At 30.2% G+C, this 116,872-nt stretch overlaps 2 protein-coding genes across 2 annotated transcripts; one reads left to right on the top strand and one right to left on the bottom strand.

Moving 5' to 3' along the window:
• Positions 1–15,427: 15,427 nt before the first annotated feature.
• LOC129975323 (cubilin homolog) lies at positions 15,428–49,986 on the top strand. Its single transcript, XM_056088386.1, has 4 exons — positions 15,428–15,507; positions 23,079–23,539; positions 43,519–43,866; positions 47,132–49,986. Exons 1-4 carry the CDS (start codon positions 15,428–15,430, stop codon positions 47,338–47,340), a joined length of 1,098 nt encoding a protein of 365 aa, XP_055944361.1. The 3' UTR covers positions 47,341–49,986.
• A 7,519-nt stretch (positions 49,987–57,505) lies between these two features.
• LOC129975870 (flavin-containing monooxygenase 5-like) lies at positions 57,506–76,824 on the bottom strand. The gene is made up of 4 exons (XM_056089125.1): positions 76,760–76,824; positions 72,282–72,603; positions 66,938–67,250; positions 57,506–64,951 (listed from the first exon to the last, which is right to left on the bottom strand). The coding sequence occupies exons 2-4, from the start codon at positions 72,599–72,601 to the stop codon at positions 63,923–63,925; spliced, it is 1,662 nt and encodes a 553-aa protein (XP_055945100.1). The 5' UTR covers positions 72,602–72,603; positions 76,760–76,824; the 3' UTR covers positions 57,506–63,922.
• Positions 76,825–116,872: the final 40,048 nt, after the last annotated feature.

Below are 116,872 nucleotides of genomic sequence, written 5' to 3'. Positions count from 1 at the left end.
TTTAGACACTTGGATTTTGTAGACATTCTATGTTTCGATTTTATAAGGAATTGATAGAAATATTACAATACCACGAGTGTGGCACAGTTTAGCCAAAAATGGCTTTTGTGCCATAAAACACAAAGAAACTCAAACGCGTCTCTTTTTTTTATCAGGTGTCCCCAGTTACAGCTCAGAAAATCAATAATTTTGAAAAACTATATTCTGTTGTTCTTGATGGTCCTCTTCAGTATAAATAAAAAATATGCCATGGGATATTTATGAGTAAGTTCACTATTGGCAGGCCTTTGAAATGTTGATGAAACATTTTATAAAATAGGCAAAGTTCATTAGAATATTTTTTTAACGGAATAATGCTCTTTAACACTAGAAAGCAGAATTGAACACAAATGCTGTTTCTGGAAAAACAGATATATTTTAAGGTTAAAACTTAAAACAGTCGAGTTTAAATTATTATTTTCTCAGCCAGCTGAATAATAACTAAAAATAGTTTAGAAGAAAGAATTAACTGCACAGGAAAAGATAAACACGTAGAGCTTATTTCTTTTAGAAAGACAATGCAAATAATCATGCTCTTTTCAATACTTGAATCAAGGCTAAATTTTTTTTAAAAATTTTATTTATCTTATGTTGTAAGCTTATTATTATTGCCTTCACAAGGCCATGAAGTTGGACTTGATGTCGCCTGTAGATATAAATTCATTACAAAAGAAAAATATAATAATTTTAATGCTGTCAACATATTATGTTTGGATGGCAGATGATTAACGGATTAATTTATTATTACGTGTACGACTCATGCATTTCTATAAATATAGATGTTTAACAACTTCAAAAAGCATTTCGTTTATATTAAAGAATGACTAGAAAGCAGTTTTTTCCGGCATTTTTAGAAGCAAGATTTGAATGTTTTGGAAACGTGTTTTATAAAATAAAACTAATCTTTCCTAGTTGTTTCTTATTAGATAGTTTTTAATCTGTAAATTCTTTGAAAGGAAAGAAAATTAATCCAGATTGATATTTTTGATTCAACTTATATTCAGGATCAATATATTCTCTGCAAAACTATTCTAAAATTGTAAAACCTAGGAATTTTTTTCTTAATTTTTTTAGATCACTTTGGGGAGCAGTTTTAAAATTGTTAAAAAGGATTATACTTGCAAGAACAAGCGAAAATGAAAAGCTTATGAAAGAATAAGCAAAAACATGCCTAACTGCACATCATAAACACAATGTTTTAAAACATAAAATAACCTTTATACATTATCTAAATAACTAAAATTTTATTAATCGATGATAAACTCATATTTAAAATTCCCGAATGCTTTTACTGTTGTTGCCATTGCACTATTACTGAAATTTTAAGAACAATTTTCGTTTAAAACTTCCAAAAAGCATTCTAATCCTTATCGTTTCAACACAAACCAATAATCCTTAGGTTTCACAAAATACACGAAATACATTTTTTCAGTAGAATTTTTCCAAGTCTGAGACAACATTAATATCCAAGATTTTAGGTGAATCTGCGAAAAAAAGAACAACAACTTTTGGAATTTGCAAAAGAATTCAATTCCCAATGCTTTCCAGGCAACTTGGGAAAAACTTCAAATCATTTAAAAATCTTTTGAAACGACAAACAGCTTTTTTCAGTTTTTAAACTATGAAACAATTACTTTTAAAACACATGTTACGTTTTAAAAACTAAAGAAAAAAATACTTAAAGGAAATATGTATTTTTCTTATCGCTTTGTGTAATAAAAGAGTGTTCTTTTTGACACAACGTTTAACACCTGGTAATTCACTTGAAAAATTTTTTTTGACCTTCCAGAATTTTGGCAACAGTTTTTTTAAACAATTTAAATAAATCTTTTAAAACAAATGTGTTCTCGTAATGCTGTATAATATTTTTCTTTTTAGTGTAAATAATGTTAAACGAACAAAAATCAGGTTCAACATCTTCTAAGCAAGATAGTTACTCAGGGCGTGTTCCTGTTGACATTAAATCTACTCAACGTCACTTTTCCAGAACGATCTCGAAGTTTACTTTGATTTCCCGCCAAAATGAATCAACATAAACCTCATTTCCTAAGCAATAACCATAACCGCCATCGGTAAGTGGGCATCTAATGACTGTTTGAGAATGAAATTCCCTACGCGGTCTGGAGGTGCTACGAGATGATTCTAGAAAAACTTTCACTCTCTGTTTTTTTTACTCAAGTTTTTTTTATTCCTCCCATTTTTTTTTTTTTTTTTTTGTTCTCAGTCACTCTCTTGGTAGGAAACCCTTTCGCCATTTGTTGTGGCAAGCATCACGGCAGATATATTTAGTTCTGCAGACCTTGACTGAAATTTCAAAGACGACGGCGGATTCAGTAGATGATTATTTTTCAAAATTCAAATGCGAACGTTTGACATCTTTGGCCACTGAAATCTTTGTCTTTTTTTTATTTTATGATTATTGCATTTTCTTTGAATTTTCATTATTAAATTATTGCCAAACGTAAATGAATGCAATTTTGCATTTGGGATTCAACTACCATTTTATAAAATTCAGGTTCATTATTTTTAAACCAAAGAGTGTGTAATTTATGTTACAAAATTATATGGCCCCAATCCATGATACTATTCGCTACTTAATGTACAAATTAATTTCGGAAAACTGTAATCTTGTGAAACGTAAAATAATGCAGTTTTGCAGTTGGGGTCCGACTACCACTTTATAGAATTTAGGCTTATTAGATTAGGCTTACTAATTATAGAATTAGGCTTAAATCGATAGAGTTAAGGTTAGTTAGAGTTAGAGTTAGAGTTAGAGATAGAGTTAGGCTAATTATAGAATTAGCCTACTTCTATAGTTAGCCTAATTATAAAATTAGGCTAACTATAGAATTATGCTTATTAGAATTTAGGCTTACCAAAGATAGTATTACAAAGTTATACGACCTCATATCCATGATACAATATGGTACTTAATGTACAAATTAATTTTGGTAAATGGCTATTGTCAATTTTTTTTTTTTTGAGGATATCATATATTTTGGTTCCAAAATTTGTTCCAAAATCAAATCAGTTTATCCCGTTCAACTTAATACTTTTTTTTTGTTCCAAAAGAAATGACGATAAAAAGACAAATTATACTGATAAAATATATTCATTTGCGCTTTTTCAAATACGAAGTATAGAGAAAGTATTCTGAAAGTCAAAACACTCGAAATCGAGATTTTGATATTTCATCTCGGAAAACATATTTTTGGCAATATGTCTATCTGTTAGCATGACAATTCAAAACTTCTTTGAGTTATATAGATGAAATGTAGTATGTGGATTTAAGACCAAATTTTGAACGAAATTCATTGAAAGGAAATCTGACTGTTTGAGTGCAAGTGATCTTGACGAACGTAAAGAGCTAGATAAATGAAATTTGGTACACAAGTTTAAATCTTAAAATGTAGATTCTTAAAAAATTTTGAACTAGATTTTTCAAAGGATCAACTGTTAAATTCAATAAAAATTCTAGAATCAAATTCCAAATCAATCAATCTAGAATCAATCAACCAAAGATCTATATTTTGTAACTATTCACAGCCAATGACATGAAAGACATTCGCTGTCTGACTCAAGGTCCATAATTTTATGCTGGGGAGGAAGGTAACACCTTTACTAAAGTATATGCGAGAAAGTTTTGGAGAGACCACTCCTAGGGTTTAGAAGAAATCTGTTGTTCCATTAAAGAGCATTTGTAGCTTTTTGTATGATCTTTGACTAGTAGGCTTTATGTATGCTCTTTGATTAGTATGCTTTGTATGCTCTTTGACTAGTATGCTTGAGCATTTGTATGCTCTTTGACTAGTATGCTTGACTTCATAAATTGCCAGCAAAATGAATATGAAAATGTTTTCGGTTTTAAAGTGTGAAATGTTTCGGTTTTAAAGAAATTGAAATTGCTATTAACCATAAATGAAAAAATTCATGCATGATGAATATGATTAATGTCAATTCTCAACAACTATTAATCACTTTTTTCACTATTCGGAAAATGTATGGAAAGTTAAATATTGGCACTAAACTTGTAATTAAGGAATTTTAATTCACTTTATAACTAAAGAGTTAGAAAGATATTAAATTTTTCAATAGAGAACAGGAATATTAATATTTTCTCAAAACATTGCCGTTGCAGAACAATTTTGTAAATGTTTGTCCATAATTTGAATTGTTTTTATTTTTAAACAAGCAGTTCATTAAAAATTAAAAAAAAACAAATGATATTTAGTGATTCAAAATAAGTTTCTAAAAGTTCGATTTGCTGTTGCTCACGAATATAGTCATTCTAAAATAACTATTTTGGAAAATTATCATGAAAAAAAAAGACAAAATAAATAGCACATTGCTGAGAATTCTTCAAGTAATTTAGAATAAGCTTTAACATTTCTATGTCCAAACTCCTTCATATGCTAACACTAAAATCTTGGTATTATGTATCTTGGAGGGAAAAAATATTATGTATTAAAAAGCCAAGTAGAATAGTGTTATAATAAGTGAGAATTGTAATCATATTGTTTTTTTTAAAACTCGAATTCTTTAGACATTATATTTGCAAAGAAAATGTTATGAAAACACTATTCTGTGAAAGAAAATAATTATCGTCTGCCAATGAATAATTCAGAATAGCAACAGTATTTTAAAGAATCAAACTATTTTTAATAAAAAATAATTGTTTAAAAAATAAAATTTTGGAAAAAAAAATTAATATGAAACTAGAATGTGCTACCATGTAAGGTTTACGAAAACAGAATATATAAGCGTCATGAATTAATTATTCAAGATTCTCAGTAACCTATATTGAGTGGGAAAAAATGGCTTCTCTCTAGTTTCATTTGTCTGCCTCCTCCATTCAGACGTCATTTGTTGTTTGAAAAAAAAATAATAACAAAAAGAAATAAGGTAGATTGAGAAATAACTTTGTGAGTCATTTTCCGCATTTCCGCTTCAGGCGTTCTCAGGGATGTGTGTGTGTGTGGGGGGGGAGTTCTCGATTCCGAGGAACCTTAATAGTCACTCGAGGTTTATCAATTACAGGTTAGAAGAAAAATCCTTGCGGAAATGTTATATTAAGCCGTTACATTAATGATATTTTACGAGTGGACACTGTTATTTATTCTTTTGTTTGCTGAAGTTATGCATTTGGAAATGATTTTCTTTATTATTATTATTTTTATGCAGACAGTTATATAAATATTCTTTGTACCTGTTCGGTAAGGTTGCTGACGTCACTCTTGACAATGAAGACAGATTTTTTATTATTATTTTTTTTATCAAATAAGGATATCGCCGCATCGTATGGAATAAATTATCAAAAGTTATTCTAGCGATACTGTGAAGATGATTTAGAGTCACGAATTATGGGTTGCAATTTTGTTAGTTTCTTCCCTATTTGGAAGGAATTTTTGAAAATCGGAAGACTTTCTGTTTAGGAGAATCAAATTTTCTGAAAGAAATCAGATTATTAAAGTAGGAATCTTTTCTGAGTAAACTTTTGACTGATTATTCATTCTCCAAAAATTGTGGTTGTCTTTTTTATAATAAGGCCACGGTGGTACGGTGGCAAGTTCTCGGCTTCGGAACTGAGGATTCCAGACTCGAACCCCGATTTTATTGAACCACCACGTAAGGAAGCAAAGTGCGTGTCAAATCCTTTGGGATTAAATGTTCTTCCGCTTGTGAGGTGTAGGGGGCTTGGAGAAATCGTTCTTGGTTGTTCAGGGGGAGGGATCCAAGTGTGTCCCCAAATAGTCCTAGGTTCGTTTAAAACAGGGTAAATGTGATTAAACGAAATTTTAATTTAATAAGTACATTGCAACAGAATTTTTGTTACATTCATTCACAATTTTTGAAGAAACACGGCAGATATTTTGCAGATCGAAAGCCACGGGTGAAATGAGGTGGTGGTCATATCAGTGGTGTTCATGGGAGGAGCTCGACACTTGACGTCGGATTCAAGCTCTATCTCCCATGACTTAGTTTGTCCGAGATTATATTTAAGAAGCTGTACCTGTCGGAATCCAGTTGGTGTCGCTATTTTCATAAATATTATATTTTGTGTCTATACTAACACAAACCCCTTCAGCGGGCCGCGGTAGCCTGGTGGTAAGGTCTCGGCTTTGGAACTGGAGGGTTTCAGGTTCGAGGCCCAATTCCACCGAAGAATCGTCGTGTAAGGGGGTCTGGTGCACGTCAAATCCGTCTGAGCCAAATGTCCTCCCGCTGGTGTGGTGTGGTGTGGTGTGGAGAGAGATGCCAGCTGAGGTGTCGTCGTCGTCATTTGAGCGTGGTTCAAAATTACGAGGTCTGTCCCAAAATAGCCCTAGTGTTGCTTTAAAAACAGGACATTAATATAACTAAAAGTAAACTGATGAGGGAGAGTTTACTAACGTTTAGACGGAAATGCCGGACCATCCCAGGTTCTGGAAAGTGACAACGGATACTTACGTCGCCAAGACGGGAAGGAGGCAGGACGTATTTAGAGTGGGGTTTGCCGCACAACAGGTACCGGAACAGGTTTTTAGTGTGCATTAGGTGGAATTACATGATGATCCGACGTTCTAATCTGGTTTTCAACCTGGAACCTTCTGGCCCGAAAGTTGAGAATTCATCATTGGACCAGTATGAAAAATTATTGCTTTTCTTGATTACACAATAATTTATTGATAGTGAAGATTGTTGCCTGGGTGAAGTGACTTGAAGAACACAGTTTGTCTTTTATATGGCTTATTGGTTAACATCAACAACAAAAGGCACACGATTACGCCATAGTGTAGCAGGCCTAGAGAACTACACATAAAATATCTCGGAAGAGGGAGAGCCGGGATCACACTTCCCATAGTACAGGAGTCAAGTTAGTTTTTGCTGGAAAAGAAAGTAAACTAACATCAACAGTGAGATCACGTGGTATTTACATGATTGGCAGTTGGCTCTGCCCAAGAAGACCACATGGTTAGTTGAATTTTTAACACAGTATGTTTTCCCGCAATGAATAATGAGAAAATCATATCTATGCCAGAAATACAGTGTTATAATTTTACAAACAAGGAATGCTTTAAATCAAAATAATGGGATATAAAATAATAATAAATGTAAGCTTATGATATTTATTTTTGTTGAATTACCCAAAAAGCTATTCAAAAATCTTTCTGGAAACGAAAAATTTCGGTGTTCTAAAGTTTGGGTTTGCAGACAATGAAAGAAACTGTATAAAATCGGGATGATTCCTTCCATCCTAGTGTATAAGAGTTGTTGTTACTTTTTGTGATGTAACGTAATGAAAAATAAAGAATACTTATTGAATAATTATATATTTTAATTACAATAAATGAATCCTTGTAGTTTTTATATATTTTTGGGTTAATTTCTTTCAGAAAACTGGAAATTTCGATGATCCAAAGTTGCGCTTGTGGACTTCGAAATAGGCTACATTAAAATTAGTTGTTCCACGCATTCCCAGTATTCTATTCTATCACTTTTTGCAACGTAATTTGATTGAAAATAAATACATATATTTATATTAGTTTACATAAGTATTTGAATATCTATCAAATGCTTATGTATCTTGATTACAATTAATACATTTCTGTAGTTCTTAGATATTCTTTTTCATTGTTGCTGTCGATTTTTCTATTTTTTTTAGAGAAGAGAAATTGTGCGAGTAAGCAAAATAAATAAATAAATAAAAATAAGTTGCATAAAAAAGGGATGGTTCCATTCAGAACGGGGATTATACTCACATGCGTAACGCATTTTCTGTTGAAACTTATTAGAATAATGTCTTGAGTCGTCTACATTTAGAAAGTCTTTTACTTTACTTTTGCTGAGTAAACGTCTTTCACGTGTGACGTGTAATGCTTTTAAAATCTGATGATTTCACGTTCTTGCAGAGCTACGGAGAGAATAAATTCCAGTAAGTTCACACTCAGAAATTCGCTTGTACAACGATTGCTCAGAAACTGAATGACGGCGGTTACAGTGCCAAATGATCGCTTTATTGAATTGCGAAGTGGTCCTTAGAAGGATAAACAAGAGGTTTTCTTTATGTATAAATCTGCGTTTCTTAAACGTTTATAAATGGTACTTTTGACAGAGATTTGGATCTTTGGAACACGGCCAAACACAGTGACTGCAAGCTTCTGTGTTTCACAATTAATCTTTTTACACTTCTGATTCTATCTATGGGCTAGTTATTTACATTAACATGTTTGCTAAACAAGCCAGATTTTCTGTATTTCAATATTGAATGCTATCTAGCTGAGGAGGAGATATAGAGCGCTTTTGTTAATGCACTTATCAGTAAAATATTTTAAAAAAATCAAAATTCGGGAAGTCAAAGCATAAGTCATAAAAGTGTGTCGTTCTGTTATAAATTGAAATGTAATTCATTCATAATATATTTTTAATAGATTAGCTTAATTTCTTTTGAATATTGATACTTCACACTTTTTGCAATTTTTGTTTTTACTATCAGAATTTTCATATAATTTTTTTGGATGAGTGGGTAAGAGTTTGTTACTATACTAACCAATAAATGTTTACTATAGTTAACTAATTGGTTTTTAACCAATCAAAAAGCTCGTTACAAATTTAAAAAATTAATTAACATTTAATTAATTAATTTTTATTCATTAAAGTATTTCACAAATCATTATTCAAATTATTTTGTAATTTTTAATAATTTTCTCCTGAAATTCTCCACAAAATGGAACTTTGCATGGAATTAAAATTTAATTAAACTTAATCTATTAATTGATAATTTAATCTCAAAAATGCATAATCTTGATAGAAACACTGCTGTATAAAATTTCAGAATCTTTACCAGGATTCTAAATTTTGTACAGCAAATAAATATTGAAAGTAGACGAAGGAAAATTGATTTTTTTTCTGACTCTAAAACAATGATAATACTGACTAATGGTTCCCATTACCGATGAAAGGTTGTATCTCTTTTTGTGTGTTCTGTATATCTGATACTCGAAACGAGGTCTATCACGTGTGGTACAAAATGTATTTATTATTATTAAAAATGATTAAAACATTCAGTTTTTACGCATGCCCTCATTTTAAGTCAGGTTATTCCTTTCAAATCCAAATACGAATAATAATAATTAAATAATATCTTTAATAACTAGTAAATAATATAACAAGAAAAAAAAAGATCCAAACATTTTCGAAATGTCATAGAGTTATGATATTTTTTTAGCCTTGTTTCATCTATACTGATATCATTTAAAAAATTATTTTTACTTAAATTACAAAATAATGTGAACACAAAAATGAATTTAATATTGACACAACAAATGTGCATATATATAAATGTAGTTACTAAAACAATGAAAAGTATTACTATAAAACATACATATGAAATAAATGAATATTTTATTATGCATGCCATATGATTAATTTACTAATTGAATACAGTCTATAAACAATATCATGTTAATAACGCCTACATTCGATTTATTTCACTTTAATTTACCAATTAAATATTTATACGAATTCTATTCATCATCTAATATTAATTTATGAATTTTATTTCACCATTGAATGCACGCAATGATATCATGTAACATTTTTGCATGGAATTTTGGCCTCGAAAATTTATCTGGATCAAAAAGTCTCAGTGAGTAATGTTTATGTTTTTTTCATATAGAAATAACTTTTTGATATTTCCTAAAAGCCAGAAAACTAAAAGTAAATAAATTAAAAAATCAATGATAATCAAGAGAATTCATATAACGATAACTGTTTTTTTTCCATTTCTTATGGTTAGAATCAAATTCAAATATATATGCTATTTTTGGTTAAATATGTCGTCATAGATTATCGCTCCTTCCATTTGTCTGCTTTTACCAAATTGTAAAACATCTGCCTTAATACAAAAATAAAAAAACATCACTGCATAGATTAAAATATCATGTCTGCAAACACACTAGAAGAAATCGTTTGCTCTGAAATTTTCAGATAATATTTATTCTCTATTTTACCGTTTATAATTCTTGAATCGTCTGAAAGACATACAAGTCGTTTTTATATCTGACTGTTTGCTTTTATTGTCATGGCAACGTAAAAGTAATATTTCAACCTTTTGCCTGCAGCGAAGATTTTATGTTTTGACTCTGAAGCGAAGACAGACAACAATAGGTTTTCTTCGAAGAATGGTTATTAAATCGATACAGACGACATAATGCGACTTTTTCTGGAGAAATTGATCGATATAGATTTTCACCAGAATCGCTCCGGATTTTGTTTTATTTTTGTAACAACAGACTTCTAAGGAGTTAATGCGTTTTGTTTTAATAAGTAAAAAAGATTAGAAAAGTTGGAAGGAAAAGGAAGTATTTTCATCTGTGTTTCAAGAAAATGACATTTTATGGTCCCCTTTAAAAAGAACATGCGACTATTATCCGAATAGATTTATTTTTCTTTCTTCAACAAGTGCTTATTTTGGAAATAAAAAGAATAATTTTCATCGTTGCCATCAACATATGATAAATTTTTCCTATTTTAACATTTGTGTTTCTGTTGTTTATTTTCGAAATAAAAAAAAAAAGAATTTTCATCGTTGCCATCAACACATGATAAATTTTTCCTATTTTAGCATTTGTGTTTCTATTGCGTAAAAAAATATGATTCCTTCAGTTTCTATAAATGTTATTAAGAGCACCAGCACGCAACTGAATCAGGAAACTCTTGTATTTAAAATACAGGGTGTTTATAAAGTCCCGGACCCATTTTGATGTTTAATAACTCATAACATAATAAAGATATAAACACACTTATGACATTTATTGATGGAATAACTCATATATTCTCCTTTTCAGGTTTGAATATTTTTACTTTTGTTAATATCGTCTGCGCGTGTGGTTAATTTCAGATAATTTCATTTTCCAGTCTAAATATCTGTACTTTTCTAAATATTGTCTGCTTATTAATTGCATTTTTCTCTCTTTTGTTTTTGTCAACTATTGCAATGTTATGTTTACTTTTGATGTGTTTGTTCTATGTAGTACTTTTGTATGTGATGTTTTATTCGAGCGGATATTAAGGAGAATGCATACACCACAAGAGAAAGCACAGATTTTATGGTGGTTCATAGAAATGAAATCGATAGTGCAAGCACAGAGAAATTTCAGAAGAATTTACCAAAAAGATCCTCCATCCAAAAACAGCACCTTGCGGTGGAAAAAGAATTTTCTAGAAATTGGAAGTATAGAAGATAAGAAACGTTCCAGACGTCCTTGCACAAGTGGTTTTGATGTTGAGCGTGTCAGAGAGACATTTTTACACAATCCTAGAATATCTGTGAGATCAGCGGCAACAGAATTGGATATGCCAATTTCGAATGTGTACAAGGTTATTAAGAAAAAATTAAGACTGCATGCATACAAAGTTCAAATTGTTCAAGTTTTGGAACCGAACGATAGACCTAGGAGGATGGCCTTTGCAACAGATATGCTAAGGAGGATAGAAGATGCTGCTGATTTTCTGAAGAGCATAATGTTCTCCGATGAAGCATCCTTTCATGTTTTTGGCATTGTTAATCGCCATAAAGTGCGCACATTTCTCTGTGGATGCCGACATGCTTGTCGCTACCTGGCGTGAAATTGACTATCGACTTGATATTCTCCGTGCGACGAAGGGGGCACACGTGGAAGTTCATTGACAAGGGTTATGAAACTTTTTGAGTCTATTTAACCATTTATGTTATTAATTTAAATCTATATTTATTATTTTATGAGTTATTAAACATCAAAATGGGTCCGGGACTTTATAAACACCCTGTATTTGAATACAACCTTTGATAGTCAGTATTCGGCATTTGTTTAAAGAAATAGCAGTATCATTACATAGAATGAATGGAAGCAATTTTTAACTTCATTTGCAAAAATAGAAAAGTACCTGGAAACAAATTACATGAAAATGTAAAATAATGAGTTTTTTTTTAAAAATTAATATTAAGTTCCACAAAATATTCTTCAAATACTCGCTCGCAAAAGCGTGAGCAGAATTTTAGAATGAAATCGAACTTTAAGTTTATAATAATACAGATATTATGAATTCCATTAAGAAATAATTTCAATGCTTATCCTTAGATTTTTAGTTGAATATAATATTTCATTTTAAGATCACATGAGACTATTTGGGGAAGAACCTAAATATCTTGAATCGTGGTCTGAAGACAAGTACGACACCTGAGTCAGACGATGCTCTGATTCTTGAGAAAAGGAAAAAGATATAACACTTTATAAGTTTCTCTTCTTTTCCTGAAAGAAAGAAAGGCGAGTGATCTAAATACTAGACTTATCTATATATTATTGTCAATTCACAGATACGGAAACCGTGCTTTTGCGCATGCGTCAGGAGGCATCTATTTCTCCAAAATAAGGGTAAGATGAAAGAAATTGTGTGTAACAGAACGAGAAGCAAGATTAGGTTCCTAGTCTTGAAACGAATAGCAATTCCACACGGAGTATTCTCTTTAACCATGACACGATGCATAAATTCTAAATTTATTGAGTTAGTCATATATTCCCAGTTTGAAAGATACTTGTAGTAATGAATTATATTTTATATTGTATGAGCCATTAAATGTACAATATCTGATTACTTTGAAGATAACGACGTATACAGGATGACCATTCTAGTCCTGACACAACAGCTAATATTTAAAACGACATTTTAACGAAAATAAATTCTTCTGTGACCCAAACTGGCCGATTTACGAAATTTTGATTTTCATGGAATTGAGTAGACTCTATGTATATTAATGTTCCATTTTGAAACAATGCATTGGCTGTTTTGATGCAGACCTCATAGTTTTGAACCGTGGTCTTTTCTTTGATTCTTAAATCGAGATTCTATAATCACTCCAAAGCAGTAGTATCGTTAGATGGAAAGCAGATTCTAAGAATTATTTAAATCAGGAGGATAGTTCCTCTTTCGACTTTCTTATACAGTTTTATTAGAAGGCGCTTTCTATTAATGCTTTAGCTTTAATGAAGAAAATAAAGTTCGGCATATATATATATATATATATATATATATATATATATATATATATATATATATATATATATATATATATATATATATATGCCGAACTTTATTTTATTTTTTATTTATAAAAAAATAAATTAACTTTATTTTTTTATTAACTTAACTTAATTAACTTAACTTTAATTTGTTATTAACTTAACTTTATCATTATATATATATATATATATATAGTATATTTTTACCAATTTGGTCAAAATGTTGAGAGATATACACAATTTTATTGAAAACGCTTTTGAGTTATCGTGTTCAGATATATGAGAATACGATAAACTTAGAGACCAATTTAGTTTAAAATTAGAAATATATTTACTATTTTGATTTGAATATTACACTCTAAAATCATTCTACACGATCTTTTGGGTTTTTTGCGTTACAACGCTTACTTACACAAAAATTAGTAGATCAATAGGCATCTAACAATTTTATCTGAAAATTAACACGTATTAACACGTTGGAAAAAATTTCATCAAAATAGGAATGAGTTGAAAGATTGTGGAAGAAATGTTTGTTTTGTTAATAAATTATATATTTAAGCATTATCCAAATATGTGTTGTCTGTGGAGGGTTCTTTATTGTTTGCAAGGGTCCAATGTCATTAAATGTGGTTTGTTCCTTCGTGTTAGGTGGGGTTGCTCTTCGGCGGCCCTATCAAGTTTCCCACATGGACTCTGGCTATGTCGGGGTATCGCACAGTATATTAAAACATTGTATAAATTTCGAACTAAAACGCATTATCATGACTAGAAAAGAATCCGAAATCAATAACGGAAAAAAGTAATTAAAAGGAAAAAGTGGAAAGCAAAGAGTTCAGTGAAAGTGTCTTCTTATTCACCGCTTATCAACCTTTTGTTTGGAGTAAAATCACCCCAAAAAAAGCCTGGCTTGGATTTCTAAAACGAGCAATATACATATTTATGAAAATGAAATTGTAAATCAAAATTATTTTATATGGCTAGTTGCGTATTGAATTAGAATATTTACATTCACAAGGATAAACAGATAGAAATAATTACCATTGGTAGTTTTCTTTCAAAGTTATAGTTATTCAAGATCTTTGATTTTATGTTAAGGTCTACTTTCGTTTCTTCTAACTCTTTCCACTTTCGAGTTAATATTTTCAACGATAATCAGATATAATTCTGAGATTGTTTTTTTCTCCTTTTTAGAATTCAGAATGTCTGAAATTTGAAGATTTATCGAAATATCTAGACCAAAATTACAAAGCTCTCTATTCTTGCCATTGCATTTTTATAATTCTAATTAAAACCAGCGGGAGTGGTCTCCATTAAACTTTCTCGTATATTCTTTAATAAACTTTTCATGTCAAGAAACGCCTCACACGGCATTGCCGTACAATAGTTATGAAATGTTAATTTTTGGCGTGAATTCAGCATTTTTATTGAGTCCATCTTGTGATGCTTGGCGATTAATCCCTTCTAATGTCTTGGTCCTGACAATAGTAGCGTAACTAACAGTTCTTTTATTTACAGCCTTATATATGTACACCAAAACACCTCGTTCTCCTCTAGGTTAATATTATTTACAAAATTCAAACAGTTGAAAGTTAATCATGAAATAGTTTCTCGATCAATTCGGGGAATAATGCTTACACGCACACCCACACACCTAATACACACACACACTCACACACACACACACACACACACACACATACACACACACACACACACACACACAAAACCGTTTAGTTCAAACGGCTACTCCAGGAGTAACTGCAGAAATTCACCGATCTTTATTGGGTGGACCGAAGCCCAAATCACACGGAACTTCTCACAAAATCAAGAACACCTTCGAACACTGACGTCTCTCCGACTTCTCCTTCTCTCCTTGCTCTTCCCTTCCTCTTCAAAAATACTGCATTTTATTTCAGTCAAATCTCAGCCTCTCATTTTCTCATTGGTGAACTTGAGCTCCTTATCACCCAATAGGCGTTCAGCAATACTTCCTCAATGGTCTCGAGTCGATCGTGGGAATGTCTATTAATGATTCATCTTTGCAGCTGACCCTTCCCAAACACATGTTAATTATATTCAATTCACCGCTAACAGCGGCTAAAGTGCAGCTGACTTCGACACTTAATGATAACGGTTGATGGAGATTGATGTAAGGAGTCCATTAATAATAGAAAAAAATTTAACATCTGGGATTTTTGACGTTTTTCTCCCTTGAAGATATGATGGATCTCCCTGAAACAACGAAACACACACATGTGGTTTTTTTTTTTATCTGGATCCAACAAATGACGAGACACAATAACTCTACTTACGAATAGGATCCCCCACCTGGCAGCCGGAGGCACTTAACCATGTGTATGGTAACAGATGATGTTACATATGACCGGAATGCCAATTATCAGGTGAGGGAAATGGTGAACGTTACACCCTGGTATGCATTAAGAGTATCCAAAGATTAGATTTATGTTCTGGCATTTTGTCTCACCCGGTTGATACAAAAATTTTGCAAAAAAACTGCACTTGAAGTCACAAAATCTCATATCAAATTTGATATATTTAAGCCATTGAGTTTTTGAATTATAGAGTTAACATGTTTCTGAAAGTACAGGCCAACAGATAGTGAACCCATTGTTGAATTTGGCTCAAAATTTGATAGGTTACTGCCGAACAGACGGACATCCTCTGAATATATTTTACTCAAAATTTGACAGAAATTTGTAAAGTTGGTGTAAAGACCATATACTAAATTTCAACCGTCTAGATCAAACCTTTTTTGAATTATCTTTGTGACAGAAAGACAGGCGGCTAAAAATGGATTTTTCGAACTCAGAGAAGTTTAAAACATGGAGATTCGTCAAAATCTCTTCGAATTTTTGGATGATTATTATAATTTCTTTATGCTACATATATGAGAAAGTAAAAATCAACAGGAGCGATTTTTCCAAAACTTTCGAACTCGCTGTCTATTATTATGCCTCCTTCACCCCGTATAAAAGTGTGGAACTTGGTAAGCCCGAGAAAGTGTGGAAGACTTAAATTTTTATTTTCAGACTTCTGCGCATGCGTGTTTTGTACATCGCAGAAAAAAAGCATTTTTTTTCTTCTTCTGACTGATAGAAACCAACGTAATACACAGAGCTACAATTTTAGTAACAAGATCACATGCAAAATTTCATTTATTTAAACCATTATGTTTTCCAGTTCTCTTATTTATATGCACGTGAAAGAATAGACCGACAGACGGTTAATCTTTCGATTCAAATTTTAAAAAGTAATCAACATTTTAGATGTCAAAAATTTAAATAATACCGTTTTCTAAGTCAATTCTGAATTATTGCTATTACCTGCATTCGATGGTACAAACAGATAGACGGTCAACCTTTTTTTCGGATGATACAAAATGTGAAAGAAGTGCAAAAAACTGTACCAAATTTTATTTGTGTTGCTATTTAAATTTTATAGCTAACGTATTCGATTGTATTTGAAAAGCCAAACAAACAAATTTCCAGTGAATGGATCTCGCTCAAAATTTGATAGAAATCTACAAATTTAGATTAAAGACTACATACCAAATTTCACCTGTCTTTCTCAAAGTGCATTTGAGTTATCACGTTCACAAACAGACAGACATAAAATTAGGGAGTCCCAAAAGTTTCTTTCTCATTGCGCTGTGAATGGTCTTATCTGGCTCTGCTTGTGCAAACATGCAGGCTTATGCTTAGCCGTCCTTGTCATCGGTTTCAGTCGTACCAGAGCTCTTTTACAGTACGTTTCGTTTGTGCTACAATCTCTTATAAGACTTTCATCTGCAGCGTTAAACATGGGTAGCGAAAGGCGATGCTTACTGCATGTTATGCTTTATTGTTTCAAAAAAGGTTACAGTGCAAAGGTGAAAAATGTGCATAGAAAATGCACTTGGTGTAAGGACTTCAATTGTCGCAAAGCCGGGACTACACCCCAAAAAAAGTTCTTTTGTCAGGATTGGAAAGGCGTCATTTTCCACGAGCTCCTTCCTCAAAGTGAAACAATAAATTCTACGAATTACTGTAATCAACTGAAAACTGCCATAGCAAAAAAAAAAAAAAAAAAAAAAAAAACACGTCTAGAATTAATGAACCGATGAAGCGTTGTTTTTCATCATAACAACGTGAGCCGCATATTGCATTAGTCTTAAGAGAAGAACTCTCACAGATATTTTACTGCATCCTGCATACTCTCCAGATCTCGCTCCATCTGATTATTACTTCTATCCGTCCTTAAAAAAATTCCCTTTGAGATAAGCTTTTTAAATCAGCAGCGAAATAAAAGCGCACCACGAAGATTATTTCTTGTCCAAAACACAACAATTTTGGAAAGAAGCCATAATGAGGCTTCCTGTAGTAATACAGCAAAAGGATTCTTATATAACAAAATTAATAATATCTTAAACAGTAAATATTGTGTATCCATTTCATATTAGAAATAGGAAAGAAACTTATGGGACACACTAATACTAGAAAGTGTTTGTTGGACTAATGCAGATCTGAAGAGTTCGAATATCTCCAATTCTCTATTTTGAAATTTTTCGACGACTGCATTACCTTCTGTTCGAATGTGCGAAATTAATAATTAGAGACACATTAATTAAGCCAACAAGTTTAATTTCCGATACATTTCCATAATTTGGAACCAAACTAAATGATCCCATTAGCTTCCAAAATTAAATGAATTCTTCATCTAATTCTAATCTCTATCATTTTAAAGACATCATTACCAAATTGTGCCTCCTGAGTATGCACTGCGCAATCATCTACAAAATGGGATATGACAATTTTCCTGGCTGAAATTTTCATTTAACGAAATCTTCAAATACCGAATGGCATCTGATTTTGGGCTCTGCAGGGTAATGGATAATTACTGCCTTCCAATTACGAGGAACGAATTTTTCAAAGATCGTTTCCCCCGAGTTACAATTTTATTATCTGTCTCAGGAATCTTAGGTGAAGGGGACGCCTAAATATTAAAGCAGGTACTGTTTCTAGCCTTTTTGACTTTAACTTAACTCCTTTGTAAATTTCATACTTGAAAGTTTGTAGAATTTTGTATTATATGCGTAGTATATGGTTTTTAATCATGGCCTGTAGCTAATTTCTAAGTAGTTAAAGATAGACATTATTTTACAATTTTTATAGTATGTACTTGTACTCTTTAATCGAGATCCAGCAGCTAATTTCTAAGCCGTTAAAGATATATATTATTATGAAAATTTTAAAGTATATGGGTGCACTCTTTAATCCTGGTCCAGTGGCTAAGTCGTTACAGACAGATATGCAGTTCCAATTGGAAAAGGCCATGATTAAAAACCATATACTACGCATATAATACAAAATTCTACAAACTTTCAAGTATGAAGTGATGTAAAGATTCATTTATTGCTCGCTGTTTGTGAATCAGTGCATGCACAATATCTGATTCAACAGAAGATACTTTCGTGGCCACTCTATTTGTGATCAAATAGCTAATTTCTAAAGTGTTGGAAATAGACATAGAATTCGAGTTAAAAAAAGGCTTTAAATAATGTAAAGATTTATATTTTGCATTGCTAGAGTCAATACATGTATAACATCTGATCTCACTGAAGATGAAACATATACAGGCTGTACCTTCTAATTGTGACTAAATATATGATTTCTAAATCATTGGAGACAGACATACATTTAGAGTTAATGCTTTAAACAATGTAAAAGATTTATATTCTTTACTGTTTTTGTCAATATATGTACAACAATTCCACTGAATATAATCTCATACACGGTTTGTTCGCTTTAGTCACGACCCGTTAGTTAATTCTTACACTGTTAGAGATAGGCATATACTTTTAGTTTGGAAAATGCTTGAAATGAAGTAAACAATTGCAATTCATGTTATTTGAGTCTATAAATATATTTCTGTAAAAATTATATTTGAATAAAAGCTTTTTATCAAAAGAGAATGTTTTTATTTTACAAAATGTTTTAGGTGGTACACATACACATACACAGTGTGAGAGAGAGAGGCAAAGGATGTTCTTTGTCAGGAAATACGAGGCGGTTCTTTGTCTGGACACACACACACACACACACACACACACACACACACACACACACACACACACACACACACAGAGAGAGAGAGAGAGAGAGAGAGAGAGACAGAGTGAGAAAGAGAGAGGAAATACACACACACGAAGCGGTTCTTTGTCTGGAAATACACACACACACACACACACAGAGCCAGAGAGAGAAAGAGAGAGAGAGAGAGAGAGAGAGAGAAGAAATACACATGCACGAGGCGGTTCTTTGTCTGAACACGCATACACACACACACATACACATGGAGGTTCTTTGTCAGGAAATACATATACACACATATAAATTTTGCTAAGCCCCTATATAATTTTTTCTTCATTCTGTTTTTCTTTAATTGAAATTCCGTTTACAGGTTATACTCTATGATACTAGAAAATATTTTGTTGGCAGTAATAGCAAAATGATTACTGGATTTATTAGTTTTGATATAAAGCATCGGGCATATCAAGTTTAAAAAAAACCCACAAAATTTTTAAAAAATTATTTTTGAAATTCCATTGTAAAGGAAAATTAACAAGTAATTTTTTGAACGTTATAAGTTAAATCACAATCTTCATCTAGACAAAATGCTTTCTTGAAAATCCTCTTTGAAAATGCGCCTTCTAAAGAACAATTCATTATATCCTGGAATCATTTCAGTTCTAAAAGTGTTGCCCTGCTTTCATCCGAGATGGATAGTAATCAAGCACCTTTTCATAGATCCTTTCTTTCGTTATCCTGTTCCCTAGAGAAAATGCAGTGTGAAGAGTTAGATTCTCTTTTTCATGTTCGTTCTTTTATTAAACTTCTGAATCTTGACCAGAAGAGAATTTGTGGAATAGATAATCTGGTTTCGGTACTGATTTCATCATTTTTACTCCAGTACTTCTTCGTAAAAATTCCCACTTTCGAATGCATATCGGGAAATTTGTTGTATACATCTGAAAATTTTTTTTTATATCGTTCACTCGCCAGTCTTTTCTCTCAGCCGACAAATAATTCCAAAGTTTTCACAACCCTGCTGTAATTCTCCTTATTGTTTGTAATGGTATAATTTAATTTTTGTATTTTCACTTTTCCAGTTCTCAACAATCTTATTTTTTATATGCAACTAGCAAACGGCGAAGCATTCTTGCAAACTGGGGTTGACATATAATTTAATTTCACTAAATACTCCAAGCAAATCAATTTTTGACAGCAGTGGTGAATTGAGATATTTTGTAACAATGCACATCAAGAGTTTCTTCTTTTAATGAATTGTTTAATTTAGTTTCGTATTTCAATACATTTTTGAATCGTTAATTATTTATTTGAATTTAATAATTTTTTATCTTATTAACTGTACGAACATGTATTTTTGTTCATCTATTATTATCCTGACTGCCGGCATCCGTGTTTCTTCCACATTAATTTTGAAGTAGACTTTCGATGTTTATGAATACACATAAGTGAATCGAACCAGACCAGGTATGCATACTGGATTATGGATACGATGGGTATTAGATATTAGATATTATGGTATTAAGGATAAGGTGGATATTATAGGTAAGATATTATGGTATAAGCATAAGATGGGTATTATAGATTAGATATTATGGTATTAAGGATAAGGTGGATATTATAGGTAAGATATTATGGTATAAGAAGGTATTATAGATAAGATATTATGGTATAAGCATAAGATGGATATTATAGATAAGATATTATGGTATAAGCATAAGATGGGTATTATAGATAAGATATTATGGTATAAGCATAAGATGGGTATTATAGATAAGATATTATGGTATAAGTATAAGATGGATATTATAGATAAGATTTTATGGTATAAGATGGGTATTATAAATAAGATATTATGATATAAGCGCAAGATGAGTATTATAAATAAGATATTATGGTTATAAGCATAAGTTGGGTATTCTAGATAAGATATTATGATATAACATGGATATTATAGATAAGATATTATGGTATAAGATGGGTATTATAGATAAGATATTATGGTATAAGATGTGTATTATAGATAAGATATTATGACATTATTGATAAGATATATTTAAACCAGATCAGATATACTTGATAAAATGTTAATATTAACTTATATTCTTCTAATTTTTTTCAAGACATTTATTTGAAAAGTAGGAAAATAAAACATCTTAATTGATTTGCTTTTAGCCCTCTCTCACCCTAGAGGCCCTATGCAATTACTTAAGCGGAAATGCGTTATTCTTTGGTAGCCTGCATTATGCTGCGCTTTTTCGACTAGCGTGTCAGAGTAAATAATTTCTTGATTTATTTTCTTTTTTGTTGAATAAAAAAAGTCTACCGGCAAATTTAATATCATTATAAGAAACTATGATGCATCTTTAATTTCTGGAATTATGACTGCATGTTCAATGCTTATCTCATAAAAGAATTCTCTGTTTTCTTTTTCCTTTTTTTACTTACCGTACTTCGAGATTTTTTTATTTATTCCTTTCGATTAAGATGCGTTTCTACCTTCTTGAGCCACGATTCGTGTCTTCGACGTAGTGTTACATTTTAAAAAGTCTGTAAAGAATAACAAAATTTTTTTTGAAGAAATAACACAATTTGTTCTATTGGTTATTTCTTCATCGCTTAAGCATAAATAGGCCGGACAGTAATCAGTTTTGTGTGATTTGGTTTAAAATCTAATACATAGAGTCAAACCTGTTTTTTGTGTGATCTTTTTTAATGATATTTTTATTTTTGTGAGACTTATTATGTGAGATATTTTTATGCGGTATATGAATTCTAACGGTATTGACCTTATTACATCGTTGTATTGTTTTCGTTCAGTGTACATACATACACGTCAAATAATTCCAATATTCCACCAATAAAATAAATAATGTATTCCAAAAAATAAATCGACTCTATATCTCCAAGCGATGAAAGTGTTTCTGAACCAGTTCATAACAAGAAGATGGGCGTTTCGGATTATGACGAGTAGTATTGAATTATATGCACTTTGAAACTTTCTCCATGCTTAAAATAAGAAATTAAATTAAAAAAATTCTTTCATGTGTAATTTAGTTATTTATTTTATTTGGAAAGTATTTTCTCGTTATTTCGTAAAAATTCGACAGATTTTCTAAGATAGACTTTTTTTTATGTGATCTTCCTTCACCGCATAATTCTTTTTCTTTAAAATGTCGTAAAAAATTATTTTTTGTAGCTATTTATGATGTTTTTTCGAAATATTTTTTGTGCGGTTTCTTTCTGCGGTCCCTATCTATTACACAAAAATAGGTTTTACTGTGTATATTTTTAATCTTAATAATAAATTGTTACTATGATTAAATCCTAATTATTCTACCGTTAATACTAAATTATGTTACTGATATGAGAGGATTATTTTGTTCATGAGTACATCGATTGACGTATAACCAAATTTCTTGAAAAGTTTATATGAAATTTTATTTAAAAGCTCTATATAAAATTTAATACTTCAATTTCACGCGTTTTTGTGTCTTTGATTTTACAGACAGACTTACAGACAAACGCAATTTCTTTTCGTACTTAGAGGGTATCTAAAACGCGGAGAATCGTGAAAACGTCAAAGATGAAGCAAAATAAATAAATAAATAAAAAATAAGCAAAATAAATAAACAAATAAAAAATAAAAGATGGTTTAACGATATTTTATTATTTTACTAAAAGCTCAATCCATTTTTTCTACGAGAGTCTTTCGGATATAACGAACCAAGGTTACAGTCCCTTAAAAATTCTCAAAGTGGGACTAGTCAATATCTTCAATCACTGGCATCGGATTTTTTCAAAAGCTCAACCCCTTTTTATCCGCCACTAAATCTCCCCGTCCAAATTAAACGTCTCCTTCCCTCCCACCACTCCGTCAACGACTTCCCCTCGATACAAAACCCAACTTCTCCAGTTCAGATTCACCCACTCAACGTCAACCGAGACCCCTAGATTCTATCGATTCCGGCATCCGGGCAACTCCACTCAATCGATACGGAGAGTCCGGATCACCATCCCGAGCACATCTTAGGCATCCAGAAACGAAGATGGCACTCCTCTGGACGACGACCCTGCTCTTGGTGTTCTTGGCGGGATGGTGCTGTTGGGCCTCTTCGACCGACGGCGATCCCGAGGTGACGGAGTGCGAATTAACCACAGGCCGGACTCTCACGGTCATCAAATCGGCCGGATTTCCGGCCAGGTATGGGTCGAATGTGGATTGTAAGTACACGGTGCGCCGGAGGTCTAGATCGGTGTGTTCTGTGACGTTTCTCTTCAATGTGATGGATCTGGAGCAGAGTCCGAACTGCACCAAGGATTATTTGCTGTTGAGCGGGGAGAAAATGTGCGGGTCAAAGCCGATCGGATTTTCAAGTGAGTATTGAGATTTAGACGTGATTTTGTGCATTTTTTCCATTGAATTGTAAGATTCTTTAACTTTTTTCCTGTTATTTTCTAGTGTACAAAGTATAAAAGGAGAAAATATTTTAAATGTCAAAAAATTCGAACTTGAGAATTTGAGAATTTCTATATCTTATACCTCTTTGAATCTAAAAAATGCTTTTTAGAAATACGTTTATCCCTCTGTCATTTTGTCTGTTTTTCTATGAACAAAAACGTTTGCTTGTCCTAAAACGCTTTGAGCTGGACGGATGAAATTTGCTACGTAGTCTCTACACCAAATTTTTATATTTCTTACCAATTTTGAACGAAATCCCTTCAGATGGAATAATCTGATTGTCCGGATACCCAAATTTAAATGAACTCTATAATGGTAAAACGAAGGAAGTAAAATATATAATATTCGGTACACATATTTAATATCTGAAATGTAAATATGTCTCGAATTTAGAACCAAATCCGTTAAGAAGTTGATATTTTATTGGTACGTACTTTCACAAAGATGTAAACGGAGTAACTCAAAAGAACCATGATTTAAATATATGAAATTTGGTGTGGGATTTTATCACTGCAATTGTAATTCTATATCAAATTTTGTTTCTAATCGGTTAAAATGCACAATCAAATTACAAAGGAATGCAAAATACATATATGTCAGCGATTAATTCCTCCCCCCCCCAAAAAAATGAATCAATTTTTGCGAGCTCTAACTAATTTTAACGAGCTCTAACTAATGCTCACAAGTATTATATGGTTAATAATGTGGAAGAACATTTTTAGAGAATATGCGAGAAAGTTTCGAGGACACACCATTCCCACTGGATTCCCACTCATGACTCCCCCGCCCCCCTTTATTTGACGACATCACGCTTCTTCTACAAAAGTTTTTCCGTGATCTTAAAGTTCAGAAAAAAGTAATAAAAAACGAATAGCTGCGCGATTCAAAACTTGTCGAGAAGAGTCGAGTGAATATTAAGATCTAGATTTGATTTTGGATAGTATTTTCTTTAAATCAAAGATTCTTAAACTTTGTATATCAAGTTTAGAAAGTAAGAATATTTTGGTCGTCGAAAGATTTGATTTCGATATTTTGACGAATATCCACTTTCAGATATCTCCAAATCCGGAAAGGTTTTCAAATTACGTCTTCTTTGTGTGTGAACCTCAAAAAAAGTTTCGAGAGAAAGCAATTAAGTATGAGTCTTTAAACGAATGTCATAGATTTTTATCAAATTTTCAGCGAGTTTTGAGTTAACTTCCTATTTTAACTCTTAACGTCCTGTTTTAAAGCCACACTAGCTCTATTTTAGGACGGACACCGTAATTTTGAACAGCGGTCAGATGACGAGGACGACGCCTGATCTGGTACCCGCACCAAGCATTCCATACCACACCAGCGGGAGGGCGTTTGCCCCCGATGGATTTAACGTGCACAAACCGCTCACACGACAGTTCTTCGGTGGAATCGGGCCTCGAACCAAAAACCCTTCGGTTCTGAAGCCGGGACTTTACCACCAGGCCACCGCGACCAAATTTTCCTCGAAATATGTTCACAGGAAGTTTATTTGTCTTTGCAAGTAATAACTACAATAGGAAAAGAGCTAGACAGATTAAATTTGATATATAATTTTGGCATTTAAAATTTTGATTCCTATCGAATTTCGAGGATGAACCGTCTGTCGGCTTGTTTATACATTCACAAATGCATACAAACGTGATAATTCAGATAAGATAATAAAATTATAGACTCATTATAGGGAATTATGCTAAAATACATTCTAAGTTTAAATATATTTAAAATATAATTAGCTTTGATAAAAGATATTTGATATCTGGTTCTTTTTATTAAGATTATAGTTATGAAGGACATTTTGGGTTCAATTTGTTGCAAAATAGTCTTTCCAGTGCATGCTCGATTTTCTTCTCTAAAATACAAAGCACAAACAGCTCATGCGCGGGGCTCTGAAAATCGAATCTGAGTATATCAAGGCTTACACGACCTTACAAAAGGTCCAAAATTTTTACGTGATCTGGGGAATGGGAAGACTGATACTTTTAAAAAGATGTGTGTTTGAAAGTTTCAGAGGTCATTCCTGCTTGTTTTCATTCATTAACTCTCTTTCCATCTCTCTCTCTGTTTGGGCTTCCACTACAAAATTTTTTCCGCTATTCTAAAATTTATAAACGAGTAAGAAAAGAAGTGAACATGCATGAATCGAAATATGATCAGAATTTTCTTGTGAATACTGGGATTCGGACTGTCTAGCACTCAATTTATTCATTTTCATATAGGAGTAAAATCATTAAAATTTTTTTCACTCAATTCCATTGTCCAAAAACGAGTAAGAAAACTAAGGAGAAGATGTCCGGCTCAAAATCGACGGCTATATTTAGTTAGCATTGAAATTTAGAAGTTAATATTCTATTCGATTAATATTATTTCCTTTAAATTATTGTTTTATTATTTTTTGAAATTCACAACTTATTTTTGTTTCGAAAACCCTATGTCCCCTAATTTTTTGAATTTCGATTCTGAAATATTTTCCTGCGACACCCATATCAAGATTCAAAATTAACTTAGGAAATCAAGCATTAAATATTGATTGTTGTAATTAAATTCAATTTAAAATGATTATTTTCTTTATCAAGATAATTTTTTAAAAAATTCCATTTGGCTGCAGATTTTATTTTACAGTAATTTTCTCCCGTTTTCGAAGTTAATTAAAAGAATGGATTAAGAAAAAATCAAGAATTTTTTTGTAAGTAAATTCAATCAAAAATAGTTATCGCATTTTGAAGAAATTTTGTAAGCGAAAATAACTCTACTTATAATAAATAATTCTTGCTGTACGAAAAGTAAGAAAGAACAATTTTGATTTGTTGATACGGAATTTATTATTATAAGTGCTTAATATTAGTCTTTTATCAAAATTCAGTTAAATATAACTGTTATCTATCACTTAGAGTCAATTATTTGGAAATTTTTAATAAAAGATAAATAAATATATAAATAATAATAAGCGAAATAGAAATAAATAATGAGGATATCGTCAACTTATTTATCACATAGAAATTATTGTGTCCTTATCCGTGTATTGGAGTTTAATTGTATTAGCTAAATTCTAGTTATTTAATTTTCTTTATACAACTTATTCTTTTATTGAATTTGTTGGATAATAATTTTAAATATATAATTTAATAAATATAAATGATATATAATTTATTTGGAATTATAGAATTATATAATTATTACGGATAATAATTTTATAATGATTTTAAATTATTATGATGGATAATAATTTTAAATGTATAATTTAATAAATATAAAGGATATATAATTTATTTGGAATTATGAGATTATATAATTATTATTACAATTATACAATTTATTTGAATTCCACATTCATATAAATTGTATAATATATAATTTGTTTGATTTTGTGAAAAAATTTATTTCATTGATAATGATTCATTATAATGATACATTTTCACATTTCCTAAACATTTTTAATGGACTATATGAATCATCATTTAAAATTTTACAAGCAGCTTTACACAGTTTTTTTTTACAGTAATTATTTCGTCATATTTTAAATTATCGTCTGATGTTATTAGGTTCTTTTTTTTTATTTAAAAACGGTATTTGTAAATTAAAGCTGAATAAAAAGCTACGTTTTCAGTCTTTTCGAATAGAAATATTCAATTGTCTTTTAGTCAGGAATATTATAAAAGCCACGGAATCAATATCAATTAACAGTATGAGTATGATTGACAGCAATAAAGAAAACAGCGTATAAAATTTATATTCGATTGAAAAACGGATGCAACATATGTAATCTTCTGCTAATATTTCTCATGAAATTTTTTTAATTTTAACTAAAAGCTCTTTAATTTATCTAACAGCTAAGTAATTATTAAAATGTACAGTTTTATCTGTAAATAAAATAATAAATAATAATTTGACTATTAAAAAATTCCTACAAATTACAGCTTTCATTCAATTTTTCCTATACATAATGTCAAACTGAGAAATCGGTTCAGAATACTTTATGATAGAACAAAATACATAAATATCGTACCTTAGTTTGAAAAAATAAATAAAACGATATTAGATTGTTAATGAAACTTATTCCATTATGGTCTTCATTAACTATTCAGTTAATAACAATCAATCCTTTTTAGAATAAACTGATTAATTTATTTTAAGATTAAACTATCAGAATTAATATAACGTCTATTGTATTAGGAAGTTTGGTATTTAATAGACTTTACAGTGATAGTGAAATCGATGGTTTGATACTGTCTGGATTTTATACGATAAATATTAATTATAGTGATAATTATACTGAATTCCGTGCATAGGAGTAGCTGAAAAATTCGTCATTAATTTTAGTTATGTATGTTAACTAATATATTTCCTCCTGTTTTAATTTCGAGTCTATTTTTCTCTTGAATTTTCGTTCGGCTTTCGGCTTTGTGGCGAAACGCCAACAAATTGATTATACAAGTCAAGACTGAAGTTTGGAACTAGATCTAGTTAAAAGGATCAATGAACTTCTGAATAATAATTTGTATAAAAGGTCTGGTTTTAGAATTTATAGCATAAGACTCGTTGAATTGAGTTTACTGGACTAAAAAAAAATGATAAAGATGTAGCAACTAAAAAGTATGATAGTGAAGTTGTGGCAACAGATTGAAGATGTATTTAATAAAATTAGAATGATTGTAAAACGCAAGATGCTTATTAGAGACGGCATCTGAAAATGTTATGATTCAAAAATTGTTTTCACAACACTTTCAGATTTAAAAGAACATATCTTGTTAATGATATTTAATTTGAAATGTTTCTTTTTATTTATAGTTGTATTTTCTGTATTTTTCTTTTATGAGCTTAATATTTCAATATTATTTAAGATTTGGCTGATACATTTTTAACCTTTCGCTCACGAATTATACAAGGAAAAAGTATTGTAATCATCAAAATATTCGAACACAAGATTCCGTCCGAAAAACACATTGTTGGAATTATGTCTGTCCATCTGTGAACACGTTAACTTAAAAAGCACTTTGAGCTGGGCAGATGAAATTTAGTATGTGGTCTGCACACCAATGTAGATTTTCATCAAATTTTCAGCGAAATCCTTTCAGATGATGTTTGCCTGTCAGGCTGTACAAATGCAACGAATACAATAGCCAGAAAGCTTAAAACGCTATATAGATAAAATTTGGTACTCAGATTTAGCATCTAAAATATAGATTTTAATCAAGTTTTGAATCAAATTCAAAAAAAATTCAGAGCCTCTATTGGTATGGATATTTGCATGGATATAAGCTCCATAACTCAAAAATGCAATGATTTTAGTAAACGGTATTTGGTATGTGACCTTATGACTGCATTTGCAGTTTGTGTCAAATTCTGGTTTCAATCGTTTCAAAAGAAAGGGATCTAAAATACACATTGTATTGTACGATTAATCGCCAAAAAATTGCGAAAGATCTATATTTCACAATTTCTATATATTGTTCATCAGTGCCATGTAATTATACAGAAGTACGACCCTTCTTTATTACAGTATCAAATATACAATACTTATATACGGGACTCTGAAAATAAAAATCTGAGTACTTGTGGCATTTGTGGGTTTTCTTAAGATCCAAAATTTCATGGAAAAAATGATATCTTTAGTGGAGAGAATGTTTCAAGGAGTCCACTCCTATTGATGTAGAATTAAGATTTTGCTGAATAAACATAGGCATTTCTCTTCTTAATTAAATAAAGTACAATGTTATAAAACATAGTTCGTTATAAATTTTCTGATTGGATATTGTTACGAATCTGTGATGCTGCTTCCCAGCATAGTTGGTTCCATCATCAGAAAGACTGTTTTACAGTCATCTGTATTGGACGGAGTCCAGGTATCGCGTCGGAGGTCCCAGAGCTTGCCGATAAACTTGGCGACCATTTGGCGACTTTGGCTCCAAAATAGATTATACCCGAAACATCGAGAATTTTCCCGACCCGTCCATTAGGAACCGAGATACGCCTCGAAAATTCCTGATTGGTTGAGAGGCTTCTAGCCCCGCCTCCTGAGACCTATAAAAGGAGGCAGTCTGCAGCTGCCAGTAGTAGTCGGAATCGACGGTAAAGAGCGAGTCTTCCAGAGATTAGCAGAGCAGCGACGGAGTCAAGCTAGTGCTGAACTAAGCTGTGCGCTACTGTCTGCAGTAGAGTCTTGTTGTGTGCACGTCTCGGCTGAAGATAATTGTCTTCTCTATGCTGTATATAGTTGTCGTCCTTGTGCTGTCCTGTGTGCCTTCGTGTAAATAAACGTCGTTGTTTTATTTTCTACTGCCGCCTGCTGAGTGAGCGTTCGCCACACCATATAACTTCCACTATCCAAACGAACCTGGAAATTTCGTAACAATATCTTAATTGTATTTAAAATTTATTTTTACGTCTTTAACTTTTCATCCATTGATGCATAGCAACGGAGAAATGCAACCGTATTCTTCTACATTTGAAAAGGATTCAGATGTTTCTACAAATTGTTAATCATTTACAAAAATAATCGAATCGTGATTTCAAACTGGGGAAGAAAATCCCTATGGAGTCGAGACATTGATAACAAAATCCATTTTCTCTGTCCATTATCTGTAAGTGTTTCCCATTCGAAAAGCTCATCTTTAACTCAATTCGACTTCTTCTCTTATTCTGAAAATTCTGTGAGCTTTTAGCAAACTCTTACAAATTTTATTTTTTCATTCTTTCTGTAAGGAGTTTCATTCTTTCTGTAAGTATCTCAAACAACTTCATCATCATTATCATCGCTTTCATCATTTTTACGATTTTATTTTTTGACATAATGAAGCTTGTACTAACAAAATAATGAATAATATAATTTAGAAACGTTGTCAAATGATTATAAATTAAGTTATTCATAATTCGATTAAAATATTTTTCATTTTAAAACGAAATTTATTGAAATTTGTTTTTTCTCTCTGTTAATTTAGGAACTTTAAATATAAAACTCTTAAATAATATATCTCTTTTGAATAATACAGCTTTCAATATATCTCTTGTATTGTTTATGCTATCCGTTATGTTTCTAAAACGGTTAATTTATACATTTAATTAATTGGCTAATTAATTCTGCTGATTTGTTTCTCTGCAAGATCTATAAAATAAGATTTTTCCCGGTAATTTATCTAGGTATCGTATATATTAACGCATTCCGTATCATTAAAGAACAAGTATTTTTTAATTTTTTTTTTATTTTCTGCTTCTTCTCTTTTTAAAATGATTGTAGAAAATATGTACTTTTATTTTCAAAGTTCTGCACATTAATGGCAGATAATCTATTGATTATCATATGAATTTTTTTAGAATAAAAATATAGAGATCTTCTCATTGAGTACCATCTACTATTACTAAAATATTTGTTATTGTATAACTTTAAATGCTCTGAAGGTCTGTTCGTGCAGCGATTTTCTATCAAGGCATGAAAACCGTTCCAAAATGTCCATTTAAAGCGTGCAGACATTGGGAGATGAATCAGTTTTCTTTTTCTTGCGTCCTAGATCCTCGGAACAATCAAAATTGCTCCTTTTCCACTACTATGAATTAAAAGTTTTGGAGGTTTTCGGATTCATGGAGATAATCTAGCAAATCCCGATGATCTGGGATTAGTAACAACAGCCGTTTCGACCTCCAAGTAAACATAGCCGAATATAAATTTGATTAGAATATTTAAATGCAATGGTTTGTATTTGTATTGTAATAAATTATGTACTTTACCAATGATAAAACTTCAGAAAGGGTCGTCAGATCGCTAGATTATGCCAGAGGCGTCGGCAGAGTTTTGCCGACGGGGGAGCAAGTCAAATCAGCAAGGGGGGGGGGGCAAGTGCAATTTCTCTCATTTGGCTTCAAAATAACTTATAATAATTAATTTTACATCTAATTAAATAAAATTAGTATTTAGCTTTTTTATTCAGTTGCTGGCCCTTTCTTTCATTGTTCAAAATTTACAAAGATATTTATAAAAAAAATGTTCTCAATTTCTCTTTTACTGACCGTTAAAAGCTTGTCAATATTCGAGTCAATTTTTCATTGAGACTCTTGAGATTTAATTTCTCTGAGATCTATTTTTAGAAAAACATGGTTATATTTTTTTCTAGATTGTAGTATATAAATAGAAACACTGATTGCGCCAGAATGACGTATCATGCTAAATGAAAATATGCATGCTCTTATCATTTTTTAAAATCAGAAACTATGTAAAATGAATGTTGAAACTAAGAAAATTTTTATTAAAATAACTTTTCAAAAATACAGAATAATAATAATAAAAAAATCATTCCATATTTTCGCCAAAAGTCGATTTTTTAGCGCAGTCCTCTACCTAAAATAATTTTTAAATAAGGATTGAAACGAGTAGGAATTCAGATGTATTTCGAATCCATACGATGTATTTCGTATGAGTACGCGTGGTAAACAAAAATTTACTATAATTCAACGAACAATAGAGAACGCGGAAAAGATACAATGATGTTGTTTCTTCAAAAGAGTGGAGAAAATATCTTGTAAATATATGTACAAACTTAATACTTTTTTTTGTAAGATATGAAAAATGTTGTCGTGAAAAATGGACTACTTAAACATTAGATTCCCTATGTATTTATCTTTGAGTGTATATTTAGGTTTTTAAAAAAAACCATTGCATTTTATTAAGAAAAATTTGATCTTGAATATGAATTCTTTTATCTTCATTTATAAGCACGCGTTCTTATGGTTACGTACTTTTTTTCCCTCGAAGCTATTGCAAGCTAATATTCCTCCCCAAAAGTGAATTTTATCCCCTCAATTAAATACATTGGTTTTTCTTAATACCTTTTCAAGCAATGCCGATAGGGGGGCAATCAACCCTTGTCTCCCTGCTACCGCCGCCTATGGATTATGTTCAACTTGGGCAACAATTTAATGGTTTCTGCAGACGTCTCTGATTGTAGTCACCTGCTTGGACATCATCAAAGGAAACACTATTTTGCAGAGAAACTTTTCATAATTGTTATATCATTGTCCAATTTCATCCATTTAAACTTTTGAATGTTTATGTAATCTGTTTACGGACAGTCTGACCGATAGACTAATAGAAATAAGATGCTTTTCTTAGGACTCAGTGAGATTCAGAACGAGGAAAAAAAATTTCGAGGTTGAATTTTTTGAGATTTTAATTTTTTTTCTCAGTATTACTTTGGTTATGAGAAAATAAATATAAATATCCATTCAAAAACTCACAGTTAATTATTAACGTTGTGATTGGTTGTGTTTTTTTGTATGTTTTGTAAAAATGAATTTAAAAAAAGAAGAATTTTACAATTAACATTGTTCAAATAAGGTTCAATATTTTTATGCGGGTTATTAAACGAACATAATGTATCAAATTCAAAGGTTCTCAAACGTTTCAGCTTTCATAAATTTTTGCTCTGTAAAAATGGTTGCAATTTATATAAAATTTGTATTAATTTAATTTTATTTAATCTTTAAAATTTCAGTTAAACTCTAAAAGTTAAATGGTGAAGTTATTTAGAGCTCAGACTTTATTGATATAAACGACAGGCATTGAGAAGACGATGAAAATGAATTTTGATTATTCCGTTTTCTTCTTGCCAAAAATTTCAAACTATAAAAACTAATATCTTTTTTTAAAGTGAAATAAAATGTTCCCTTACAAAAGACTGAAAAATTTATTATTAAGGAGCTCGTATTCTGGATTACATTAGCTCAAGTGACGATTTCACCCAACTGTCCAACTGAAACTAGGTGTTGCCTGTAAATACTAGCGCAGAACATGGATGTTCTTTCAACAGGTCATTGGCATATTGGAATATTGACTTCACATCCCTTGGCAACGGTTTTCAAATATTTTCCGTAACTATAACAGTTTGGAATACATCTCCGTAATATTGATAGTAAAAATATATTAATTCTAGGAAAAATTATCATAAATAAAAATTACTCTTTTCATTGTTTTTACATTAAAATGTTTCTAAGTCCTTTATTCATATTTCTTGGGATATTAAAGTTTCAAAAGGGAACATAGAAACAAACATAAAAAAAAAAACTGTCACCATTCAAAATATAATTTATCAAGAATATAACTATAAAATAACAAATCTTAATATTTGTTGAAGGAATTCAGAATATACTTGATAAAAAAATTCCCTTCAACTTTTATAAAAATATGCGTGTTATAAAATATAATCAATATTATTTTGCTATTAAAAAAAAATAGTACAAAAATGTCATTCTGCCTCAGTTCCGGGACAAAATGACAATACTGATAAAAGCAGAATATATTTTTATTCTAACAAAGTCTGAAACATACACTAATTCATTAAGTATTGTTAAATATGCATTCTGGGATAGTATGAAATGAGTCATTTTTAACCTTTTAATTGAGAAATTTATACTTTAAATTCCCTGAAATCGCCTTTTAAAGTCAAACGACGACACATATACACGTTGAACGTAACACAACTGCTTGTATAGTAAAATTTGAAAAAAAAAATCGTAATAAAGCGATTTCATTTTTATTAGATAAAAAATTACATATCGACCGCGCCAAAATTAAAATTTGGATTGATGTGTGTACCTGTTCGAGTGCACTAGACTGATTAAAACTCTAGCTCACAGTAAATTTATATAACTCAAAATTGCTGTTTAGTTATTATTAAAAATTGAACACAAATTTTCCACTTAAGTTTGAGCATCCTTTCTGCCACCGTATATTGCAACATAGTTTCCATATTAGAGTCCAAATAGTTCTCATAACATGCAAAAACTGCACTGTATTTTCTTTGGTAATTTCAGTCAACGTCAAAATTTTTAGTAACAACTTTTTTGCATCCTGATTCTTTTGATGTTATTGTTATAAAACATCTTGTTATGCCTGATGTATTTCCGTTGAAATTAGTATATTTTGCAAAGTTGAGAATGCTAAAATATTGCTTGAAAGTTTACGTGACTTACAGTAGAGTTTGAAACAGGTTATAGACCATGTTGATCAAGAAAATCATTCAAAATAAGTAATGAATGCATATAGACGCCAAATAGAAGGCGACAAGAAGCACTTGAGGCAATCTGACGAGGTTATCCGCGGTCATCTTGCCACAATTAGGGGCATTAAAAGACTTTGATTATTTTTTTTTATTGGATTATAAGATATAAATAAATAGTGATTATAAATTTAAAAAAAAGTCATGTAAAAAGGAATAACCTAATATATTTCTTACCAGGGAGTGAGATATTACATAATAGACAACAACATGTAGAAATTACAACGTATTATGGGACCACCACCGAACAAGCAACGAAATGATACAGTGCTATACAGCGGGATTTTAAGTGTCCATCCGTATGGATTGCTAGCAGTGTCTGTAAAGTGAGGAAGTTAAAGATATAGGAACACAAAATAAGTCATTCTTTATCCTGTCCTATTTATCATATATATATATATATATATATATATATATATATATATATATATATATATATAAAACGATACTTTAAAATCTATTTTAAACTTAATTAATTTAATAATTTTTAGCTCAATTTAGCACATATTAACTTCATTCTAAAATATTCTCTTATTTCCTGATCCCATTCCATCTTTTCTCTTTAATTAATGCAACAGAAAGCTCTGCATTATGTGTGTGTGACAGAAAGCTCTGTCAGCGATTCTCACGCTCCGAGTGAAGAGCTAAAAATTCCTGACCTAAAGAAATTGTTTTGAAATATCCCTTGATTCCCTTGCATGTGGCCGACACGTGTAGGAAATCCCTATTAAAATATCACAGTATATATTCACATGGATGAAATTATTTTCCAGGTTTTCCTCATTACGTTTTGTGTCTTTCTGTGTTGTGCTTGTCGCTTCTGATTGTACATAAATCATGCTCCCAGGAATGGAATAAAACGAAGTAAAAATTTGAAAGTCTCTCCTATGTCTTCGAAACTGCTTTAAAAGATTATGTTTACACACACACACACACATGCATGAAGAATGTGCAATAAAGAGTCACCTTTTTGAAATTTCAATAGAATTTTAATTAAGAATCAAACAAAATTTTGACATTTTCCCACGATAAATTCCAAAAATATTAAAATGCAAAAATGATTTTTACATCGTCTTAAAATTCAAAAAAAAAAAAAAAAAAAAAAAAAAAAATATTTTCTATGATATCTGTAAATTATTTTTTATCATTTCATTAATTTTTCAAAAATAATTTAAGCATAATTACTAGTGCTTGGGTTTAGACTCGACCAGTTATAAGACGGCCAGTAAGCAGCGCATGAGCAGAAAGACAGAAAAATGCTGTTCGGGCCATGGCATAATTGTCCCTACGGGACAACACAAAGCCGCTATATTGTATTTTTTTCTTACTGCGCATGCGTTTATAGAATTTGGTAGAGTTTTTTTTTTGGCATGAGAAATTGATCACTTATTATAGATTAATTCCGACATTTTTGCTCTTTGTTCTTTCTGATGTAAGGTTGTGTTTTTTTTTTCATTTTATTTGAAAATTTTTTTTATAGTTTTTCAAATTTAGGTATGTTGACTTTTTTTTTTATTTTACCATGTTTTTTGAGTGAATATTTATCATTTTAATATGATACGCAGTGAAAAATTCAGGGAAGCCAAAACGGTAATTTATGGCCAAGCATTGAACGGCTGAATCTATCTAAAGAAATTGTGGCAAACATAAATCAGTCCCTTTCATCTCATGCGCTGCCTACTAGCCGTCCTATAACTGACAAAGTGTAAACCCGCCATAACAATATATTTCAAACAAAATAAAACTAAAATTTAAAATGCACGAGCATGTTATGCTTGTATGAAGAAATTAGATTTTATGAACTTGTTGCCAACATGACTACAAATGCTCAAATAAAAAAAAAATAAGAATGAATTTTTCCTGAAAATTAAACCTAGAAAGGTTCAATTTTTAGCACGTGTCTATATGAAATAAAATAAATATGAAACGATGTTTTTTAGAAAAATAGATGCAATAATAAGATTTCCGTGGTTTTTAAAATCTGTATTATAATTCAATAATTGAGTGTTATTTAATTCAAACATGATTTAATGTGATGATATTAGTATGAGTTATATGATTATCAAAATTTGAAACTTAAAAATATTTTTCTGAAGTAGACATTAATAACAAGCTACATAAATTATTTAATCGAAAATTTTAGTGACCATTGATCCCAGTTAACCAGCTGGTGGCCAAAGGCGGCTGTTATCATATAAACACAAGATTTCTTCTAGGTGAACAAGTAAAACGACATAAATCGCCCTATTACAAATGTATTCTATATATGAAAATTTTTTGGAAAACCAAAGAACCGGTTCTAGTCCCAAACGCTAGTAATATTAAGATAATTTTTATTTTAAACTAGCTGCTTTTGGTGACCAACAGATAATATCCCGATTAATAATTGTTAAAATTTTCAATTAAATATTTTATATAACTTGGTCTTAATAGCTTCTTTAGCAAAATATTTTTTAATCCTCAAATTTTGATAGATATTATAATTCATATCACTTTAAAAGCTTAAGCCGTTTTATTCATTTTACTATGTATTTCTCTTATCTTCTGTCAGCGCCCCTAAATTCGTAAAAGATGGCTGCACTCTGATATTTTTGAACTTTTCATAAACATAACCTGATTTCTAACATAAAAACAATGAATAATTTGTATTTTTATTTATGCTAACGATAATTTAAAAACTGAATTTAAATCTTTTACAGATTTTTCTCAGAATTAAATAAATATACCGCTTGCTATCTTGAAATCTACTTTACTAATAACGATTTATGTGAAAGGCAGAAGTTGAATTGTACCGTTTCCCAACTATCCTTATTTTTTTATAATAATATAATATCACTAGCAATTTAAATTGTAAAATAGAAATGAAAAAAATTCTGCGACTTCAATAGTGACCTTTGTCAAGAGCTTTAGTGTACTTTTATAATTTTTATGCGATTAAATATGGTGAAAAAATATTTATACGGCAAAAATTGTATTTTATACAGAAAAAAAACCCTTCATGAGGCGTTGGTTTACCCAAAATTGCCTTACTTCAAGATAATTGCTTATTTAACTATTTGACAACTTGTTTGGCAATTGGAAATCAATTTATTTCAATTATATTCAATATCTATTGATAATTTGTTCTATTCTTAAGAATTTTTAGATACTGTGGTTGAAATGTTGATAAAACATTATTAATTTTTCAAATGAATTGAAATATTTTACAATGAATCAATGAATTGTTATTATTTAAAGTAGTGATGGAAAAAAAGTGAATAAAGTGAAAAAGTGAATACTGTGAAATTTTAGTTTTTTGAAGTAATTCTTAGAGCCATGAAAATTTTTTTGATATTGTTAAGAATAAAAACATTTACTAAAAATAGAATGATTCATTTTTTTTATAGAAATGTATCTCTGTAATTGACATATTTGGTGAAAAACATTAAAAAAAAATTGATAATGCAAAAGTTCCATTAGAAATAACTTTTATGTTACTTTTCTGATATACTAATTTTTAATGTTTTTTAAAATTATTTTATTTTAAATATCGGAATTTGCAATCGTCAAAAAATTTTACATTGACAGATTAATGTATTATCATATGTTAGACCTCTGAGCCAAAAAGAAAAACCGAATTTTGGAATTATATTTATCATAAATATAATATTTCAAAAGTGCAACAAGATAAATGGATGAACTTTAGTTTGAATTTAAATACAGTATCAATTTTATTCAATTAATGATTTGGAATTTAAATAATATTCAACAATAATTTCTTTTGAAATTCAGATAACGATCATATTCGAACATAGATGGCAGCACGAACAGATTCACGAGAAACTTTTTAGCTAATATATTCACTAATTACAGGAAAATTAAGATTCCATTGGTATTGATTGCGAAATTCTTTGAATACAACGAATGTTGTAATTCTGGCTGTTGAGATAGTAACATGGAAAATTCATCAGCCATTGATCATAGCGAAAATTCTGAATTTCCTTTCTTAGCAGTTCAAGAATGCAAGACTGAAAACAAGAATGAAAAAGTTGTAATTTAAATCTGAAATAAACTGTGTTAAGTAGTTGAAGAGAATTTTTATAAAATTCTTGTTTGTATTTGTATAAAACTCTTTGATCAAATTCAGGATTATTCAATTTTCTTCCTGCATATCTAAGAGTAAGAGTAAGAGTCCAATATTCATAAAAAAAATTCTTCAACAACAACCATAAAAAAAACTGTAAACATTTATTTTAGGAATATTTTTCTAATTTTTCTGAAAATCAATTTAGGAGCATAATGCTTCTGTTGAAAAGAAAAACTGCAAAAAACAAAGAAATGAGTCGCTAATTGCAAATTTAGAGGAACATAAAAAATAAAAAAAATAGGCGTTTTTGAAAACAAAGGCATCATAGCAATTACCAAACATCTAAAATGTGACTATTGGACATTAAATAACAAAAGCGAAGACATTTAATAAGTTTACGAATCAAAGAAACAGCTTCCAACATACGTTTTACAAATTTTTGTTCTGTGAAAATTATATGTTTCAAAATATTGTTTCCAGAATGAATTAAATTTTCATTTAATTCTCGTCTGTTTGTATCTTCGTTTAATTAAAAAATATTGTGTTAGAGGTGGCCTTTTTAATCTGATAGTTTATTTTATTTTTCTACCACTTGCGGTACAAAAGTAACTTTCGAGTTACATCGAGAAAGGATTTTTTTTTTTCGATTAATGAGATCTAAAAGAATTAGCCTAGATTTTCATTTTATGATAACAAAAACGCTTTCGGATACTATCTTCTAGAACGGAATATTTGTTTAAACTGATTTTTAACGAAATATAGGTTTTATAGGTATCAGCAGTAAATTATAAAACGTATTTGGTTGTTAATTCTTTTCAATCAAATACATTTTTGGAGATTTTTTTAAACTGAAAAACTCAGTTTTAAACCTATAGAAAATACTAAAAGAACTAACAGGGATATGCAAAATATTTTTTTTTCATTGCAACAGCAAGATGTAAGGAATAGGTTTATACCATATGATGATTTTTTACTAAAATTTTGTCGGTGCTTTTTTATGACGCGACTCGTGGCGCAGTTTTCAATTTCTCCTGAAAACACACAATAAAATATTAAAAAATATTAGATTCATGGAGGTAATTGAATCAGATCGATTATAATCGTTTTTAGAGCTTTTTTCCCACTTCGTAAAGATCATGTTGCAAATAATAAAAAGAAACAATCCAAATTAAGATAAGAGACACACAAAGTAAAAAAAGAAGCTAACATAATATCGATTACATTTCTCTATTCCATTTCGGTTAAAAGCATGTTATTGAATATTGTTACAAAATAGTAATGTTGCTTTCCATCGAATATGTTTCATGGTAAAAAGGTAATTTTAGAGATAGATCTGGTGGTGCTGAATGGATCACGAATCATTAACATCCGGTCTTGGTGACAATACTGACTATCATTTGGTGACAAAATCGTAGATTCTAGTTAATTACAGACGATAGCTTCTTTAGGATTCGTTTGTTTGTCGTTTTTTTAGAAACTTCTATGCCTTGTCTTGGAAACTATAAAAAGCCAAGAGACAGAGGTGAAGTGTCAATCTGTCAGTACAGATCCCAGATGAGTCGAGAGACTCGAATAGTTGAGCGATGCCTCTCTCCTGTGAGTTCTTTCCGAGAGCTTTGTGTTGTTACGATTGTTAAAAAATTGGTAGCTTTTGTGCTGCTTTTACTGCAAATGTTGATCCTCTGTACTCATCAGCTGTGTTTTGTTGCCAGTGCATTCGTTTGAAATAAAGCGTCTTCATCTGAACCTGTTTGACTTTTTTCTGAAATTTCACCACACGACTCGCGAACAGATCTTGAAAATTTCCATAACAGTACCAAACCATTTTCAGTCAGACGCTCTAAAAAATAGTTAAATATTAATTACCTCAATTATCATTTTATAAATATTGTTTTCAAAAACACGAAAAGGAGATTATTTCTCAAATAAATAAAGCTATTGAAATAGATTGTTTTCAGATATCTGGTACAAATTTGAAATTTTCTCTGAAATAATTTTCTTTGAAATTTCTTTCGTGATCTTTTGATTAAAAATGATAAAGTATATCAATAAACATATTTTTTTTTGCAATGACTTTGATATTTTAGATAACTTTCCATTCTTGAATTCATTATTCAAAGATATTATTATTTTATATACATTTGATTCATTTAGCTTTACACTTGATTTTTACATTTCAAGTAGGCTTATATTTTTTTTTATAAAATCATAATTTAAATATAATATTGGTACAATTTTTCCAGCAACATTTAGCTGTTTTTATTTAGTTGTATAGAGCAAAGAAATTCAATTAAAATAATTTAATGTAATTGGAAAAGTTCAAAAAACTAATCATCTTTGGCGAACATCTCATTTGCTCGATTTTTTTAAACTTTTTATTCCATTAATTGAATGCATTTTTTTTCAAAATTTCACCTTATTATTTGATATGATTACAAAATATAAATTTGATTGAATCAATCAATAAAAAAATATTTTCCGTGAGAATCAAAAAGTGTATATGCTACAAAACAAAAGCAGAAATGAAAATCTTTCTTGTATTGAGTTAATATCAAAAGAAAGCAATTCTTTTTTATCTCAATTTTAACACTGGAGAAACACCTAATTCATTATTTTGATCTATGAGTCTGAGTTTCATCATACCATTTAAAACATTATTACTGGTTTTTATCAAGTTAAATTTTTTTTTAAATTATTGAAAATGAAGAAAGAAATTATGCAGAAACGAATCACTAGAATCATTTATCAAGTTTTCGAATTTTAAAATAATTCAAAGATTATTTGTGCGAAGTAATAGAATTGAAAACTATTAATATGAGTTTCTATAGACAAGACACAGAGATTAATTATCTGTCGATAGTTACCATTCACTCCTGCGAATCTCACTTAATATTCGAATCAACTAGTTAGATTATCCTTTTTTTTGTCATCTCTAACTAAAACAGAGAAAATATCATCTAGTTAGTTAGTAAGTGTGAACTACAGGGGTGTCAAGCGGCAATCAGCGAGTTTAGCCGATTTTCGCGCACGATTAAACTTGCTGTTTAACACATATTTTGTCATCTAAATTTCTTTTATATCGTCTTATCTTTGACAGAATGAAGGTTCCGGCGAGCTTTCTGCCAAACATTTCTAATGATATTTTGAATGCCGATTTATTAATTAATCGAAGTATTGAAGTAATTGGCTAAACTTAGCTGTGAATATATTCAGTAAAAAGTCTGAAATTTTCATAAAGCATTTGTTAACATTTGATTGTTACTTTTTAAGTAATAAGAACCACTTATGTACCAAACATGTTAACGATTTATAATATATATATATATATAAGTAACCAATCTAAGGTAAAAAATAGTTTGAAAACGAAACTAAAATGAAAACGAAACAAAACAGTTTCGAAATCGCAACTAAAATTTATTACCTATTCAAACTAAAACCAAAAAAGAACTTCATAGTATTTAGACAGCGCAACTGCAGCTACTTCTAAAACACAGATGAATTGAAACAAAAGTATTAAAATCAAGTTAATAGGAAAATCAAAGAAACCAAAAAAAATTAAACCAAAAAAAAAAATATAAAAAAGAATCCCGCCTGAAGACTTTTTCAAGGGTCACCCTCAGGCAGGGATTCAAAGAAAGGGATTTTTTCTGTAAGGAAATGCAGATATTAGTCTAATAATGATTCCTCGTGACCCGAAAATCCCCTGAAATTAGGCCCAAGAGATATATCATTTTTACAGAAAGGAAAATACAAAACAACAAATTAGCAGAAAATAACCACTACAAAGTAAAAATACAATAACAAAAACAACAATAAAAACAAAAAATGCCATAAAATAGCACTAAAGGAAAAACGAAAAGGTAAGTACATACCATCTGCAGTCAAGGAAATTTTAAGTTATCGATTGTGATTCCCGCTTTTTAAAAACACTAACGGTAAAAAAGCTATCGGTAAATTAGGTAAAAAATTGTAGGCTCCCAGCGCCATCTATTGAGCGATCTAATATGCAAGGAAAGTTCTATTTTTATTTAAGCCAAAAGATTAATCCCAAACCATACCTTGTTTAATTAAAAAATTGACATTACAGTAATTTCTAAGAAATTCATTTTTAATTAAATTTTTAATGAGGTTGTTTGATGTTTCAATATAGGAACTTTTATTATTGCAAACCCTTTTGATCCTGTTAACTTGTGAGAAAATTAGATTTTTGAAAATTTTAGAGTTTAGATTTGAATGGTAGTTACAAAGTTTTGTTATTTTAAAGTTGAATTCATCCCTTTTATCGTATATACCAACTATTGTTTTATCATTAGCAATTTCGATTTTTAAATCCAGAAAGGTAGCCTCAAATTGATTTTTATTTGTTTCTGTTAGAATTAAATCTTTTGGATAGCAATTACTAACAATATTAGTATTGTCGAAGTTAATCAAAAGTGCATCATCAATATATCTCCACCCATTTATTAAATTATATTTAATTATTTTTTTCTCTTATTATTTATATCTCTTAGGCCTAATTTCAGGGGATTTTCGGGTCACGAGGAATCATTATTAGACTAATGTCTGCATTTCCTTACAGAAAAAATCCCTTCCTTTGAATCCCTGCCTGAGGGTGACCCTTGAAAAAGTCTTCAGGCCGGATTCTTTTTTATATTTTTTTGGTTTAATTTTTACATGGTTTCTTTGATTTTCCTATTACCTTGATTTTAATACTTTATATATATATATATATATATATTAAAAACTTTGATCTTTTTTTGTCTTTCAGGAACTATATCCTTTGCTGACGATGATCAAGTGACCATGTCCTTCCACTCGGACAATGAGACTCGTGGTCTCGGTTACATGGTGACAGTTGTCCAGCAGGACTGCCCTCTGCCCACCTGCGATTTCACTTCCGATCAACTCGAATTTGTGATGTCGTCCCCCAACTATCCACTACCTTACGATAATGGTCGCACTTGCACATACACAGTCCAAAAAGCCCATCCTTTGGTGTGCAGGCTTCTCATGAAAGTCGTTGCATTCGACGTGGAAGAAGATCCTCACTGTGGTTCCGATTTCTTGATGGTGGGTGGTGACAGATTGTGTGGCGTCATGACTGAAGGACAAATCCGTGAGTTCTTTTACGAAATGATTTTCTTAGTTCATGTTAGTTAAAATGGAATTTTGTTATAATTCTTTTGATCATTTGCACAATTATGATTATTTTCATCATTATGATCATTTTGCACAATTATGATCATTTTCATCATTATGATAATTTTGCACGATTATGATCATTTCCATCATTATGATAATTTTGCACGATTATGATCATTTTGCACAATTATTATCATTTTCATCATAATGATCATTTTACACAATTATGATAATTTTCATCATTATGATCATTTGCATAATTACGATCATTTTCAGTATTAGGATCATTTTGCACAATTACGATCATTTTCAGTATTAGGATCATTTTGCACAATTATAATCTTTTTCACTATTATGATCATTTTGCACGATTATGATCATTTCCATCATTATGATAATTTTGCACGATTATGATCATTTTCATCATAATGATCATTTTGCACAATTATGAACATTATCATCATTATGATAATTTTGCACAATTATGATCATTTTCATCACTATGATCATTTTGCACAATTATGATCATTTTCATCATTATGATCATTTTGCACAATTATGATCCATAATAACGCAAATGGATCATAATCCATAATTATGAATTCGTTTGATAAAGCTGCATGATGATTGGCTGCATAGATTAGCTGTTATGAAAGATTCAAAACTCCAAGTAAATTACATCAGTATTTAAAGCATGTATTCAGATACATATTTCTAAGAAATCATTAAATTCGTTAATCAAAAAAAATTCTAATAATTAACTATTTGATTAATTTTTAAAAATTCAAAAAAAGAAAAACCCGCCTCAAAAATATATTATTATATATCCTACTTACTTATTGCAGTAATTGCATCTCAAAAGTTTTTTACTGTAGTTTTTCATCATTTGTCAATTAGAGTTAAAAACTGAAGAGTAAAAATAATAGAAAAGTAAAAAAAAAAAAAAAAAAAAAAAAAAAGACATTTCAAATATTTAAACTCTAGGAGGCAAATTTTTTTGCATAAAAAAATCTGGATACAACAAAAATGTGGCGCTGCTTTTAAGACAATATGAATATTATGCCATAATAAATTTCATACGGAAGAAAATTCTTGTCATTTAAAATTAAAATGTACTACAAATGCTAAAATTTCAGTTGACTTTGATTATTGCAATCAACACTTAACATTTTAATGATTTTTGTTTGTTTTGACCTTCAGATTTCAATTTAAAAATTTTTACAGTGTTTTTGTAAATGAATAAAAGAGAGTTTTAAATATTTTTATTGCATCAAATATTTTACAAGCATGAGAACAAAAGATCTCCATCAAGAACGAATTTTTATTCTTAATTCTTCAAAAAGAACTGCTGTAGTTAGATCACTTTGAAAAAAAAATATTGATATTTATTTTGCATATGTTTTTTTTTATAAACTGATACACACAACTTGTAAATTAAACTTTAAGGAAAAGGAAAGAAAGCATTCTTCTTGATGATCAAATTTTACTTTCCTCGGCTTACACTACGAAAGAATGATTATTATTAATATTATTTTAACCAGTTGCACTCGCCACTTTTTGTGGTGTCTCAGTCTGATTACATGGAAAAGAAAGAAAAGTGAAAGCATACGTTTCTAATATGCTTAGTTTCATAATGGTTGTGATTATACTATATGTTTTGTTGGTACATTTTCTGTGCAGGTATAGAATTTTCCGATTCTAAAACGCGCAACACATAATTGTGCATGTGAGAAGCAATCCATCTCTAGATCTAAACCGCACAATTCTAAATATTGACTCCTGAGCTTCGTTGATGAGGATTTCAAACGCCAATTGAAAGGAAATTGCAATCTTTTAAATTGCAATCATAATGCTTGTGGCTATATAATATTTTTTGCTGTTCCATTGTCTGTGCAAATATAGAGATGTTTTACTTTGTTTGTTAATTCTAGAACACGTAATATATAGTTGTCCATGTGAGAAGCAATCTGTGTCTAGATCTATACTGTACAGTTCTAAAGATTAACTCCTGAGCTTCTTTGATTACGATTGCAAACGCCAATCGAAATGCGAATTGCAATCTTTTTAATTGATATGTATATCCGTTGGAATCATAAGAATACGGGGAATGAAGACATCTTTACCTTCGAACGGTCCTGTCAAAATTGTTGCTTCTATGAATACTTTGGAAATGTTGCACTTTTGAATTGCAATGAATTGCATGTTCAGTGCCAATTTCAAAGAGGAATAAGCAGTTCTTTAACCTTGTAGCAATGTCGCAGCTATTCCAGCTATGTCATTCTAGGATCGAACTGCTGCCCGAATCAATCTAATTACAAAATTTTTACCAGTTCTTTCTAGATCATTCAAGAACAAGATTTTACCAATCCCGTTACTGACAGTATCTATTTTTTGATAGTACAAGTCTTTTTGCTCAAGTATTAGTTTAGAAATGACGAAAATGACACTTATGATAAAAAAAAGCACTCATGTTGTAATTTTGATCACGGCAAAATTCTATGTCGAATGCAGCAGCAGCAGTAGATCGATTCTGTGAGGACATTCTGATTTGATTGAGAGCATTGTTTGTGATTTTTAAGCACAAATCCTCGATCATTATCAAAACTTGATTGAAAATTTCTGTTGTGAAATCCATGTTCATATTTGAATTTTCCTTGCGTGTTCGACGGAAAATACCTTCAACCATTTGTGATTTGTATTTCTCTCATAACTCTGTTAAAGATGAAGGGGATCAGGTGGTCAATATGATTGAAACAATATATGAATTTGATTTGGATTTGAAGCGTCACATTCCCGGTGTCGATCGTTTACCAATGAATTCAAAGATTGATATAATTGTGAAAGGCTGTATATTTATTTCATATATTTATGACGTTTGAATTATTCACTATTTACTAAGCTAATAATGTGAAAAATGTTTTTTTTCTGGTGCTTCTTCTTTAATCGAACTTTTTTTTCAGTTATAATATTTGAATGATATCAAAAATTAAGAAATATCGAAGTGAAAGGAAATCTTTCGTTTTTTTTTTTTATCGTTCTTGAGTTTTAAAGTTTTTCTTCCTTGTATGCTTTTAGTGCTGCTCTGAAAATGTTATTAGTTTTTGAACAACTTATTTTTTTGCTTATAATTGTTTGTTATATCATGATTAAAAAAACTGGATTTTTAAAAGTAAAACTTACAATTCTCGTTGTAAAAAAAAGAATTCCAGTATCTAATTTTCTGTCTTTTTCTCCAACAGTGGATATAAGTTTCTTGAACACAACCTTGACCATGGAGTTCCACAGCGATCACGTGACCACAAGAGACGGATTCCAGTTCAATGTTCACCAAGAACTCTGCGACATCTCCAGCTTCTCTCCAGAATACACGTCCGAAATTAGCGCCACTAGCGTCGCAGAGACCACGACCGACGTCAGCGTCAACAACAGCACACCGCTCACAGAATGATTACAACTGTTGCCACCAGCACTAACTAATAATGGTCCTCTTCCCCGATTTCGTCTCCTGTCGCGATGCTTCATAAAGATTTTTCAGCTCAAGAAGCGAAATACTCGTCATTTTTTTACCTACTCGTAAAGAAATAATTCCATCTGAGTGAATTAAATTTTATAAAAAACACATGAGGTATGTCAATGTTACTGTATTTTCCCATGTAAGATTTCTAATTTGTTAATCAGTAAAATGGAACCTCAGTTTTCATTTGAAAGTTTTTTAAAAAGAAAGAGAGAGATATTGCCGAGTTCGTTATGGGATACTGGGGAACAGGATTCTTTTTTTCGCTATTGTTATAGTTATTGATTTATGGCTTAGAAAGCTAAAACACAAAGAGAATTATTTCTGTTATCCGCACCCATAAAAAAATTGATAAACGGAAATTCATAACATTTTTGCTTACTCTTCGTTTTGATTCATAAAATTCAATAGCGATACCAAAAATGAGGATAGAATATCTTCTTTTATAAAAAATACTAGTGATATGAATCCATTATTATGTATTCATTAATTGATTATTACTGTCATCTCTTGTACAAAAAATCAAATGATACCAATTGTTGGCAACATAAAATAAATAAAAAAATTCTATAAAGTGTGCTCTCTTTAGTTATATTTTTAGTTGATTTAATTTAAAAATTCACTATCTCAGGTCAAAAACTATCTTTGATGAAGATTATTAAACAAGTTTTCCTGAAAGAATAACTCATTGAACAATAAAGTTCCTCACAGGTTACTGCATGCCCCTGCATCTAAACCTATATGTTTTCTGACAACTAACTCACAGAATAATATTAGTTAGACAATACATGAGTTTTGACAGAAACTTGACAGCAATAATAATTCCACATATTATCTGTTAATTACTCACGAAATAATAGTAATGAGCAAATCCACGCGTTATCATAGTTGCGTGATAAAAGTAACTCCACACATGCCACTTGAAAACAAACTCACAGAATAATAGTAGTAAGTGATCAAACTTATATGTTGTCACAGTTATATGATAAAAATAACGGCACATGCGATCTGAGAACTAACTCATGGAATAATAGTAGTGAGTCAATTCAATCGTTGTTACAGTTACATAATAAAAGTAACTGCACATGCCATCTAAGAACTTATTGACGGAATAATAGCAGTGAGTCAATTCAAGCAAACGCTGTTACAGTCACATGATAAAAGTAACTCCACATGCCATCTGATAACTAACTCTCGGATTAATAACAGTGAGTCAATTCATGGACTGTCAGCAACTAATTTTCAGACTAATAGTAATGAGAACATTTATGCAATGACTCGCATGATTATTCCATTAAAATATTTTGCTGTCCATGATTATAGTTGTTACATGTCAGCTAAAGGTATCCGTTTCGTTAAGTACTGATAAAACTGAAACAAAATTCTACGCCCAAGTTATCAGTAAATTTTGGCATGATTTTTATCAATACGTCTCAGGGTAAAATGTATTTTAAAATTTACATAGCGTACATAAGAATACATATTTTTCAAAAAATTGTATTAATTTTGCTTTATAATAAGTTATAAGAAAAAAATAAGTGTTATTTATAAACATTACGTTAAATCTGAACATAAAATAGGAGAGGGAAGGGAATGCAATGCCCAATGTTAAATAAAATAAATTTTTGGAATAAAGTCAGCTTTCATTGAGTAAAAGGTTTGAAAGTATCTACAAAATTGATGATTCAAATATATTGATATCTATGTATAAAAATGAATCAAGTAACCTTGAAATTAACATCTTGGTAAAAGAGTCATTTCATGTATAACAACATAAGCAAGACTCTTTTAGCAAAAAACTGAACAATGTTTTGAATTTATATATAAAAAAAGTTTTTCAAAATGGATGCCTGGCTATCGATTTTGAAAAAATCTGAATTTAAAGTTAATATAATAATTAAAACTGGAAAACATCTTTTTGTAAAAAGATGGCATACTGATAGTAACATTTTCGACTGAGGTTCCATCACTTATGTATGACAAATGAGATTCAATTATTATCTTTACATGATGCTTTATTTTCAATTCCTTTGATGTTATGTCCGTATTTATTCCTTCCAATAATAAATACTGTTTTAATTCTGAAGTATTTATTATTTCCTTTATTATTTTTTCTTTATTATTTATTTTCTTATTTCTTATAATCGATTATCATTTATCAGTTTACCAAATATTTTCTCTTTAACATTTTTTGCGATAATTTTATTGCAAACTTATTGTGATGTTTCAAATAAATATGGAGAGATGCACTATCGTATTTATTGAATCCTTTTACAAAATGATTTTTAAATTTTTTGGCAATTATAAATTATTCATATTTTGTTAACATTGAAAATTTATGGAAAATTGGAATGGATTGTGATTATTCTTTGCACTGCATATTTTTAGTATTTTATAGCAAAAAAATTATACGAATATAAAAAAAAATTATAAGGACAAGGAATGGAAGGCTTTCAAATAAAAAATTAAATACATTTACCTTTATGAATTTCATAATTTTGTTGCAAATTATATGTAACAAAAAGTGTTTTTTATGGCAAACGATTTTCTTATTGCGTTTATTCTTTTCTTTTTAAATAAGAAGAGTATTATTTTTTTTAGTTTTTGTAACTAAATTAATCTGTTGCAAATTGTATCATGTAGTAAAAGGGTTTTTTTTAGCAAACAATTTTCTTATTCTGTTTATTTTTTCCTTAAAAAAAAGAAATTATATGTAACAAAAAGCTTTTCTTATAGCAAACGATTTTCTAATTGCTATTATTCTTATCTTTTTAAATAAGAAGAGTATTATTTTTTATTGTTTTTATAATTACATTATTCTGTTACAAATTGTATCATGTAGCAAAAAGCTAACTATTTCTTTTAACAAACGATTTTCTTATTCTGTTTTAGTTCCTAAATTATGACATGATTAACATATTGTTTTTTTTTAAATAAAACTTTGTTTTTAAAAAATCATATGATGCTTAGTATGTTTATTCTGTAATAAATATGTTTTACCATACTGGTTGGTGTATATTGTTAATGAGAGTTTTACTGATTTTTGCATATTCAAATAGAAATATTTAACAATTTCCATGCATTCCAAACATATGTTTGAGATATGGATTTCTTTTAAACTGAATCTTAAAATTGTATTTGTGTGCAGTATTTAAAAGAAAATTTTATTATTGTAACCACATAATTGAATTTTCCAGCTATGTGCCATTTGTTTTTTTATTTTAATCTGTGTAATTTAAGAGAAAGGAAGTATATTTCAATTAAACATATCATAATGTACCTGAAAATTGAAAAATATGTGATGCAAAATACTTATTACAATTAAATTCCATTAAAATAATCTCAATATTTATCAAATATGTAAAACTATGCACAGGAAAGTACCTTCAACTGAAAAGAGACCGAGTAAAGATATTCATATTGAATGATAAGGAATGAAAATTAAAAATGATAAAAAGGACGAAGGTTTCATGTTTGGTGATAAAAAAATATGACAAAAGCAGAAAAAATTTTATTTTATAGGCCTCAAAATAATAAAAATTCATATTTTAAAATTTAAGTTTTGTCATAATTAAACAGTAAACAAATATAAAATTAGACAGATTAACTCAATTTGATATAAGGATTCATATTAATGATAATTTAGAACAAGCTTTTACATTTCATCATGATTTACAAAACATTTAATAATTTTTCTGCCTTATTAATTTATTTTATTAATTGATCATTGATTTCATAACTATTCATTTTTCCAAACATGGAAGAGGAATATTGTTTTTCAAACACTAGCAGTTATAGAATATTGATTATCGATATCTGGAACGATTAATCGAAATCACCAATTTCAAAAGAATTTTTTTTGATGAAAAAAAATAACAAAAACAGAACTTTTGCTTGAGACTGTTATTTTTGACATATTTATCGAAAATATGATAGATTTTTTAAGAAAGATTACAGCATAATATTGCAAATGATTTCCTATAAAATAAACGAAATACAGGATCAGAAAATGAGTTTCGTTTCAATATGGCAGAGTATTAAATGATTTGTAATAAGTAAACATTTTCTTATAATATATTTTCTCGCTGCTGCTGATAATTAAGAGTTATTATGCGCGGATTATTCCGCTGATGGTTGCAAATGCTTTTCAATAGAATTCGATTCAATAAATCGATACTGCTTGCTCATAAGTTCTCTAAACCGGATATCTTTGGAAAAAAATTGCCATTGTTATTTTGCATGAATTTAAATCAGATTTCAAATTTTGATTTTTGACCAAGCATAAACAATTTTTATCTTGCACTTTATTTCTTGTATCATGTCAAATAATTGTTTGTGTTAAATTATTGTATCAACTTTCCATAGATAAAAGTTAAATAATTTTTTAAATATATAATTTTTCACAAAGCATATGCCACAGGAGTGTTTTTGAATATCAAACCATGTATTCGAAATAGGGAACCGTGAAGAAAAAAAAATAACGAAAGCATAATTTATTACTAGGAAAAGTTTTGAAAATGGTGTAGCACTATTTATTATTGATTAAAATATTTTGTTGTTGAGTGTAACATAAAATGAATTTATTTTATTTGGATAACAGTAATCTGAGTTAATCAATAAAAATAAAAGCAAACGATTTTGTATATTTAATTTTATATTGCGTTTGTTTATGTTTCTTTATTAATGTGTTTTTAATAAAAAATTCTGTCTATTTTTTAAAATAATTTTTGTGCAAATCGATAATATTCAGTTGTATTTTAACCTCGTTATTTTCCTACACTTTGGGTTTGTATTTTATTTATCCATTTTTTTCGTTCAAATTAATGAGGAAATTTGAAAATAAAGAATTATTTCTTGTCTTTCAAATGTAAAGAAAAATCTTAATATGTTAAACCAAAGGGGGGTTCCTACTTCTCTAGTCAATTTTTGATAGATCGTGACATAATCTTGAATGCATATATATATTTGCACAACATTCAAAAATGTGGTATGAACTTGAAATCCTCCTCAAGGCACAAAACGGCGAAAAATAGAGCAATACGCACACAAGTGATCCGTGTTGGATGGAAAGAACTGAAAAAATAAAACAAGTGTCTTTCTAAGTGAATAACATTTAAAAAGAACCGGATTTTTGTTCATCTATTGCGCCACCGGTTGCTTCAATTTGATATTTCGTTTCTACAGACTACTTCAGACTCCGTATACTTAATCACAATTTACTTTTCATTAAGAGTGATAAATTCAGTTGACGAGCGCACTGGTTCGTAGCATTCTTTTAAATATTTGTGATATTAAATAACGATTTTTGTCTTCATTAAAGTTCCTTTTGAATTCATAAAGCCTCTTTCTTAATGAACGTGTGCTATTCGTCTCTGAAAAAAATTCAATGAACCGAGAATAAAATGGATCTCAAAATTTTAAAATCTGGGAATCCCTAAACAAGATTATAGCTTGTCAAATGAAGAATATATAAAGCCTAATGAAAACCTGAATTTAATCAGATGTAGGATCTATCTACTCTTATTTCCATAGAAATCAGTTGCAATCCATTTTTTTGTGGTTGATGATAAGATCTTTCACGTTGGCGAGATTTGCGACAAACGGCGATAAAATATTTGGTGACGCCTATTCTTAAATGGACTATATTTGTTTCTATAATGGAAGCTATTGTTTTAGAATCTATAACTGAGCAACATCTCGCGGCACACTAGAATTCTGTATGATTTTTGCAGGGGAATAACGTCATTATCTTGTAAATAGCGTATAGAGAGTTGATGCAAAATGAAGTACACCTTCTTTAGTGTTGTGAACGGAAAATAACGTATGCTTGTTCTTTCAAAAAATAATTAATTTTATGATCTTTAAAAAATATATACGTGTATATATACAAACTCTAAAGATAAAGATAATATCTATGGATATTTATGTTTATATGGGATTTTGATGATTTTCAAATTTCAAAAAAGGGAAATGAAATCAGTGCAAATCAATTACTCCATATAGAATTATAAACATAAATAATGCATTTTTGTTCTTTTATTATTATTTTTCACACTCATTTATAATGAAATGTGAAATTGAAAAATTTATCTCTTCATATCAACTTGTTAAATTTAAATGTTATTGATTTAATATAATAAATTTCCTTTATTTTTACCATTATCATTTGAAATATTTCCTTTTGAAATGCGGGTTGTTTCAAATATATTTAAACTTAAATATCCCAAATTGTGCCTCATGATATATCACCGAATTGTCTTTGAATGTGTAACCACGTATAAATTTTGCTTTGATTCGTGTTATGATATAATTACTGTTTTTCACATATGTATTCTATATTATTGATCTATAATCAGAATTTGAATTTGGTGTATGCATTGCATGTTTTATTCAATCAATATATATTAGTTCACTCTCTTTAATTAAGAATACTGTTGTATAAAATTATCTTACTGTTGAAATAAAGTTACTTTTTCGATGTTACATTGTTCAAGTTTGCAATCACTTTTATTGCTGAATTTCATATATTAATATATGAATATATACACCAATACATATTTCATATATTAACGCAACATAACAATAAAAAGCACATTTGAAAATAGTATGGAATATTATACTTATCTAAAAAAGAGAATTCCTGATATCAATATACACTAATACAACGTGACTTCCAGATCAGAAGATTTTAATTTTATTTATTAGAGAATCCATGGCCATCTTAAAAATTGCAGCATTTGAAGAAAGCGCTGGCAGAATTTTTTTTAAAAAAAAGAAAACATTCTACGGCTTCGTTAGCAGCTGGAGTAGGAACCAAGAATCCATCCTGGCAGTTTCAACATAAAAATTCTGAGGATAACCGAAATAGTACAGAATAATGATAATAATAAGAAGAATTATAATAATAAAGAACGCCCGTTGCTAGTATCGAAACTATAGAGATTGACGTTTTTCAGAACAAATTTTAAGTAACTTATTTCATTCAATTAATCGTTAATCTCGAAAGGAAACGCATTAGTTATTTCTATAAAGAAATGACGAATTACCAAGGGAACCATTAATTCAAGAAAATAATTTTAAAAAGTAAAAATAATTACGTTGAAGAAAAGTAAAAAAAAAAAAATCCTTTATAGAATTACCAGATTACAAAGAAGACTTTATATTAATAATGCAAACGATTTCAAAACGCTCACGAAAAAGTTTTAATGAAAATAATTCATTCATCTTAATTAAAATAATTCTTAAAAAGATGTAATAATCAAGTAAAATAATTCTTAAAAATATATAATAATTAATTAAAAATATTCCTAAAAAGATATTTTAAATTAATTCAGTAAGAATTGCAAAAGAATAAATATTGTCTGTTCGGTATTCATATTAAAAATCGGAATTATATTGGAATGATTTATTAACAACAAAAAAACAATTAATTATAATAACAACTAAATTAAATTCTTTGATTAATCTTTATTTGTTGATTTAATTTAATTTAATATTTCTCATAAAGTAGTTAATGTACAATTCAACAAGCCTAAAAAATAGTAACCAAATTATCATTAAAGTTGCTAGAAGATTTGTTTTGTTTACCAACTTGGCGACAAACTCGAGGGGCACATTAAACTAGGATTCAACCCGATTTTCATTTTCAGATTTCCATGCATGAAAGCTGTGCATTTTGTAGTATAGTAAAAAAGACTGGTACTTGCGTATTAATGGCGCGGCTTTAGCAAATAATAGTTATGAAATATCATTCTTTGCCTGAATCCGATCTTTGGTATTTTTTTTGGTGATCAATCATTGGCATATGGTTAAAAAAATAATAGAAAATCGAATATGCATGTTGGACGCTGATTTTTTTTTATTGAAACCAAAATTTGTCATAGAATTACTATCGTAACCCCAAAATCACATAAAATACCATATATTTAAGTTATTGGACTTTTTTTAGTTACTGCGTGTACATGCAAGCGATGAAGAACAGATGGTCAACTCCTTGACGAATTTGGGTGCAATTTTTGATATAAATCTATATTTTAGATTTAGCATCTAAAATTTAAATCCTTATCAAAATACAAGTTGCAAATTTAATCAATGTAATTCCTTATATTTCGTAATTATCGTGTTCACTTTCCTTAGAATAAACAGACAGACAGACAGACAGACAGACTTCCTGTGAGTAGATTTGATTCAAAACTAGATAGAAATTTACAAACTTAATGTAAATTTCATATACCAAATTTAGTTAGTCTGTTTCAAAACGTTTTTGACTTTCTCTTGTTCATAGAAAAACAAAATTTCAAAAATGCATTTGTTCGAACTCTTGGATGTCTGAAAAGACGTGACTTGAATTCGAATTTTTTGACTATTACAGTTCTTTCTCTTTGTATATGAGAACTTAATAATAAACCCGAGCTCTGGCTTTACTAAACCCCTTCCTCCATTTTATTATTACTATTCTTATTGTTATCTTGCTAAATCAAAAAGTCCCATATTGCATTTCAATGTCAAAATTTTTATTACTCATGTTAAATTTGCTATTATTTTTACGATTAAATTAATAATGTTTATTTGCCTGGAAACGTTAGCATAGATTTATGCCATCGCAATTTTTTTAAGAAACGACAAGCAATAATCTATCTGTTGATATCGATTAGAGATCATGGGTCTAAAGAAGAAAATTCACATTATCGATTTTAGACTATCTGATAAATATTGGGAAACTTTTTTATATTTAACTAATCAGTAGATTTTTCATTCTTATGTAAAATCACTCCATTTTTGTTATCTGGAATTATAAATGGCCGTGTTTGCACCATTTTCTTATCTAATCTAGTCATTTATTTTAGATAATCTGACAGAAATAGAGAAAAATATATGAATTTAATTTGTAAACAGTTGTTTTTATATTCTCATGTACAAATTATAATTACTTTTTTGTATAATTTGTACATGAGAATATAAAAACAACTGTTTACAAATTAAATTCATATATCTCATGTACAAATTATACAAAAAAGTAAATATAATTTGTGCATGTAGAAAGTCGCCAAAAATTCTACTTTATGATTTTGAGGCTTCTTAATCCTAAATCATTTTTGGAACTCTATTTATCAGTCTATTTGTGAACGCAATAGCTCAGAAAGGCTTTGAGCTAGATAGATGAAATATGCTATGTCGTTTATATGTAATAATGCAGTGTCTGTCTTTTGATTGATTGGAATAATCTGTATCTGGAAGGATTTTTTGGAAATTCTAATCAATTACAAATCAAGCGAAACATGTTAAATAAAAATTAAGAGAGCTTCACACCAATTCGATACTTAAAAAATTGCTCATATAAAGATATCGTCACGCGAATTTTTCATGAATTTTGACAATTAAAGTATTTTTTGCGCCATTTTCAACAACTAAAATTAAAATTGCTTTTTTAATGTTCTACCGAATATTTTTGAGTAATTTTCTTCAATTGTTCAAAGTTTAGGGAAAAGAGTTCTATTTAATATCTATATAATTTATTATAGAAAGAATATGTGAAGTTGTATAAACAGGAAAGTTAGTATTTACTATTATCCGGGCAGTTACTTTTTTAATAACACTTTGATGTCACGGAATTTGATTTTTATTACTAACCGCTTTTGGTGATCAGCTGGTTCATATGCGCAATGAATAGAACGAGTGTAAGGCTGTTAGAATAACACAGTTTTGATATTTTTTCGTAGTTTATGCTTAAAATATTTTTGGGGAGAAATAATGAACATTAATCTAAAAATGAAAAAAATTATTTGAAAGTAAATACAACAAATATTCTCAGTGAACCAGTTGGTCCTCACAGGCAACAAGTAATAAAGATTAAAATATGTATATGTGTATTTTGGTTTAAAAATTTGAAATTAAAATTATTTTACATAGAAATCTATTTAGACCAAGTTACACAAATTAATCCATGGTCATTTTTAGCAATAATTAATAACGGCGAACCAATTACTCTCCAAAGCTGGCTAGTATATAGGTTTTAATAGAAAAAAAACACATGTGCAATTTAAATAGACTTTTATTATATTTTGTAAAAAAAAGTAAGAAATGTTATTCCTATAAATTTATAACGTTTAAAATAATTTTCATTTCAGAAAATTATTTCAATTTAACAAGTTTATTCCTTTTTAGAGCTAATTTGATAGAAAATACAATTAAGTTTTAAAATAAGATATTTCAATTGCAGTTTAAAAGCAATGTTGAAATAATGAATTTCCTGAGATATTTTACAGAATTTACTCATTTGAGACAATGCAACAAAATTTCACTAAAAATTGTTACACTTATTCGGCAATAAAATTAGTTAAACATAACAGACATTAATATAAAAACATTTGGTTGAGATTTGGTCAAAAATAGACACTTTTCGACTGTTTTCCCACTTTTTGCACTATTTGTCAATTCATTGAGACTGAGACATGACTATATAACAGCAGTAACATTCCAAAACTAGACGTTACATTTCAGCTATTGGATATAATCTATTTCCTTCAAATTCAGACAAAGAAGGAAAACATATTTGCCGTATATTACACACATTACACGAACTACCAAAAATAAAAATAACTATTTTAGATGAAAATCTATCTTCCAACAAAGCTTTACTTAATTAAATATATTTGTTTCAGTTATTCTTCAGTTCAAATCAACAACAATGAACTTTCAAAAATACACATTGCATTTCTCCGATTGGGTTTCATATGCGATTCCCTTTAAATTCAGAAAAAGAAAGATCACTGAAATGATTCATCGATGTTTCCTACCGTACATCAAACATCCTGCACAAACTATCGAAAACTTGAAATTTTTTTTTCCCTCAGATGAAATTCTCCTTCTTCTAACAAAGCTTTATTGAATTATATTGGTTTTAATTATTCTTCAGTTCAGATCAACAACAGTATAGTTTCAAAAATAGACACGGCATTCTCTGATTGGATTTCGCGATTTCATGTTTAAAGTCAGAAAAAGTGTGATAACTGAAATGATTCTCCGATGTTTCTTGTAGCACATCATATTCATTGCTTAAATTATTAAAAACATGAAAATGATTTTCCCTGAGATGAAATTGTAATTTTTCTCACAAATCTTTACTGAATTAGACATTTGTTTTAGTTATTTTTTCAGTTTTGATGAAAAGCATTCAACTTTCAAAAGTACTTACTGCATTTCTCTGATTCGAGTTTGGGAATAATTCCCTTTAAATTCAGAAAACGGATAACTGAGATGATTATCTGATATTTTCTGCTGTGCAGCACACATCCTGCACAAATTATCAAAAACATGAAAAGAATTTTCCCTGAGATGAAATTATCATTCTTTTCAGAAAGCTTTATTGAATTAGTTTTAGTTATTCTTCACTTTTGATCAAAAACAGTCAAGTTTCAAAAGTAGGTATTGCATTTCTCTGATTGGATTTTGGAATAATTCCCTTTAAATTCAGAAAAAGGATAACTGAGTTGATTCTCCGATGTTTTCTGCTGTGCATCACACATCCTGCACAAATTATCAAAAACATGAAAAGAATTTTCCCTGAGATGAAATTATCATTCTTTTCAGAAAGCTTTATTGAATTAGTTTTAGTTATTCTTCACTTTTGATCAAAAACGGTCAAGTTTCAAAAGTAGGTATTGCATTTCTCTGATTGGATTTTGGAATAATTCCCTTTAAATTCAGAAAAAGGATAACTGAGTTGATTCTCCGATGTTTTCTGCTGTGCATCACACATCCTGCACAAATTATCAAAAACATGAAAAGAATTTTCCCTGAGATGAAATTATCATTCTTTTCAGAAAGCTTTATTGAATTAGTTTTAGTTATTCTTCACTTTTGATCAAAAACAGTCAAGTTTCAAAAGTAGGTATTGCATTTCTCTGATTGGATTTTGGAATAATTCCCTTTAAATTCAGAAAAAGGATAACTGAGTTGATTCTCCGATGTTTTCTGCTGTGCATCACACATCCTGCACAAATTATCAAAAACATGAAAAGAATTTTCCCTGAGATGAAATTATCATTCTTTTCAGAAAGCTTTATTGAATTAGTTTTAGTTATTCTTCACTTTTGATCAAAAACAGTCAAGTTTCAAAAGTAGGTATTGCATTTCTCTGATTGGATTTTGGAATAATTCCCTTTAAATTCAGAAAAAGGATAACTGAGTTGATTCTCCGATGTTTTCTGCTGTGCATCACACATCCTGCACAAATTATCAAAAACATGAAAAGAATTTTCCCTGAGATGAAATTATCATTCTTTTCAGAAAGCTTTATTGAATTAGTTTTAGTTATTCTTCACTTTTGATCAAAAACGGTCAAGTTTCAAAAGTAGGTATTGCATTTCTCTGATTGGATTTTGGAATAATTCCCTTTAAATTCAGAAAAAGGATAACTGAGTTGATTCTCCGATGTTTTCTGCTGTGCATCACACATCCTGCACAAATTATCAAAAACATGAAAAGAATTTTCCCTGAGATGAAATTATCATTCTTTTCAGAAAGCTTTATTGAATTAGTTTTAGTTATTCTTCACTTTTGATCAAAAACAGTCAAGTTTCAAAAGTAGGTATTGCATTTCTCTGATTGGATTTTGGAATAATTCCCTTTAAATTCAGAAAAAGGATAACTGAGTTGATTCTCCGATGTTTTCTGCTGTGCATCACACATCCTGCACAAATTATCAAAAACATGAAAAGAATTTTCCCTGAGATGAAATTATCATTCTTTTCAGAAAGCTTTATTGAATTAGTTTTAGTTATTCTTCACTTTTGATCAAAAACGGTCAAGTTTCAAAAGTAGGTACTGCATTTCTCTGATTGGATTTTGGAATAATTCCCTTTAAATTCAGAAAAAGGATAACTGAGTTGATTCTCCGATGTTTTCTGCTGTGCATCACACATCCTGCACAAATTATCAAAAACATGAAAAGAATTTTCCCTGAGATGAAATTATCATTCTTTTCAGAAAGCTTTATTGAATTAGTTTTAGTTATTCTTCACTTTTGATCAAAAACGGTCAAGTTTCAAAAGTAGGTACTGCATTTCTCTGATTGGATTTTGGAATAATTCCCTTTAAATTCAGAAAAAGGATAACTGAGTTGATTCTCCGATGTTTTCTGCTGTGCATCAAACATGTTGCACAAATTATCAAAAACATGAAAAGAATTTTCCCTGAGATGAAATTATCATTTTTCTCACAAAGCATTTATGGATAATATTTATTTATTTCACTTACTCTTCCGTTCAAAGCAACAACAGTCAAATTTCCAAAATTGACACTGTATTTCTCTGATAGGAATTCGTAAGTAACCCCGTTTAAATTCAGAAAAAGAATTGTAACCGAAATGATTCTCCGATATTTCCTATCGCATATCACTTTCACTGCACAAACTACTAAAAACACCTGAGATGAAACTATCATTCTTCACACAGAATATTATTGAATTAAATATTTATTTTTGTCACTCTTCAGTTTTGATCAAATGCAGTAAAATTTCAAAAATAGATACTGCCATTCTCTGATTGGATTTTGGAATAATTCCCTTTAAATTCAGAAAAAGGATAACTGAGTTGATTCTCCGATGTTTTCTGCTGTGCATCACACATCCTGCACAAATTATCAAAAACATGAAAAGAATTTTCCCTGAGATGAAATTATCATTCTTTTCAGAAAGCTTTATTGAATTAGTTTTAGTTATTCTTCACTTTTGATCAAAAACAGTCAAGTTTCAAAAGTAGGTATTGCATTTCTCTGATTGGATTTTGGAATAATTCCCTTTAAATTCAGAAAAAGGATAACTGAGTTGATTCTCCGATGTTTTCTGCTGTGCATCACACATCCTGCACAAATTATCAAAAACATGAAAAGAATTTTCCCTGAGATGAAATTATCATTCTTTTCAGAAAGCTTTATTGAATTAGTTTTAGTTATTCTTCACTTTTGATCAAAAACGGTCAAGTTTCAAAAGTAGGTACTGCATTTCTCTGATTGGATTTTGGAATAATTCCCTTTAAATTCAGAAAAAGGATAACTGAGTTGATTCTCCGATGTTTTCTGCTGTGCATCAAACATGTTGCACAAATTATCAAAAACATGAAAAGAATTTTCCCTGAGATGAAATTATCATTTTTCTCACAAAGCATTTATGGATAATATTTATTTATTTCACTTACTCTTCCGTTCAAAGCAACAACAGTCAAATTTCCAAAATTGACACTGTATTTCTCTGATAGGAATTCGTAAGTAACCCCGTTTAAATTCAGAAAAAGAATTGTAACCGAAATGATTCTCCGATATTTCCTATCGCATATCACTTTCACTGCACAAACTACTAAAAACACCTGAGATGAAACTATCATTCTTCACACAGAATATTATTGAATTAAATATTTATTTTTGTCACTCTTCAGTTTTGATCAAATGCAGTAAAGTTTCAAAAATAGATACTGCCATTCTCTGATTGGATTTTGGAATAATTCCCTTTAAATTCAGAAAAAGGATAACTGAGTTGATTCTCCGATGTTTTCTGCTGTGCATCACACATCCTGCACAAATTATCAAAAACATGAAAAGAATTTTCCCTGAGATGAAATTATCATTCTTTTCAGAAAGCTTTATTGAATTAGTTTTAGTTATTCTTCACTTTTGATCAAAAACAGTCAAGTTTCAAAAGTAGGTATTGCATTTCTCTGATTGGATTTTGGAATAATTCCCTTTAAATTCAGAAAAAGGATAACTGAGTTGATTCTCCGATGTTTTCTGCTGTGCATCACACATCCTGCACAAATTATCAAAAACATGAAAAGAATTTTCCCTGAGATGAAATTATCATTCTTTTCAGAAAGCTTTATTGAATTAGTTTTAGTTATTCTTCACTTTTGATCAAAAACGGTCAAGTTTCAAAAGTAGGTACTGCATTTCTCTGATTGGATTTTGGAATAATTCCCTTTAAATTCAGAAAAAGGATAACTGAGTTGATTCTCCGATGTTTTCTGCTGTGCATCAAACATGTTGCACAAATTATCAAAAACATGAAAAGAATTTTCCCTGAGATGAAATTATCATTTTTCTCACAAAGCATTTATGGATAATATTTATTTATTTCACTTACTCTTCCGTTCAAAGCAACAACAGTCAAATTTCCAAAATTGACACTGTATTTCTCTGATAGGAATTCGTAAGTAACCCCGTTTAAATTCAGAAAAAGAATTGTAACCGAAATGATTCTCCGATATTTCCTATCGCATATCACTTTCACTGCACAAACTACTAAAAACACCTGAGATGAAACTATCATTCTTCACACAGAATATTATTGAATTAAATATTTATTTTTGTCACTCTTCAGTTTTGATCAAATGCAGTAAAGTTTCAAAAATAGATACTGCCATTCTCTGATTGGATTTTGCATGCGATTTCCTTTAAATTCAGAAAAAAGTATGATTACTGAATTGATTCTCAGTGTTTCGAGCTGTACATCATATTCACTGCACAAAGTAATAAAATCACGAAAAGAATTTTCCCTGAGATGAAAATATCCTTCACACAAAGTTTTATTGATCTAAGCCTATTTATTTTACATATTCTTCATTTCAGATCAAGAACAGTCACATTTCAAAAAGAGACGTCATATTTCTCTGATTGGAATCTACATCTCGTTTTCATGTAATTCACTTTAAATCCAGAAAAAGTAAGAAAAAAATGAAAAAAAGTATGCTTCTTACCTTTCATCATATCCACAGTACAAACTACCAAAAACAGGAAAATAATTTTCCCTGAGATGAAACTATCATTCTTCTCATAACGATTTACTGAATTAAACATGTTTGTTTTCGATATTCTTTAGTTCAAATTGAAACTTCAATGTCACTATAGTTTCAAAAATAGTCATTGCATTTTTATGATTGGATTTCACAGATTCCCTTTCAAACTATTTTCTCCAAATTGAGATAAAGAATGTTATCGGAGATGGAGTTTTCTTATGGTAAGACAAAGGATGATACCTGAGTTTGCATTTCACTATTCCCTGTCGTGTGTAGCACACACTATGTAATGTGCCAGGAACAAGAAAATTATTTTACCTGAAGTGAAAATGCTTTTCTGTTTTGTAAAAATTCATTGAATTGGATATTTTTGTTTAATAAATTCATCAGTTGAATTTGAAACTTATGTACACAATAACAATCAAGATTCAAAAATAGATATTGATTTCTATGATTGGATACTGGAACTCGCTTTCGACCGATTCTCTTTTATTTCAGACAGATGAAGACAACCGAGCTGATTCTTTAATAATTTCTTCCGTCTATAATACATTCTGCACACGTTACATAAGGCAAGAATTTTACCTGAGATGAAACTATCTTTCTTTTCTCAAAACTTTGTATCTTTCTCTCATTTTATTAACAATTAGATTTATTTAGCTATTCATAAATTTAAATTAATAATAGCAAAAATGTTTTAAAAATTTACATTTCTACAGCTGAATTTTGTTTTAGATTATATTTTTCAATTTCAGATAAAGTATCATAAATGAGATTAATCTTCGATATTTTCTAACGTACATCACACATACTGCAAGTACCACCAAAATCAGCAAAAGTTTTTTGGTTGAGATGAAGCCATCTTTCTTTTGACTAAGTTTTTTGCCACTGGAATTGAGAGGAGCATAGATTCTCTCTTCGGTGGTTAAAATTGCTTTTTTGGCCCCAGGCCATGAATGGGGTCCTTGGAGCCGGTATTGATATGGAAAGCAAGGTCCATTAAAGCATATCCAGAAAAATTTAGGATCGGTTATCGCTAGCTTCAGTAGATTGGGCTTAGCTCCAATCATTTCTGCTAGTTCATCCAAATAAGGCACCCAATCTGCCTCGATAGTGTGCCTACTCGTATTTACAAAGCGTTTTTCATTTGCTCTAATTTTGTTTTCAATATCTTTCTTCATTTCTTCTTCGCTGGGTAGTTTGAGGTTGCCAGCCAGGATCTGCGCAAACCATCTACATTGGATATCCACAACTGAAAAGAAAGGGCCTAAAGGCTGGATTAAGCCAATGAATGCCAAAGTAGAATGTTCGAGGTGTGGTGGAATGATGTATTTGTACAGATGAACGCGATTATTTTCGAATGATATCACAGAGCTATCAAGAAAAGGGAATTTGATGTCATACCCTGTGGCTAACACCACAGAATCTACTTTAGTAACTTGTTCTTCCCCAGCGAACACAACTCCATTTTCTTCGAATTTTTCGATGTCCCCTTTTACGATCACCTTGCCGCTAAGGACACAGTTTGGCAAAGTATCGTTCATGGTTGTGTGGGCACTCAGGATGCGGTGGTCAGGCTTCAGATTATAAGTATCATGATCAAACTTCACACGACTTTCCAAAAATCTGCACTGGAAATCATAAGGGAGGAATTTTAAAAGGAATACATTTCTCCGACGCATCAGTTCTAGATCGTAGGGTTTACCATCCTCTCCGGTACGTCCCATAATCCAAGATCCCCTTCTGGTACTCAGGTAAACCTGAAATAAAAACCATATTTGAATTATTTATCCATCATTTCATGAAAATAGATTAAATGCTTTATGGTCTTTTAAGAGACAAAGGAGAAGAGACGGTCCTTTCAAACAACATTTTTAGTAAAAGTTATTTTGACAACAGAATAATTTGATGATTATCTTTACATTAATTGAGAATAAGGGCAAGTGAATACCAAGATGAATGGGCAATTTTGAAAGGTTAATACTCACATTTACTTTGTTGCTGATCTAATTTATATTTGAAGATATTTTATCACAACCTCCGATGGACCATAAAAAAGACGTGAGTGAAGGACAAAAAGAATTTATTACCAAAAGTTATGTACAAACGTGGCTACTTTTCGATGTAATTGCAGTGAAAATTTAAGCATTTGTCATATCAGTGGAGCAGTTTTTCCATCCAATCTTAGAACAACATTCCCTCCAGTGATGTGAGATGGACCTTAATGTTCTTTTAAAGCTCCTACTTAGTTTAGAATCTTTGGCACTCTAATTTGCTCCTCAATTCAGAGAACAGAGTAGAGATGCATAATCCACGATTTTTTGAATAAAAAATAATATTGATATCGTTATTTTTAAATATGCGTTCCAAATATCTGTTATTTCAATCATATTATTAATTAAAAATTATTACTTAATATTAAATATAAAATTTATTAATTGTAATTAATAATTAATTTACTAATTTAAGTAACGTGTGATTGAATTTATTTATCTGTTTCAGCTTACTTCTTAGATTTTATTTTCTTCTCAAAACTATTTATTTAATTTATTTATTAGAGTGAACCATTTTCTCGAAAAGGTGAGTTAAAAATATATGTCATTTCTTTAAAATGTTTACTTTAGTCCTATATTCTACCAATAGATGGCACCAGCAGTAAACAGAATAAATGTAATCAAAGTCAATCATGTCACTAGCAATTAAAAAGGATCTGTATGGAATAGTATATCATCAAATACGAATATCGGTCACTCCCGTAAAGTGGAGCGGTGACTTCGCACTTTCCAGTGAAATCACCTCTCCGATAAATTTCAGTGATATGCAATTCAATGATAAGATACGATAATTCCAATAACCAGCCGTTCATTTTTCAATCCAATCACAGATTTATTTCGAGAGCTTCCATTGGACAGATCGTATCGATTGTTACTTTCCAGTGAAGTCACCGCTTTGGCAAATTTCAGTGATATCGTATCGATTGTTACTTTCTATCGTGATCCAAAACCTGTAATCGAAACATCACCAGTAAGATCGTATCAAGTATTTGAATCACACCCCTCTTTGAAAAGTATTGATCACTTGTATTTGTGACTTTTTGATTTTGGTTACGTAATAACCGCTCCTAAAATATTCGTCATCGCTAGAACAGAGGAAAATCATTCGATTATAAGGTGTGCTCGCGATGAAAGGAGGTAAGGATGTAAGACTACCGAAATAGATCTTGTTCAACGAGTTGACCAAATGGTTAAAGTCATGAAATCACATACTGAACGTCATAAATTTAAATCATTGTGCTTTTGAGTTGTCACATTTATAGGCATATAAAAACACAAACCGACAGACAGCCAACACCTTATAGGATTTGACCTAGTTCTTTACGCGATACTTTTATCTTGTTAACTTATATTCGGACAACCAGAACCGACAGACATTTTTTAGAATGGATTTCATCCATAATTTGTTAAGAATCTATCAATTTGGTGTAAAGACTAAATATCAAATTTCATTTGTCTAGTTCCAAGCGTTTTTGAGTTATTGTATTCACGGATAGAAAGACATAATTTCAAAAATTTATTTTCTAATTCTGGGAAGTCTGAAACGTGGAAATCAGTCAAAATCTTGAGTTCAATTTTCTTTGAGGATTAAAAAACTTTTTCTTTTTACATTTCGTGTACAAGAAAGTAAAATCATTTATACAAATTTTATCTAAATAAAACAAAATAAAAATAATGCATTTTGAGACTTGCCTGGTCTGCTACGAAGGTGCTGTCGACAGCGGCATCGACTGCAGAATTTCCTATTCCTACAATCACAACTCGCTGTCCTTGAAATCTCTCGCAGGTCTTCAGACTATGAGAGTGCATAATAGTGCCCTTGAATTTTTCTTGCCCTGGGAAAGTTGGAATATTTGGATAAGAATGGTGCCCGGTGCAGATCATAATTCCATCAAATTCTTCTCTCGAAACTGCATTCGTTTGTGTGTTTTTCGAAGTGACTATCCAGCGTCCAGTTTCTTTATAATCCTCCGATGGCTCTATTTTGATGACTTCCACGTGATACCTTGAATTGAGAAAATTCTTTTTAATACATGGAAACATAGTTTTAAATTTAAAGAAGATTCAAGCCTTTAATCGTAAATCTTGATACAGATTGTCCCCTCCCCCGTCTATAAACTCAAGATAAACTTAAAAATTTGTAAATTACCACACAACATAGTTAGTTTCATAATAAAAAAGGCAGTTTTATAGATATTTCTGATGGATGCTACTAAATGTGAAGTGAATGACCTCCGGTTGTAGTGACAAATTTGTTCCTATTTTAAAATTGGCGAAGTATTTGGAGGCTTTGGCGACAAAATCGAAGATACCAGAATTATCAGAATTTTAGTGATAGCTCCATTAGTACGCGAGTTTCGGCAATCTTTCGAAAAATTTCTTTGTTCTGTTACGAAAACTATAAAAAACAGGAGATAGAGCTTACTTCAATCGAATAATGAGTTTGAGAGAAAAGTAGACGTTCGAGAGACGTGAGTGGTCGTGCGAAGTCTCTCTCCTGTGAGTCCTTTCTGACTGCTTTCCACTACAACACTTATTTATTACCGACCTGCTACTTGTACTTTACTGCTGTTATATATGTTTCGGCTGTGTTTTTTAATCTGTGTGTTCGTGTTTTCGCAGATAATAAAGTATTTTTATCCATTATTGAATTTGCTGGACTCTAACCACTGTATGCTTATTACACCGGGCTTTGGAAAATTTCCGTAACAATATTGTACGATATTTTCATGATGCTATCAGTAATATTCTGAATAAAATGAAATATCGTGAAGTTGTGAAACAATATTGTTGGGAACTTTTTTGCTAATCGGGCAAGTAACTTGTGAATCATTAAGTTCGTTTAGCTATTGGATTTAGAATAAATATTTACCTACAAAAAATACAAAGATATTATTTATAGTTCATCACAATCTGAGATATTAAAACATAGAAAATTCCCTGGCTGACTACCCTCTGGACACATTTTTCATTCGAGTCTCTATTAGATCAATCTGAAATCTTGAGCTCCAGACTCAATTGTTGTCACAATTAGTAAAGCTTCCAACTTCCTCAGAAATAGTAATTTTTCGCCAGTTTTCTTCGATATACGAGAGGTGATCAAAAAAAAAAAAAAAAAAGTCAGCAACATTTGTAAAGTAGAAATTGTGGATGGGAATATTGTTACCCAAAGTGGAGACAGATGGCGCTAGTTGTCTTAGACCGGTCGTTCGAGCTGATAGTGTTAGTACTGAGGCCTGAAACAGCTACAGTAATGGCAAGATGTCTAGAAAAGGGTCTCGCACAGAGGTGCGAACCGTGATACGATTTCTATGGGCCAAGAATGTATCCCCATCGGACATTCACAGACAACTCGCTGAAGTGTACAGAGGCGAAGCAATGAGTAGACAACAGGTGGCGAAATGGTGTCATTCTTTTGAAGCGGGCAGAGAGATTGCTGGAACCGTTTAGGTGGGAGGTCTGGAGCCACTCCCCCATACAGCCCCGATTTGGCTCCCAGTGACTATCTCCTTTTCCTAGCATTGAAGAAACACTTATTCAAAACAAAGTTCATATTAGACGGTGTTTTTAAAAAAGATGCCGAGAACTGGCTCAATAGCCAGGGACCTGATTATTACCAAGACGGGTTAAACAAATTGGTCTAAAGAAGTGATAAAGGCCTCAACATGTTTGGTGATTATGTAGAGAAGTGACAACCACATATGCCTCTTAATTACCATTTGTATCCCGTGTCTACTGTTGATAAAGCATTTTTCCTTTGCCTTGTTTTGGATCACCTCTCGTATACACCTGGACTATAGCTGCAGAGCAATTTCAATAAAAACCGGACAAATTTCAATAAAAACAACTTCAATTGAATTATCTATTCTCGAAACAAATCCCATTTAATATAATAATATTTTATTACATTTTGACATTCTGTTATCTTATTAATAATACTTTGGATATGATTATCATAAAATGACTACCAAGAATTTTGTTAGAAGATTTCATGCGCAAAAAATTACATTCTTATTTTGTAATTTAGACGCAAATATATAGTAACATTAAAATAGACCCAGATTTCTAAGAACTAAAAAACTTCACGAACTCTCAAATCAGAATTATTTACTAAAAATGGATTGAAATAAATAATAATCGACTGAATGAATAATATATAGATTATAGTAAATAGTAACAAAAAAAATGCATAAACAGATACAAATATTCAAGTAATTGCTGAAAGAAAACCATAGACATAACTTCCATCAATCCTGCATTTGATAATATAATTTGTATAAAAAAAATTACAAACCTCAGCTCATTGACTTTTGCTACAACTCAGCATGAAAAAATTTAAGCAAATAGTGAAGTTTATAACCCCATAAATGATTCTTAGCTTTATCTGCACACATAAAAGAATCAGCCTGAGTCACTAGACCCTGAAATAGTCGTTGGTTTTCAGCTTGGGAGAAATATTTTTAAACTTCTCTCAGCTTTACAGATGAGGTTTCATGTTTCTATATGCTGATTATACTTTACATAAAAGAATCAGTCTGAGTCACTAGACCCTGAAATAGTCGTTGGTTTTCAGCTTGGGAGGAATATTTTTAAACTTCTCTCAGCTTTACAGATGAGGTTTCATGTTTATATATGCTGATTATACTTTACATAAAAGAATCAGCCTGAGTCCCTAGACCCTGAAATAGTCGTTGGTTTTCAGCTTGGGAGGAATATTTTTAAACTTCTCTCAGCTTTACAGATGAGGTTTCATGTTTTTATATGCTGATTATACTTTACATAAAAGAATCAGTCTGAGTCCCTAGACCCTGAAATAGTCGTTGGTTTTCAGCTTGGGAGGAATATTTTTAAACTTCTTTCAGCTTTACAGATGAGGTTTCATGTTTTTATATGCTGATTATACTTTACATAAAAGAATCAGTCTGAGTCCCTAGACCCTGAAATAGTCGTTGGTTTCAGCTTGGGAGGAATATTTTTAAACTTCTTTCAGCTTTACAGATGAGGTTTCATGTTTATATATGCTGATTATACTTTACATAAAAGAATCAGTCTGAGTCACTAGACCCTGAAATAGTCGTTGGTTTTCAGCTTGGGAGGAATATTTTTAAACTTCTCTCAGCTTTACAGATGAGGTTTCATGTTTATATATGCTGATTATACTTTACATAAAAGAATCAGTCTGAGTCACTAGACCCTGAAATAGTCGTTGGTTTTCAGCTTGGGAGGAATATTTTTAAACTTCTCTCAGCTTTACAGATGAGGTTTCATGTTTATATATGCTGATTATACTTTACATAAAAGAATCAGTCTGAGTCACTAGACCCTGAAATAGTCGTTGGTTTTCAGCTTGGGAGGAATATTTTTAAACTTCTCTCAGCTTTACAGATGAGGTTTCATGTTTATATATGCTGATTATACTTTACATAAAAGAATCAGTCTGAGTCACTAGACCCTGAAATAGTCGTTGGTTTTCAGCTTGGGAGGAATATTTTTAAACTTCTCTCAGCTTTACAGATGAGGTTTCATGTTTATATATGCTGATTATACTTTACATAAAAGAATCAGCCTGAGTCACTAGACCCTGAAATATTCGTTGGTTTTCAGCTTGGGAGGAATATTTTTAAACTTCTCTTAGCTTTACAGATGAGGTTTCATGTTTATATATGCTGATTATACTTTACATAAAAGAATCAGTCTGAGTCACTAGACCCTGAAATAGTCGTTGGTTTTCAGCTTGGGAGGAATATTTTTAAACTTCTCTCAGCTTTACAGATGAGGTTTCATATTTATATATGCTGATTATAGTTTAGTACAGTAATGGCTTACGGAATATATGATAACGATAAATAAATTATTTTTTGTAACTTTTGCGTTTGAACACACAAATAATTTTTATTAGCAAATATATTAAAAGAAAAACTTATTAAGTATAATTTGTTAGGCAAATTTCCAGAATTACAATGTGTGATTGTAGTTTTCATTTTCTTGCAGCGAATTTGCTGATAATATTTTTATTTAATTTTTATTCTAGTACGAATTTGATGATTAAAATAACTAGAAAGATAAATTATTCTTGACTTATACTAAATCTCAAATAATTTTTTACTTTCTATCTTGAGATAGACACTTCCGCAGATATGCCTGCAAATAGAAAAACCAATATAATTTTAAGAACAAAAACAAAATTCAGATTCAATTAAAATAAATAATTTTTAAATATTATTATTGTGATCGTAGAAAGCAAACCTCGACAAAAAATTTGATTTCATTGATCCCTCTAATGTTACATAAAATTATTTGTCACAGTTGAGTTGTCGATGAAAAATTAATCAAAATTTTTTTTACAAAATACGAGGGCCAGTCAAAAAGTTAGTTGCACTGCATAAGAAAACAAAACATGATCAAAAATTTGCAATGAATTCATTTGTATCCTAAAACTTCATAACAAGATAAGTAACATGACCACAATACAAAAGCAATTGCTCGGGTAGCGTAGCTGTTAACTGGCTTATAAGCTTTCACTACAATACTTTTCGACACAATTATCTCCATTATCTAAACGTTTATCAAGGTATGGAACAAGTTTTTCAATGATTTCTATTAAGAAATACCGCCCAATGTCGTCCACTCGAGCCGGTATCTCAGAATTCGTCGCAATTATTGGCCTTCCCTAGCGCTCAGAGTTGAAATTATCTGCACGCCCATTCTCAAAAATGTCCAACCACTTCGCGATAGCTTGACTAGACTGACCCCATGCCAGTGACGATAAATTTCCATGAGTTACATATTTTCGCGGCAAAAAGCCCTCGAATCTCTGATTGCATTTCCAATTTAGAAGTCACTTGCAGCTGCTGAAACTTGTTTACGATTGACGATCAGACAAACAAACAGTGAGCCGTAAAAGCCGCAACGTCACACGATACATACAAGTTGTCTGAAACGTTGCCTCAATGTTTCATCAAAATTACCTACCAAACATTTTTGCGATGGAACGCAACTAACCTTTTGACTGACCTCTAAATGTAAGACATCGTACCTAATATGCTGTAAGAGGTTAAAAGTTTCTGCATAGAGCATTAAGTACTCCCACATCTTGCTGTTGTGCATGAAATTGGCGAACTCTTTTGGGGGTGGAAAATCAGTGAAGGCACTCATCTCTTTACTTGTGTTAATAATAGTTGTCTTCATGAGCGATGCCACTCCGTCGATTTCTTCATCGTGGTACCTCCATAATCCACCAATGGCTCCTGTTCGCTCAAAGCAAACTGGTGCAAATCCCTCTTCTTTGCAACTTTTAATGGCTGTCAAACCACTAGGACCAGCACCTATAATGGCTATTCTTTTTGAATGTGCCATTTCTGAAAAATAAGAATTTCAAACATTTATGACATTTTATAAGAATGACAAAATATCAGAAATAATAACAGATATTGCTGACAGGGTTGATGATAAAATATCAAAAGATGTTCAAATAATAAAACTTTCTTTTCTTAAAAATTTTAAATCTGTATATAAATATGGCGATTAAAGTCCTTTTACTTCACATTAGAACGGCGACAACAATTGCCACAAAACCTGTTTCTAGTGATCATTTGCAACACTGTAAAATTGGTTACAGCAACACCTGGCGTCAAACTATGGAATTAGAGTTCTTATCTCGAAAACGACACAAGATACAGGAACTCAATAATGATAATAGTAAAACATGTAAAATGGGCATTAGTGCCCCCCCCCGGCCTTCTTTTTTTTAAAGAGAAGCTTCATGCATAGCTTCTGTGAGGAAAAACATGTTAGAATTCTGTCGTCGAATTACAATATTAACTTTACCATTTTTATCTCAAATCAAAGTTTATGTCACCTTGATAAGATCACTTGCCTCCCCAGTATCTCCATTTTTGAGAGAAACCTCAAAAGGGGGGATGGAGTTTTGAAGAACCGTTATCGAAAATCCACACGACTGAGTCTCCCAGCCCCTATCAATGCTCCGACAATTTTTATTTCTTTTAATAATTTATGACGTCAATAAACTTTTATAGTGATTATCTGCTCTCCATTTTCTACAGACAAAGCAAAAAAAAAAAAAAAAAATCCCTCTGACATTTAAAGAGATTTTTAAAAACTAAAAAATGCTATTATCATTAGAACGATATTATCTTTATTAATTCTCATAAACTGGAAGTGTAACAATCATAAACAAAACAAAAAGAAACAACAAAACCTTAAAATCATCAAATTTTGATTAAAAAAGGAGAAACACTGAGATGTATGATTTTGTACTATGGTCAAAATTAAAATATCCCTTCTCTGAGCTCCCTATACAGCGAACTACTCAGTCGAAAGGCTCCAAAATTGTTGAACATATTAGTCAAGACATGTGGAAAATGATTAAGCAGGAAAAAAAAAAAATTAGTTCTAGAAACACCTACAGATGGCGCTGTACAACAGAAAATATGCTTTATCCGAACGTATCAAATATTCAATCATAAGGACCTTATCGATGCAGGGGAAACTCCTCAACATGGTCCCCTTTTTCAAGATATAAAATTTGCATTCTGTAGATAGCTTGCTTTACTGCGGATCGTGATTGGTCGATTGTGATGCTTCTCATTTGCACAGTGATACTGTCTTTCAAATATGCCAAGGTTACCAGACGTTTTCGATAAACAAGATTTTTTAGGTATCCTCAAATCCAAAAATCACAGGGATTAAGATGTGTAGAAGATGGTTAGGTTTCAGGAAACACCCAATTAATTACTCTGTCATTAGTAAATTGTTACCGAAGAAACTGCTGTACACAGATGTGTGGAAACACTACATCTTGCATAAAGGTTTATGCAAATTTTTGTGCTTACAGTGCGAAATTGCAGTTACAATGTCAGTTTAAGTTTCTTCACTTTTTATCTTTTATTTTCATATCTTCAGTAGAAATTAGAAAGGACAAATTCCATACCGCATATGTGTTTTTTTTTGTGATTATTTGTGTCTTTTCAGCATATTTTCTGCTGTACAGCGCCATCTATCGGTTGTTTCTGGAACTAATTTTTATTTTCATGTAATCCGTTTTCCCATGTATTGAATAGTATGTTCAACAATTTTGGAGCCCTTACAGTGAGTAGTTCGCTGTATAGAGAGAGCAGAGTAGGGATGTTTTAATTTTGACCGCCTTGTATGTAAGGAAATAAATGATGAAAAATTTAGTATAGCGAATAGAAATGTATCTGGATTCATTCATTATATACTTATATGAATCTAAGAATCTAAAATTACTTTTAATGTGTTAAACAAATGAATACACCAATTGTTTTAAAGGCCAATAATTATAACATTTTTTTATTTGTTGCTATTATTTATGGCACTTGCCATAGATAAGACAGCTGACGAAGTCAGCTATTTAAGCCGAGTTTGTGCTTTAGTTTCTGAGGGTAAAGGCCCCTGAGCACCCGAGGGCAGAAGTCTGACTTCTAGCTGATATGAAGATGACACTCACACACTCGCTTGAACAACTCCTTGTTACGGGATGGGGGGGGGGGTCTCTTTCACACACCTCACAGATAGAACACAGGGTAAAGAACAACTATGTCCAAACCGGGATTCGAACCCGGGATGCCCAGATAACGGAGAAGACGCAATTCTACTAGGCCAGGACGCTGGTAGATTTTTTTTTTATTTAAAAAATATTGCTTAAAAAAGCTATTTCCTTCGTTTTGAAAATGCATATACTTTAAAGATTAAACTAACTGTTTTTTTTTGTTTTGTTTTTTGTTTTTTACTAAAAATGGATTCATAATCACAGCGCGCTGAATTATCAGTACTTCTACTGATAATTCAGACGAGGATCAATGAAAAAAAAGGACAATGAAGTCACCAATTATTGAAATATCGAGGCTAATGATTTTTTTTATTAGATGCAAGGAATTTTTTATTAGATGCAAGGAATTTTTTATTAGATACAAGGAGTTTTGTATTCGATGCAAGGAAAACAAATGATGAAAAAATGTATACAGTGCATAAAATGGAACAATAAAACAATAAGAAGTGGAACAATAAAAAAGGACAATGAAGTCACAAAATACTCATTTAAAGAGAACAGATATCTACAGCTATATAGTTTTGTATTAGATATAAGGAAAAAATGACGAAAAAAATTATATGATGCATAAAATTTCATATCTAAATTCATTCGTTGTGTACTATTGTGGAATACAGAATCCAAAAATATTTACATATTTTATGTGCTTGAAGAAATTGGTTGTTTAATTTAAGAAGCCAGTTTCCCTAAATGAACCGTTGATTATGATTTTTTTTTTTTACTTAAAAGCGTATTTCTTTAAAAGTTAAATGCACTATTTTGAAGATAAATATACAACAAAAAAATTTCGTTACATTTAAAAAAAAAATTAAAATTGATACTTAATTATTGCACATTACAAATGTTATCATTGTTAAAAAAAATATCACTATTAGTAGTACTCATTTATTGGAAAAAGAAATAATACAAAAGAATATAAAATGAACAAAAAAATTATGAAAATATTTAAAAATATCAGATTTTAATTTTAAAATGAGGCTACGAGTTTTTGCTTCATATGGGAAGAAAAAAAATAGGAAAAAATAATACAATACATAAAATATCGTGTTTCGGTTCATACATTCTGAACTGATATGAATTATACAATGAAATCTAAAAATGCTATCAATTTATATTTGTTTAAAGAAATTGGTGGTTTAATTTAGGAAAACAATTTCTTTAAATGTTCAAGAAATTTTTTTTGAACATGAAAGTATATCTCTTAAAAAATTTAATTTTATTGTTTTTAAGATAAATACAAAAAAAGTTCGTTGCATTCTTTAATTAGAATTGATTCTTAAGTAATTTCACATTAAAAAATGTCACCATTGTTAAAAAACAACAACCATTATTAGTACTACTCATAAATTGGAAGAGAAATAATACGAAAATAAATAAACAAAAAGATAGTAAAATTATTTTGGTGTCATCATATTTTGATTTAAAGAGAGCATAGATTGAATGCTATGTATTTTTATATCATATTGAAAGAAAAAAGATATACATTGTATAAAATATCGTCGGGTTCATACATTCTGTACTAAAATTTTAAAATCTGAGAATATTTTCACTTAGAACGTATTTAAAGAAATCTGTATTCCAATTAGGGAAATCAGTTTTCTAAAGGGCAGATGTTCAGGAAATCTTTTCTACTTGAAAACACATTTTAAAAAAAAGTTAATTACATTGCTTTAAAAATAAATATACTACAAAAAAGTCATTTGATTTTTTTTTATGAAAATTAATTTCTAATCATTGCCGATAAAATTTCTTTTAGTCAATATCAACTCAGAAATCATCGTATAAATGATGAAGTTTTGGAAGAGAAAATACAAATAGAATTTTTATAAAAATAATTCGCTAAAAAGCATTTAGAATTAATTAAATAATATAAAATAATTTTATGCTAGCAATACAAACTTTCACATTATTAAAATCATACTTACTGATATAATAATAACATATGATTATAAGAAAACAACTGGTATATCAATTTCCACTTGAATGCGTTTTAATCTATTTAATATTCAAGAGCTTATCAATTGAAAGATTGGACTTTGAAGCCAACTAGAAAGAACAATCACAAAAGTGTGGTGGCTTGTGTTGCGTAATACGTTGAATATTCAGTGGCAAAATATGAATACATCATACCTAACACGTGCTTAAGATGTAAAATTAACACTTTTTTAAAGAATTTGTGTTTCATTTCTGTGTTTATATTTCAGTTTATTTAATTTAAAATTCTAATGTAAGCTTAGAAAGAGTTTAGCTTATCGCACCTTTTCTTTTAAAATGCAGATTTCTTTTTTAAAAAGATAATTCGAATCTACAACTCTAGAGCTGAAAACGTCGCGGTTATCTGTAAAAATTAAATAAAATTTAAACTTTTAAATTTCATTCACGTAGTAAGTTAGTACGGTATTTTATTTTCATTCAAGATTTCCAATCTTTTTAAAGCACTTTTATTGAACTTATCACATTTCGTGTTTCTAAAAATAGAATTTTGTAATTCGCTATAAATGAGGTTTTTCTGGAGTCTTTAAATTGTGCACACTTTCGTGTTCTTCTTGATAATGCACTATTTTTGTATTTTTCAAAATGAATTATCAATTAATTTAATTAATCAATGGTTGCTTCTATATCAATGACGTCACTTGACATTGAATTTGAGAATATTTAATTTCCAAAAATCCTTAACATTTATTACACTTTTAAATTTTATTCACGCAGTAAGTTAGTATGGTATTTTATTTTCATTCAAAGATTTCCAGTCTTTTTAAAGCACTTTTATTGAACTTATCACATTTCGTGTTTCTAAAAATAGAATTTTGTAATTCGCTATAAATGAGGTTTTTCTGGAGTCTTTAAATTGTGCACACTTTCGTGTTCTTCTTGATAATGCACTATTTTTGTATTTTTCAAAATGAATTATCAATTAATTTAATTAATCAATGGTTGCTTCTATATCAATGACGTCACTTGACATTGAATTTGAGAATATTTAATTTCCAAAAATCCTTAACATTTATTACACTTTTAAATTTTATTCACGCAGTAAGTTAGTATGGTATTTTATTTTCATTCAAAGATTTCCAGTCTTTTTAAAGCACTTTTATTGAACTTATCACATTTCGTGTTTCTAAAAATAGAATTTCGTAATTCGCTATAAATGAGGTTTTTCTGGAGTCTTTAAATTGTGCACACTTTCGTGTTCTTCTTGATAATGCACTATTTTTCAAAATGAATTATCAATTAATTTAATTAATCAATGGTTGCTTCTATATCAATGACGTCACTTGGCATTGAATTTGAGAATATTTAATTTCCAAAAATCCTTAACATTTATTACACTTTTAAATTTCATTCACGCAGTAAGTTAGTATGGTATTTTATTTTCATTCAAAGATTTCCAATCTTTTTAAAGTACTTTTATTGAACTTATCACGTTTCGTGTTTCTAAAGATAGAATTTTGTAATTCATTATAAATGAGGTTTTCTGGAGTCTTTAAATTGTGCACACTTTCGTGTTCTTCTTGATAATGCACTATTTTTGTATTTTTCAAAATGAATTATCAATTAATTTAATTAATCAATGGTTGCTTCTATATCATAGACGTCACTTGGCATTGAATTTGAGAATATTTAATTTCCAAAAATCCTTAACATTTAATACACTTTTAAATTTTATTCACGTAGTAAGTTAGTATGGTATTTTATTTTCATGCAAAGATTTCCAATCTTTTTAAAGTACTTTTATTGAACTTATCACGTTTCGTGTTTCTAAAGATAGAATTTTGTAAATCATTATAAATGAGGTTTTCTGGAGTCTTTAAATTGTGCACACTTTCGTGTTCTTCTTGATAATGCACTATTTTTGTATTTTTCAAAATGAATTATCAATTAATTTAATTAATCAATGTTTGCTTCTATATCAATGACGTCACTTGACATTGAATTTGAGAATATTTAATTTCCAAAAATCCTTAACATTTATTACACTTTTAAATTTCATTCACGCAGTAAGTTAGTATGGTATTTTATTTTCATTCAAAGATTTCCAATCTTTTTAAAGTACTTTTATTGAACTTATCACGTTTCGTGTTTCTAAAGATAGAATTTTGTAATTCATTATAAATGAGGTTTTCTGGAGTCTTTAAATTGTGCACACTTTCGTGTTCTTCTTGATAATGCACTATTTTTGTATTTTTCAAAATGAATTATCAATTAATTTAATTAATCAATGGTTGCTTCTATATCATAGACGTCACTTGGCATTGAATTTGAGAATATTTAATTTCCAAAAATCCTTAACATTTATTACACTTTTAAATTTCATTCACGCAGTAAGTTAGTATGGTATTTTATTTTCATTCAAAGATTTCCAGTCTTTTTAAAGCACTTTTATTGAACTTATCACATTTCGTGTTTCTAAAAATAGAATTTCGTAATTCGCTATAAATGAGGTTTTTCTGGAGTCTTTAAATTGTGCACACTTTCGTGTTCTTCTTGATAATGCACTATTTTTGTATTTTTCAAAATGAATTATCAATTAATTTAATTAATCAATGTTTGCTTCTATATCAATGACGTCACTTGACATTGAATTTGAGAATATTTAATTTCCAAAAATCCTTAACATTTATTACACTTTTAAATTTCATTCACGCAGTAAGTTAGTATGGTATTTTATTTTCATTCAAAGATTTCCAATCTTTTTAAAGTACTTTTATTGAACTTATCACGTTTCGTGTTTCTAAAGATAGAATTTTGTAATTCATTATAAATGAGGTTTTCTGGAGTCTTTAAATTGTGCACACTTTCGTGTTCTTCTTGATAATGCACTATTTTTGTATTTTTCAAAATGCATTATCAATTAATTTAATTAATCAATGGTTGCTTCTATATCAATGACGTCACTTGACATTGAATTTGAGAATATTTAATTTCCAAAAATCCTTAACATTTATTACACTTTTAAATTTCATTCACGCAGTAAGTTAGTATGGTATTTTATTTTCATTCAAAGATTTCCAGTCTTTTTAAAGCACTTTTATTGAACTTATCACATTTCGTGTTTCTAAAAATAGAATTTCGTAATTCGCTATAAATGAGGTTTTTCTGGAGTCTTTAAATTGTGCACACTTTCGTGTTCTTCTTGATAATGCACTATTTTTGTATTTTTCAAAATGAATTATCAATTAATTTAATTAATCAATGGTTGCTTCTATATCAATGACGTCACTTGACATTGAATTTGAGAATATTTAATTTCCAAAAATCCTTAACATTTATTACACTTTTAAATTTCATTCACGCAGTAAGTTAGTATGGTATTTTATTTTCATTCAAAGATTTCCAGTCTTTTTAAAGCACTTTTATTGAACTTATCACATTTCGTGTTTCTAAAAATAGAATTTCGTAATTCGCTATAAATGAGGTTTTTCTGGAGTCTTTAAATTGTGCACACTTTCGTGTTCTTCTTGATAATGCACTATTTTTCAAAATGAATTATCAATTAATTTAATTAATCAATGGTTGCTTCTATATCAATGACGTGACTTGACATTGAATTTGAGAATATTTAATTTCCAAAAATCCTTAACATTTATTACCAAGAATTAATTATACAAAATGTCTAAATATATCAGGTGAGAATAAAGTGAAAAATTCATCAAGTTCAATAATGGCTGAAGGCACTTTACTCTACACCAGGGGTGGACATTAAGTCGGTCGGCCTTTACCAAGACATAAGATGCGCATACTAAAAGAAACATATTTATGGATCATTGTATTTCTCTCTTGACGAAAATGAAATTTTTCTCCTACAAAATGATATAATTTTAAATCACATTGTTCAGCAGCTAAGACTAACTTTTGGATTCTAATGGACGTATCCTAACTTTAAAAAAAGTTGCATATAATTTAACATATTTCTTTGGTTTTACCCACCTGTGTGAATCTTTATTTTCAACGTAATTAAGACAACACATCGTCCCCGTCTCACAGAAGACCACTTAGAATCCAGTGCAAGATTAGCAGTTAATAATTATATACCAAGATATTGGCAGACAGTGCATAGCCGAAGTTTTCAACTAAAAATAACTACCAGAACTAACTTCCGATGAGAATGATTTATTATTAATGTATTTTGCATTTTTTTATATAAATGCATCATTTGATATTATAATATTTGTGACAATTATTATAATGTTAGTAATTCATTCCGTACACATTCCGTATTTATTATTAAGTTATAATAAATATTGTAGACCTACGCCAATGGGTGGATCGAACACCTTGGAAAAATTAGAAGTAGCCCGTACCCTGAAAAAGTCGGCCTACCCCTGCTTTACACTAAAACTCAAATACACAGTGACGAAACTTGTCGGAAAGGCTGGTAGAAGTAAGCAGCAATACATAAACAGCAAATTGTCATTTAAGTACCCCAGAAGCATAAAGTGCTCAAAGAGAACTCGCTGTAGATCAACACTTCAGAAAGAGACTTCGCTCAACTACTCGCGTGAGCTCAAGTCAACTGATTGCCGATTCTCTCTTCGCGCCTCTGTTTTTTAAAGATGACAAGGCGTTGAATGTTCTAAAACAGATTCTAGAACTCGAGTCCTTATTTAATTATAATCAAGATTCTCAAACGTGATGAGGCTTTTTTTTCCCGCTAAAATATCCAAATTTGTAGCCAGATTCTGGAATCACTCATTCATTAACCATTTTTATATCTGTAAAACTATTTTCCTTACTTGTATATGCAAACAGTATAACAAATTCGTAACAATATAGAAAAATAGAAAGTAATTGATTTTAAAGAAATCAGCTTTTTAGTAAATTTATAAAAGTTTGTTTTAAAAGACAATAAAAAATATTTGGACATGAAATTCTAGAATAAAATAAAAGGGAAATATTTATAATATTATATATTAAACATTTATAATATTATATATTAAATATTTATAATATTATATATGTCTGAATTGTTCTAAAATTCATATTAAATCTAATTATTTCTATTATGAAGAGTTTTAAACAAGCATTATTTTTATAATATATTTTAGTCTGCAGAAATAAATTTTATTTAAAAAAATGACATGACATATTTAGAGAGCACAGTTATCAATCCGATTCTTTTACTTCTATTAATGTAAAAGAGACAAAGTTACATGATTTTTAAAGAAAACATATAAGCATCTGATACTTTATAAACTTTTGTTGCGAATTGGGTCTTAAAAAGTAACTTTAAAATCAATATTTTTAGGAAATCAATCATCTATTGAAACTCTGAAAAGATCTGGACAAAGGTTTGGATTTATAATAAAATCGAAAAATAATATTCGTTTGTAGGCTGAATGCACTTGTCGCTAACCAGGGCAATTCTCGCGGACTGTTTCCACCAACAATGAAAAAAAAAATAATAATATCCAAAATCTATTCTTGCGCCAGATTCAAAATAAATGGAAAAGTTAGATGATATTGGGGAAAAATATTTGGGTTAATGATAGCAGGGTAGTAAATATGGAGTAGGAGATTTTCTGAATCTGTGGATACAAAATATCATATTCAAAATAAATTTTTAATAAATTTTTCTTAGCCGAGCAGAGGCTATTTCGTACATTTTAAAATTTTTGATTCGTTACTCTGTGTCACTAGAGAACTGCAAAAAGCAGATCATTTCGTTTTCCATTGGGTCCACACCATGTTTTCCACGTTTATAAACCTGCAGACAGTCATACTCTTTAATAAAATTGCATTTTTTAAAATTTTGATTTTTAAAATCGGAAATTTTGTGTCCATAAAAGATGCTGTATATCTTATATAAAGTATATACCAGAGAAACTGTAACATACTTTATACTAGCGAAAGAGTGAGAGAGTATACTTTGGTCAAAGTTTAGGTAAATTTAATATCGAAGTTTGGCAATTATGGAAGCTTTAAGTAACGATTTGCACTAATCCTTTTTTTTCCCTTCGAAATCATTTCATTCAAATTTAGAAACATCAACGTTAACTTACTATTTAAAACAAAGTCATATCATTTATAATGGCACTGTTCAGTCCCAAATGGTTTTGGCGCTTTTTATTGACACCTGAACCCTTTTAGAAAATTCCCGTACCCAAAACTATATTCTTGAGCATGATTGCCCCTGTCAACAAATGTTGGTCTGTATTTGTTCCTGCACAGGATTCCAACAAAATTACATGAGACAGCGAATCTAAAATGCTATTATTATTTCTATTTGTAGCAGATATACATAATGTTTGATTCGCTTTACGAATTGTTATATATATTATACAATATCTACCGATAAATATTTGGACACCCATGCAAATGAAGATATATTGTATAAGCTCCTGATCAACGTTACGCCTTAGATACTTAAATATCATGTGGGGAACAACATTGGCATTCGTTGCAAGCAAGATGCCACGAAATTCAGAGCTGTCGACTTTGAGAAAGGCGTAATTGTCGGATATCATAGAAATGGCCGATCCTCAAGGGACATATGTAATGAGTTCAACATTCCAAAATCCACAGTGACTTTTGTGATTAAGAAGTGGGAGGTGAGTGGTGATTGTTGGAATGTGCTTCGACCCAGCAGACCCACGAAACTAAGAAATAGTTTCGAGTGCTGACCAAAGAAATTCGGAAAAACCGCACAAAACCGATAGTTTATATACTCCAGGAGTTCCAATAAGCATCCGTAACTATTGTTTCAATAAATACTATCCGAATCACATCTGCTTGGTTTCCATGGTCGTGCTACAGCCCATAAGCCTTTGGTTACAAAATCAATCGCTTTCCTCGGTTGGGGTGGTGCAAGCACATCGAAATTGGACCATCGATGAGTGGAAGCAGGTTCTCTGGAATGATGAACCAATGTTCAATGTCTTGCAGTCGAATGGCGGAGTTTGGGTTTCGCGTATGTACGGAGAACGACTTTTACCAGAATGCATTGTGCATATAATAAAGTTTGGTGGAGGTGGTATTATGGTCTGTGGATGTTTCTCGTGATATGGACTGGGACCCTTGATCTCACACGCCGCTTCCTATACCATTATTCTAGACAACAATGGTCTTCCTACGCTGTGGCAATTTTACTGGATGGATAATTGTTACTCCCAAGACGACAACGCCACTTGTCATGTTGCCAGGTCTTCCATGGACTGGTATGGTGACAAAGGGGTGAACTGACTGGATTAGGTTGCCCAAAGACCAGACTTGAATCGTATAGAAAATCTCTGGGGCGAGTTGGATCACCGAATTAAGGGATGCAGCAACCGTCCAAAATCGGTGAAAGAACTTGCATAACTTCTCCAAGCCGAGTGGAAGAAAGCATCTCTGTCCATCATCCAAACATTTGTGGGAAGCATGCCCAGGAGGGTTAAGGCTGTGATTGCTTCATATGGAGGCTCTACCATATGCTTATGAACTATTGAATATGAATAAATTGTGTTTATCTCTCTTATCATTGGTGTCTAATTACTTATTGGTAGATAGTGTACTTAATATCTTTTAATCTAATTTAAATTCTAATTAACTATCACATTTTTACCTTAATTTAACCCATATTAACTATTCTAAAGTGATCTCACAATTCCTGATTCAATTCCTACTTTTTTTATTCAATTAAGGCTACACGCGCTCTGTATAAATGCTTGCTTCTGCATTTTTTTCACTCTCCGAGTGAAGGCATAAACATATTTAATGTTTGCAGCATTGTTTCAAAGTTAACTAAAATTCCTTTACCTAAATTGACACTTGGTAAAGAAATCTCTATCAAAATCTCATAGTAAAACGACTCAAGGGAAAAATTTGTCTCTTCTGCACTTGTGGTGCGATGTAGACTGACGTATTTCTTACCACTTATTCTTTTTCCTTAAATTATGACTCCGGTGGTGAAATAAATCGAATTTTAAAATTTCAAAAGTTTACGGAATTTTGAAATGTGAAGATTCGCAAAATATCTAAAATTTTGGCAGAAATCCACAAATTTTATGTTATTTACGTCCATTTACCAAATTTCATTCCTCTAGATTAAAACATCTTTGAGTTAGTGTATTCGTAGAGAGTAAGAAAAATATAATTAAAAACACTCAGAATGGTCTAAAGCGAGGAGATTCGCTAAAATATTGAGTTCGACTTTTTTGACGAGAATACTGTGTATACAAGGAGGTAAAAATACAGAAAAGAACGTGGCCAACGCCCTTGTCATTTTTAAAATCTTGAAAGATTATAGGGCATCAAACAATGGTTGAATGAATTGGTTAAGATAATGTTTACTAAACACGAGTTTAAATTTCAATTGTCATCGAAGCGAAAATCAAAAAGAACAAAAATATCTTTATCACTTCATGCGCTAAATATGCAAAATTTTGATAAACAGACCTGACCTATAGAGAATAAGATAAATAAACCACTTTTTAAACACACGTGTACAGTGATATATCTCCCTCTGGAATAGAAATATTAGGAGAAAAGTTAATGATAACGTACAAAAACTGTCTTTAAGGTAATAAACTACGAGTATTATTTATATGTCATCTCTTACAACATCATTTAAAACTAAACATTCCAGTATATTTATCATGTTAATACCACGGTTAATAATAAAAAAGATAATTATTCTTTTCTTAGAATAATCATTCGAAGCTTCCCTCTATAGTAATTAGAATACCAATTGCTTATTTCTTTCTGATTGCTGTATTATTAAAAGATTTCGTTATTTATCAAATAAATTCATGTAAGATTTATACTTTCTGATGCAATTCTTGTAGTTGATTTAATGAAAACACGTCCTTATCTTTATTATTAATAAAGAGAAGTATGCGTCAATATGTTTGCTTCCCAGTCCAGAACTTTTTACCAAGAATAAAGAATTCAGCACAAATGTATTTAGGATGAAGGGGGGGGGGATTTTGCATTTTGGAGCGACGTTTTTTGAAATTTTAAAAATTAGTTAAAATGTGAGTGAGATTTTTGACCTTAAAATGTTTCTTTTTAATGATACTAATTTAAATATCGAACAATTTTTTCTTGAATTTTCACATTAAATTTTTTTTGCAAAATTTTTAAGGATGTTTTTATTTTTATTATTGCAATGAAATTAAAATCATTTATATTACTTCATCAAATATTTCAACAAGTAATTTTCTTTCTTTATTGAAAGCTATAGAAGAAAGATTTTGCTAATTAGTGGCATAGTTTACACGAAGAATAAAGAAGTGAAATTCCAGTACTGCAAAGATAGTATAAATTTTAACTAGATTACTTAGACATTAAAGTATTTAAAGCCACTGCGATTTTTGATCTTATTAGTAGGTTCATATACACAATAAATAGAACATGTGTAAGGCTATGACATAAATATATTTTGCAATTTGATGCTTGAAATACTTTGTTCAGGGAATCATTATCACCATGTTATGCTTATAAAAATTAAATTAAATCAATCTCAATCAATATTTATGATATTAGCTTGTTGCATGAGGCTTGTTTTATTTTCAATGCATTAAATTGTAAACGGACATTTAAAAACATAGATGAAATTAATCCTTGACTATTTGCTCCAATTTTTTGATGATCAATAAAACCAGAATTCTACCAACAGGCACTGTTTCTCGTGGACCTTAATTAGCGAGCTGTACTTTAAATGGAAGAAATTTAGTTTTTAAAATAAATAAGGCGGTTTTCTTTTCACAACAAAGTTTATGGGTTTGATGCTTCTAAAATGAAGACACTTAAAGCAACTATTTACAATAAATTTTTGTAACCAACAGGCGAACAGGAGCATCACCAAATTGAGTTGAAGTGTTACACGAATTTCAAAAGAAATAATTTTTGCATAAAAATCAGCAGTCTCATGTTAGTGAAATATTAAATAGGAAAGATTAGATTTTTAACGTGACAATCCATACTTTAAACCAGTTTTACAATGATCCATTATGCATTTTCATTAATTTGAGCTGGATAGTCTTGGTGAGACTCTACAGACGTGTGCAGATTATTAAAGTATTAAGCAGTAATCTTCATTTAAAGAAATAAAAGCAGAAACTGTGAATTCTAGATTTCAGCTAAAATTAATGCAAAAATAAAAGAATTATAATTAAGCATTTATTGTTTATTTTTATTCGATTAAAAAATAATGTTTTTTTTGTGTGTGTGTTTACACTTTTGACACACTTATTTTTGTATATTTGCTGAATTCAGTGACTGAAAATAAGATTTAAAACATAATTATATCAAATATAATTTCAAATACAAATTTTTACCAAACATGAATATTAATTTTAAACAGAATACATATTTACAATTTTATTTTAAAAATATATTCTTGTGCTTAGATTTGTGGAATACGCTATATCATTGAAAAGTGAAAAACGGGAGCTGACTTCTTGTCTTAATTACATCTTTCTCATATTTTTAAAATCAATTTGATTTCAAATTTATTCTCGAATGATTTCGTTTTTTCTGGGAAAACAAAACAGAAAAATAAATAAATAAATAATTAGTAAACTCAGAGCTCTCCTATTGAATACAAATCTCTACCCCAAACAATTATTTTTTTTCAAACAAATAACGACATTACAGCGCCATCTATTAATAAAAGTATCAGTTATGCAAAATTCTTAACTTATTAAGTAAGAAAAAAATCACATCAAAGTTAGAGCAATTCCAATCATATCAATCACATTATAATGTTATCACGAGATAGCATACTATCACAAAAATACACATACAAAAAAATAAAAGTCCGACGGTTCAAAAATTATTTTAATACATATAACCAGTAAGTTCTTACAAATTCTATCACAAACTGCTACAGAAAAAAAAAAAAGCAAAACTATATTTTACCCATTTTTTATTTAAAAAATTCCCATTGTTTATCCTTGGATTTCCTGGGTAAACAAAACTGAAAAATTATTAGTAAGCTCATGGCTCCCTCTGTTGAAGATAATACAAATCTCTACCGAAAAAAATTTATTTTTGAAATAAACGTTATTACATATGATATGAAGCGTGATATAGTATATCTGAACTTCTAAGAAAATGAAAAGCTTCAATTTTGCTAATATTGGACCTTTGATTCATTTATGTTTACAGTGTAGCGCCATCTATACATTTTTCATTTATACGTCTTTTTATTTCAGTTTCGCTTTGTTTTTACCATCGTAATGATGAGATGCGTCATTCACATCTCATCATTTAACACAAAGATGCAATTATTTTTGAAGATTCGTATCTACTAGGAGAATGATGTACGAATCCACGATATCGTGAATTCGAAATTATTTACAAAGATGACTTAATTAATGACAAATTATGTGGTGCTAATTTACAGTGGCTCAAAAAATTGAGAATACACCTTACTTTTACTTGATAAATCCGACTTTCAATATAAATAACACATTACTGGGAAGTGCAAGCATGTTTTTATTTTTACACATAACAAATGGTTTAATTTAGAGTGAAAATAAAGAAAAATCAACGGAAAACTTCTAAATTTAAAAATTTCAGAAGCATTTTTAATAAACATAGGCAGAATGTTGCCTCAAAAAATTGAGAATACACCAATGAAATTTTTGCAATATCACGCATAGAAACAAAGTGTCACTATTAAGTTGTATGTCTTTTGGCTCTTATAATGGCCTTTAAACGTCATGTTACCGATTCAACCAGTTTTTGATGGTATCTGATGATATTTTACCCCATTTCTCTTGCACCACTTGTTTTAAATGGGTTTTGTTTCTAATTTTGTGTTTTTGAATCACTTTTTCGAGTATGGCCCAAGAATATTCAATGGCATTGATGTCGGGGTTCTGTGGTGGTGTGTATAAAAAGGCACCATATTTTGACGTTACGTGCATTCTGTTTGGGGTCGTTGTCCTGCTGGAAAATGGAATTTCCATCTAAACCCAAATTTTTAACACTTTCCTTTAGATTGCTGTGACCATATGGTACATCCAACTTATTGCAGAAACTTTTCAAATCATAGGCAGAAGTGTAAGTGCTGAAACTGTGCGAAATGCCATTAGACAAGCTGGATATAAAAGTAGCATTGTTAGAGAGAAACCGTTCATCAGCTTGAAAATTCAGAAAAAAGCATCTGAAATTTATAAAAACTAATTTATTGAAAACCAATAACCTTTGGATGAAAGCTATATTTAGTAATGAAAGAAAACTCAACATTTTTGGCAGTGACAACCATCGTACTGTTTGGAGAAACCCTAAAACTGCTTTGGATCCAAAAAATGTGCGTCCTATAGTTAAACATGATGGTGACTCCGTCATGATTTGAGATTGCATTTCTTCATCCGGGATAGGAAATTTAATTTTTATATATGGCATTATTATGGTTTACTTGGATATACTTCGCAGCAATCTAAAGGAAAGTGCTAAAAATTTGGATTTAGATGGACATTTCATTTTCCAGTAGGACAACGACTCCAAACAGAATGCACGTAACGTTAAAATATGGTGTCTTTTTCATTGTAAACAGCAATTACACACACCACCACAGTACCTCGACATCAATGCCATAGAATATCTGTTATCCACACTCGAAGCAGTGGTCCAAAAACACAAAAACAGAAACAAAACCCATTTAAAACAAGTGATGCGAGAAGAATGAGTTAAAAGAACTTCAGATACCATCAAAAATTGGTCGAATCAGTACCAGGACGTTTATAGACCATTATATAAACCAAAAGACATGTAATTAAATACTGACACGTTCTTTCTATGCGAGATATTACAAGAATTTCATTGGTGTATCTTCAATTTTTTGAGGCAAAATTCTACGCATGTTTATTTAAAATGCTTCTGAAACTTTTCAATTTAGAAATTTTTCGTTGATTTTTCTTTATTTTTACTCTAAATTAAACCATTTGTTATGTGTAAAAATAAAAACATGCTTGCACTTCCCGGTAATGTGTTATTTGTATTGAAAGTCGGATTTATCAAGTAAAAGTAAGGTGTATTCTCAATTTTTTGAGGCAAAATTCTACGCATGTTTATTTAAAATGCTTCTGAAACTTTTCAATTTAGAAATTTTTCGTTGATTTTTCTTTATTTTTACTCTAAATTAGACTATTTGTTATGTGTAAAAATAAAAACAAGTTTGCACTTCCCGGTAATGTGTTATTTGTATTGAAAGTCGGATTTATCAAGTAAAAGTAAGGTGTATTCTCAATTTTTTGAGGCAAAATTCTACGCATGTTTATTTAAAATGCTTCTGAAACTTTTCAATTTAGAAATTTTTCGTTGATTTTTCTTTATTTTTACTCTAAATTAGACTATTTGTTATGTGTAAAAATAAAAACAAGTTTGCACTTCCCGGTAATGTGTTATTTGTATTGAAAGTCGGATTTATCAAGTAAAAGTAAGGTGTACTCTCAATTTTTTGAGGCAAAATTCTACGCATGTTTATTTAAAATGCTTCTGAAACTTTTCAATTTAGAAATTTTTCGTTGATTTTTCTTTATTTTTACTCTAAATTAGACTATTTGTTATGTGTAAAAATAAAAACAAGTTTGCACTTCCCGGTAATGTGTTATTTGTATTGAAAGTCGGATTTATCAAGTAAAAGTAAGGTGTACTCTCAATTTTTTGAGGCAAAATTCTACGCATGTTTATTTAAAATGCTTCTGAAACTTTTCAATTTAGAAATTTTTCGTTGATTTTTCTTTATTTTTACTCTAAATTAGACTATTTGTTATGTGTAAAAATAAAAACAAGTTTGCACTTCCCGGTAATGTGTTATTTGTATTGAAAGTCGGATTTATCAAGTAAAAGTAAGGTGTACTCTCAATTTTTTGAGGCAAAATTCTACGCATGTTTATTTAAAATGCTTCTGAAACTTTTCAATTTAGAAATTTTTCGTTGATTTTTCTTTATTTTTACTCTAAATTAGACTATTTGTTATGTGTAAAAATAAAAACAAGTTTGCACTTCCCGGTAATGTGTTATTTGTATTGAAAGTCGGATTTATCAAGTAAAAGTAAGGTGTACTCTCAATTTTTTGAGGCAAAATTCTACGCATGTTTATTTAAAATGCTTCTGAAACTTTTCAATTTAGAAATTTTTCGTTGATTTTTCTTTATTTTTACTCTAAATTAGACTATTTGTTATGTGTAAAAATAAAAACAAGTTTGCACTTCCCGGTAATGTGTTATTTGTATTGAAAGTCGGATTTATCAAGTAAAAGTAAGGTGTACTCTCAATTTTTTGAGGCAAAATTCTACGCATGTTTATTTAAAATGCTTCTGAAACTTTTCAATTTAGAAATTTTTCGTTGATTTTTCTTTATTTTTACTCTAAATTAGACTATTTGTTATGTGTAAAAATAAAAACAAGTTTGCACTTCCCGGTAATGTGTTATTTGTATTGAAAGTCGGATTTATCAAGTAAAAGTAAGGTGTATTCTCAATTTTTTGAGGCAAAATTCTACGCATGTTTATTTAAAATGCTTCTGAAACTTTTCAATTTAGAAATTTTTCGTTGATTTTTCTTTATTTTTACTCTAAATTAGACTATTTGTTATGTGTAAAAATAAAAACAAGTTTGCACTTCCCGGTAATGTGTTATTTGTATTGAAAGTCGGATTTATCAAGTAAAAGTAAGGTGTACTCTCAATTTTTTGAGGCAAAATTCTACGCATGTTTATTTAAAATGCTTCTGAAACTTTTCAATTTAGAAATTTTTCGTTGATTTTTCTTTATTTTTACTCTAAATTAGACTATTTGTTATGTGTAAAAATAAAAACAAGTTTGCACTTCCCGGTAATGTGTTATTTGTATTGAAAGTCGGATTTATCAAGTAAAAGTAAGGTGTACTCTCAATTTTTTGAGGCAAAATTCTAAAATGTTTATTTAAAATGCTTCTGAAACTTTTCAATTTAGAAATTTTTCGTTGATTTTTCTTTATTTTTACTCTAAATTAGACTATTTGTTATGTGTAAAAATAAAAACAAGTTTGCACTTCCCGGTAATGTGTTATTTGTATTGAAAGTCGGATTTATCAAGTAAAAGTAAGGTGTACTCTCAATTTTTTGAGGCAAAATTCTACGCATGTTTATTTAAAATGCTTCTGAAACTTTTCAATTTAGAAATTTTTCGTTGATTTTTCTTTATTTTTACTCTAAATTAGACTATTTGTTATGTGTAAAAATAAAAACAAGTTTGCACTTCCCGGTAATGTGTTATTTGTATTGAAAGTCGGATTTATCAAGTAAAAGTAAGGTGTATTCTCAATTTTTTGAGGCAAAATTCTACGCATGTTTATTTAAAATGCTTCTGAAACTTTTCAATTTAGAAATTTTTCGTTGATTTTTCTTTATTTTTACTCTAAATTAGACTATTTGTTATGTGTAAAAATAAAAACAAGTTTGCACTTCCCGGTAATGTGTTATTTGTATTGAAAGTCGGATTTATCAAGTAAAAGTAAGGTGTATTCTCAATTTTTTGAGGCAAAATTCTACGCATGTTTATTTAAAATGCTTCTGAAACTTTTCAATTTAGAAATTTTTCGTTGATTTTTCTTTATTTTTACTCTAAATTAGACTATTTGTTATGTGTAAAAATAAAAACAAGTTTGCACTTCCCGGTAATGTGTTATTTGTATTGAAAGTCGGATTTATCAAGTAAAAGTAAGGTGTACTCTCAATTTTTTGAGGCAAAATTCTACGCATGTTTATTTAAAATGCTTCTGAAACTTTTCAATTTAGAAATTTTTCGTTGATTTTTCTTTATTTTTACTCTAAATTAGACTATTTGTTATGTGTAAAAATAAAAACAAGTTTGCACTTCCCGGTAATGTGTTATTTGTATTGAAAGTCGGATTTATCAAGTAAAAGTAAGGTGTACTCTCAATTTTTTGAGGCAAAATTCTACGCATGTTTATTTAAAATGCTTCTGAAACTTTTCAATTTAGAAATTTTTCGTTGATTTTTCTTTATTTTTACTCTAAATTAGACTATTTGTTATGTGTAAAAATAAAAACAAGTTTGCACTTCCCGGTAATGTGTTATTTGTATTGAAAGTCGGATTTATCAAGTAAAAGTAAGGTGTATTCTCAATTTTTTGAGGCAAAATTCTACGCATGTTTATTTAAAATGCTTCTGAAACTTTTCAATTTAGAAATTTTTCGTTGATTTTTCTTTATTTTTACTCTAAATTAGACTATTTGTTATGTGTAAAAATAAAAACAAGTTTGCACTTCCCGGTAATGTGTTATTTGTATTGAAAGTCGGATTTATCAAGTAAAAGTAAGGTGTACTCTCAATTGTTTGAGCCACTGTAAGTACAATGATGCGAAGTAAAAAAAAAACTTTAAACTTCGTTTCATGTTGAAAAAATTATATTGCGTATGAGGGAAGATGAATTCATTGGAAATTAAAAATCACTTTCGGCGATTTTTAATAATTTTTGTGGGAAAAAAACAACAACTGATATTTAATGCTATCGAATTCGAACTATGACACTGCTATAAATTTATTTTTGAAAATAATGTTGTCCGGAAGCTTAACTTAGCTGTTTATGAATTTTGCATTATAAAAAGCTCTATTGCAAAAGAACTTTTATCAACAATAAATAAATAAATAAACACTTTTTTAGAAATCTAATTAATTTTTTTAAATATATAATATTTCTGATTTTTTTTTTTTCATTTTTAAAATTACGCCTTTGTTTAAATTTAAAATTTTCTTCTCATTTTGGACTATTTTTCTTATTTGATGATATTTAAAAATAAATTGTTTATAACATGGTCTAAATTCTATTCATAATAATAATGATAAAATGTTTATTAAAAAAAATAAAAAGCTTGGAATAGTGTTTTATTTATTATTATTTTATTACAACAAAATAAGACGATGAGGATCTGAGGATCGAACAATCACTTTCATACTCTATGCGATTTTAACCCCCAAGCCACATCGCCTTATGCTGGAGGACATTTTACAGACATTCTATTTGAAGGTCGTTATTCAGTCTTCCCCTAGTCTTCCCTTCTTTCCACTAGTTACCAGAGATCCATCCATCAATTTTTCCGGCTGCCCCCCCCCCCCCCCAGGAAGAAGAAAAGGAGATAACAAATGCTGTTTCATGACAGCAAGATTTAAAAATCCTCTCTTCTTTAAGGAGCTATAGGACCTTTATCAGCTAAAACAGACCTCGAAAGTTAGTCAAATGCGATTTCCCATACCGGAAGAAATAATTCTTAAACTTAATAGATTTTTTTACCACAGTTCTGTAAGACATTTAGCCTTATGAATTTTTAAACCACTGGAATAATTTTTATTAATTAAAATATATATGAATAAAACCCACACATTCCATATCAATTGTCGGAGACAGAATTTGCTTTTTTGAAAAGTTTTCTAGAAAATAAGCAACACATACTAACAGATGTTACACTAATTTACTCCCAAAGAACATTATTTGATAATCATTTAAATTAACAAATATTTTAATAGATTTACTGAAGTTATGTTGCTTGATATGTAGTCAAAACATGATACCGCATTTTTAAGAAACATTTTTAGCGTATTAGCAAGCACTGAAGAAAAAGTATACATAATAAAGTTTTGAATTTGCATGACTTTCTTCATTATGTATGTATAAGAATACCTAGAAAATTTCATATTGATAAGATGAACCATTTTTGTTTAATCCTGCGCGCAAGTTCTCAAAATGTAGTATTGAGAAAAATGACTTTAAAGTAAACGTTTCTGAGTGATAAGTCAAAGGTGACCTTCATGTTTTTGACTATATCTTTGTAACTAACTAACGTACACACAAATAAAGATAAAACATATTCAGAAGAGTTTCGACTGTCAAAAGAAATCATTAAAAAAAAATGTAAAATTAGGGGCTTAAAATCCTATAGCCCTTTAACCAAAAATAAATTATTTGCTACTTTTTTCAAAATCATTTCTTATCTAAGAACATGAATTTTTAAAAATAAACCATATAACTGAAAGCTGTTAATTTCTCTCTTATGAAGGTATATAGATGTAATCGCACTCACTAAGCTTCTTTGAGCACTGCTCTAGGACTAACACCGAACTTGTTCCAATTTATCTTGATAGAAATATAAAAATATGAAACTACCAGAAGCAGAAAATGTATGAAATTTTTATTGTATTCTATTAATAAAAAAAAGAAAAGAAAGTTGTGTTTTAATTTTGTTGAATAGAAGTTTTAAGTGTCTAAAAACAAGTTACTTTTAATTTGATTTTTTTTTTCATGCTATCAAATTCGGTTGCTGGTATAATTTGAGAAAATTTCGTGAAGAGATATTATGAACCTAAGACCTTTGAATATGGTTTAAAAATAGTATTTTAAAAAGGGATTGAGATGAGAATATAGCTTTATAAAGAGGTAATTTACCAGTTGTTTAAAAGGCTGCGTACTTGAAACACATTTTAATAAATTAACATCTAACTTTTTTTTGTTTGTTTTTGCTTTTTGAAATTTTTGATGGATTGTATTGCTGTTCAGAATTGAAATTTTAAATAGAAACTGCTCAGCAACATTGATATAGTTTAATAATCTTGATGATGATGTATATTTAGTATATACTTTAATCATCCAGATGTTGATGTACATTTAGTATATACTTTAATCATCTAGATGATGATGGATATCTAGTATATACTTTAATCCTATAGATGATGATGTATATCTTGTATATACTTTAATCATCTAGATGATGATGTATATCTAGTATATACTTTAATTCTATAGATGATGATGTATATCTAGTATATACTTTAATTCTATAGATGATGATTAAAGTATAATCTAGATGATGATTAAAGTTTTAAAGCAAATTTATTTAAAACCTTTTTTGATGTTTTTAGAAGTTAGCTTATTTTTTCGCTGTAACAAAAAATACGGAATATTTTATCAAAGAACCGGCAGGAGAGTTCTCGAATCTTTCTCGCATACTTTTTAATAAATACATTTGCACATTATTAACCTTTTTCTGTCCTATATCTTCTTTCAGCCACCATTCAAAATGGCGCATCTTTTTGACATTTCACCTATTTATTTAATTTTAATTGTTAAAAATGCCAACAGAATGTTAAAATGATGTAGATTCATTTTTCAAAGAAACTCAAAGCCGTTGCATGTATTTATTTTTTGGTGTAATAAACAGGTCCATGTATTAAGTGAATTATTATGTATCGAATTATTTTTCCGACTGCAAAGGGTTAGCCTTTGACAAACAATTGTTATGAAAGACCCTATTAACGTGCGTTCTGGGGATTAATCACCGGGCATATAGACAAGACATATATACAAAAATACCAACAAACTGATAAGTGCATACTGAACGCTCATTTTTTGATTAATTAAAACAAAAATTTGATGTAGAATTACAAATGTAATCACAGAAACATACAAAATCTCATACATTTGAATCACTACTATTTTTAACTATCGCATTTATATGGTTGTGAAAGAATAGACCAATAAACTGTCAACCCTTTGACGAATTTAGTTCAAAGTTTGATTCAGGTCTTCATCTTAGATGATAAATTTGTGCGCCAAATTTTATCCATCTAGCTCTGTTGGTTTCGTAACTATCGCATAAACTTATATTCGGGCAGTCGGACTTCCTCTGAATGGATCTCGTTTAAAATTTAATAGAAATCTACAAATTTGTTGAGATCATAGACCAAATTTTATCCATCTAGCTCTCTTGGTTTCGTAACTATCGCATAAACGTATATTCGGACTTCCTCTGAGCGGATTTCGTTCAAAATTTGATAGAAATCTACAAATTTGTTGAGATCATAGACCAAATTATATTTTTTGTGTATCTCAAAGTGCCTTTGAGCTATATCGTTTGCAGACGGACATTCGGACAGACAGATATAATTCCTATTTTGAGCTCAGGGAGGCTTGAAATGTGGAAATTCGTCAAAATCTCTAGTTCAAACCTTTTGAAGATTATAATATTCTTCCTTTGTACAATACATTTATAATAGTTTGCTTTAAATGGCAGCTTAAAAATTCTTTTAACATGAAATATTGAAATAAAATCAAGAGACACATTCTCATATATATATTTAATTTGAATTTAGTGAGCCATACTCAGGCATTTGACAAATGAACGAAGAAATATACAATTCTATGTAAAATTAAGTTATTATGTACAATTTTCAAGCTAATTTTTCCTGAATTATTTTTAAATTTAATATCCTTATTTTTTTTTTTATCTATGATAAGTTGCATGCAAACATTTTTAAGCATGTATCTCAACTGGAGAAAAGATTTCCTATTTTTTTAAAAAAATGTTTTTGCCTATTTAGAGGAAAAAAAATTACTAATCTACGTTTTTTTTGTTCTTTTTGCTTCTTCTATTAATATAAAATAAATTTATACGGTTTTTACAAAGAATGATTTAAGTATATGACGCTTTCTACACTTTCATTGAGAAATAAGTCTTAAACGAGTGAGAGAGGTCTCACCAAAATTTTCTCGCATACTCTCTAATAAACTTGGAGCAGTTTAGCCTAGGTTGGCAAGGTTGCGCCACTAAAACTCATAACCAATCAACTCTAATAAACTTGACCTGCCAAAAAACATGTGCGGGTTGAGGTTCGAACTCGCAACGTTAGGGTTCGTAGCCGAGTAACAAAGCCACTAGACAAAAGTGTACACTCTTCTCCAGAAGTTGTTAACTGGCTTATAATGTTACCACCACAATAGTCCCCCACCAGTGAGTCGGTAGAGTTTATCGCGCCAGTCATGGCGAGCGACGAACGTGATTATCGCGCCAGGCGTTATGGCGAGCGACGAATGTTGTAATCGCGCCAAGTGTTATGGCGGGCGAAGGCGAGCGTGTGTGAGTGGTTGCTGCCGGTAGATGGAGCCACGACAGCAGAACGAAGGATGCGGTTGTTCAGAATCAGGGTCACCAATGTGCGGGTTGAGGTTCGAACTCGCAACGTTAGGGTTCGTAACCGAGTAGCAAAGCCACTAGACAAAAGTGTACACTCTTCTCCGGAAGTTGTTAACTGGCTTATAATGTTACCACCACAAACTCTTACTTGAATTTGGCGTACAATAGATACGACATAACTTTTGACGTAAACTTAGCATTTTTACTGAATCTTTCACATCATTCTCGGTCATTTATTTGGCGATAAATCTCTGGCATGTGTTAATACTATTCAAAAATCGAATTTGTGCTTTAGATACGTTTTTCCCAACCGATTAAAACAAAAATTTGACACAAAACTGCACTTGTAGTCACAAAATCATACCAAATTTAATATATTTAAGTCAATGTGTTTTGAACAATCGCGATTGTATGTTCCTGAAAGTACAGACAGACAAACAATCAATCCAGAGCTTTATTTGGCCCAAAATTTGCCTACACTATAGACGTTGCACTATAGATTTATATCTGTATACTATAGTTTTAACATCTACATTAAAGGGTGTTAAATCTGTGCACCGAATTTTATTTATTCAGCTTTCTTCCTTTTGTAATTATCGTGCTAATTTATATTCAAACAGCCGGACAGATGGACTTCCTCCGAGTAGATTTTACTCATAATTTGAAAGAAGTATGCAAATTTGTTATAAAGGCTTTATACCAATTTTCAATAGTTTAACTCGAAACTTTTTTGAGTTATCTTTGTCACAGACAAAAGGCATTTTCCAAAAATATTTCTTTCAAACTCGGGGGGGGGGGGGTCTGAAGCATCGAGATTCGTCAAAATCTCGAGTTCGAAGTTTTTTGACGATTGCTGTATTTTCTCTATACTACATATGTAACAAAGTAAAAATGCTCGAAAATCAAATTTTTTTTTGAGAATCAATCATCTATTGGAACTCGAGGTAATGCTGGACAAAGGCCCGAATTTGTAACAAAATTAAAAAAAGTAATATTCCGTTGAAGGTGGCTCTTACTTGAGTGAGGGCACGCGTCGATAACGAGGACAATGCTCGTGGACTGCTTAGTCAAAATATTGACAACTGCATGAGAGGAAAACCAGAGCTAAACTCCCAGTTCTTACATCAGATTCAAACTTGAACAGAATATCAGATAAGAGTGTAAACAATATTTGGGTTATTGATAACACAGAAGTGGAGATATTGAGTACGGGATCCATCGATTATCTGGATACAAAATATTATATTCAAACTAAACTTCTTACATTTTTTTAACTGAGCGGAGACAACTTCTTTATTATCTCAAATGTTTTAAAAATAGGAGACACAGATCATTTTGGTTTTCACTATGGCCACATAAAAAATTTTCATCCTTATAAACTCGAAGATAATCATTACAAAATCTTTAATATTTTGGAAGTTTTTATATATAACAAGCTATTCCAGTTTCGGACACATCTGTCTTTTTTATTCTTTTTCTCTTTTCTAAATTCTGCTGCAAACTTTATGAGGTCTCCCCCCCCCCATATACGAAGTTAGAGAAACTATAGTAATCGTCCAAAAATTCGAACTCGAGATTTTGACCAATTTCTACGTTTTTGTCCTCCCTGAGGTCGAAAAATACATTTTTGAAAAATGTCCGTCTGTCTGTGACAACGGTAACTCAAACTCGCTTTGACTAGATGGGTGAAATTTGGTATACGATCTTTATATACGATTTTACGATCTGAAGAGAGCTAGATATATAAAATTCAATGCACACAGATTTAATATCTATGGTATAGATATCTGTCAGATTTTGAGCCAAATCTAACAAGGGCCAAGTATGACAAAATCCTGCCAAGCTTATAAAGACTGGCCAAATGTTCGCCATCTTGGTTAGCTACAATATATGGTAAATAACGCTCCTTTGGTTTGAAATAAAAAATTGTCAAGATTGTCATTTATGGGTCTGTACTTTCAGAAGCATGTAACGCGATAGCTAAAAACGCATCGATTAAAATATATCAAATTTGGTGGGTGATTTTGTGACTTAAAGTGTAGCTTCTTGTCAAATTTTTATTTCAATCAGATGGGAACAACGCGTCTGTAATCCAAATTCGATTTTTTTGGTTATTTTTGACAGCATTTGGGATTAATCACCAAAACGCTCGCCAAAGATCACATAATAATACGAAATCTCGCCAAATGTTAATATTTCGTAACTAGTTTAAGCTAATGCCGTCCAAGGCGTTCACTAGGATAATATCTTTATTAGAGAGTATGCAAGACAATTTTGGAGAGACCACTCCTGTTGGTTTTATGGTTGCTTTTGTGTCCTATTCTTGTTTCTCATATGAATATTTCTTTACGTGTATATTTCGTATATGTATAATCCATACATTTCCTTATATTCTTATTTTTAACGAAATTTATTTATTTCTAGTAGATTTCATGCTTTGTTTTCAAATAAAATTGATATTTTCTCATCCTAAAAGGTTCTAAACCTTCAACTACGTATTAATTGAATGTGAAGATAGCATTGCATCTAAGGTCATTGGATGTCGTAATTTATTTCTTGAGATGGTACCTTCTTTGTAAATTTCAATATCCACTATTTCACAAATCTTATTTATATATACGACATATTATATGGCATATACAAATTATGTTCAGATAATCTTAAAATTTTTATATCAAGTCGTTTGGGTGGAACTGAAAATATAACGTGAAAAGAGCAAACTAAGATTAGATAGAACGAAACTGGAATATAATCTTACTTATTTGTGTTTTACGAACCCGAATTATTTTCACAAGTCTTTGATTTGGCAGTATTGATAAAATTACAAGTCTATGTGTATCGTCGTTAACAAAAATTAATATTTAATCTATTTTTATCAGTATTCAAAAAATTATACTTAAAAGTTTGCTTTTAATTATAAAAATATAATTGTGAGTATCAACAAAATTAGAATCAAATAATCTATGTTTTTTTTTTATCAATATTAAAAAAAAAATTATTAAATATCTTACAAAAGGGCCTCAAATGTTTAAATAATGTTGAAATCCAAACATTATTAAATCTTTAAATCGTTCACCGTCTTGAAACAGAATTAAAAAAATAAAAATCCTTTCACATGCGGTTTTTTTTTTAAGATTCCAAAGGACATTCTTGTCAAATCTGAAAAATTTTTGGTCATGATTCGACTGTGACAAAGAAACATCAACAAAATTACAAACTGATGGAATATCGAAATGGTTCGGTCTGCCAATAACGGTTCCTCTGGCTGCATATTTATAATTATTTTTATCTGTTTTATTAATGTTTAACAAGTGTTACTTATGCTTTTTACTATATTATTTATGTTTAATATATATAATGCGTACCTCTCTTCATAATAGGTGTATTTCTTGATTTATAGATTTTTGCGAGGGTTTTTTTTGTTCCTTATTTCTGGCTGATGGAATTTTAAACATTTTATCTATGTTTATTTTACATTCTAGATGGATGCAGTACACATTCCCGAAAAAATTCTTTTCCCGACTTATTTTAAATTTTACACACTTTGTGGACAGTAGGGTTAGCTTAGAAAGTGATAAAAATAACAAAATTTGCTTTAATATACCCTTTTACACAGGCAAGAATATACCATTAATACCGTCACCAAAATAGCAAGTGTATGACCCAATAAGACAAAATAAAAAAAAACAGTTACAAAAAGGTTATAAAAGAAATATTCCTCTTACTTATTTGGGTTACTTCAATGGCAGTATAATTATATGTACATTAAAGCAAATTTCAACCCAACAAAATACTGTTCACTTTATCAGCAATATGGAAACGCGTTGTTTTTACTATAGATTTTCCGTTTAGAATTTTGTTAATTCCACTGTTGTAAAATATTGGCTTTTTGATTAAAAGGTTGCGATTTCGATTCTTAATGTAATTTATGAAGAATAATACCAATGATAATAAATTGAGAGATAAAGTTGTTTCTGTCTTTACGTTTTTCTATTAAAGGTTTAGGAGCAGATAGACGAAAATATGATTTCAAACTCTTCCCCCCCTCTGGTAATGCATATGTTTATTTTTTTGTTTTTTTTTTAAATTTTAGATTAAACATAATGTTTTCAAAACAAAATATAAATAAAAGTATTGATTATCACATGACAAATATTCTCTAACGTTATGATACAATATTGTACAATATTACAATACAATATTGTACTCTATTGGGAAATATTACATTTAATAGTGTTTTGATATCGGTAAGCAATATTGTAAATCATGTACTACTTGAGATTATTGCAAATTAATATATATACTTAAAATAGTCAGCCAATTTATTAAATTCAAAGAATTCTCTTTTCTAAAAATGGCAAAGAATTCTCATATTTGCTTAATATTATGCAAAACACTTCTTGCTCACAACGAAAAATAATTAATCACATGCATAACATTACTTAAAAAAAAATTAAATCGGTATCTTTCTCCTTACATGTATGCAGTGCTGATAGTTCGAAAAATCATTATTTTCAAGAACAAGAACCCCATTTCCCGTCACTCAGTGTAACAGGATTCAGACAAAATCACATGAGGCTGGGATCTAAAAGGCTGTTATTATTTCTAAAATTAGGGGGTGTAATTGGACAATGTTTTCAGTTGATGATGTTAATGACACTAAGATAGTAAACATTATACTCCCCCTCCCCCAAAAAATGAAGGTGAACGTTCGAAGCATATTGAAACTGTTTAAGTTGTAATGTATTCAAACATAAATAAATGCTCACCCATTGTGTGTTATTCACGTGTTCTTGTTATCATTTAATGTTTGCTATTTATGCATTTAAATTTCAATTGCCTTTGAAATGAAATCGAAACAAAAATTAAAATATCATATTCTGATTAAACAAAAGCTTGATAAAGGGGCTTGACCTTTAGAGAATAGGATAAAAACAAACACTTGACACACACGTGTATAGGGATAAATACGTCTCGCTCTGGAATAGAAATATTAGAAGATCAGTTTATGACATCGTACAAAAATACATTTTAGGGTAATAAACTGAGAAAATTATTCGTGATAACAAGAACATGTGAGCGTATTTCATAAAATCATTTAGAACTAAATGTTTCAGTATATTTATAATTTTAATATATCACAATTATTCGCATCTTAGAAGAGTCATGCACATGTGCTTACTATTGTAAATAGAAAACCGATTACTTATTTCTTTCCAGATATTAAATAATTCAAACTTTTCACTATTTATCAAATAAGTCCATGTAAGATATGCACTTTCCGTTGCTATTCTTAAGGCTTTTTTAATAAAAACACATCCATATCTCTAATATTATTAAAGAGGAATACATGTCTGTCTGTACATTCTACAATCCAAATCTTTTGACATAAAGTTTCCAAATTACGGCTCAAATGCACTTTGGAATGTGGGAACCTTTGAGAGATTTTTAAAGAATTTTTCTTAGAAGAGGGATGGCGAACCACTGGCATGTGTGCCATTGATGGCAAGCAGCACAATATTTTGGGCACGTCACCGATCAACACGGTTTGCCTTTTAGTTTAAAATAAAAAAGTTCACTATGAAGTAATTCGAACAAACACGAGTGATCGGTCACGGTGTGCGGAGTGCATATTCCCATTCCCTGCAAGTGCAATAAAAGACAGAAATAAACAATCGACGTCTATGATTAAATGTTAGCAAAAATTGTCACATGAATGCGGCGTTACTTGGCTGCAAATGTCATTGATCTGCATAGTAAGCCTTATCAAGAGGTCGAGTTTTTGAGGGAAGCCTGATAAGAATACGCTCCTCACTTTGAGGATTTTGATAAAAAAGGTAAGATAATTCAGGGCATCAAAGATATTCCTGTATCAAGAAACATAATAAAAGAAAGAATCGTAAAACTTGCGGGAAATGTAACAGATGACATTAATTCCGCCCTTTTTATATCGCTATGTCTTGACGAAAGTACTGATGTCACTAAATCTGCACGTTTAGCTATTTTTGCTTGATATTTTGTAGGAAGCCTCATTAAGGAAGAATTAATTGCATTAACAATCATTGCTAACAACTATAAAAGGCACATATATTTGTAAGGATTTTAAAAAAATAGCGTGCTGAGAAAGAAATTGAGTTGAAAAGAATTACTTCAGTAACAACTGATGATACTCCAAATATGGTTGGAAAAATATCGTTTCATTAATTTATTTCAAACAGACGTAGGACATTCAATTCTGTAATTTCACTGCATTATTCACTAATAAAACTTGTGTGCTAATATCTTTTGATAATGTAAAGGCGTTAGTCACAAAAATAGTCAACTTCATATCGTCGCAGGCTTTAAATAAAAAAAAAAGTTTGATGCTTTGTTGGGTGAAGTGAACTCGGTGTATAATGGCTTACTAATGTGTCATAATATTCGCTGGTTAACGCGGGAACGTAATTCAAAGGTTTGGTGACTGCTTGAAAGAAATCAGACTGCTTCTGCAAAATGAGGGAGAAATTGAACAATACCTACAGTTGTTGGATGTTATGTGGCTTTCAAAACTGATGTTTTTTTACAGACACATGCCAGCATTTTAATGATTTGAACGTAAAACTTCAAGTCACAAATAAAACAATTGTCACCATAATGGATCTCATTCGCACTTTTATCGCTAAACTACGTGTTTTCAGAAACTATATTGTTACAAGAAACTGAAAAACTTGAAAAAAAATATCAAAAATATCACTTTCCAAACTCGAAAAAAATAACAATATTATATATCAAATTTAGATGTATAAGAGAAACCAGACGAAGAAAAAGTTATTGAAGAATTTATTTCCATAATTGATTCTTCAATCAAGATATTTTCAGCGAGATTTTCTCAGTTCAAAGAATTATCGGAAGTTTATTATGTACTCCGATGTGACTTCATTTAATAAACTGAACTTGTCCCACTTCGATTGGTTGGAAATTGAAGAATTTGAAATGCAACTGATTGATTTCCAGTCTAGTTCAATATGAATTTAAAAATTTATTGAAAAAGGAGAAAAGTTGGAGTAGATTGAAACAGAAAGATTTACAACCAATATAAGTAAAAATGACAGTAGCGAAATTTTAAAAACATGGAATTCGATTCCAGACACATTAAACAGTTTGAAGAAGCTGGCTCATGCTATTTTAACCATAATTTCGTCTACTAATGCCTACGAGTCATTATTTACAGAGATGAAAAACATTAAAGACTCGCTTAGAAACTGTTTGGCAGATGGCTCCCACTTCAGCATGCATTTTGCTAAAAGTAACACCTTACAATCCTAATATAAGATATTTGTCGTCTAATCTGCAACAACAGAAATCACACTAATGTTACTTTAATTTGAATTACACTTAACTAAAACATTACTACTATGCAGTGCAAAATGTATTTTTTCGTAGTAAAGAAGTTAAGTTAAAAGTTTTGAGTTGTTAGTATTTAATGTTTTTATTTTTCCAATAATCACAAGTCAAAATTATTTGACGGCACGTCTATACCTTATTGAACATTTCTTTTGAAAAAATGGCACGTTGATCCACAAATGTTCGCCACCCCTGTCTTAGAACATAAATTAACCAAACGTTAGGCGAAATTTTGGTAACTGAAGAGTAACTTTTGATTGATAGCAATTTATTATATAAGCCATTTTTTGCTGATTTAACACAGTTTCTTAAAATTGATTTTTTTCCGTGGTTATCAACAGCGTTTTTATTGTCATATTAAAATTCAAATCGATTTCTTTTTATTATCAAATATTTAATCACATGATTTTCTTTCATCGTGAAAACCATGTAAAAATTAATTATCTGTTATAATTATCTCCGCACTTTACATGTGGATTAGGAAAGTGGAACTACATTGCCACGAAAGGGAAGTCAACCATCTAACTCTCCGACCCGCCCGAAGGCACACGGATTTAAACCATAAAACTGAATGATCGGACCGCCGCAACAGCAACATTGGCGGGAACTATGGTTGAGTCCTAAGGGCTGACACCGGCCACGGTACAACCCTCCCCGAAGGAAGTACGTCCCGTCATTGATGGGAGGAGCCAGATCCCCCACCTATTAGTGTACCCTCCAGGGTGGCGAGATCCAACCACCATGCCGGAAGCATCTCATCCTCATTTCGAGGTGCCCCCCGGGGGAAGCCACGAAAGGGAAAGTGAAATTATAAATAAATCATTCAGACACTTAATGACACTATGATATCATGGTGTTCTATTCCGTTAGTAATGTCATATTCACTACAAACACAGCAGGCGTAAAGCTATTGAAATTACAAGGTTCATTGTGTTTTACACTTTAGCATTATAAGTAGGTTATTGTAACAGGCATGGACAACAAGCAATGCATAAGATAAATAATTGAACTTAAAGGCAACCAATAATACTATTGAACCAGATGGTCATCAATTTTAGACAGAATAATGATCATATTCTGTTCACGTTTTAGACAATTTAAATCTCTTGAGTCAATATTTCATACGAAAAATGCGAATTTATTAAAATTTTTCAGGAAATCAGTAGGCAAATGTTTCTCTTGTCAAAAATTCGCTCATCATAGCTCAGAATGCAATCTCCATGTCTAATACGTGTTATGTGTCGAAATCCATGATACATGAAATTGTTCAAATAAAGGCAAAGAAAACTTTGTTCCCAAAGGCGCCCGCTGGGATGGCCGTCACGTAGTATCATTGAGAGGATGACCAAAATTTCCAAAGATTCTATACTATAACTAAGGAAAGGAACCTTAGCTTATGTCTTTATAACAAAAAATGAAGAAAAACATGAAACCTCAACTGATTAAAATAAATCTAAAGAGATGGCGCCACAGGCACCAGTGATTAATATACCGGGAGATGGCGCCATAGGCTACAGTCATCAATCTTTCTGTGGATATCAGCAGTAAGGAAAAACTGTCCGTTATCTTCACATTCATGAAAGAAATTAAGAAAATTCTTATAAAAATTCCTAATATTAACAAAATCTTCAAAAAAAAAAAAAAAAAAAACAGCGGAAGACTGAAGACACTGTACTTCATTCTTGGGAAAGAACTTATTGCGAACACGTAAATGACTTTCCTTCAATCCTTGTGCCTGAGTTGACAGGGACATTTTATCAGCCTCATACTTAAGATTAGATTCCCTTTTTAATCTTTTTCTTTCATTTTCTTTCTCATTTATTAAATATACTGCAGAACAAGTTCTTACCTCTTCTCTCTATATTAACAACGTACAAATTAAGCTCAAAAATATTTGGGCAAAGCATGACCGAAAACAAAGTTATGGAACATAGATATGGACTTTTTATCCAGGTTAATCCTACTAATCCCCCATTGTCTGAGCAGGTCGTCATTTGTTGAAATTATACTTTGTTGTGCTATTAAGGTTAGAATACTTTACACGAGAAGAGATTAATTACTACTATTTTGAAATTCTTTTTAATATATAATTCTTTTTAATAATTTTTCATCCTATTTTGTTTTTCTCGTAGTTTAAAATTTTTTATTCATAATAAAACTTCTGATTTTCATAATTCTTTTAGATGACTATGAGCAGTTTTAGTGTTCAATTTAGCAGAAACATTTACATTTTATCTTTGGAATTATAAAATATTTGATATCAATATGGTTCAACTATTGTTTCACATGAAAAATCAAAAGAAAGAAAAGAAACCAAAATTTGCAAACCTAAATGTAAACAATACTTATGTTCAATAATTCACAAATTAGCCCGTCAAAGAGCACACAAAAATTTAAATTTTTCATCTAAGATGCAAAGTTTCTGCTGCTGTTTAAAAATATGTTTTTGCTTTATTTTTTTCCATTTTGCATTTATAAGGAAATTTTTTTTATTGAACAGTTATTTTTGAATCAAAAAGACGGTAGTTGACAGTAGACGGCATCAAGTTGAATATAGCTTCTGTACTTTTATACTGAAAAAAAAAATAAATTGCAACGACATTTTTAATTCCAAGCATTTTAAATTTTTATTAACCTTTATTTAGCTAAAAGAGTAATGATTTTGTAAATTTCAAGCTTAAAACACTATGGTTTTTAAATACCCTGTTCTGGAGTGTTATTTTTTTTATTTATGTTTTTTTTTTTTTTTTTTTTTTTGCTAATAACGTCTTGGGCCGGAGGAAAGTTTAAGATCTAGATTTCAGCACTTTTTAAGAAATACATTTGATGCCTGAAACAATAAAAAATATTCTTCTCAGAATTTAAATCATTTTTCTAATTACAACTATATATCTGGCTTAACGATTTTGGAATGAACAAACATGATATGAGTAGAGACTCTGTAATAATAGAGAAGTGGACACTGCAGCTTAAGAGGCGATTTCGCTGTATAAAATAAGGAAAGTCCTCTGTTGAAAAACTGACTCCAAATCATATAATATATATCATGGCGCCATCTATCGACAGAAAAATTAACCATGCAATATATATATATATTTAATATGATTAAAAGTCATATTATAGTTGCTATATATTACAATTGCTGTCATATTAGGTATACTATATTGTTAGCAGGAAAATATATATTATCACAAAAATAGGTGTTTTAAAAAAAAAGGTAATTGTAATAATGGAGGGATATTTGAAAAGTTTTACCGCAAACAGCCGCTGAAAAAAAAATATTCAATATAAAAAAAAAAAAAAAAAAAGGAAGTTCTTTGCATTTTTTCGCGTTTGGTTACCAAGACACTATTTCTTTAAACTTCTTTTTTTTACAATTTTGTTCTTATAAATGATATTTAAACATAAAGATAAATAAACAACTAACAGAAATACTTTAAAATATTTATACTCTAAAATTCAAAGGAAAGAAACTGAAATTCTTGGTAACATTTGATTTTTGTGTCATTTAATTTGCAGTAGAGCACTGTTTACACGTTTTTCCTCTATAAGTCGTTGGTAAGAATGTCGACTTCTCTTTAACCGTTGTAAAGATTAGATGTCACTTATACGACACTGAGCTTCATTTATTTTCCAAGGAGATGGGAAACTACCAAGATACCATTTTTTCACCCAGTATGGTTATGTGATGCGAGTTAACCATATTATAATTTCAAAACTGTTGGATTAATAGAAAGAGTTTCTGTATTAATCAAAGACATATTATATGAAGCTAATTTAAGCGATGTTAGAAGACTGAAAAAGTTTCCCATCTTTTTTTTAAATGGGCAATATCGTTCCTTTGTTATTTGGATTTTTAAAATTTAAATGTAAAAATAGACAATATACATAATGCGATCCATGATATTGTATTCAATACTTGCAGAAAATCCACCACATTAAACGATGATTAAAAATAAATAAACGCAATTGCATGCATATAAAATAAAAAATATTCGATAAGTGCTTGAGATATTCAATGATGATTTACGATTTAAATATTTAACATAAATGGGAGTAGTTTTGTAATAATTGTTTTCTCTATACTGTAATCATATTATAGTATTTTCTTAAACCAGATCTTCAATCTATTTTCATTCTTTAAATGTTTTTTATTGCTTATTAAATTTTCGATTTTACATCATTTTATTTATATTTGGCTTTAGGGCCAGGCAAATTTATGTTAAAACGTTAGATTAAAACGGAATTATTACAACGAAAAATACTTATTTAGAATTGTAATTCAATCGTTTTATAATATTTCATATTTTTTCTAATTTTTAAAAATTACTTCTTAGTTAAAATTTTGAATTTTTTTCCTTATTTTGGGCAAGTTTTTTTATTTGACAACGATTAAAAATAAAAATAATCTATTGTATAAATTAAATTGTTATCTTAATAACCACAATAATAATTATATAATAAAAAAAAACACCGGAATAATCTTTAGATTAACTATTTTTTTTATTGCGACAAAATAAGGCAATTAGAATCGAACTATCACAGGTTAACTTTAGCTTTTTTTAAAATATACCCCGTACTTTACATCTCGACCCCATCGCCTTATACAACAGCAGCATTCAAAGACATTCTGTTAGAAAGCCATGTAGAGGTCGCTCCGGCTTTCCTTCCCCTGCATTTACTGAAGACGCATCAATCAAATTCTTTGAAATCCCCCCACCCCTGGACGGGAAGTAGGAGATTACCAAAGCTCTTTCAAGACAAGAAAAACCCTATGTCTTTCAGAGAGTTCTATTTTCCACACAGGGGAGTGGCGGTAGTTGTTGCATTCTGTACAAATTGTTTAAAACGCTATTGAAATAATAATTGAAACTATTCATTCAAAACGTCAGAGTATTGACAATTTTTCGAACAATCTATAAATTTTGCAAGCTGCAAGCCAATTTTACACAACGCTGTAAATTACGAAACTATAAATGTTTCAAACCAGTACGAGTGTTATAATGGACCGTAGTTATATGGTTACCAATACTAAATTTCCTACTCTTGTGCGAAATTGGTAATAATCTATATTTTTCAGACCCCCACGTATTTATTAAAATTTTTTTAAATTCTCTAACCTATGAGTTTGATTTTTAAATCTTCTCATATAATGTGCACGGCTTTTTCACATCTTTGTCTATAATGCTCACAACGTAAAATTTCGATTTTTTTTTTATTTTGTTGACCCCTCCCCCCCCCCAAAGCCGGGAATTATGAATTATGTTTGTTTTTCTATAAACACAATCAGCTGGTACAATTAATAAAAACAAGATTAAGATAGAAGAAATTCGTATGTGGTTCAAAATTATGAATTTCTATCAATGTCCAGACGAAAATTATCTGAAAGCCGTGTAAATTTGCGCAACGTAATAAATCTGTGTCACAGAGCCAGATGGGTAAAATTTGTCTTTTTTTAAATAGAATTACTATATCAAATTTATAATAATATGTATCAAATTTTGAGCAAAACCTGTAAAAGCGTTTACAATCTATCGGTTAGTATATCCGCGTGTGTAAACACAATAATTCAATGCAATTAAATGAAATTTCATATGTGATCTGTCATCAAAATTGTAGATTTGAATCTATTTATTGATTTTATTGTTGGGAAATAAAGCGCACAGAATACATATTTGGTTTTCTTTATCATACCGCTAAACACATAATCTTATCATATTACCTCGATAAATGTGAATTCGATGGTTCGTTGGTGTCGGCGGAGAGAGACACCTTCGCTGCAAACAATATCGTGCATTGGAGGATACCTCTTTACATTTCACGACACGTTTCGGATATGCATAGGGAAACACAAGCCGTAGAATCTTATCACATAAAAGCAGCTACGTTTTTAAAACGTTAGATATACACATAGAGTTTCGAAAGGAAAAGTGCCGTAAATAACTGGAGGAATAACAGGTAGAATTATGTTATTTGGGAAAATGAAAGAATTTCTGGAAATGCTATGAATTTTAATTTTGGAAACAGTCCTCCGGTCCTATCAGTCATAAGTAATGAAATATTCCACAAATTTCAGTTTAAGCACATCTTAATTTAAAAAATACATTTACAATAATGTCAATTCTTCTGCAACTGAAACTTATCGAGTTGTGAAGCATTGGGAGTCAATTTGCATGAGTTTTAGAGCTTAAGAAAAGATTTTAAACGATTTATGATATTAAAACCGGACGGCCATAAATATTTCTGAAGTGACTTCGAATTACGATCTCCTCATTAGTGGACATTGAAGTGGTAATAAGTAAGGATACACCGACTTTTAGCCATTGTAGAAAGTTCTATGTGATGCTTTTGGGGTACCTGGAAATAAGAACTAGAGACAAAAAGTGCACAAAGGCATCAAAATAATTGCATCCAGAGTAAAGAAAAAAGAAGGCATTGGTAACTATGCTCTATAATTAAAGTGATTCGATCTATATCTGCCTTAATCCTTATACAAACTCTAATTTCAGCTAAAATATTTCCGAAACTATCGAGGCTGCTAGGGAAGACCCAGAAGCAGGTTGGATGATACTGTTACTGTCACAAATAAAGAGGCGAGATAATCCAGCAAAGGAAAATGGATTTCAAATGCAAAATTAAGGAAGGCGGAAAGAAATCTAAAGATGAAAAACAGAGCCCCATCAGTTAAAGAAAAACAAAGGTAACTAACCAAAATCTGCCTAAGTAAAAATCCCCCCTCCCCCTTCTTCTCTGAGTGATTACGATGAAACTACCAAACTCACTTTAAGTTCTTAAGAGAATTAAAATAATAGGAAATACCAAGCCAAATGGAGAATTTCTTCATCTACTTTGCAATTCTGATAATGATAATAGAAATATTATCAAATATCTAGACGAAAAAAAATTAGAACATTACGTAGTTCCAACTATTGTTCAAAAGCCAATTAAAGTAGTGACAAACTGTCTTCCTTGAGACTATTCTTTCTGAGATATATAGACAAATTTTCAAATAAAAGATTTCGAGTCGCGGCTTATTACTAAGTTAAGAAGATCAGAACAGGGGGAAAAAACACTTCCTATCTTTCAAGTTCATAATCTTAAAACTGAAAATATTTCCACCATATATGACCTAGAAAGAATAGATTATATCATATATGAGATCGAAAAATATATTAGAAAATCAGCGGGTCTATGTTTCGCGTGTCAAAAATTCGCCCAACACAGCTAAAAAGCAAATTCCAAGCACGTTCATTTTATGTGCCGAAAGTCGTAACACCAGAAACTGTTCAAATAAAGTCAAAGAAAACATTGTCGCTAAATTCGTTAATTGCGATGATTCTCACGCAGCCTCATTGAGAGTTTGCCTAAACGTCTCTCCATCGACTCTTCTACTTGACTTGACATTGTATGTACAACATATGATTAAAGTCTCTTCTTAACATTTCTCCTCCTTCTTTTAGTTTATTAAAAAAACATTTTGCTTTAAAAGTCCTTACTTCCTCACTCATTAAATTCTCTGTACTAACTACGCTCACATGAACCCCAAAAAGATCTGCGCAAAGCAAGATTGGAGGCAGATTTATGGAATAGATATACATGGCTTTCAGCCCGGGTAAATTCAACTAACATCCCGCCTTTGCAGCAGATTGTCGGGTCATTGAAATGATGTATTGTTATGTTATTAATTTTAGATTTGTTTGAAATCTTTACACGAGGAGAGAGGAATTACTATTCTTTTGAAAATATTTTAAATATATAATTATTTTTAATCATTTTTATTCTATTTTAATTTCTTAATAATTAAATTTTTTTAAATAACCTTTGTAGCACCTCTTTTTCCCCTTGAGATGCGAGCGCCCCCTTATGGCGTTTTACAGAAGACAAGCAGTTGGATGGCAGACCTGCACTCTGAGGTCGCCTTTTTCCCAAATGCGCAACTCTTTGGCTAACGCCGAATGCTTTCGGCTGGAAACGGTGGAATCCCACCCCCATACTTTTTTCTTTAACCTAATTGTATATGTGCGTTTTTAAATTTTGAAGTGTAGCTGTGTTTGTCGAACTTAAAACTAGTGTATTTAAAACCAGGCAGTTCATTAGAAAATCACAACACACCCACTATATATTAAACTTCTATAAATTGCCTTTTAGAGGGCTAGCGCACTTTTTGCCTTCAATTTAGCAGAAATATTTATGTTTTGTCACTGAAATGATAAAATATTTGATATCAGCATGATTCAACTAATTATTGAAATAAACAGCAGCAGCAGAAGAAGAAAAATAAAAAAGAAAAGAAAGAAACTAAAATATCTAACTTCGAAAATCCAAGCAATTACTATGTTCAATAGTTGACAAAGTAGCTGTCAAAGAGCAAACAGAAATTTAAATTCTTCCTCTAAGATATTTTTCGTTTCAGTATCCTGAGACGACCACTTTTCGACGATTTTTTGTTGCAGAAATTAAGTTTTATCTGAGGTTTCCTGCTTTTTCTGGTGTACAGACTAGTATGTAAAAGGATGTAATATCAAAAAATAATCAAAACTGAATTTTTCAGATTAAAGGAATTGAAAATACATTGAAAAGCTTCTTTAATAAAATACTGGCATATTATTATAATGTAGAGAAAACAATTATTATAAAACTAAATATCCAACATGTAGGAAGAGTAAATCATAGATCATTATTGCCAATCATACACGTCTTAATTTATTTATTTTACGTGCATGCAAATAGTATTTAATGAAATAAGCATTGTTTATCATTGTCTAACATGGAGAATTTTCGGCAAGTATTAAATGCAATATCATGAATCAAATGAACCGTTTTGTCATTTTTTTATTTTAATCAATCTAAATAACTAAGAGATTTCATTTCATATTTACGAAAAGATGAAATCACTTCTTCAATATGCTTTTTAACATCGCTTAAATTAGCATCATACAATGTCTTTGCAGGAACTCTTTCTATTAAGTCAACGGTTCATTAATTAGGATGCGGTTAGCTCGCATCACATACTCATACAAGGATAAAAATTGTATAGATAGATTCCAATCACTTTCGAAAATATATGAATCTCTGACTCGAATAAATGATACTGTGGTGGTAACATTATAAGCCAGTTAACAACTTCCGGAGAAGAGTGTACACTTTTGTCTAGTGGCTTTGTTACTCGGCTATGAACCCTAACGTTGCGAGTTCGAACCTCAACCCGCACAATACGTCCCATTATTATAGTGGTTACAGGGAAATCAGAACTGTTATAAACGACATATAGACAAAAAAAACAAAAAAAAAAACCCGAGTAAACAGTGATGTATTGTAAATTAATTGACTCAAAAATAAAAAAGAATTTCTGTTTCTTTCCGTCGAATTTTCGAATCTAAGTATTTTTAAAGATTTTTTGAAAGTTACTGTATATTGATCTCTATATTAAAATATAATTTATCATAACTAAATCGCATACGATTAAAGCAACAATTTTTAAGTTGCTGAATGCGAAAGAAAAGGAAAAAAAAAAAAAAAAATACAGGAAAAACTTAAGTGTTTTTGTAACAAAAATATTATTTTAAATATTTTTTTTTCAGCATCCGACTGTGGTAAAACTTTTCATAAATGGCTGTCATTATAATTATAAATACCTTTATTAGAAAACAGTTCTTATTGAGATAGTATATAATCTCTAGTAAACAATATACTACACCTCATATGACAGCAACTGTTCTAAGCATATAATTTTTTAGTCTTATTAAATAAATAAGAAATATTTCATAGTTGATTTTTCTGTAAATAGATGGCGCCGTAATATGCATTATTCGCTTTTGACGTAAGTGGTTTAAAAGAATACTTTCCATTCTTCGTACAGCGAAATCGCCCCTTATTCCACCGTATATACCTGTCTATTATTATAGTGTCTCCACTCATATCATGACAATTCTTTCCTAAATCGTTACAGTCTGATATACAGGGTTGCTATAATTAAACTTCCCCTATAAACAACATCCTACAACGCAAACGGATGAACAGATTGCAACAAATTTGGTATAAAAATAAACACGCAATTTCGAAAAAAAAAAAAAAAAATTTAGTTCCAAAATGTCCATCCGAGGCCGCTTTTTCCGGAAAAACATCAAATTTCACACAATAAATGGAATGCAAAAACAATATTAACAATCCAGAAGAAGAATTATGAGTAATAATAAGTAAAACCTGGAAAAGCTGTGAATTCTGGGAAAAAAATATCGAGAAATGCATGCTTGCGAAGAAGAGGAAGGTTAGCAAAGGTTATGCAAAACAGGTTAGGATAAGAAAAGTTTGCAGTCGTTGTCATGTTTCATGTCGATGTTTCTAGCTGTAATGCTGACGGAATCTTGTAGCGACGATCTTGCAACATTGAAGGACTTAAAGAACTGGGTTTTTTTTTGTTTTTGTTTTTTTTACCTTTACATAATGTGGTTTGATCACAAAGTGATCAGAAACTAGTCAATAAATGGTAATATTGTTTCTGTATTCCGTTTTGGTCGTTCATTGTGTTAAAAGTAACGTTTTTATTGAAAAAGGTGTCTTCTGTTGAACATTTTGGAACTTTTTTTTTTCGAAATTCCGTGAGCGCATCTTGTGTAAAGCGTATATAACAAATTTTGTTGCAATCCATATACACGTTTGTGTTGAATGATGCTATTTATAGGGGAAGTTTAATTATAACAACCCTGCATGTATAGTTGCATTTAGAAAAATGATTTACTTTCTTTTTCTCTCGCTCTGATATAATTTTCCTTTTCATCACTATAACTGATTTAATAGTTTCGGATAATTACAACCTCATCAGGCTGCTGGGATACTTTAGGGTTTTGCATATCAGCCTCCATACTTTCGGAGAATTTTCCCTCTGAAATATAGTTATTACAAGGATTAGAAGGCGGGGCTAGATCGAAAACATTAAATCAAGTTCTCTAGAAAGCTGCCTGTGCTTTATTTCTTGACTAAGGCTACTGAAATTTTCTTGGTGCATTTATATACTTTGTCTCTTATTCTTATCTCCCTCCAACCCTGAAGCCAATAAATGGAACAATGAACAACGGTTAAATTGAATGTATCCTTACTGCTTCAGTGAGGGTACATTGCTAGTACATCTTCACTGCTCTATGGGGCGGGATATAGCTGGGGAGGCCTTTCAGGGATATTTTTAACAAAATCATGCTTTGTTGACAGGGATTATTTAAAATCATTTATCGAACCTCCCCTTCAGCGGTAAAATTTATGCTGTAGACATCATAACAAGAATGTAAAAAGGAAGTGGACTTCATTTGATGTGATGTATGGATAAAACTCAACAGTTGGCGATTTTTCGAAAAAATTAAGTAGGAAAGAAAGTGTAGATCATAAACAATTTAGCACGACAATTGAAAATTTAATATTGAAAGCAATATAATTACGGTCGTTTCAAAACTCTTGCCGGGTGGTAAGGTTTATAATCATTCAATTCACTTTACAGTGTTGAGTAAAATTTGTTTGCAGCGATGTGAGATTCATAGAATATTTCAAACAGTGTCATTACTGTTGAATGTTTGACAGAAAAGTTTGAATGATTATTTCAATTATCCTTTTAAAGGTATTTCCAACAATTTGGTACAGAATGCAACGCCGAAACCCCCGTGCGGAAGCAATCTCTGAAAGAGATAGAATTTCGGTTGGCTTCAAATAGCTTTTGTAATCTTCTGCTTGCCTTTCGAGGGGGGGGGGGGGCTTTCGAACTTGATCTC

This window comes from Argiope bruennichi, chromosome 7 (genome assembly GCF_947563725.1).
Source record: "Argiope bruennichi chromosome 7, qqArgBrue1.1, whole genome shotgun sequence".
Classification (NCBI taxonomy): domain Eukaryota; kingdom Metazoa; phylum Arthropoda; class Arachnida; order Araneae; family Araneidae; genus Argiope; species Argiope bruennichi.
Note: the sequence above shows the minus strand (reverse complement) of the source record. Positions and strands in the feature narration are given on the sequence as shown.

What these genes read in the sequence shown, in the direction of transcription:
- LOC129975323 (XM_056088386.1), top strand. Translation starts at nt 15,428, where the DNA reads ATGTGTATGGTAACAGATGATGTTACATATGACCGGAATGCCAATTAT. An exon ending in AAAGCCGATCGGATTTTCAA is followed by an intron (nt 23,540 to 43,518) that starts GTGAGTATTGAG and finishes TTTGTCTTTCAG; the next exon opens with GAACTATATCCTTTGCTGAC. An exon ending in CATGACTGAAGGACAAATCC is followed by an intron (nt 43,867 to 47,131) that starts GTGAGTTCTTTT and finishes TTTCTCCAACAG; the next exon opens with TGGATATAAGTTTCTTGAAC.
- LOC129975870 (XM_056089125.1), bottom strand. Translation starts at nt 72,601, where the DNA reads ATGGCACATTCAAAAAGAATAGCCATTATAGGTGCTGGTCCTAGTGGT. An exon ending in AACCTCTTACAGCATATTAG is followed by an intron (nt 67,251 to 72,281) that starts GTACGATGTCTT and finishes TCTCAATTCAAG; the next exon opens with GTATCACGTGGAAGTCATCA. An exon ending in GCACCTTCGTAGCAGACCAG is followed by an intron (nt 64,952 to 66,937) that starts GCAAGTCTCAAA and finishes TTTTTATTTCAG; the next exon opens with GTTTACCTGAGTACCAGAAG.